This window comes from Notamacropus eugenii, chromosome 4 (assembly GCF_028372415.1).
Source record: "Notamacropus eugenii isolate mMacEug1 chromosome 4, mMacEug1.pri_v2, whole genome shotgun sequence".
NCBI classification, from domain to species: Eukaryota; Metazoa; Chordata; class Mammalia; order Diprotodontia; family Macropodidae; genus Notamacropus; species Notamacropus eugenii.
In genome coordinates, this window is record NC_092875.1 from 27,435,359 (window position 1) to 27,579,537 (window position 144,179).

The window sequence follows — 144,179 nt, forward strand, 5'->3', positions numbered from 1 at the left end:
TGATGGCTGACATTTATTCAGCTTTAAAAGGGCTTTTAAAATATGCATTATTTTATTCCATTCCAACAGCCCAGTGAGGTAAGGTACCATTATCATCCCCATTTTACAAATGAGGAAACGGAGATTCAGAGGTCAAATGACTTACTCTGGGTCACACAGCTAGCTAAGTGTGACCTTAGATTCCTGTAGCTCAGTCAAAAGAGGAAGCTGGATTTCCTATAATCGCTCAGGTCCCTCCTGTGAGTCTATGGAAATCAGCCTACTCCACCCATCAGCTCCAGGGGTTGCTAAAGGGCCCCCTCCCTGCCCCGCTCCCTTTCCAGAAACTTCTGAACTCTAGGTCTGGAATATTTTTCACCCTTGGAATGTTTTTTCACCTCTGTCTTTTATTTTCTCTGGCTTCCTTCAAATTTCACCTGCTGCGGCAGGATTTTCGAGTCACCCCAATGTTCACGCTCTGAAATTGCCTTTCATTTCACACTGTATATATTTTGTTTGTACAGAGTCGTTCGCATGTTTGTCTCCCTCATTAGAATGGGACTTCCCTAAGGACAGAGACCGAGTTTTTTGACTGGCTTGATATACCCAGCCCTTAGCACAATGCTTGGCACTTAGTAGGCACTTTGTAAATTCTTGTTGACACACTAACTGCACTTTGGACTCGGGCTCCCAGGAGAAACAGGAGTTGTCAAGCCAGGGAGTCAGCTCAGAGTGGGCAGGCTGGCAAGCTGGCAGGACCTTTTCACTCTGTCTCCCTGGGGCGGGGTGCGCCCTGGATGCCAGCTTTCCTCTTGGGATCAGAGATCAGCTTGCCTTGGGCGGGGGCGGGGCAGGACTGCCAGCCTGGAGAGAGTGGGGTGGGAGGAGGGAAGGGGGAGCGGAGGCGGGTCCGACGGCTCGGCCCCTCCTCCGCCTGGGCTGACTCCACACCTCACAGGCCCCGGGTGAGGCTAGTCCGGATCGGTGCCCGCCTACCCGGCCGGCCCCCCAGAACTAGAAGAGGAAGTTGGGCTAAGGAAGGCTCCGAGCATCTCTGCGGAGGGAGGCGGGTTAGGCCTGGACTGACCCACAGACAGACAGACTGACCGATGGACACACAGAGCATCCAGCCTGCGGTCCCGCTGCTCTGTGTGTGTGTGAGGGAGTGAGCGGGCCGGTGGGCCGAGAGGGCGAGCGTGCTAGCTTCCCAGGGGCGGGCTGGGGAGAGCTCTGAGCCTCCTGGCCCCTGGGGAGTCCGACAGCTCCTCCCCCAGCCCCAGCATCTTGGCAGAGCCCCCGAGCGCGGGCGAAGCTCTGTGCCAAGAGCGCCCGGAGCGCTGAACTCCCCGGGTCAGCCTGCACTGTGCCCGCTTGCTCCGCCGTGTGCTGCTCTCTGCACCCCTGCAGCCCTAGAGTCACTGAAGCCGAGAACGAGATGCCCCGAGGCAGGGTGCCCGCACCTCTCCTCCTCCTCCTCCTCTTCCTCTGCGAGCAGTCCTCCGCAAACCGCGTTCCTTCAGGTACCTGAGTCTGGGGAAGGGAGGGAGGGAGGGAGGCGAGTCGGTATCTGGACAGGCAGGCACACTTTTCCAGAAGTAGCAGGAAGGGCTGAGCTTTCCAAACCCTGGCCAAGGCAAGGCCAGGAAGGGCTGAGCCAGGCAGGGCAGGGGGGCTGACGCACTGCCTCTGCCCCTGTGCCCAGCTTCCTGTCGCTGCGCTTCCAGTAGTTTCTTTCGAGAGCTGCCAGATCTGGAGCCTCAGCCGTCCCTTGGGGATCTGGGGCTTCGGGGTGGTTGGTCCCCTCCTGGCCAGAGCAGGAATTCCGTCCGTCCCCCCCACCCCCTTCCGGCGGGTGATATTGACAGCCAGGGGTGTGGGCTCTGCGGGACTGGAAACTGGCAGTCCTGGAGCTCTCCAAAGGAACGCTCGCGTGTGTGTTTGTGTGTGCGTGTGTGAGGGTGTGTGTGTGGGGGGGGGGGCGCTTTGAGATCGTCCATCCTGAACTCTGTCTCGGTTTTACAAGCCGCCCTGTCTAGAACTAGGCTGGGAACTAATTCTTTCTTTCCCACTGACTTGTTATGGTTGTCTGTAAATACACAGACTTCCAGACACGCCCCCCTCCTTCCTCACCCCCAGGCTCCTGGCCTGTTTACTCCTCCTCCTCCGCCCCACTCCTACGCTCCTGGTCTGTTTTCCCCCTCCGCCCCGCCCCCACCCCCAGGCTCCGGCCCTTTGTACCCCTCCTGGACCGGACTATTAAGGGAGTTTTATTTAATTCCAAGATTCAGATCAGAGCCAGAAGGGGAACTTTAGAGGTCATTTAGTCCAGTCCCTGGGTTTTACAGATGAGAAAATTGAGACCTGATTGGGAAGGTGACTTGCTCCCTGTCAGGAAGGTAGCCAGTGGCAAAGCCTTACCCCTCTGGATCCAAAATTAGTTTCCTTTCCCTTATTCTGGAAGTTTTCAAATAGAATACTTTTCCTCCTGGAGATGAAAGTTTTACATCCAAGCCAGAAGCCAACTTTTAATAATACATAAAGCACAGAGAGGCAGCTAGGGGATAGGGAGGGGGTCAGAGAGAAAAAAAACCCAGTCTCTTTCCACCACTGCATGCCCTTCCCCTTCTCTTTCCCAGAATTTAGGAGCCAAAAGGACTTTGAAAGACATATGTTTATCCTTTGCTACCCCAGATTCTCTGTCTGTAAAATGGGATGGACATACTCATTCTCTGTAAGCCATATAGTGCGCTAGAGAGGGGATTATTATCATCTGTCACGTTCCCCAAGTACTGTGAGTTTTATAGAACCCTTTCCTAACTAGCCGGACTTCTCGCTGAGCAAATGAGCCCTACCCAATGTCCTCAAAGTTCTCTTGCAGTTCTCAGTCTGTGATCCTGTTTCTCACTTGCTACTTTTCCCATTTAAAGAGAAAAAAATTGACTGAAAAGGGAATTGTTTCTAATACAAAGTCATATGGTTGGCAAGTGTTGGAGCAAAGATTTGAATCCAAACCTCTTCTGACTCTCTAAGATCACCATACCAACTCTCTCTTTCTAAAAAAAAAAAATTATTCTTTATTTTTGTTTAACATTCATTTAAAAAAAATTGAGTTCTGAATTCCCTCTCTCCTGCCTGTCCCTCCTCCAACCCACTGAGGAGGCAAGGGGTGTAACATCACTTATACATGTCCAACCAACTATCTCTTGATGAAAATGGTGATGACCACTCTCGGGGTTTCTAGGGGGATAGAGATGAAAATAGGATCCAGCAAGCCTGCTCTGGTAGGTTGATAGGGATTCAGAATATTCAATTCAGTTCAACAAGCATTTATTAAGTGACTACTTTATACACTGATGGGCAGCTAGGTGGTGAAGTGGATAGAGTGCCAGGCCTGAAATCAGGAAGACTCATCTTCCTGAGTTCAAATCTGACCTCAGAAACTTACTAGCTGTGTGACCCGGGGCAAGTCACTTCACCCTGTTTGCCTCAGTTTCCTCATCTGTAAAATGATCTGAAGAAGGAAATAGCAAACCCCTCCAGTATCTCTGCCAAGAAAACCCAAAATTGGGTCACAGAGTGCTGGAAACAAGCTGTCACGAGCAGACTTATATGTGTGCATGTGTATGTGTGTGTGTATGTGTGTGTATAATATAATATGTAAAACGTAAATAATAAACAAACACGTACTTTTAATCCTTTAAAGATATACACACACACATACACACAAATCCTACCAAATTGAAGAGGCTTTGAGTGAGATTCTCTTTTATCCTGAGGATCATCTTAGCTCTGAGCAAAGAGGTTCATTACTCAGATGACCCTTAGGAAAAAACAAAACAACTGAAAATAATAAATAAACCAAAACCCTCCCCGCCCCCCAATTTTTTTTTCTTTTTTGGCCACAGAAATGCCTCAGGATCCCCTGCTAAAGGGTGGAGGGGGTTTTCCTCTGCATGGAATTTTTCTACACACTTCTGCCAAATTGATGTTCCAAAAACATAGTTCTCTCCATGTCCCTGTCATTCAGTAAACTCCAGTGGTTCCCTATTGCCCCTCTATAGGATAAAATACAAACTCCTCTGATTGGCATTTGAAATCCTTCCCAATCTGGCTCCAATCTCCTTTTCCTGACTGTTTATTATATGTCTCCCCTTCTTGCCAGTATCCAACCCAGTTGACTTGCTTCCTGTTCTGTTCACACCATACTCCATCTCTCCTCTCCATGTCACTGTCCCTCCATACCTGAGATGTGCACCCTCTTCACGTCTGGTTCCACAAAATCCCTCACTCCCTTCAGATCTCAGTTCAAGGTCCACTTTGTACGTGAAGCTTTTCCCAGTGCCCTCCAGCGGCTAATGTATTCCCTCTCCTAAAATCATGTTTATTCATTTTATTGTGTCTCTTGATAGAATTTAAACTCCTTGAGGTCAGGGACTGTTTCATTTTTATCTTTGGGTTCTCAACACCCAGCTCCTAGTGCCTGACACATGGTTGTTTGGTTGTTGTCCTTAAGGGGACCAAAATGACATCACTATGTTGGGGTTAAGGAACAGTGTGTCTGACTGTGGCTGATCAGACCCGTAGGAGCTCAGGAATGCTCTATCACAAATACTCCATGTGAACATTTGGGGTGGATTCTCTAAATTTGTGCATTTCATGTTTCTTTTGAGCTCCTTTAATTCTACTTTGCCTATAGAACACTGCACTTTCTCTGATACTGGGCAGTCCTGTGCCAGTCTCCCATGACACACAATAAATTTCCAAATTCTTCAGAGAGACCTTGAGAATGGCCTTGGGTTGCTTCTTTTGACTGCCATGTGAGTGCTTGCTTTGCATGAGTTCTCTGTAAAACAGTTTTTTAGGCAAGCGTACCTTTGGCATTCAAACATGGCCAGCCCATTGAAACTGTGCTCTCTGCAGTAGGGTTCAAAAGCCTGGCAATTCAGTGTCTGATGCTTACTGAGTGACTGGCAGAGACAGAGCCTACTGTGATGAGACTAGGACTAAACCGTTTTACCTGCTATCCCAAGATGCCAAATCCTGCCCTTTGGTCTGGCGCTAGGGTCTGCTGAGGTGAAGGAGTGGCAAACTTCAAGCACTTCTTCATTCTTCAAACACTTTTTAAGCTCCACCGGTATACAAGGCATGGTGCTGAGTTCTGGGATTACCAAGACCACAATGACACAGTCCTGCCTTCAAGGATTCCATACTGGGTGATTGAGAAGTAGTCTGGTGTAATGGGTAGAGCATAGAACTTGGAGTTGAAAAGACCCGGGTTCTAATCCTACCTTAGTTATATGACTTTGTTTGCACAACCATGATTTCTCCTTCTGTAAAATGAGTGTGGTAAAACTTTCACTTCCCATCCTGTAGGATTGTATCCAGGAAATATTTTGCAAAGTTCAAAGCATTATAGAAATGAGTTCATTTCTGACATATAACCTAATAAATAAATGCAAGGTGATTTGAAAAGGCAGAGAATGGTCACATCTTTAGGCAAGGGGTGGAGTCAGGGAATGCTTCACTTAAGTAATGTCTGAGGTCAGCCTTAAAGGATGATAAAGATTCTGAAGGATGGATTTGAAGAGATAGTACATTCCAAACATGGGGGACAGCTAAAGGCACTGAGGATTCCAAAGCTTTACTGTTGACTTTGGAGGACAGCTAGTTGTGCAGTTATGTTGGAAGGTTGCACGTATGTAAAATAAATTCAGAGAGGTCGGTTAAATCCAGCCCGTGGAGGGCTTTGAGTACTAAACTGGGGAGTTTGTATTTTATCATAGAGAGGATATGATGAGTTAATTAGCAATGTTATTAGCTAAGCTGCTTGTAATCATCGTACTGCCCCCTTGGCCTCTGATCTAAAGTGGTGGCTCTCTGCATTTTCCCCTTTTAAAATTGCTTATTGGATGTGGGGAAAATGTCATAGCCATGAGAATATCTCAGGTGACTGGCCATTTATTTCAGAGTGGTGCTAACCATCTGGCTTCTCTCCTTTGCAGAAACCAAAGCTGTATTTATTGGAGAAGAACAAGAGAACATTACCATACCTTGTAGTAACACCTCCAGCCCTGGGGGCCTGGTGAGCTGGTATAGGAACAAGCCTGAAGCTACCTTTCTCCTTTCTTCCAACACAACCCTCCCACCTGAGTCCCGCTACTCCCTGGTGAATGCCAGTTCCTTACATATCACAGGGCTGGGCCCACAGGATGAGGGGAACTATACCTGTCGGGAAGTCCTGAATGAGACCCTGGGAGACCACCTGGAACACAGGGTCCAACTGCTGGTAGCCAGTAAGTAACAAAAGTCTATTTTTCTGTAAGCCTATGAATGGCCTATGTTTGTTTTATGTTTGGGACAAGAAAAGTAGAAAAAGTAGAGAAAGCTGTGAAGTATCATCCCCACAAGTCATGTTTGCAAGTCTTTGACCCACTGGATATCTCTGTGAACTTGGTGTGGGACACAAAGGGTGGAAGATTTATTTCCATTCAGCCCCTTTGCATTCAGGAAGTAAAGTCTAAGGGAAGAGCTTTGATTAAAGTAACCTGATTGTGTAACTGCTCTGTGTCTCAGTTTGCTCATTTGTAAAATGAGCAGAAGCCTGGCCCTTGTGGGGGGAGGGCATTATGAGACCAAATGGACATTGAAGTGGAAAGAGCCTTGGATTTGGAGCCAGAAGAAGTAGGTTCTAATTCCAGCTCTGCCTCTTACTACCAGTGTGACCTCAGGAAACTCACTTAAATTTCCGGGGCCTTGGCTCCCTCACTGGATGATCCATTGAGTAGGATAGGAAAATCAGATCCCTGAGGACAGAGTCTTTCTCTCATGGACCTCTGAAGCTTAAAAAATTCATCACCTAATGTTGAGAGGATCATTTTTTAGTTCTGGGCTAGACCTAAATAGCTTCTGAGGTCTCTTCTGGTTGATACCCTGGGATTGTTCCGTATCACTCCATTTATATCTGCTGTGGCTAAAATATTCATCACCTAGTGGTCAGCCAAATGACTCATGAACCTCTTTGTGCATAGCTGCACTGATCCTTGGATATCTGGCCATCACTTAGAGGTCTGCTTCTTCCTGCTTGGTAAAATGAAGTCATTGGACCAGATGGTTACAAATGCCTCTCCCAGCTCTTATTCCTATGATAATCACCCCCCTGCCCAACCACCCCTTCTCCTTTTTCAAAAACTCCCATTTTGGATAGAAAAAGTCCACCAGTGTTTGGTAAGGTGGCCAGGTGAGGGCAGAGAAGGAATTTGCCGATTGGATCTGGAGCATATGCGTGTCCACATATACAGGTTGGGACAGGTTTGTGGGTGTGTCTGTGTTGTGTGCAAGGACTGGTATAGCAGGCATGGGGGGCCCCTTGGGGAGCAAAGAGGAAAAGGAAAGAAATATGTTCCAAGTATAAATACGCTCTATGCCTGTATCATCATATAACTGCTTATATGTTCGGAGAGCAAGTTTGAGTCAGACCATCAAGGATTTCACTGAGGTCATAGAATCACAGGTTCTTAGTATCAGAAGCCACAGAGCCCAATAATAAATTATGAATCCTCTTGACAATATGCCCAACAAATGGCTATCCATTTCTTAAAGACCTCCAGTAAAGGAGAACCTGGTTACCTCTCAAGGGAGTCCATTTGGCTTTGGAATAACTCACCATTAGGATGACTTTCTTTGTAACAAACCTAAATGCAATTTTCCCTCATTCTTCCTCCTTCTTTCTCTAAGACCAACAGGAAGAAGTCCAATCCATCTTCCCCAGCGTAGCCCTTTAACTGCTTGAAGACAGCTCTCAGGTCTTTCCTTAGCTTTTCCAGTCTAAGCATCCCTAGTTACTTCAACCAGCACTCTTCATTATCGTAGTCCTTCTTCAACTTCCTTCCTAAGAAGTGGGACCCAGAACTGAACACAGTAACTCCAGGTGTTAGACCTGGGCAGAGTGCATCACCTCCCTCATATCCAATGGTCGCTTTACCTGGATCCTGTGTCTGGGCTGGTTCTTCCTAAGAAGTGGTCCCAGAACTGAACACAGTAATTCTGCGTGTTAGACCTGGGCAGAGTACATTGGGACTATCACCTCCCCTCATATCCAATGGTCGCTTTACCTAGATCCCGTGTCTGGGCTGTTTTTTCCTTAGGAGTCAGCAAGGAAATGTTAGACTTGGAAATCCTAGGCATTGGTCTATGTAGGGAATTTCTGGTCAAGACCATTAGCTATATTGGAGGCAGCAGAAACAGCAGTGGCTTGATGATACAATGATGATAACTCATTTTCATGGCATTTTAAGGATTATAAAGCATTTCACAGCCTCTGTGATGTAGGTAGTGCAGACATCATTGTCATCATCATCATCATCATCATCATCAGTCATCATCCAGATAAGGAAACTGAGGCTTAGAGAGGTGAAATTAATTACTCAGATTCACATAGCTAATATATTTAGTGTCAGGATTTGAATCCAAGGTCTAAATTTAGCAATTTTTCCATAACACTGTCCCCCCAGAAAGCTGTTGGGATAGGGATGGATGACTCTCATTTGGGAATGCCTATGCTAGTTGTTGTCTGGTTGGTGGTTCATTAGATGGAGCACTGAGCCTGGAGTCAGGAAGTTCTGAGTTCATATCCAGCTTCAGACACTTCCCTGGGTAAATCACTTGACCTATCAGCCTCAATTTCCTCAAATGTAAAAGTGGAGATAGTAAAAACACCTACCTCATAGAGTTGTTTTAAGGATCAAATGTGCTTAGCATGGTGCCTAGCACATAGCAGGAGCTTAATAAACACTTGTCCTTTCCTTTCATTCCTTCCTTACCTTTGTTATGAGCCATCTTCCCTGCCTAGGTTGAGGTGACTCTGGAGCATGAGCTCAACAGGGCCGCTGCCTTTTACCTGGGCTGGTACCATTTGGCACAGCCAGGTTCTGCCATTGTGGTTGTCAAGAACTTTCCCCACTGGGGCCATATGAAGCTGAAAAGGAGAATGTTGGATGGGATGAAGAAAGATCTCAGGCTGTGGCCAGGTGAGGGTGTCTTTTATCCAGGGAAGGATTGTTTTGTGCCTTGTTAAATCATCTGAAACTGGAAATGATGATTTAGTTCTGGGTGCCACATTTTAGGGAGAGCATTGATAAGCTGATGTGTGTCCAGAGAAGGGCATCCAGAGTGGGGAAGGGCCCTGTGTCCATTCCACACAAAGATCAGCTTTGCTGTCTCCAGGTGTCTGAGGGGTTGTCGCTTGGGAGAAGGATTAGTCTTGTTCTGCTTGGCTGGAAGGCAGGATGAGGAGTCCCAGGTGGAAATTGTAGAGGCAAATTTATGCTAGATGTCAGGGCGAAAATTCCTAGCTTCGAGAACTGGCCCAGAGTAGAGCTAATGCCTTGGCAGATAGGGCTTCTTTACAGCATGTCTTTAAGCAGAGAATAGGTGACTACTTATTTTGTTATAAGAACTTGTTTTTTTTTTTTTCCAGGTATGGGTTGGACAAAATGGCCTCTAAAGAAGGTCTTTTCTGCTCTGAGATTCTGTGATTGTGTTCATACCAGACTTACTATGAACTTACTGTGTGCCAAGCACTGTACTAGGAGCAGGGGTTACAGGAAGAGAGAGAGAGAGAGAGAGAGAGAGAGAGAGAGAGAGAGAGAGAGAGAGAGGGAGAGAGAGGGAGGGAGGAAAAAGAGTTCCTGCTCTCAGGAAACTTCTGTTCTAGTCTAGTCTCTTCTTTTGTGTGGGTTAAAACCAAGAGGCATGCAGTAGAGACATGGCAGCCTACAGCGGGGAATGAAATGTACACTTTCAGACTTGGACAATGATAATTTATTTTGCTTACCCCACTTTTTTTTTAAATGAAGGAGAGTTCTGTTGTGGGGTTAGTGGGATGGGGTCCATGGGAAACATCAGTGAAATTTAAAAAGAAAGAAAAGGGAAGGGAAGAAAGAATACAGTTATAAAGGGAAAGTCCAGACATCTAAGAGGCAGCGCGTGTCTGTGGATAGAGTATTGGCTTTGGTGGCAGGAAGGTCTGTGTTTGAAGGTGTTGTTATTTCTGCCACTTACTAGTTGTGTGACCCTGGCTGAGTTAGCTTGAGCTCATCTACTGCACTATCTTTTCCTTTTTTGGTATCCCCAGCACATAGTATAGTGCCTGGCACATAACAGGTACTTAATAAATATTTATTGATTGATCAGCTGATTGATGATAGGTTGTAAATCACATTGGGGAAGGGTACTCTCATACCGGGAACTCTCCATCCTGATAAAATGACAGATTCTGATTATCTGAGGAAGAATCGGTCATGCACCAGCAAGCAATCCTTTCCTCCATCTGCTTGTACCTAGAAGGCAGAGAGGTAGGGCAGGTATGGGGCAGGGGGAGGGTGCCTTGGCTATTGCTTGGGCGATCTTTCTAGGAGGACCAAATCAGATTTGAGAGGAAGGATCGTGAGAGCCCAGGAGGAACCTAGGAGCCAGATTCTGAGCCTCACCCTTCCTAAGGGGGTGCTAATAAGAATGTTGACCAGTCAGAATATACTGCATCTCATGATCTGGGCTGAGGGAATAGTATCCTAAGGACAACTCAAAATTTATCACCACACCTTCTACTCTATAGGCCTACCTGAATAGCTAAGGAAGACCAATAGATTTATCCATCACTCCTGCCTTCCTCAAAGTTGTTAAACATTCAATGACCCTGGGGGTTGATGATGCCAGTGATAATAATAGTAAACATTGATAGAGTTTTAAAAGTTCTACTCAGGACCTTCCTCACAATAACCCTGAAAAGTAGATCAGTAATGCAAGTAGCATTGTCTCCATTTTACAGATGAGAACATTGAGGTTTTGAGAAGTTAAGTAATTCCATTAGGGACATACAGTCTTTAAGGCAGAATTAAAACCCAGATATCTTCATGTCCAGCGCTCTGTGCCATTCTGGCATGCCAAACTGTGAATGTGGCACTTAAAAGCTGAGTTGGCCAGGTGGAGAAAATCCAAGTTGTTTTGTCCTGCTGATGTAAATAAATTGAATGTATCTTGCTTGGTGGCTAAGTGGTTGTTGTAAACAAAAAAGAAAGATGGGTATCTTCTTTCTCTTCCATTGCCCCCATGGCTTATACAACATGGGAGGGGATGTACTCAAGGACAGTTGATAAAGAGGGTCAAAGTCATCACTGTTTGGATAGGCATTCATTCATTCATTCATTTAGGAAACATTTCTTCAATTCTGTTCAACAAATGAATGCCTAGCTGTGTGCCAGGCAGAGTGCCAGGCTCTGGAGGTATGAAGACATGAAACAGTTGTTGCCTTCAAGGATTTTACATTTACTGGGTGGGGAGCAACACACACACAGATAAATAAATGGATGGCAATTTGAAGAGGGAGAGAGCATTGGCAATTGGGAGAATCAGGAAAGTCTTCACAGAGGAGGTGATTCTTAAGGTGAGCCTTGAAGGAAGCTAGGGATTCTAAGAGGTGGAGGTGGGAAGGGTGTGCATTCCAAGTGGGAGGGACAGCCTGTGCAAAGGCATGGAGGTGGGAGATGCTATTATAGGGCATGACCTATATGAACTAAATAGATGATTTTTTTTGCCAAAAAGGCAGAATTCAGATATTTGTGTTAAGAACAGCCTGAAAACAGTTCTGAAGGCCTAAGAAAAAACTATGCCATAGATAAATGTGCTGAGAGAATCTATTTTTTAAAATTTTTAAAAAATTAATTTATTTGTTTTCAGTTTTCAACAATCACTTCCATTAGTTTTAAATTTTCTCCCCCTCTCTCCCTCCCCAAGACGGCATGCAATCTTACATGGGTTCTACACATGCATTTTTTTGAACACATTCTCACATAAGTCATGTTGCATAGAAAAATTAAAACAAATGGGAGAAACTATGAGGAAAACCAAACCAAAACAAAACATAGCACAAGAGAAAATAGTCTGCTTCATTCTGCGTTCCAATTCTACAGTTCCTTCTCTGCATGCGGATGGCATTTTCATCGAGTCCTTTGGAAATGTTTTAGGTCAATGTTTTAGGTCCTTGCATTGCTGTGAAGGGCTAACTTTATCAGAAACAGTGAGAGGACCTATTTCAAAGCAGCTTAAAGACAAATGTTGTGGACTGAAGGTGGGGATGTCTGCAAGGCATTGTTGGGACAGTTAGAGGTGGCATAGTGGATAGAGCACTGGACCTGGAGTCAGGAATATCTGAGTTCGAATTCAACCTCAGACATGTGACCCTGGGCAAGTCACTTAACTTCTGTCTGCCTGTTTCTTTTTCTCTTCAAAAAATTTTTTAAAAATTTATTTTAAAATTATTTAATTTAAAACATATTTAAATTTAAATATTTTAAACTTTAAATTTATTTTAAACTATTTAAATGTATTTAAATTTCAATTTATTTTAAATAAAGAAAATTGCCATGTACACAACAGAACGTAAGAGCGGATTCAGATTGTAGCAATGCATTTCCATTTCAAGAAAACCTATTTCATAAATATTACACGTTGTTTTCAAAGCTGTCCAGCTTTTCTGTGCTTCCTTGTAGGTTTTCTTTTGTTCTTTGCCGTTAACTTTTTACTTTTTGCTTTTTTTCCTCCCCCCCCGATGTGTACAATTAAGTGTGGATATATGTGTGTGTGTATACATACACCCGCATACATGTATATACTCACACACACACACATATATATACACATAGATATCTATAAACACACACATATATATACACATAGATATAAACACACACACTATATATATATGTACACTATATATATGTATATACACATATATACTCAGACATATAACACCACACTATGCTTATTTCTGCTTGTTGTCTGTTTCTCTGAAGATGGGTAGCATCTTCCTTCATAAGTCTAAATCTTCCCATGGTTTTCTAAATCAACCAGCTCATCATTTCCTACACCACAACAATATTCCAACCCAATCCCATTCTATTTGAGAGATTGTCTATGGAAGTTTCTCCCCAATTTTCTGCATCCCTTCTATTCTTGGCTCCACAGGTTTTATTGATACAAGGAAATTTTGATTTAAAATAATCAAAATGATTAATTTTACATTTTAACAATGCTCTCACCTTATGAAAAGGTTTAAGGTCTGATACTATTAAATTTGCTTCCTTTACATCTCTTCCCCCCCGTTTCCTTTAAGTTCCTGACCTTTTGTTCTTCTAAATGAACTTTATTATTATTTTTTTCTAACTCATTAAGATAATTTTTGGGTAATTTAATTGGGATGGCATTTCATAAATAGATTATTTAGGTAAAATGTTCATTTTTTAATGATGTTTGCTTTACCTACCCATGAACAATAAATGTAACTTCAGCTATTTAGATCTAACTTTATTTGTATGAAAAGGTTATGTTTTTATTCGTATAGTTGTCTGCCTGTTTCTTTCCCCTTAAAATGTAGGTAGCACCTACATTCTAGGGTTGTTGCAAGGATCAGAAGAGATTTATAAAGTGCTTGTCAGCATGCCTGGCACAGTACATAGCAGGTACTCAATAAATGCTTATTTTCTTCCTTCCTTCCTTCCTTCCTTCCTTCCTTCCTTCCTTCCTTCCTTCCTTCCTTCCTTCCTTCCTTCCTTCCTTCCCATCTGTTGATTTCCATATGACTTTTCAAGGTTTTGAGGAATATAACTGAGACACTGTAAATCAGAATTATTGGGTAACTATGAGGGAAATTATTTATTGTTTTATTTGGTCATATTTAACTGAACTGTGAATCTGAGTTTTTTCTAAACTGAGTTAGGGATGGAGCTTGATTCTGAGGCTTTTGAGGTATAAGAGAAAAGATATATCTTTAAACGATCCCTGCTTCCTGCTGGAGAGCACAGGAGATTCAGCTGCCTTGGGTTGAGTCTGCTGAGAGAATGGATTGAAGCCTTAGTGGATTCTGCAACTGCTTGGACCTCAGTGCAGGTCCGGGACCTCTTCTGGTGCGTGAAGAGTTAGTTGAACTTCTTGCTCTTTAGCACCATCTAGAGGATGAGCGTGACTAAGGATAGAAAAGTCCCGCAAGATGCTTTGGAGTCTGATTGGAGGCTAAGTAAGGGGGTGGCTTCCCTCTAGTGTTAGCCACATCCAAAAAAGGGGGGAAACTCTCATGGTCTTAACTTATGTTGCTTTTTCCTGCCTGGAGAAAGAGAGAAGATCCTCAGTGTCCCCAGAATTGTTCAGTTCTCTGGCTTCAGGCAGCTTTTTATTACTGAGAAAGCCCAGCCAAGAGAGTAGACCTAGAAAGCCGCAGACCCCAGACTCAGGGCTGCTGTTTCACTGAAATGATCTAATGTGACAGTTTTACTAAAAGAGCTTACTGCATCAGTGGCCCAAGAATCATAGAGAAGGAGCTTTGTCTAGAAGGGGAAAGGAAAAGCTCAGGAAGAACAGATTATATGAGATATAGACTGTTCCTAGAGTAGATAGATGATAATGATGATTTAAAAATAGAGATAGTTAGCATTTATGTAGTGTATCAGGCACTGTATGAAGTGCTTTACAAATATCTTGGTTAATCCTCAAAATAACCAGGTGCTATTATTATCCTTATTTTACAGTTGAGGAAACTGAGGCAAACCATAATGCTAGGAAGCATCTGAGACCAGATTTGAACTCCAGGGCTGGTATTCCAGGCATTATACCACCTGGACTTCTGGACCTCCAGGTCTGCAGTCCACATTTGTGAGTTGCCCAGGGCAGTGTGTTTCTCCACTTAGGTACTTCACAAGAGACTTGCCCAGTCTCTACCACATGTGCTGTGTGTATTGGTGGGAGAGTATAACTCACGTTTTAGTCATACTTGGATTATTTCTGCTTTTGATGAATAAATGTTAGGCTAATTTTGATTGATTGCTTTTACCTTTTTAGTAAATGTTTCATGTTCATGAGTACACAGTGTCATAAGTGACTGATTTGTTGAAATGGTAAGCATATGGGTGGGGGCTTTGTAGTGGTGAATGGAGGGAATATATCTCTCCCTACCCCTAGCACCCTGAGATTGTGTGAGTTGTAATAGCAAGGTGCCATGTCCAACTTAATATCCCTGGGAAAACTCCTCAGACCTGCTAGAATGAATGTAGTTTGAGGTGAAAGTTGGGAGATTTTAAGCTGAAGCTAGGGAGGCAGAGAATACTCATTAATAATATAGAGGCTAGCATTTATCTATCACTTTAAGGTTTGCCAGACTCCTTACATTTACCATTTCACTTAATCCTCCCAACAACCCTGGTAGGTAAGTGCTACTACAATCCTCATTTTATAGATGAAGGAATTGAGACTGAGAGAAGTGAAGTTGTTTGTTCGGGTTCACAGAACTGGTAGGTTTCTGAAGGAGGATTCAAACTCAGGTCTTTCTGATTCCCAGGTTCAGTGCTCTCTCCCCTCTGCTAACAGCCTTAGCCTAAAAAGGCCAAGGTCTCCCTTTGCATCCTGGGCTGTCTCCAGTCATCTTGATGAATATCTGGTTGTGTTTCCTTGCACTCAATTTAAGCTGATCTTTTTTAGGTCTCAGTCTTTTTAGTGTGTTCTAGTTAATCAGCCAGTAAGCATTTATTAAGTGCTGAGAGAAAGGATTATTTCTTTCTTGTATTAATAATTATTTCTTAAATCATTGTATCTTTGAATTATTGAAGGTTTTTCTCCTTTTCTCCTTCCTCATCCAGAAATCAACTAGTGTGGAAAATCTCTTGTAAAGATCTTCTCATACCAAAGATCTAATCAAAAACAACAAAAGAAATTCTAAGTTTAGGTTAATGGATGGATTCTTGCTCGTTGTGTTTATGCCAACAGGTCGACAGGTCTGGGAAAACCTGGATTCTCCCTTTTGTCAGAAATTGATAAGTCCCTTTGACCAAGACTTGGATGATCCAAGTCACATCTCCAAGACTCTCATTAGAATGAGACCATCATGATAATATTCATTATCTCATTACTTGTTGGCCAATCAGAGTTGATTGCCACCAGTAGGTATGCCTGTTCTTTCAAAGACATGTAAACTGTGAGCCTACCTATCTTTGGCATTCAAGAGTGTCACTGATCTTTTATTAAAAGGCTAGTATTATTAATAAAATGACTACTCAGAAGTTATTCCTCTAGAACTTTCAAAATATCACAGTGCCTACTATATGCCAGTCACTGTGCTAAGTGCTAGGGATACAAAAAAAGGCAAAAGATAGTCCCTGTCCCCAAGGAGTTTATGGCCTAATGGGCAGTATGGTAGAGTAGGTAGAGAGTCAGCCTCAGAGACAGGAAGACCTGGATTCAAGTCTTGCTTCTTACATTCTGTCTGTGTCACCCTGAATAAGTCTCTGTGCCTTAAGAAACTCTCTAAGACTATAAACTGCAGAAAAGGGGCCAGCCTGAATGGGTGGAGTGCATTTCTTCACTATACAATCTCTTAAACTAAAGAAATCCAAGTTCTATATCTCTCCATAGATTTTAGGACAAGGGAATTTGGGAATTAGGAGGCAACTGTATCACCTTTTTTGGAGGGGAGGGCATATTTGTTAGAGCTATCTAGAAGCCATCTTTTGGACATTTTTTCCTTCCTCCTTGTCACCTTCATTTCAGGTGGTCCCACCCAGATTGACATCAACATCTATCCCACTGGAATCCATCCGAATGGCTCCCTCTTTGTCGCCAGGGGCTCCCGGGTAACCTTCAACTGCAGCAGCAGCTCCTACCCACCACCCATGGTGGAATGGTCCTTCCAGCCACCAGCATCCAGCAGCGAGCCCTTTGGGGTCAACAGTGAGATCTTCAGCTACTTTGTGCTCCAGAACATGTCGCCCGCACTTCAGGGGAATTACACGTGTTTGGCCACAAACATGCTCAGCAAGAGAGTTCAGAAAGTGACCTCTGAGCTCCTGGTGTATTGTACGTAAGAAGTTTGATTCAGGATTTGAACTCATATCTTCTTGACCCTAGGTCCAGTGCTCTGTCCACTCAGCCACCTTGTCATTCATTGCTTTCCCTTAAAAAAAAAATTGCATTGTCTTTTTTTTTTTATACCCATCATTTGCCATTAATCTTCCTCTCAGCCCTTTTTAGCAAAGAATAACATTTAAGCAAGACCAATCAACACAGGCCAAGTCTGATAGGTAATGCCCCATTCCTTATCCAAGGTCCTCCACCTCTCTACTGAGAAGAGAAAGGTGTGGTTCATTGTACCACTTCTCCAGGATGGAGATTCTTTATTACAATTCATTAGAGTTTTATGGACCTTTTATCATTTATATTATTGGCATTGTATATATTGATCCCCTTTTCCTGCTTTCTTTGTTTTGCATCAGTTCATACAAATCTTTTCATGATTTTCCAAATTCTTCCTATTTACTTTGTCTCCTGGTATAACACTATTCCATTATATCTACATCCTTTACACACAGCGTGAGAGGAGGCGTCATGGTGGAGGAATGCAGTGATGTCAAACGCAAATAGAAAGAAACTTAGAAAACCACAAATTCACATTATCTCTGTCAGCCTCTCAGTATCAGACTGTAATTTGCAAAGCAGTCAACATAACTGCATTGGAAGAAGAGTTTTTTCATTATATCAATGAAATTATAGGTTCAACTCAAAAGCAAAAATACAGCATGGTATAGTAGAGTCAGGAAGACCTGGGTCCAAATCCTGCCCCTGACACATACTAGGCTGCGTGACTCTGAAGAATCTACTTAACCTCTCTGTGCCCCAGATAATTCTAACTCTGTAAAGTACAGAAGCTTTGCAATCTTCATTAGTGGATAGAATTTTCATACTAGGAGCCTCACACACCAAATGAAGTCATAGGCCTGGACAAAAAAAGATTAGAGTGCTAAAATCAGTACTAAAATATCCTAGGCATACAACAGTTGTGCGGTGCTAAAACATAGGACTCTAATGAATATCAAGGGAAAATAGACCTTGCATTAAAATTTTATATTTGCAATCTACAGAAGGGAAAATCCTCATATGTAAAGGGAGACATTGTCCATACTTCTTAGGAACTGATACTTGTCCTTTTGCTAAAGGAGAGAATAAAGTTTTGTGATAAATGGAAAAAACACAGCTTGCCAACTTGCAGAGCTAACTGGGGCACGGTAATCTGGGCACTTGCCAGGGTACTGAATTTTGAGAGCGCTGAAAGTATCTCTAGGCCTCCCACAGCATGGGAAGAACAGATGTTAGGACATTACAAGAATGATGGGTTAAAATAGAAAACAGAGGGTGGGCTGGAGTGAGCTCTTCCCTTACCCCACCCTGCTCTATCTGCCCCCAAAACTCAGTATATACTTTGAGTCACTGCCCCAGGCATAAAAATTCACCCTTAGTTTACATTTCTGCCCATTCCCTTTACTTGAGAGGGGAAAAAAAGGAATTTTTATATTTTTGGAGTTGCCAGAGGTTTCAGCTATATGAAGATAACTGACTGGGGCTGAACTTTTTGTTGTCTCAGCCCTGTCATGTTAACAGATGACCTGGTGCCAAAGGGAACCAGCTAGAGTTGTCCTTGTGTTTTACAGATCCTCCTTGGTCAGACCCACAGTGCTGGGCAGAGACGGCTGCCATGGGGTCTATGTTACAGCTCATCTGCCAGTGGTCTGGAGGGTATCCAGATCCTGTCTTCCTGTGGACAGAAGAGCCAGGGAGCTTGGTCTTGGGCAATTCAAGCTTGGGTGTAGAGACACTCAATCGGTCCCAGTTGTCTGATGGCAAGAAGTTCAAGTGTATTGGGAATCATATCGTGGATTCGGGAATGACGGGGACCAGCTGCGTGGTCCAGATAAGTGAGTCTCCTGTGGAAGAGGGGTTGCCATTCCTTCATAGGATACCTAGGAAACAAGGAGTATTTGGGAGCTTCCCCTCTCTACCCGCTTCTTTCCTTCTGTTGAATTTTGTAAACATTTAATCAGGTATGTTGGTTCTACCTGTATGTCTAGTGATCCCTAAAAACTTCCATTTTGACCATTGGTGAGCCTGTTTCCCAAAGGTATAGCCAAGAAAAGGCCCACATGTGGGAAAATGCCAAACACTAAAGAAGGAAGGTCCTTCTTTTTTCCAGGATAGGAGATATGACCTTCTTTCTTTATGTGCCCATAGAATACACAATCTTCATTCCTGACTTTCAGAATCCTTCTCTTTTAAAAAACAAAAGTTTTTTGATGTCTTTTTTTTTTTACATCACTGTCAGTTCCTAAGCCCTCCTTTGTAACAAAGAAAAACAGTTAAGTAAAATTAACAGAAAGTGACTGATTCTGAGAGCAGACAACATTTAAATATTCTGTCTCTATTGCCCCACCTCTTTATTGGAAAAAGGAAATAATCATTCTTATAGTGCCTACTAAGCACCAAGCACTTTATAAAAATTATCTCATTTGATCTTCACAGCAACCCTGTGAGATAGGTACTCTTACTATTCCCATTCTACAGTTGAGGGAACTGAGGTAGACAGAGTAGTTTAGCAGCTTGCCTGAGGTCATGTAGCTAGCAGGTATCTAAGATTGAATTTGAATAGAGGCCTTCCTGATGCCGAGTCCAGCTTCTATCCACTGGGCCACTTAGATACCTCAGAAGTTTGTTTCCCTCTTTGTATTCTGGTACTAAAATTGGTCATTGAAAACAATCCAAGTAATACTAGTGGGTACTCTAGTACTAAGACTGCTAAGTGGTACCATAGTGCATAGAGTGCCAGGCCTGGAGTCAGGAAGACTCATTTTCCTGAGTTCAAATCCAGCCTCAGCCATTTACTAGCTATGTTACCTTGGGCAAGTCATTTAATCCCTATTGCCTCAATTTCCTCATCTGTAAAATGAGCTAGAGAAGGAAATGGCAAATTAATCCAGTATTTTGCCAAGAAAACCCCAAATGGGATCTCAAAGTCAGACACCACTGAGTTGACTAGACACTAGTGCTAAAATTGGTCGTTGCAAACAATGGCTCCCTTATAGTGTTGCTTTATCTGCATTATTATTGTCATTGTATACGTTTGTATACAATGTATACATTGTATAAGTTTCCTTAGTCCACTTTCTTTACCCTGCATCAGTTTATAAGTCTTCTCATGTTTCTCTGAATTCCTCATAGATGTAGTTTGTTACAATGTAAAAACATTCTGTTACATTGATACTCTGTAGTTTGTTCAGCTGCCTTCAACTGATGGGCCCCCACTTTGTTTCCTATTTCATGCTGTCATGTAGTCCTGCTCTGGATATTTTTGTATGTTTCCTTGTCTGTGACCTCCTTGGGGTATATGTCCAGTAGTGAACTTCCTGAGTCCTTCCCTTTTTTTAGGTCTCATTCAGTTGCCATTTATTTCATAAAAGTTTCCCTGATCCTTCCACCCAAAACCTTATCTCCCTTCTCAAATATTCTTAGAGTCAGTATCGTAGATTTTGAGCTGAAAGGGACCTTAGAGGCCATTGAGTCTAGCTATCTCATTTTGCAGATAAGGAAACTGAAGTCCAGAGAGGTTAAATACCCAGGTCACATAGCTGTTAAAGGCTTGAGGTTGTATTTGAACCCAGGAACTCCCAACTCCAAATTTAGTGCCCTTTATCCAGATCTTTCCTTTGTTTCAGTTCATCTTATACTACTCTGTACATGTTGCCTACGTCACCTCCCCTCATGAGGATGGGGGACTCTGCAATTTTGTCTTTGCATCCCCAGTACGTCCTCAGTCATTGACTTTTATTCCAGGAAGAGAGAATGAGGCTGACCTGAGTTCAAGTCCCACCTCTGACATATATTGGTTGTGTGACCTTTGGCAAGTCCCTGAACTTTTTGAGGCTCTAGACCAGAAGTGGCAAACTCAAATAGAAGCATATATCCCTTCTGGTGGCATAGTGATTCAAAAAACTACAAACTAATATTAACTATGTTTTATTGTATTTTTATTGATTTTGTCAAACATTTCCCAGTTATGCTTTAATCTAGTTTGGGTTCAGTGTGATGAAGTTTGTCATTTCTGCTTTAGACAACCCTCTAAGGAGCAGAGAAGGTGCTGACCTGCATTGGTAAAGGGAATTTTCTCATCTGGGAGTTCCCTGTATCAGTACAATCACAGGTCCAGTCCCTTCCTCTAAGATTTATATAGCGAGTTAAGGTTTGCAAAACATCTTAAATAAGTTATCTCATTTGACTCTCACAATCACTCTGTAAAGTAGGGGCTAATATTATTCAAGAGGGAGGAAGCCAATTTTTTTTTTTTTATTTTTCTTAAGGACCTACTATGTACATAATGTGCTTGATACTGAGGAATGTGAAAATAAAAACAGAATGATTCCTGCCCTCAAAAAGCTGGGAGAATACTGGGAGAATACAACATTTATTCATTCAACAAACACTTATTAAGCATGTACCATGTGTTAAGCACTAGTAAAAATGAAACAGCCCCTGCCCTCGAAAAGTTTACATCCTATTGAAGAGAAGCAGCATGTATACAGAAAAGTACATGCAAAATATACAGAACTATCTTCTCAGGGGATAGAAACAAGTAATTGGAGTGGGGATTAGGGTACACTGAGTGACACAGATGTGACAAGAGATGTTTTCTAGCTTTGTCATCTTGGGCAAGATGCTGAAACTCTGCCTCAGTTTTTTCATCTTTAAAATGGGGATAATAATAGACCCTACCTCCTAAGGCTGTTGTGAGGATCAAATGCTATAGTATTTATAAAATGTTTTGCAAATCTTCAAGTGTTATGTAAAGACTAATTGTTGTTATTATTACTCTTACTGGCAGCTAGGTGGCGCCAAAGTGCATAGAGTACCAGAACTCGAGTCAGGAAGACTCATCTCCCTGAGTTCAAATCCAGCCTCAGACTCTTACTAGCTGTGTGACCCTGGGCAAGTGACTTCACCCTGTTTGCTGCAGTTTCCTCATCTGTAAAAGGGGCTAGAAAAGGAAATAGTAAACTTCTCTAGTATCTTTGCCAAGAAAACTCCAACTGGGGTCACAAAGAATTGGATACAACTGAACAACAAATTACTATTGTATTGTATAGGAGGTACATTTTAACCGATTCTTTAATGAAGTAGGGAGTCTGTACTTCGATAAATAAATGTAAATTATTTGAGAGAGATGGAGAGCACTGGAGGAAGGAACAAGGTCAAGGAGGACTTCAAGAAGGAGTAGTGGGACCTGCTCAGTGCTTAGAATAAAGATAGATAATAGGGAAGGTTTTCATTCAAAGCATGGAGAGTAGCCTATGCAAATACATGGAGGTGGGAAATGGGTTGCTGAGTTTGGAGAACAGTGAGTAGGCTAGATGGCTTGAAAGAAGAATATATGAAAGAGAGTTCTATGTACAGCTGGAATGGTTCTGTTGGAGAATCTTAAAAGCCAGGCTTGACAGCTAAATTAATGTGTAGAGTACCTAAGGAGAGGAAAAAGTCAGCCAAGTCTTTGAGGTTATGAACTTGGATGACTGGGAGGATTCTAGTACCCTTAATACAGCTAGGGACAGTTAGAAGATGGGTTGGTTTGGGGGAAAAAGGTGATGACTTCTTGAGTTTGAGATGCTGCTAGGACATTGGGGTGGAAGCATCCACCAGCTGGTAATCCCAGTTTGTATTTCAGGGGAGAGATCAGGTTTGGTTATAACCATATGGGAGTCATCTGCATAAAGGTGACCATTAAACCCATGAGTAGAAATGAGATCACCAAGGAAGAAAGAGTAGAAAGAGGAAAGGGCCTACCCTGAAGGAATACTCATGCTTAAGAAGATCATGGAATCATAGATTTAGGGCTGGAAGGGACTTTTTAGTAATCTTAGTCATGTGAGATGTGAGTCACTTTTTGTGACCCCATTTGGGAATTTCTTGGCAGAGATGCTGGAATGATTTGTCATTTCCTTCTCCAGCTCATTTTACAGATGTGGAAACTGAGGCAAACAGGGGTAAGTGACTTGCTCAGGGTCACACAGCTAGTAAGTGTCTGTGACTGGATTTGAACTCAAGAAGATGAGTCTTCCTGACTCCAAATCGGACATTCTGTGCACTATGGTGCCACCTAGCTGCCTCCAAAGGACTTCAGAGACCATCCAGTTCAACCCCCTCATTTTACAGATGAAGTTGAATGCCTAAGTGACTTGTCTGTAGTTAAACAGCTAGTGTCTGGATCAGGATTTGCACCCAGGTCTGCCTGACTCCAAGTCTAGTGTGCTACCCACAAAATCTTTCTTAGTGGCAGATGATGAGCCAGCAAACAGACTGGAGCTGAAAAGAAGCAGTGATAGAGATGAGAGAATAAAGAAACAGCAGAGTCCCAGAAGCCAAGGGGAGAGAGAACCTCTCAGAGGACAGGGTCATCAACAATATAAGAAGCTGCTATCCCGTTAGGGAAGATGAGAAATCAATAGCCAAAGGAATGAACTTCTAACTTTCAAGTTTTGTGGCACTTGGAAATGGAAAGAGATTAAGGGCAGAGAGGTTCTGAAAGCAGACATAGGGTTGATCAAAGAAGGTTATCTCTGAATGAGATCTTAAAGATCATTAATCCACATGTAAGGAAATTCAGGTTAGGTGACTTTCCCAAATTCAGGGTTGGAACCCAGGTTCTGCCACTGCAAGTCCAATGTTCTTTCTGCATCATTGGTAGAATCAGAGAATTTGAGAATTAAAAGGGTCCTCAGTGCATTCTAAGCCAACTTGTCCTTGATAAGTGGGCATCCAGCTTCTGCTTAATGATGCCTAAGGAGAGGGACCCACCCCCTCCAGAGGCAAGCGCTTCTACCTTGGGACAGCTCTCATTGTTAGAAAAGTCTAAATTGACCTCTTTAAAACTGCCATATTTAGGGGTAGTTAGGTGGCACAGTGAATAGAGCACTGGCCCCCAAGTCAGGAGGACCTAAGTTCAAATCTAGCCTCAGACACTTGCTAGCTGTGTGACCCTGGGCAAATCACTTAACTAACCCCAATTACCTCAAAAACAAACCACGAAGTTTGGTAGATCAAAGACAAATTTTGGAGAGTGTTAGAAGCAAGGCTAAGGAGTGAATTTTCAATCTAGTGGTTTGGTGGTCATCTGCTATTTACTCCCCAAACCCTAGTGAAGTGATTTCTGGAGGCAGTGAAGTACAATGGAAAGTGTGTTAGCTTGGAGTCAGAACCCAGGTTCAAAGCTTTGGCAGTTCCTTTAGGCAGTTTACCTAACCTCTCAGGGCCTCAGTTTCCTTCTCTGTAAAGTGCATGGGGTTGGCCTAGACAGCCTCTCAGGTATCATCCAGCTCTGTGATCCTGTAAGGAAGAAGTCTGGCTGGAATTTACCCTGAATCTCAAGCTAGCTCAAACTTGGCTGTATAAACATCTGTCTTTCTTTCTCTCTCTTTATGACTACCAGGTGGACCCACCCTTCAGTCTGAGCCAATGAAGACCTGCTTCTTGGGAGGCAATGTGACCCTCACCTGCCAAGTGTCTGGAGCCAACCCCTCGGCCAAGATCACCTGGCTGCGGAATCTCACTCAGCCAGAGGAGGAGATCCTGCCCAGCTCACGTTACCTGATAACACACAAGGACTCAGTCTCTACTCTCACCATCCTCAACTGTTCCCAGGGTGTGGATGAAGGCTTTTATGTCTGCAGAGCAGAAAACCCTGTGCGGATGAGGGAGGTGGACATCTGGCTGACTGTGAAAAGTGAGTGTGACACAGCTGGCTCCCAGGAGCTGTATGGTAGGGGAAGGAGATAAGGTTGTCCAATCTTAGAATGGACAAGAGAGTGATGCTTTGGTGATGCTTTCTCCACAGCAGGTAGACCGCAGTCATCATAGGTTTAAAGCTGGAAGGGACCTCAAAGGTCATCTAGACTAATCACCCCCTCAAAAATTTTTTACAGAAAAGCAAACTGAGCCTCAGAAAAGTGATTTCTTTAACCTATAGTTTGTGACAGAGCCCGGATTCAAACCCAGCTCCTCTCACTCCCTAGCCAGTGTTCTTTCCACCACCCTGCCTGCCTCATACATTGCCAAACAGCTGAAACCAGTTGCTTCATTCAGTAAGCCTGGGGAGGCAAGGGCAGATTCTCAAGGATGCCAGGGTTGTTGTTCAAACTAATATGATCTATTCATTTGACAAGAATTCCTTGAGCACTATAGGTGCCAGATAAGTGCTGCAGATAGAAAGATAAGCAATAAACATTTATAAAGTGCCTACTATGTGCCAGGCACAGAGCTAGGTACTAGAGGTACAAAGACAATGAGTAAACATTGACTAATTACCTACTCTGTGCTAGGTGCTAGAGATATGATGACAATCAATGAACAGGTATTTATTAAAGCCATCAGGATGTTGGGCATACAAAGACAATGAACATTTATTAAGCACCTACTGTGTGCTGGGGATATAAAGACAACCAATCAGCAAGCATTTATTAAGGACCTAATTAGTCAGATAGAGTTCTAGACCTGGAGTCTGGAAGACCTGAGTTCAAATCTGACCTCAGACATCTACTAGATGTGTGACCCTGGGCAAGTCACTAAACTTCTATTTGCCCCAGTTGCCTCATCTCTAAAGTGGGGCAACAATAGCACCTATCTCCCTGCATTGTTGTAAGGATTAATGAGTTAATAATTGTAAAGCATTTAGTACGGTGCCTGGTACATTGTAAGTGATATAAATGTTAACTATGATTAGCTAATATTATTCTGTGCTGGAGAGTGTGTGGGGTGCAAAGACAACTAATCAGTAATCATTTATTAAATGCCTACTGTGTGCTGGCAATCAGCGGTCATTTATTAAATGCCTACTGTGTGCGGGGGAGGCAAAGACAACCAATCAATCATCATTTGTTAAATGCTTACTCTGTACCAGGCACTGAGTTAGGTGTTGATGGTACAAACCAAAACCCAATGCCTGCCCTCAGAGAGCTCTTACATACATGTGCATAGTGCTTTCACATTTTTTAATCTTATTTTTATTGATGCCTTTTGATTTATGCCATATTTATTTTAAACCCTATCTTATCTTCCTTCCCTACCCATTGGGCTATCTCTTATAACAAAGATTAAAAAAGCAAAGGGTGGGGATGGGGAAGCAGTTCCATGACCCACCCACTAGCCTGTGGGATATGCGATATACAGTGTCCCACACCCTTACTTTTGTGTTATGGCCGTGAAGTGATGGAGGTGAGCTAGGTCTCCTCAAATGCTAGTGATTTCCCCTCTCAGATTGCCTTCCACTCTTCTCTCTTCAGTATGTGCCTAATTCACATGTCGTCTCCCCTACACAAACTGTTGCTGTTTAGGAACCATATCAATCATATACTTGGTCTTAAAAATTCCAGAATTCTAGAGAATTCAACTGGCATCTTTCACTTCTTAAAAATGACTAGATACACTTAGCACAGTGCCTGGCATATAGTTGGCACTTGAGATATGCTGACTGACCGACATAAGTTCCACAGGTAACTTTGGTGTCCCTTTCTGAAGTTTCAACACTTAGCACAGTGCTTGCCCCCTTCTTCCCATCCCATTCCAATTCTTCCCTGTGAGGTGGGCAGGATGTTAGTGGTCCATTGTCTGAGGACCTGCCTGGACAAGGACCTAGCTCCTCACTGGGCAGGTTCCTGGATGAGGGTGTTCTGCCCAAAGGAAGGAAAATTTTGATGACTGAAAGCTACCTAGTTAACTTGGTGGTTACTGGTTAGATTTCTTCCCAAAAAAGACCAAACCTTAAACCCAGTTTACTCTGGATCTCAAGTATAGGACAACAATAGGTCCCTTCCCAAGCACCACTTAATGGTACTTTATTTTTTGGGTCCTCCTGGCTCAGAGTGAATGTAAATAGTAACTGGTTCTCTTTTGGCCAGCAACCCTGAGGGTCTTCCCCTCCTAGTTTGATTTTTTTTTTTAAAGAGGCCATTCCTTGACTCACTTCTTAAAGGGGCCTATTTACCGAATGGGTGTTACCTCACTCAAAGTGAGAGCCTGAAAAGACCTTATCTTAAAAGGGCCAGGGTGTCCCATTGCATCTGGGCCATCTCCAGTTGTCCTGATGAATATCTGAACACTGGACCCAGATGGCTCTGGAGGAGAAAGTGAGACTGGTGACCTTGCACATCCCTCTTTCACTCAAATCAAAGTCAATTGCAAGTTATGTCATCATCGCCTTGGTGTCATGGTCCTCTTTGAGAACGAAGGACAAACCACGCACAACCCTGAATGATGAATTTTTTGGTCACAGAAACCTTCAAAGACCAGTTATTGCATTCAAGAGAAATCACAGTCTGTTTTGGTAGAAGGAATTTCCTACATCCATTATCCACCAAGGATGACAGATCCTTGAAGCACTGCAGCAAGAGTGAGTTTGAACACATTATCTCCATTTTATGGATGAGGAAACTGAGAAACCTTACCCAAAGAGGACTAGTCAGTGACTCAGTAAGAAATAGAAGCTGGTCAGGCCAAGGGGTGGTGATACGACTTCCATCATGTACCTTGGTACTAGAAATATTAGCCAGCATTTATTTAGACTTTACAAATATTATCTCCTTTGATTATCACAGCAAATGCTTGTCATTATGATTTCCATCGCACAGATGAGCTGTAAAACTACGTCTCACAAAGGTTAAGGCACTTAGCTAGGGTCACAAAGCTAGTAAGTGTTCAAGGGAGGATTTGAACTCATGTCTTTCTGACTCCTTATTCAACACCCGCACCACTTAGCTACCTAAAAACCAAGCTGTGTTTTACGTGTGTCTTTTTTCTGCAGAACCTTTGAACATCGGGGGCATTGTAGGAGCAGTTGTGATTTTGATCCTGTTGGGAGTGGGAACAGTCTCAGGTTTTATATTGTACTACAGTCCAAATATCTGCCTGAAAGGTAAGAGCTACTTGGTAGTGTCCACAAAGGGAGCCCAGAGAAAGAATTCCCTTCCCCCTTTCCAGCCTAAATCCTGCCTTTATAGGCTTCTCCATTGTGACCAAATGCGTGATTTTGCCCAGCCTCCGCATTGGTTTCGTGGCTTCCCATAAGGGCCCTCAAGTCCACTGAGCTTGGTGGGAGCAGTTTTTGCTGTGTTTTTATGAAAATGTCCTATTTATTAAGAACTTGTTGTAACCTCAGTGAATGACTGTAAATACTAATCTCTCTCTCCCTCTCTCTCCCTCTTCTCCCTACCCCTATCTACAGTAGGAAACAGCCTCAGGTAAGTGTTGGCCCAGCTCTGAGGCCTCTCCCTACACCACACCTTCCTCAGTCCCCTCCCCTCTTCCTCAGATAATATTGTTTTCTCCCTCTTAAAATTCAGATCTACTTGGTATTCCCTTGTCTGTGTGTGTGGTGTCCCCCTAGAACAGACGCATCTTGAGGTCCGGGGAATTGCTTCATTTTTTCTCTGTATCTTCAGTATCCAGCACACTGCCTTACCTCTTTTTTTGTGATTAATAGAAGTCTCTTTAATTGAACTGGAACAAACCAGAAGGCCATGCCCATGAACTTGGCCTAATTGTGCTTCCTTCCTTGCCTTTTGTCAGCTTTTACTTTTGAGTGAGTCACAGATCCTGGGGAGACTGGTTTTTCAAATACCTTGCTTTGTAGCCTTGACAAGGTGTGCGAAAACTGAATCATCCCAAACGTACTGGGAGAGCTTGCTGCACAGGGGAATGTATCCCCTTATCGTAAAACAAACATGATGGGCTAGTAGCAATTCAGACTGTTGGAGAAGGATGAGGTAAAAAAGTGGGGTTTTTTTTAACTTTGGATCAGTACCAGTCTTCTTTATCCTGGAGATATACGTACATACATACATACATACATACACAAACATATATACATATACATATATACAATCACATATAACATATATAATATCACACGTTACACATTAATATATTACATATTAATATTACATATTGGTATATTATATGCTGATTACATACATAATCTCTATATATTTAGATAAATTGAATTTTCATATCTTACATTTGCTGAAAGCAAGGCATACCAGTATTTATTTGATGTCAATACCTTTGGAGTGTATACAGTTCACTCCAGAAAATCTCATCAAAACAGGCATCTCTGGTCTTTTTTAAGAAATGAAAGAGGCCAATGGAGTCCTCTAGAATTGTAAAATTTATAAAGACCATGTACAGCATTTGTTAAGTATTTACTGGGTATAACTATGCCAAGTCCAGAGGACACGGCTAGAAAACCAAGCCAGCCCGGCCCTGCTCTCCGGAAGCTGCCATTCTCCTTGGGGCAGACGATATCTGAAGGTGAGTTCACATCTGGGCAGGTGGCTAGGCCCATAAAAGTGAACACAATGAATAAAGGTACTCATCATCAGATGTTGCTGCTTCTAGTAAGAAACCTTATCTACTGTCTGATCCTGGAGAGGACGGTAAGACCCCCCTCTGGGAGCAGGGGCAGCATTTAATATTCTGGTGATACTCTCTTATACTTGCTCAGTTTGGGTTTCTATAAGAGTTATATCTGCTAAAGGGTTGTTCATGTTATGGTGCTTCCCCCCCAACTCCTTTTTTGGGGGATGGTGGGAATCTGGGTCCACTGTGCCCTCCCCTTAGCCTCCCTGCTAACTATTTCCTTGGGAAAGAGCTCTGCACAGCCTTCCCTTCCTTCCTTTCCTCTGTTAGTAATCCTAGGTACTTGAACAGCTTTTGGTCCAAGGTAAACAATACTGGTCCCCTGTCTTCCTCCTCCAACAATCTGGATTGATTTTTAGCCCATCCTTTCTCTTAAATTCTGGTAAATAACCCCTTTGGGTTCTGAACTCTAATGAGCCAGATACATGGGCTTTGGATGACCTAAGGTAAGAATGGCAGTGATAATAGCTGACATTAAGTATTACCTACTATGTGCAGCGGGCACTGTGCTAAGCGCTTTGTAATTATTATCTTGTTTGATGCTTACTTTGACCCTGGGAAAGAGGTACTGTTATTCTCATTTTACAGATGAGGTAACTGAGGGACTTTCCCATAGTCACACAGCTAGCAAGTATCTCAGGATTTGAACTCAGGTCTTCCTGACTGTAGGTCCCGTGCTCTATCCACTGTCATGATAAAAAATAATAACAAAAACTAACTCTTATGTAGTGCTATGCTGAGTCTGTGCTAGGCACTTTACAATTACTATCTCATTTAATCCCTACAACAACCTTAGGAAATAGGTCTTATTATTATTTCCATTTTACAGATGAGGAAACTGAGGCAAACAGGTTAAGTGACTTGCACAGTGTCACACAGCTAGTAAGTGTCTAAGGCTGGATTTGAACTCTGAGATTCCTGACTCTAGGCCTAGCGGTCTCTCCATCTACCTATCCCATAACATAGACCAGTTTGGTGACACAGCACTAGGGCCAGTGTCTATAGGAAACCTGAGAAATGACCTGCTGGGGCCATTTAAACTTTTGTATCCCAGTCTAGGAAACAGACATGGCGCTTGCCTCAGGAAGCTTGTAATCTAGGTAAGTTAAGGCTCTGTGATGTAGGAGGTCCGAGCAGAAGAAGAGGGGACATCTGAGTTGGGCTGGGTGTCGATTTAGGTAAGCAGGGGGAGGAAGGAGGAGCATTTGAGGAGTGAAGGCCTGTACAAACCAAGGCCCAGAGGCAGAAATAAGCATGACACGAATGGGGAGATCCTTGAGGAGACTGGCCTGGCTGAATAAAAAGGTATTTGTGGAGCAAAGAGAAAGAAAAAGCAGACCTATGCCTTAATGCAATTCTCTGGAGCAAATCAGTTGCTGCTTTTCTCTGTGTCACTCCATGACTTCCTCAAAGCTTTACTTAAGAAGAATTTAATTGCCATTTGACCAATTCTTTTACTTTCCTCAAATAAACGCTTTTGGAAATCTAAAAAAAAAAGAAGAATTTAGAACCCTCTGCATTTCCCCAGGTGGTTCTAGGGAGTCCAAGATTGCATATCCCCAGAGTTTGGGCAGGGGACAGCACAGGGCCTGGCACCCGGTAAGCACTCTATAAATGCTCATTTTTCTTGTCATTATAATTATTACAGTGGATAGAGCACTGGGCCTCGAGTCTGGAACACCTGAGTTCAAATCCATCTTCAGGTACTTACTAGCTGTGTGACCATGGGCAGCCTTTTGATTCAGTTTTCCCTTTGGGCTTTAGGGGTCAAGACACCAGTGATGTCATGGTCCTGGTTGATTCACAGGACGAGGAGGAGGAAGAGGCAGAAGAAGAGGAAGAAGAAAGAGAGGAGGAAGACTTGCCGAAGGAGATAACCAGACACGGCCACATACACCGAGTGACTGCCCTAGTGAATGGGGATGTGGAACGCATGGGCAATGGGCTCCAGGTCCTGCAAGGTGAGCCCCTTCTGCCCAGTGATACTACCTAACAGGGGAGATTAGTTTGGACCCTACTTTCCCTTCCCATTAAAGTGACTGAGCTAGAGAGTGACTTTAGATTTCATAGGAGATGAAAGAAAGGCAGGGAATAGAAATTAAAAGTCATAAGAGGTAAAAGTCATGGTCTATAGGGGAAAGGAAACTAGTCTTTGAGAAAGGAAGGAAGGGAGGGAGGGAAGGAGGGAGTAAGGAGGGAGGGAGGGAAGGAAGGAAGGAAGAAAAGAGAGAAACAAAGAAACAAAGAAAGAAGGGAGAGAAAGGGAGAAAGAAGGAAAGGAGAGAGGGAAGGAGGGAGGGAATAAGGAAGGAAGAGATCTAAAGGAAGGAAGTATTCATGAAGCACCAACTCTGTCAGACTCGGTGCTAAGCACTTTACAAATGTGATGTTTGATCCTTACCACAACCCTAGAAAGTAGGTGCTATTATCCCTATTTTAGAGTTGAGGAAACTGAGGCAGGCAGAAGTTAATGTGACCCTGGCAAAAAGGCTGAATTTGAACTCAGGTCTTCCTGACTCCAGACCTGGAGCTCTATCCACCATACCACCCAGCTGCCTCAAAATTCAGAATGACCTGAGTTCAGTTCCTGCCTCAGATCCCAGTTTTGTGACCATGAGCAAGTCACTGAATCTTTCTCAGTTTCAGTTATCTCCTCTGTGAAATGGAGATTAAAATAGCACTTACTTCACAGGCCGTTATGAAGATGAAATGAGATAATGTATAAAGTGATAGGTAAATGTAAAATATTAAAAATATATAAAACATTTTGCAGACTTTCAAGTACGATGGAAATGTTAGTCATCATTGTTATCGTTTTCAGCATCACTCGCATTATTATTTACATATTATTATTATCATTCGGAGGACCTGGGTGCATATTCCACTCTGTTGCTTTAATGTCTGTGTGATCTTGGATGAGTCACTTGATGCTTTGAGGCCTCACTTTCTTCCTTTATTAGTAAAATGAGGGTGTTGGACTAGATCGTCTCCCAGCTACCTTTCAGTTCCAAATCCTACAGTCCTATGAGTTTACAATCCCACTGGTGAATCAGCTCACCAAATGTTTGCTTTTTCAATCAACAAACGTTTATAGAATCCTTGTCAGCATGGCATTGGACACAAAAAAAGATAATACTCCTCTTTTCTCTAGGACATGACAAGAACTGGGGAGAAAAAATAGTGAAAAGTTAAACAAGATTTAAGAAATAGTTTAAAACAACTGTGGAAGGGTCAGAAGGTGATGTAAGGTCAGCTGAATAGTGGAGATGCTAGTTCCTGGAGGAAATCAACTGCTGGAAGATTTCACCATGGACTGTTGTGGTCAGAGAAGGTTTGACTGAAAAGGTAGAATTTGAGCTGGGTCTTAAAGGAGCCTTTGTTCATAGGATCCTAGATCCAGAGCTGGAAAGAACTTTAGAGGTCATCTAGTCTAGCCCCCTCATTTTACAGATGAGGAAACTGAGACCCAGGTACATGAAGTAATCCTAGAATCCAAGATGTAGAGTGGAAATTAGAGGTCAACAGTCCAGCCCCCTCATTTTACAGGCTCATGTAGGTAAAGTAACTTATATATAGTCACATATATAGTAGGTGTGAGAGGTGGAATTAGAACCCAAGTCTTCCTGACTCCAGATTGAATGCATTAACTACTATGCTGAGCTGCTTCTCAATTCTTGTCTCCATAGGAGTTAGGTTTTGAAAACTGATTGTCCATTATTATACAGGCTCACGCTACCCCAGATCACTACCCAGACCCCTGAATCTGAATCTGGCTTTATTTGTTGAAAAGGAGTCCAAAAAAGCATTGTGTCCCTTAAAGCTGGTGTCTGAGTAAGAACACAGTGTATCAAACAAATTGTTAGCTCTTTCTTTTTCTTTTTTGCTGTTCAGATGACAGTAGGGAAACCCAGAGCGACATTTTCCAGGAAGAATGTGACCGACCTGTTTGATGGATAGTTCATCTTTTCCCTTATGTTCCTGGAGCACTCTTGGAGGATGCTTGGTTGGAGTTCAGCTTTCCAGAGGCCCTAAACCAATACCTCAACCTGGGCTCTGAAATCTCTCGCTTTGGCAATGGTTTGGGCCTCTCCACAAAGATCCCAACTCCCCCTCTGTTCTTTTCTCCCTCATTAGCTTGGTTTGTTGTTGGCTTCCTTAAGGATGCTAAAGAGGCATAGGGTCAGGCAAACACTTGGGAGGAAGCCCTAGACGTTTGGTTTCTAAAGTTTTTTTTTTCCCTGGGAGTCTTGGCCCCTCCAGATGTCCCTTCTTCCCTGAGAGCACAAGCGAAACATCTTTCCTTAGCAACATGAAGATGATTGAAGGTTTGTCAGCAGCTCGTGCCAGTGTATCAAGAAGGGTATTCTGGGATCTCAGGGTAAGCATCCAAAACAACCTACGTAATCTCTTTGTCACTATCCAAGGAAGGTTTAGGTGGATCAGATTTCTAAGCAATTGTCCACTGGCTGAAGAAAAGGGCAGGGTTTGCCAGAAACTGTTGTATCTGGAGGGGACCCTTCCCTCGTTGGTGAAAAATTGAGTTCACTAAAAGTTACAGTCTCTCCCTCAGTGAGAGCATTGCTGTCAAGTTTCCTTTGAAGAAATGAATTTGGATTATTAGAATGGAAGAGCAGTGGACCTGGACAATCCTAACCTGTGTATCCTTGGGCAGATCACCTCTCTGGGCCTCACTTTCTTCTGGAAAATGATGGAGTAGATGACTTCTAAGGTCCCTTCTATGGATCTTGTGTTCAGCCATAACTTTTCCAGGATTGTACATTAGCCATAATTCTTTTTGGAGAGGTGGAAGGCTAATGAGATAATCAGGAAATGCTTTTATTTTAACCAGAATGTACAAGTGTAATTGGGTGAACCTCTACTTTTTCTGCTCCTTAGCCATTGATATGAAAGTCATTGACACTAAAGTAGAACTCAGCAGTTTGCCATGGAACGACTAGAAATCCGGACTGATTCTCCAATTTCTCACTCACCTTTGGTGATTGAGTCATGGTCATTCTTGGCCTGGTTTTGCCCATCTTTGAAATGGGGATGAGAAAACATCTTTTCTTCTTGCCCCAAGGGGGTACTAGGATAGTAGTACTCTATTGGTACTCTATTAGTACTCAATAGGTACTCTATTGGATAACTATGAAATAGAAGGAAAATGCTATGTAATAGTGACAAATGGAGAGTCTAGTGAGCTGCCATTTTTTTTTCCAAAAGACCTTCGATGAGTACATCCATCAAGCCTTTCACATGATAGTGACAGAGAATTTAAGGACTTGTGTTAGGCACTATGTTTGTTTTCCATGTGTACAGATCTGCTCAAGATGGGGCCGGGATGCAGTTTGGGACTTGGAACTTGGAAGGCCTGGGCTTCTCATCTTGCCTCAGCTATTCACTTGCTGTGTGAGCATGGGCTTCTCTGACTCAGTTTCCTTATCTGTAAAATGGAGACAGAATACCTGCAGTACCTACCTCAGAGGGCTGTCATGAGGCTCCAACGAGGTCATGTAAGTAACAGAGGTGCTTTGGCAAACTTACTTATCAAACTGCCTTTTTCATCACCATGAACTTACCATTACCCTGGACTTTGCCAAGACAGCTTGAATCCAGCCCCAGACTTTCCCTTTTCTAATACTAAAGTTAACTAGATTAGACAGTTTGGGTTTTTTATCACATTCACTCATTGGTGGTGACTGTGATGACTGAAACTGGTTTCATTACGCGCAGGTCTCTGCATTAGCTGCACATTATTTTGCATGAGAAGCAGTGTAATGGTTAGAGTTGACCTCAGAATCAAGAAAACCTGGATTCAAATTCTGCCTTTGTCATATATTAAGTATGTGACTTGGGTGAATCACTGGGTCTTTTAATACCCTAGGAAATTAACACTAAGGTGCTGAAGAGGCACCAGGTGGAAAAAGTTCCCTGATGAGGATTTCCCTTGAGTGCTGAAATCATAGTTCAGACAAAAAAATTATATAAATAACCTTGTGGGAATTTTTTTGTAAGATGTCAAACTGATGTCAGTTGGCCGAAGTCAACCCATCTACCTAATCATTTTGCTGCCAAGGCACAAGGGGAAATCAAATGTAGTGCCTTTCATCCAAGGGATTATAGTGTTAAATTTTGCCTGGGCAATTTCCATTTTAGTTCATAATACCTCCTCTGTTTGACAACTTGATGTAGTTTCAGAATGGGCCACCATGACAGGTGTATTCTACCACTTCCAGGAGCTGGATCATAGTCTCCCTTGCTTTGAGTCTTTGAAGGTCCATTTGGTGAAATGCCTGCAATCGAGAATACCAAACCTTGGACGACTGGGGCTCGTCTGCCTTGACTTAGCAACTGACATTGTGAACCCTAGGAAACTATGCAATGGGAAATGAAAGTTGTGCAAGGTCATTAAAGATTTCCCTAACTTCCTGTTTCTCCTATAGTTATTTTAGTAATTGAGTCAGAGCAGAGATGGAGAACTATACAAGGCAGGGATTTTTCCACTCACAAATAAAGCTTAGTGCCAACTTGCTATTAACCAAAGCAACCCTTTAAGCAAGCCATGAGCCATGCATGATTGATGTTGCTCTTGGATAAGCACAGAAGACCTTGGGTGAGATTGTAGGTTCTTAGGTGCTTCAAATTTTCAAGGCATTCAAAGAAGTGGGGCTTAAGTATTTTTTTAAACAAAAAACCTCCCTGAAATACCAAAGCCTTTTGACAGGGGGACTCTATTCTGGCCTTGTAGGTTATGTTTTTAGTTTCAACAGGTATTGTGACTTCATGGCAAATTCAGGAATTCTGTTTACTGGAACTTGGGTGGTAAATGTTTAGGGGCTGCCATAGCATATCATTTTTTCCATGAGGGCTGGTGGGGTTTGAGGAGGAAAGTATAGCTTTTTGTAGCTGTTTCCAATTCTCACTGAAGCCCTGCAGTGAAGTTCTGTTATTCAAGCATGACCACAATAGACACTGGAAGGTATTGGCACTTGGATTACTAAGCACTACATACTAGTTGGGAAGACTTCTTAGGTGAAGCTTTCTATGATGATGCATTCAATGCCAACGAGTATAAATCTTCCATCCTGTGACTAGCCATATTCTGCTATTAGGGCTTTTAAAAAACACAGTCAGGTATCTCAGTTCTAAATAATTTGATATTTTATGTAGGGGTGGGGATGAGGAGAAATTAGTTTTGAGAGCTGTGGTTGTTTTTTATGGTTCTGGAATAAAGTTATTTTTCAATAAATAGTTTTTATAATCTTTATTTAGATCTGGTGTCCTTCCTTTAAAAAAAAAAAAAAGTTGGTATTTTTCCACTGGATTTACTTAAGAGTTTAAGATGTTGCGTAATCTACTACCTCTCAGACCTCATTTGATATGTTTTGGTATAACTATGAAGATAAATTTGGAAAATCTCCCTAGTCTGCCAAAATTCATTTTCCTTGCTTTCCTCATATAACCTTATAAGTCTCTGAATATTCCTTGTAGCCCCTGACTCCCTACGTCTCCTGCTTCTTCACCCTTAGAAACAACACTTTTTGACCTGGTCTGTTTTTTCTTCCTCATATCCATAAGCATCCTCATCTCTGTGTTCATTTGTGATCAGACCCCTCCAGTTCTCCAAATTTTCCTGAAGACTTCTATGAACTGATGCAGAGTGAAGTGAGTTGATTTAGGGGGAAATGGATTAGATGATTTGATCGTTGTGAAGATAACACAACTTTGAAAGACTTAAGAATTATGATCAATGCATGACTCCAGAGGACTGAGGATAAATCATGCTGCTATGGTGTTTAAAAGATTTCAAGAGTTAAAGGTTCTGGGTAATTTGATCATTTCGCTGATAAGGCCAGCAAGTTATTCATAAAAGGATGGTCCTTTGACCATCTCTCTTAGACCAAAGACAGTTTATATATCCTTCAGAAGAATAGGTATTCAGTAAAGACCTGAGAGTGACACCATGTCACCCTTGGACAGAGAGATTTTTCTCTATACCCAGACTACCCCCAGCCTTGGGCAATCTACTCAAAGAATGTTTGTGTCATCTAAGCCTGAGTTTGAACACAATGGCTAATCTCCTTATCAGCAAAGTCCTTTAAGAGACTGAACTTTTAAAAATCAGGCCTTTAGAAGAAGGGGAGAACTCTGGATCTCCCCAAATTATTGGTTATTAATAATCTTTTCTCTCATTCCTGATAGGTGATGGACTTGATGCAGATTGGACACAACCAATGTGGGAATTGGTTTTGCTTGACAAGAAATTTTGTTACAAGGGTTTCAGTTTCTTGTTTTCTGTCTGAGAATTAAGGATAGGATTCCTCCCCCCTCTTCCCCCCCCCCAAAAAAATAAAGTGGAGAACAAAAGATCAGGACAAGTCTTTTGAAAGTTACATGCTTTGATTTCACAGGTATAGGTGTTATATCACCTGTCTTCTCGGTGGATAGGGATGGGATTGGAGATAGGGAGTGAATTTGGAACTGAAAATCTGGAGAGAAGAGAATGTTAAAAGTAAATAATAGATGAAAAGAAGAAAGTTACATTCTGAATTTGTTATATGCTTAGAAATGCAAATAGAGATTTAGTCTCATATACGATCTTTTGTTCTATATTGTATGTGGAAATGATAATTTTATTTGGTATTAAAGTTCAAATAAAAAATATTAAATGAAAAAAATTTGGGAGGGAAAGAGTTGTCCTGAGACGATACATCTTCTTACAACTTGAAGGGCTTTTGATGGTGGTGGTTGAGGAGTATGTGGGGTTTTGAAATAGGTAGGTAAAATGTACTAAAAGGGAATCGTGATTGCAGGAAGCCAGAGATGCCTGGCCCATTTATTGATTTGCTAGTTTTTCACTTGCCAAGGCTGGTATCTTGTTGGTCATTGAGAAAGCCTTAATAGGCATTTCTGCTGGGGTGCTTGGGAAAGGGATCTAAATCTCTGGCTGCAACTTCATCATTTTTAAATCTTGGAACAATATAAAATAATTTGGGGATTTGCTTTCAAATTACCTCCAAATTCTTAATTTAAAAATGAGTTAAGCTAATTAAAAGTGATGGTTGTTACCATATAAGACATGGTGCCCTGAACAAGTGTTTTCCTAAGGGCTAAAATTAAAAATTAAAATTAAAATTCCATTTCTGTGTGACTCATGAGAAGATATCACCAGGATATCAACCCAGGTCCCTTCTAAAATCTATGAGAGATGACTCTTGGGAACTTGAATCCCCAAGAATCAGAGGCCATAAGTGTGAGCCTTTCGTTCAGAAGATGAGATTATCACTCTCAGACTGATGTGGTTTGGGGTTCTGGGAACCCTGAAATGCAAGGGTACAGGGCAGGTCTGCCTCAAAAGAATTCAGTGACTCAAGCCTTCTTTCAGTCAGAGTAGTGAGGTTTTATTACAACACTGGTTAGGTGGGCAAGATTTCTAGTAAATCTGTACAATGTTGGATGCCAATAGAAACAGACAAGATTCTAAGAATCTATGCAATTTAATTAGGGGTAAGATTTTATGCAGAAAAAGACTGGGAAAATCTGCATAGGATTAAAGAGTGGTAAGCAGCGTGGAGTGGAGTGGTCTGAAGGTAACTGAGAGGGGATCTTGATGGGATCAAGGGGCAAGTGGCCTAGGGTGGGCCACCTGCAGACAGTGGAAGGAACTCAGTGGTGGGGCCACAAGGAAAGGACAGTTAAAAGGATTATTGAATGATTGGGTAGAAATATGTGGGTAAGTTCGGTTGTCCAGGTCCCATGACCTCATCAGGATGAAAAATGATGCTTAATTTAAAATAGTGGAAAGAAAGCATTTTATGTAAAGTAAGTTTGTTGTACCATTTCCTCAAAGTTTTGGCAGAATGAAATGATTAGAGAGGAAAAAATATGGGGGGCAGTTATCAAAAAGTAATTCTACATAATTGCATATACTAGAGGCTAGAACTGGACTGGAAGCATCAGAAACTGTCTAACTGTGATCTTGGGCAAGTTGCTTAACTTCTGTTTGCCATTGGAGAAGGAAATAGAAAACCATTGTCTTTGCCACGAAAACTACATGGATAGAAGTCCATGGGGTCATGAAGAGTTAGACATGATGAAACTGAGGGACCAGCAGTGCTAGACTTGGGATCAAGAACACCTGAGTCTAAATCTTGTCTCATTCACTAGATGTGTGATCCCTGGGCGAGTCCCTAACCTAGTACTCATTAAATGGGAGAACAGTAAGTAATTTTTCTTTAATTTGGTAAAAGATAGACACATGTTAAATTAATTGGGTCTGTCTTCAATTATTGTATTTTCATAGCTAAGTATTTAAGAACAGACTTCTTTCCTTCTACCCCCTAAAAATGTACTCTTCTGTCATCATACATTGTCCCTTTTAGACCACAGTTTATTCATATTGACAAGTGGATTGCTTATTTAAGATTAGATTACAAAAGTATTTCCTTTTTGATCTTGAAATATTTAGAGTGCCACAGTTGAGATAATTTAATACCTCTGGGAGATCCTGTAGATATTTGTCGTTGTTCAGTCATGTCTGACTCTTCATGACCTCATTTGGGTTTTTCTTGGCAAAGAGATTGGTTTGCCATTTCCTTCTCCAACTCATTTTACAGATGAAACTGATGCAAATAGGGTTAAGTGACCTGCCCAGTGTCATACAACTAGTAAGTATCTAAAGCTGAATTTGAACTCAGGTCTTCCTAACTCCTGGCTTGGGGCTCTATCCACTGCAGCCCTCTCTAAGAGGGATGGAACACTGAGGTGTGTAGACCTGACTAGACACCTGAACTACTTACTGAATTCTGGATTAGTGAATTTTCCACTGTTCTTCCCCAGTAGCACAAATCTCATTCCATTCCAATCCTCTTTTTATCTCCTCAGACCCCACTCCTTTCCCTTATCATTGTGTTTCCTTCCCTTCTGCTTATCAACCTTTATTTCAACCCTCATTTCCTTTTTCTAAAGTGCTGTTCAATCAATCAAAAAAATACTTATTAATAAACCACTATAGGCTGGGCATCAGGCCAGGTGTGCTAGTCATTGGTGATATAATAAAGGAAACACTCCTTACTCATAAGTTTACATTCTCTTTTACGTTGTGGTTCATTACCATGCCTTTCCCCATCCTCCCACCCCAGTTCCTTTCTTCATCACCATTCCTAGGATTACAGGCTTATAGACCTTCTAGGTCTAGTACAACTCCCATTTTGCAGAGGAGAAAACAGACTCAGAACAGTAATCTGACTTGTCTAATGCCACACAGGCACTAAGAGGTAGAGCCAAGCTTTGAAATTAGACCTTCTGACTCCGAATCTTGTGCTTTTAGTACTGTGGTAGGGTTTTTAAATTTTAGCATATTTCCTATTCTGATTTCAACATCAAACAATACAAACATGATAAAATTAACATTTCCCTATGCAAGGTAGAACAGGAGAGGATTATTTATGAAACTCTGGGTTTTAACTGACAACTTACTTTTCCTTTTAAGTATAATTCATTATGCAACTTTCAAAGCTGTCCTGATTGTTTCCTAGCCTGTCTTCTGTTTTGTTCTGTGCACCTTAAAAATGCATCGTTGACCTCTTTTTTCCTCTCTCTCTCTTTCTTAATTCCTGTGGCAGTTCTGTCAAAAATCCTCACACTTCTGTCCTGCCCCTGTCTGAAAAGAGAAAAAAGTGTTGTAACAAAATTGTCTAATCAAGCAAAACACATTCCCACGTTGACTACCTGAATGTCTCAGTCTGTACTTTGAGTCCATCGTCCCTCTGACAGGAGGTGGATGTCTTGTTTCATGTCAATATCTTTTGAAATTTTTTGTCATCGCATTGATCAGCGTATTTAAGTCTGTTAAAGTTGACTTTTCGTGACAATGTTGTTACTATGTAAATTATTTTCCTCTTTCTGCTGACTTCACTCTTTATCGATTCACATATCTTCTCAGATTTCTGAATATATATTCCTTTCATCATTACTTTATGGTACTATGGTATTTTATTATTTTTTTATATTTATTTATATTCTATTATATTTGTCATTCAGTCATTTCAGTCATGTCTGACTCTTGGTGACTCCATCTGAGATTTTCTTGGTCAAGATCCTGGAGTAGTTTTACCTTTTCCTTCTTCAGTACATTTTACAGATGAGGAACTGAGGGAAACAGGGTTAAGTGACTTGCCCAGGGTCACACAGCTAGGAAATATCTGAATTCTATATTATAATTTATTCAGTCCTGCTCCCAAGTGATGGGCATCCTCTTAGTTTCCAGTTCTTTGCTATAAAATATGGGTCATCTTTCTCTTTCTTTGATCTCTTTGGGCTATAGTTCTAGTAGTAGCATCACTGGGTCAAAGGGTACGAATAGTTTAATAGCTTCTTGGGCATATTTCCAAATTGCTTTCCAGAACGGCTGGACCACTTCACAGCTTCACCAATAGTGCATTAGCACTTAGGGTATCAGGACAGGCTTCATGTAGAGGGGAGGTTTCCAAACTTATTTGGCTTACTGCCCCCTTTTAAAAAAAAAAAATTACTCTGTTCAGCCCTCCCCTCCCCCCTTCCCAATCTATTTCTTTTAGCCTTTTAATGTTTTTTTTTTTGAAATTTGCATCATTTAAAAAATACATAAAATACTTTTTAAATGATGCATCTTAAATCTAAAAATTTATTATAAATTTGTGGGGGTTTTTCCTGCATTGAGATTCTGATGATGCAATATTGTGTCATATAACCATTTATTATCATACTGTAAACAAGTCATTACATGCACAAATTCCTGCCTATGCATGCTGGACTTCCCGACAATGTGCAACAAGCCTATTGCCAATACTTGCTTGTTAAAACCTGTTGGGGGACTTGAACACTGATCAGTTATAAGTTGCATTTTGTGTGTTTGTTTGGAAAATAAGGTAACCACTATGACTTTAACTCTGTTACACAACAGATGAAACCCTCTGTTACACAACAGTTGAAACATGTACGAACAGTTTTTCAAAATTTTCTTTTCTTCTCTTCTTTTCCTATGCTTCTGCTGCACTGTGGAAGCTTTCACTTCCACTGAATATTATTATTCAACACCCTCCATTGTTTCAGCACCCCCCAGGAGGCAGTATCACCCACTTTGGGAGCCTATGAATTGTAGAGGCTTATTTGACTTTTGTCTTAAAGGAAGAAAAAGGGGCATGCGCGTTCAAGGCATGTGTCTATAGCTCCTTCTTTCCATGCCCCCTATTTCTCTCAGCATTCCCCCTAAAGGCAAAGTGGAACAATGGATAGACTATTAGACCTGGAGTCAGAAGACCTGAGTTCAAATTTGCGCTTTGCTATTTATTACCTGGGTAGAGAGTGATTTAACCTCTCTGAACCTCAGTTTCCTCAACTATAAAATGAGGGCAATGGACTAGGTGGCCTCTGAGGACCCTCCCAATTAGGTCTAAGGATATTATTGCTGCCACTTCCTCTGTGACCTTTTGTGATTCATTGAAACGCTCTGGGCCTGTTTTCTCATTTGCAAAATGAATATGTTCCACTAGATCCTCTTTAAAGTCTTTTCCAGTTCTTAGACTTTTTTCCTTATTCCCAGCCCCTATTTGTTTTACCCCAATATCTCTCTGACTTATTTTATTCCCAGCAGCAGCTGTTTCTCCTGTTTTTAACCTTAGCTCACTTAACCTCTACCTTCATGCATTATTAAGCACTTACTATGTGCTAAGCACTGGGGATACAAAAATGGGAAAAACAAGATATCTTCTGTTCTTAAGGGGCTGACCTTTCAATTGGAGGAGACAATACATAAAAGAAAGCTTAGGTGAAGGTGAGATGGAGAAAGACTTGGACATCCTAAAGATGCAGAATAGGGCAAATGACAAACACCAGGAGTTCTTAGGTAAAGTCAACAGGTGAGATACATGTGTTCGTCCTTCGTTGAAGACCATGCCATCAGAGAAATGATGACATGACTTGCACTTGACTTAGTTTTGAGTGAGGGAGGGCTGTGCAGGTCACGAGCCTCACTTCTCCTCCAGGGCCATCTGAATCTAGTGACCAGATATTCATCAGGATGACTGGAGATGACCCAGGATGAGGCAATTGGGGTTAAGTGACTTGCCCAAGGTCACACAGTTAGAGAGTGTTGTCAAGTGTCTGAGGTGAGATTTGAACTCAGGTCCTCCTGACTCCTGCACTGGTGCTCTATCCATTGCACCACCTAGCTGCCCCAGGTGAGATGATAGTGCTGGTGGATGGAAGGAAACAGAGACAAGGTAGATGACAAGGTCTGCTAGTCCACCATCTTACTAAATGGAGACTTCCATCTATTTTTCATCAAAGTTGTATGTGTGTGAGTGATGCAACAGCTCAGATGGGGTCAAGGTGACCCCTTTTGGGAGAGGAAGGAAGGGAACGATGCTCTTGCCTTCCCTCTCTCTTTGATTTCGGTCTATATATTTGTGATCTTCCATCCCTCAGTCCCTATCTCCCCTCTCAATTTCCTCATACCAGTCTGCACATTTCTCCATAGCAATTCCTCTTCTCATTCCTTATATTTATTTTCTCCCCCTACTTTAACTCTGTCCCCATATCTGTGCCATGATAGTACTTCAATCTCTGTTGCTCTTTTTCCTTTATCTAAGCTCATTACTTTGGTCCCCACATACCCCATTTCTCTTGTCCTAGATCCCATCCTCTATTTTTCTACTTAAATCCCATTATTTGTGTTTCCCCCCTCATCAACCATCCAGTCTCCCCATAATAAAGGGGATCCCTTAACCTCCTACATTTCCTTTTCAGCCCATTCTCTCCCTGTCTTTTATCTTAGCTCCCATCTTCCTCAGTTCAGACTCTCCCTATAAATCTCATAATTCTCATTTGTTTCCTCTGCTTGGGTTCTTTTCCCTCACCCCTCCCCTCTTTCTTGTTTCCCTCAATCTGTTTCCTTCCTCATTCCTCTTGACCTCTCTGCAGACTCTGACAGTGTAGATAATCTTCTTTAATATTTTCTCTTCTCTGTAGATTTTCATGACACTGCTCTTTCCTGGTTCTCCTACCTGTCTGGCCCCTCCTCAGAGTCATTTGCTGGTTTTTCCTTAAGCCTGTTAATCACTGGGGTCTCTCTCTGGCTCTGGGGCCCTCCTCTCTTTTCCTTCTATACTATCTCACTTTGATCTCATGGGCTCCCATTAGATTAAATATTGGATGATTCGCAGATCTATATATCCAGCCCTAGTCTTTCTCCTGAGCTGCAGTCCCATATTACCAACTGCCTTTTGAACATTTCAGACTGCATATCTCATAGGCATCTTAAACTCAACGTGTATAAAATAGAACTCATTATCTGTACTCTCAAACCTTCCCCTCTTCCAAGCATTCTTATTACTGAATACATTATATCCTTCCAGTTACCCAGGCTCTCAACCTTCACTTGCATTTACTCCAAATATCCATTCTGTTGCCAAATCTTGTGGTTTCTACCTAGCTTACATTCTAAATATGGGGAAAATGATAATAACTCATTGCAACAAGATATATACATGGTAGAAGGGGAGTAATCTCAGAAGGCAAGATTCTAGAAGTGATCCTGAGCAAGTCATTTGACCCTGGTCTGCCTCAGTTTCCTTATCTGTAAAATGAGAATAACCTACCTCCCAACGTTGTGAGCATCAAATGAGATATTTACAGAGAGTTTTGCAAACCTTAAAGAGCTGTAGATTCTAGCTATTACCATTAATAAAAGTAATGTCCCTGTCTCTCGGCTCCCCTTAGTTCAGACCCTCATTACTTTTCTTCTCTATTATTAGTGACCTCTGTGACAATGAATGGTCTCCCTGTCACAAAAAACCTAGCTGCCCAAATGATTTTCCTAAAGTGCGTGTCTGATGTGGTCACCCTCTATCTCAAGAAACCCCACTGCTCACTATTCCCTGGAGGATCAAGTATAGCATCTGTATCTATCTATCTATCTATCTATCTATCTATCTATCTATCTGTCTGTCTATCTCTATCTCTATCTATCTATCATCTATCTATGTATCTATCTATCTATCATCTATCTATCTATCTAGATATCAGATTGACTTCTTTCCACGCCCTCCAGGATGCAGAGACACTAGTCCAGGGGCAGTTCTACACCTCCCCTGGCTCCATGTCTCCCAGGTCTAGAATGCCTCTTGATTCCCTGACTTCCATCAGTACTCAGCTCAAGTATGACCTTCTTCGGATTTTCCCAGTACCCTCCCATCCCTTTCACCCTTAGCTGCTAATGATGAGGACAGGTAGAATCTGTAAGACTTCAAGGTTTGCAAAGCCCTTTGCAAATATCCCATTTGATCCTCACGGCCACCTTGGGAGGTTATTCTCATTTTACAGACTGGGAAACTGAGGCAGACAGAGGTTAAATGACTTGTTCAGGGTCCCTCCTAATGCCTCCCTTTCTGAAATCACCTCCATCCACTGCGTAAATACAGTTTTTACTCCCAGTTACTATTTTTCTCCCCAGCAAAAATGGAAGCTCTTTGAGGGCAGGGACCGTTCTTGCCTTTCTTTGTACCCTTATGCCCTTTAAACAGTAGGTGCTTGGCAGGTGCTGCCTGGTTGGTGAGTGAACTGCTGAGCCCAGGGCACGGAGTAGGTGCATTATCAGCTCCCTCCCGCAATCTCTTCTTTCTGGCTCTATCCCTCGCCCCGCCCCTTCCAGCCCCACCCCTTTGCTGTGGTCCTCCCCTGGCTCCGCCCCCGTCTCGTGCCTCAACCCTCGCCCCGCCCCTTCTGCTTCCGATCCTGCTGGCCGCGCCCCGTCTCCCGCAGCTTGACTCCAACCCTCACCCCCACTCTTTCTCGTGCGCCACTCCCTTTCCCCGCCCACTCCCTCTCTGGCCCCGCCCCCGGCCTCGCTCCTTCGCTAACTCCGCCCCTGCCCCCTCCAGGAGGCGGTGCCGGAAGGAGGCGTTCTCCTCGCGCCCGCCGCGCGCCACGTGACGGGAAGCAGCTGATGGCCGCTCCCGCGGAGGCGGGAGGGGCGGCGGGCCCGGAGGGAGCGGAGCCGGTGGGCGCGGAGGGCCCTGCCGGGGACGCCGAGCCATGAGGGGCCGCCCGCGCTGAGAGGGACCCAGAGGAGGAGCAGCGCCGGCGGCCCGGGCCCAGCGCCAGCCCCGCGGCCTCATGGAGGCCAGGCCCGGCGCGGGCGGCGCCGAGGCCGGAGGTGAGGGGCGGGGGGCCGGGGGCGGGGCGGGGGCGCCGGCCTTCCCCTGGGTCCTCCCCTCCCCCCTACGGCGGGCCCACCCTCCCCCGTACCGTGTGCACCCCAGTGTCCTTCCCAGTAACCTCCAGTATCTTCCCTTCCCGGTTGTGTGCGCCCCAATAACCTCCAGTATCCCCCCTGCCCTGCTGTGTGCACCCCGATAATCTCCAGTATCCCCCCTGCCCTGCTGTGTGCACCCCAATAACCTCCAGTATCTTCCCTTCCCGGTTGTGTGCGCCCCAATAACCTCCAGTATCTTCCCTTCCCGGTTGTGTGCGCCCCAATAACCTCCAGTATCTTCCCTTCCCGGTTGTGTGCGCCCCAATAACCTCCAGTATCTTCCCTTCCCGGTTGTGTGCACCCCAATAACCACCAATGACCCCAGTATTCTGCCTGTCCAGGTGTGCACCCCAGCAACCTCTCCTCGTGGGTCAAACCTCACTTTTTTCTCCCGTCTCATGGTGACCCGGATTCCCTCCTTGAATGCTCCGCCTTCTCCCACGGTCTTTCCTTGTTCCCCTTGGGTTAGTCTTCCCCAGTGTCCTCCGATCTTCCCAATTTCTCTCCTTTCATGGTGGCCCAAATCACCTCCTTGAATTCTCCCTTCCTCCCTTCCTCCCCTACAAGCTTTTCCCCCAGGGTCAGGGTTTTTTCTTTTACTTCAGTTATCCTAATTCACCCAGTAACCCCTGCTTCAGTGGCCTTAGCCCCACGTAGATTTTCTGCCTCAATATCTTCCTTTCTTTTAGACCTATTGTATGTACTCTGTGGGATCCATCCATATATCATGTTTCCTCCAAATAGCCTCCGTAAGTATTGTGTTCAGCCTAGATATCCTCTAAGGCCCTTTTGCCTTTCCCAGTAGTCTGATGGGATAGGGAGTGGTATAGGGTGAGAAAATTATCAGTCCTGGCCTTTCTGCCATATGCAAATTCTAGGGAGTTCCCTGATGCCCTGAGAAGTTTAGTTACTTGTCCAGAGGCATTCAGCATCCCTTTACAGCATGAGAACTTGATTCTGAGTCTCCCCTCTCTGTGTTACACCTTCCTGCCTCTTCATCACCATCATCTGTGTCTCCCCCAGATTATTGTTTTAGTTTTCCTTCTAGCCAGTTAACCCTTCCTCTCTTCCCCCCAATGTTGGTATAAGGAAAAACTTCCTCTCAGTGAAAACTCTCCAGAAGTGGGTTAGGCTGCCTGGGAAGGTGGTAAGTTTCCCCTCATTGGGTGTTCAGTCAGAGGCGGATGTCCAGACCACTTGATGGGAATGGTGGAGAGGGGCTTCTTGTTCTGATGTGGATTGATGAGATAGTCTTCAAAGGTCCTGGAAACTCTGTAATGACTTCCTTCTAATATCCACAGGGTCCTAGGTCTAGAGCTGGACAGGTCCTCAAAGGCCCTCTAGTCCTACCCCCTCATTTCACAGATGAGGAAACTGAGGCCCAGAGGGGAGAAGTGACCTGCCCCAGGTCACATGGGTGGGTTTCTAACCAGACTCAACTGTACCTTGCTATTTCAATTCACCCTTTAATATCTTTCCCAGAATATTCTGCTTCCCTCATTGGCTAATTCACTTTCACTATCCATCCTTCTAATAAGTTCCTTCTCTAGGGTGCTGTGTATTCTCAATGGTTGTCCTTCCTTGCCTCTCAGATGAGAGGTTGGACCACATGATCTCCAAAGGTCCCTTCCAGCCCCAAATCTGTGATCCTCAATTCATTCTGAAACTTTGCCCTGGGGAAATAAATCACTAAGAGCTGACCTTTCTAGAGCCCATATCATTTGTGGTCAGTTCTCCTGTGAGGTGGGCGCCTCTGGTGACCGTACTCCTTATTGATGTATGCGCTACTGATATTTTTATCTTTATTTTACCAGTGGGGAAACTGAGGTCCAGAGATGAAGTTAGAGAGGTAGGATTCAGACCAAGTGCAGGGCTATTTCCACCAAACCACACTGAATTCTAACATCCTTTCAAGGTCCTGTTCACCTACAATAGCTGTTCACCCCAACTCCCCATATCCTGTCCACTCCCAGTGTTTGCCCCCACAGTTAGCTTTGGTTGGGTTGAGGTGCAACTCTGTTAATGTTAACTACTCCCTTCCCTTCCCCCAACCCAAAGCCTAAAACCAAACCAAACAATCTGGCTTCTTGTTTCTCACATCTGTTGATCAGATTTCCTCCAGAGGTTTGGTGAAAGCCAGAATAACCCTACCACCTGCATTCTCTCCCCCAGTTTTTCCATTGGCTTCCCCCAGGGAAATCCTTGAGACTTACTAAGAAAAGGTGATGGTGGGAGGTGGTTTTGGGAATGAATTTTCTAGCTCCTTCAAAACCAAATGAGGAACATAGGGTGTGTTCCTCATTTGATCTCTGTCTTAGTGTCATTGACTGGTCTCTTCACACTGCTGGAACTTGTTCAAAGTAGAAAGTTAACTGCTTATTTGAATTACTCTCAGAAACTAGAAAATGTAAGACCTCAGTCACTCCCTCTTTTTGCCTTCTGCATGACCTAGGGTATATTTTAAGAGATTTGGTTACTTGCTGATCAGATGAGATAAAGTTATGTACAGTGCCATATAAATGTGTTTTTATGATTTTTGGTTTCCCCATGTAAGTGGTCTACTTGGTAGTGAGTTCTTGTGTTGTTTCCTAAAGTCTTTTAGTTCTTGAACCTGAAGGGAATTTTTATATCATGTAGTACAGTGCCCTCATTGTTTAACAGATGAATTAAAAAGCATATTATTAGGTGCTTACTGTGTTTGATGAGTTTTGCTCAAAGGGTCTTGGCCAAAGTCTCCAATACAAAGTTAGTTGAACATCTCAGATTCAAACCTAGATCTTTTTGATGATAAATGCCCCCATGCTTTTTCTGTTGCTCTAGGATCCCTCTAGAGAAGTCTAGATTTTCTACATACAAAGGATAATCCAGGTACTTGCCTGTCACAATACCTTCTGCAGTTAGGATAAATTGACATCACTTTTGATTGGTCTGAGAGCTGAGAAAGCTGAGAGCTCGCCAGTAGATAATCTTATTTGGGGGAAGGGAAGTACAGATGAATTCTTTTACGGCCATAAACCCTGAGCATACATTGAAACATGTTAAAAGATTGGTTTAGATGAGAGATACAGAAGAAAAGACATTTAAATTGGTTCTTGGGTCCCTTTTCACTTAAAAATGATCGAAGATCCCCCCCAGAGAACTTTTGTTTCTGTGAGTTATTTACCCCATTAGAAATGTAAAAGTTTTAGTGTTATTATGAAAATATATTTGGCTTTACAGATCCTCTGAAAGTGTCTTGGGGACTCCTAGCGGTTCTTGGATCATACTTTGAGAACAGTTAAATTATAATGTTTAGTCATCTAGGCTGGAATTCTAGGTCTCATCCTGGACTCCTTACTCTTTCCACCTCCCCCGCGAAAGTATCCAATCTGTTGCCTTTAAGTTCCAGCTAAAATTTCATCTTCTAGAGGAAGCCTTCCCTAGGCCCCTCTTAATTTCAGTGTTTTCTTTCTATTAATTATTTCCTATTTATCCTGTCTCTAGCTTGAGAGATATATATGTATATATATATATATATATATGTATATATATATTTGCATCTCCCATATTATGTCATAAGCTTTGTGAGGACAGGAAGAGCCTTTTGTCTTTTTAGTGCTTATCACTGTACCTGGCACTGTAATAGGCACTTAATAAATGTTTATTGAGTGAATGAAAATTGGTAGTGAATATGTTACTCCAGAATACTTTGTTATTCTAATGAAAATAAGGATTGAACTGAATAAAGTTCAGGTTTTTAGGGGGAGGAAGATGGAGAATTCTGACCTTGTGTGCTTCTGGGTGGTTTGATTAAAAATAGGAATTACAGGTAGATTTGTTGGTTTTCAATCAGGTCATTTTCCCTGGGGTGTTGGTGCTTTTTTAATTTGGGAGATGACATTTTCTTTGTTTGCAAAATGAGGTAGCTATTCAGGGAAATTTGTGGTAGCAGTTTTGCCAACCTTCCTGTCTGGGATATCTGATGGTTTTATTTAGTGCTTAACTGATGAAGCTTTAAAAAATTTTTGTCCTGGCTTTTAGTGTTAGATGTAACCAGGTAGGATGTTGCACTTGACAGCTTCTCCTTGAATTTCTCTTTTTTTAAAATACATTTTTATTGAAGTCACTTTTTAAAAATCCATAATCAGTATAGTTTTCTCCAAATTCCTTCCCCCTCACAGAGAACCATTCATATAAGAAATTTTATTTTTAAAGACAATAAAGGGGGAGAAGAGCATATCTGATCAGTACATCAGAAGGTTCTGAAAATATGTGCAATTTGCCATCCTCATAGAACTCCGCGAGGGTTGGGGTTGAGGGTGTTTTATTTTTTTAATATCTTTCAAGCTATGCTTGTTCTTTTGTAATTTTGCAACATTCGCATTTGATTGTTTTGCATGGTACTTTCCATTTACATTGTTATCATTGTGGGTATTGTTTTCTTGTCTTTTTACTCTGCTGACTTCACTGTGTCAGTTCATGTACATATTTCCCTGCTTCTTTGTATTCATCATACACATCATTTCTTGTAGCACAGTCGTATTCCATTACGTTCATGTGCTGTTACCGAAAGTGCTGCTACGGATACTTTGGTGTCTGTAGGGACATCTTTTCAATGACATTGTTGATGCACAAGCCTTGTGGAATCTGGGGTCAAAGTGATCCAGAGGCATGGATGTTTTCGTCTGTTTTTTGCATAATTCCAAATCACTGATTCACAACTGCCATTGATTTTCAAAGAAAGTGACTAACTTTTTTTAAGAACTTGTTTCTTTTACATCTGGGCAGAGATTTTGGGAGGTTGTGAAGATAACATAAGAGACTTGAGTTCATTTTTCTTTTTAATCAAAACAGGTACAGCAAGAGATCTTAATACTGTTGACAACATTAAGTGAGTCTTCTTAAGGTCCTACAGTTGAGTAGACTGTTACTTTGTGTCTAACTCAGTGCCTTGAATCCTTACATTTGTTCATTAGACCTGATTGTCCAAACAGATTCCAGTACTTCTATTCAACACTGATGCTGACTCAGTCTTTCCAAGGAAATGAATTTTTCCAGAATAGTTTCATCAAATCCAGGGTCTCTTGTTATGCTTATTGTATTTTTAGGTTCTATGATATGACAGTTTTCTTCCTCAGTAACTAGGGTTATTGGATCATGGAGCTGGAAGGGTAGTAGCTCTGTGAGTTGAGAGAAGGGTTGGATGGGAGAGATACTGTGGAAATAGAAATGCCAGGCTTTGGCAACTGGTTGCCAGTATGGGGTAATGGAGAGGAAACGAAGAGTCCATGGTAACCTTGAGGTTATGAACCTGGGATGCTGGAAGAGTGGTGGTGCTTTGGACAGAAATACAGAATTTTGGAAGATGCATAGGTTAGTGGGGAAAGATTGGTTCTCTTTTGGACATGTTGTATTTTAGATGTCTCTGGGACATCTAGTTGGAAATTTCTAATAGAGAATTGGGTTTTTCTAGTCTGAAGCTGGAGGAGGAACTGGAACTGGCTATTTAGATCTGGAAGTCATTGACATTGAGATCATAATTAAACCTCATTCCATGGAGGCTGACCATGGCACAGAGAACTAGTGTAAAGAGTAGGGAAGAGCCCTGGGGAACACCCCCAGTTAAGAGACTTGATTTGGGTGAAGATTCTGCCTAGGAGACTGGGAAGGGCTTGTTAGATGGGTAGGGAGAGCACCTGGAGAGAGGATTATCGTGAAAGATCAGAAAGGAGAGAGTCTAGGAGGAGAGAGCTTGGTCAGTGGTGTCAAATGCAGCAGAGAGGTAAAAGTCAAGAAAGATTAGGACTGAAAAAAGACAGCCACGTTTTGCTATGAAGAGATCACTGTTAACTCTAGAGAATTAACTGTGGAGTTGAATGATGAGGTTGGAAGCCAGTTTAAAAAGAGTTAAGGGAGGAGGACTGAGAAAGCATAGACAGTGAGTGTAGATAGCTTTTTCTAGGAAGGTGACTAAGAACAGGATAGGCCAGTATTGAATAGAGATCCTCCCCGGGATTGGTTGATGTTTGCTACACCACTGTTATTGAGCATGTAATAAGGCATCATGCAAAGGGTGGATTTAATATCATTTAGAGAAAGAAATGTTTTTAAATTATCAGACTGAAGAAAACATAATGAATTGTTCCAAAAAACATTAAACAAAATATGCATGTTTGAGGTATATGTTGTCCAGTGAATTACTCATTTTATTCTCCTTTCATTTGTTTCTTTGAGTGTATTTTGCACATAAAGATGTACAAATGAAAATATAAGTTCAGATGTGACACATACTTAAATATGTCTATATACACAATGCACAAAACACAGTATATTTTAAATGAATCAGTATTAAAACCTGGATTTGTTTTTTAGAAAAAGATTCTCTTTGCAAAAGAATTCACAGGCTACTTGTAAATTGTGATCTCCTTTAGTACCTATGAAATTCAGTTTATCCTTTCAATATAATTCTACAGATAAATACCTCTTATATTGAGAGATAACCTCTATTATATACATATTTTAATATTATAAGTAAGTAGCCAGATAGGTCAAAATTGTGAATTTACTTAATTATATATATATGTGATATACACACATATACATACACATGTGTGGGTTTTTTTTTAATAGTGTATCTCTCCACTCAAGTTGTGCTCTGATGCCTTATTGTAGTGTAGAGATACGATCCATAGTTTAGTGAATCTTAGGATTTAGAGCTTCCCTCCCCCATTTTGTGATGAGGTGGAGTTACTTGGGCAAGGTCATGTAGGGCAGGCATTCAGTGGGAGGAGAGCTGTGACTCAGACTGAGGCCTTCAGACCTACCTCTTTTCCTTTTTCTCCTACATCTGGCCAGTTCCCTTCTGAAAGTCTCTGTCAGTGGACTCTGGGAGACTCTTCCAAACTTTGAGAGGCTTCAAGTTTTGGCTTGTGACAGATTTTGTCACATGTGTCAGCCTTGTTCAGTTCCATCATGAGAATGTTAGCTTCTGTGTGATGAATATTTTTGGCTGTGGCCATTTATTAAAATCATCTTTGAGGAGATCTACATACTTGGAGGAACCTAAGTTCAGAGCTGAAAGGGCCCTTGATTTACAGGTGAAGAAACCAAGACCCACACAAAATGGACTTTCCCAGGGTGGTACAGGTCTTAGGTAGCATAACTGGGTTTTGAACCCATGTCTTACTACTCTAAGTCCAGTGCTGTTTCTACCAAATCACTTAGCTGTACAGGGAATGCCTGTGCCAGTTGAATCACAGGTCTTTGGAATCACTGAAGTGATCCTTTATCAGCTAAATTAAATCAGCATCTGGTAACGTTGAACCATTAACCGTATGAACAAGACACAGGCTAAATTTTAAATCTGAGAGCCTGTGTTTCCAGATCAGACTCTGAGCTAAAGGAAGCATGGAGGCCCTTTAGTCCAGGCCAGACATGACCGAGAAGCCCTTCTCTGACATCCCCAGTGAACAGTCATCCACATTCTGCTTGAAGTGGAAGCATGGTAGTAAGCATCTGGACTCTGGAAGACCTGAGTTCAAATCCTGTCCCAGATGCTTACTAACTCTGTGACCCTGGGCAAAGGCCCTCTCTCAGCCTCAGTTTCCTTATCTGTAAATTGGAAGTAGTAGTGGCCTTACAGGTTTGTTGTGAGGATCACATGAAATGCCATGTAAATCTTGGTTCTCTATGATTGCTAGCTATTATAAAACCTCCAATGAAAGCAAACTCAGCTTCCAAAAAGACAGCCAGTTCCACTTGACAGAGTTAAGAAATGCTTCCTAATCATCCTAAAGCTATATCTTGGCAGCTTTCCCTTTGATCATGGTTCTGCCCTTGAGGCCAAGCAGAATAAGGTTACTTCCTTTTCTGACATACTAATCCTTCAGACCCATGATAATTGTTAGGTTCCTTCCTAGTCTTCTCCAGGTGAGAACTACCACGTATCACATAGTTCTCATTTGGTATGTCCTTAAGTCCTCTAACCATCCTAGTTGTCAGCTCCAACTTGTCTACGTGTTTCCTAAAATATGGTGTCCAGAATTGCGCTGGACACATTGCAGAAGTGGCCTCAACAGGGCCAGAAATATTCTGGAACTCTTCCTTCTCTCATTCTGGATGCTTTGCCTTCGATTGTAGCCACCTAGGACAGCGCTAGTATCGTGGACCTCCGTGGTGTATGGCCAGCTTATATTCTACCTAGGAGTAGCTGCTGCCCTGCTGGCATTCAGGTCTGTGGGGTTCATCTGCCAAATGAGTTTGTTTGACTTTCACTTCTGTATCCTGTGGTCACTTCGCAGTGATTTAGAGTGTACAGTAGAAGTGGATGTTCTCATGGGTATTGCTTGCCTTTAACCTGCTATAAACTCCATGGGTGCTGAAGAAGCATAGGCACTATGGGAACTTGTGGTTCACTTATTTCTTTTCTCTACATCTTTGTGCTTTTTTATTGACTAGAAAAGTCACAGGTCTTTGGTTCTCTTCAGGCCTGTGATTGGAATAATGGTATGAGAAGGCCTTTCTGCTTGTTTCCCTAAGGTCTTGAAATCTGTAACATGTTACCATTCTAATGCTTCATGTTTTGCCCTTGCTGTTTTCCTCTTTTTGACATTCTTAGGAAAAGGAATCATTTGGCATTCATTTGTTATTGTCACATATACAAAGGTGTCATGTACAAAGGTTAAGTCATTGCTAACTGGTAGTCTGCACTGCCCAGTGTTTGAGTAATTGGGATGGAATGTGACCTGTGGCTTCTGTTTATTGCTCTGGGATATTGAAATAGAAGAGCCTATGAAGGAAGCAGGATATTTATAGAATTTCTGAGCTAGTTAGGTAGTGAGAATGTCTTCTTTTGGACTCTCGGTTCAAATACAGCTTTGGTTAGAAGTGAGAGTGTTTAAGTCATGATGCCATTTTCTTCCCCAGAGGTTCCTCTGCTGCTGGCTGAGCTGAAGCCTGGGCGACCGCACCAGTTTGATTGGAAATCCAGTTGTGAGACCTGGAGTGTTGCCTTTTCCCCTGATGGTTCCTGGTTTGCCTGGTCTCAAGGACACTGTATTGTCAAGCTGATTCCATGGCCCCTTGAGGAACAGTTGTAAGTAGTATCCCATCCTCTCCTAAAAGGGAAGAGCTTCTCAGAATACTTGAGTGGTTGGTTTTGATGATTTGTGAATGAATATACATCCTCTGTAAAGCTTTAAAAATGAATCCTTTCATTTGTATTCCTTGTGGATGAGTGGGGAAGCTAAAAAATGGTCCAAAATTGGGAAAAGTGATGAGGAAGGAGATTAATAGCCCACATCAGCATTTGCACAAATATTCATTACTTGCCTATTGTTTGCATGGCATCCTTAGGTATAATTAATCAGCTTTTGATGATAATTACATAAGATGATTCTTGTAGGTCCTGGATTTAGAGTTGGGTGGGACCTCAGAAGTCTTCCTGATCAACTTTCTCATCTAATTATAGGTGAGGAAACTGAGTCCCAGGGAGGTAAGCCTAGACACCTAGGAAGTCAGAGGGATGGTATTTGAGCCCAGGTGTTCAGGCTTCAGATTGAGCATTTTTCAGCGTATTGTTGTACCATGTTAAGGGACTAACATTTTTAATGTTGGCCAGATTCAGAAAGTAGGAAGTCAGAAGTTTGCTAATAACCTGTTATAGAATAAGTAGGTTCTGTAGTTGAATTCCATGAACTCCTCCTAGGCCAGATGTCCCTCTTTCTGGGTCACTGAATTTGCCCTGGGTGGCTCTCTAGAACAGTCATGGTCCTGAGAGCCAGCCATTTGTGTGGTTTTTATATATGGAACTTTAGAAGCTTTTGTTTCCATAAAACTTATTTTCAGAGTAAGTCTCTTGTTTCTGTTTCTTTCCCTCTCAAAACTAGCTACTTACTGCTAGGTCTAGATTAGAGGGAAAAATATCAAATTATGATTTGGGAGAATTGGGCTCTTTTCATTTCTTAGTTATATATCAGTGGGCAAGCCAGCTAAATTCTGCAAATAGAGATTTTGGTCTCTTCCTGTAAGGAAGGCTTGAAGTTAAATGAGGGCAAATGGGAGAGGGCTGTGATTTACTTAGAAGAACATAGCCACAGGTATACCCTCTTTGAACAAAAAGTTACTTCAGCAAATTGGGGCAGCTAGGTGGTGCAGTAGATAGAGCAGGAGTCAGGAGGACCTGAGTTCAAATCTCACCTCAGACACTTGGCACTCACTAGCTGTGTGACCCTGGGCAAGCCACTTAACCCCAATTGCCTCATCCGGGGTCATCTCCAGTCATCCTGATGAATATCTGGTCACTGGATTCAGATGGCTCTGGAGGAGAAGTGAGGCTGGTGACCTGCACAACCCTCCCTCACTCAAAACAAAGTCAAGTACAAGTCATGTCATTATTTCTCTGATGGCATGGTCTCCTTTGGCAACGAAGGATGAACACACACACTTCAGCAAATTAGTATTTGCTTTATAAAAGTACTTTGTAAATCATAAATCATATTATATAAATCATACTTTACAAAAGTGTGATTCTTTAAATAGCACAATCACAGAATTTTGGGGCTGGAAGGTATATTAAAGATCATATAATCTAACTTGCTTGTTTTACAGATGAGGAAAATGAGGTCCAGAGAAATATTTCAGAGAAATATTTCTAAATATTTATAAGGTTTATAAAGTTTGATTTATGTGAGGATTTTCAGGAACATGACTTTTTCCTGGAGAGGAATATCCACATAGAAATAGGAGACATGCTTTAAAATAAATAAACCTGAAACTCTTAGGAGGTGCTGAGCCTCATTGTAGTAGAATGAATGAACAATAGAAAAGATGGCTTCAAATCAGTTTGGCCATCGGTGTGTCCTTATGATCATCTGAAATGTTTGCATTTTAAGGATCACGGTATTTACAGAGATTACTCTAAACTCTCAACTTCTTGATATTTTTCAGTGTTGATTCTATCCATAAATATAAAATTATTATTTAGTTTGACAGACATTTATTATCTTTGTCACTATTTGATAGGTGCTGGGGATATAAAAACTAGAACCAAAGAAACATTCCCAACCCTCAAGGAACTTCCATTTTATTGGCAGAAACAGTGTGCACGTAGAAAATAAAATACAAACTTACATAAAGTAGTTTCTGGGTGTAGGGCACAGTCTAGTAAGGGTCCAGGGAGCGCAGTGGGAGGGTAGGGGGAGAATAGGATAGGGACACAGGGAGAATGGGCTTGGCATTGATGGGTATGAAAGAACATGGTGTAGTGGCCAAGGAAGGGAATGTCTACCTTGATAGTCTATAACTAAGCTGAGCCTTACCGACAGTGGATTGTTAGTCCCTTTACAGTAACAGTCAGTATGCGGATGGAATTCTCAGTCCTTAAGTAAGAGATGGAAGGATGGGGGGTGGAGACCATGAAAGGAGGACAGATGATGGAATTCTGTTTCTAAGCCTAATTATTCATGGACTTGCTTGATGGTCAGTTCAGTGCTCTGTGGAATCCTGGGCTTGACCTTCATGCCTGAGCCTGGTCTGCTTTGCCACAGAGTCCACTCCTCAATAGATTATCTTCTCCTGGTTGGGGAAAGTTCAAAGGATCTTTGATTGGAGGGAAAAAGATGTCTAGGCAAGTGACAAGTCTTGGCTTGTGCCTGATGGTCAGGGTTGTAGCTGTGGGGTGAGAGTGTTTGAAGTACTGCGGCTTCAGTCCTCAGGCCAGCCCAGCTTTGCCCTGGGGCTCATTTCAGTGGGGTGTGGATTCTCTCCCCCTGGTTGGGGGAAGCTTTGGAAGTTCTCTGGTCTTGGACTTGGGGAAGGAAGGGCAGCGAATATCAACTTCAACAGGTTTCGATTAAAACCCTGGAGAAATCAGTTTTACATAGCTTGTGTTTTCGCTTGGTCACAGTCTTTTATATGAGAGGATGTGCTGACAGAACACTGGATTGGAAAACAGAAGGCCTGAGTTGTAGTTCTGGCTCTGTCACTAACTAGCTTTGTGACCCTGGGCAAGTCATTTGACCTCTGAAGTCCCTTTTCTCTCTGGAATATTCTGTGATCTCTGTGACTCTAGGGTGAGTCTTTATTGGCCAGCTCCTGGTTAGACTTTATTGGCACTGTGGAGAAGAAACGGGAAATTAACATTCGCCATATCAGCTGCATTAGCAAGGACAGAATTTTGTTTTCTTGGGTCTTTCTAAGCCACATTAGAAACTGATACTTAATTTTTATTTTTTGTTATGATTTGTCTAACAACAAAATAAACACTTTCATATGTAAAGAATGAGTCAAGAGTTTTGCCTCTGCAAATTCCGCTGTGTCTAGCTTTTTCCCTGTAGAGTAGCTTCATGTGCAGGCCCAGAGTCTTTTTCAACCAGCTTTTCCTTGGGAAAAGATAACTGCATTTTTCCTTTCCGCCCTCCCAGCTCCAGAGAGCTGCCTGGACAGATATTTACTTAGTAATATAACTAGACTTAGCCAGGTCATAGGGGTGGGGAACCTGCAGCCTTGAGGCCACATTTGGCCCTGTAGGTCCTCAGGTGCAGCCCTTTGACTGAATCCAAACTTCACAGAACAAATCCCCTTAACAGAAGGCTTTGTTCTGTAAAACGTGGTCTCAGTCAAAAGGCCGCACCTAAGGACCTAGAAAGCTACATGTGGTGTCAAGGCCACAAGTTCCCCACTTCTGACCCAGGCCTTTGTGCAGACCTGTGGTAAATAAAGATGAGCAGAGGTCAGTGAGATTCTCTGAAGGAGTGAAAAGGAAGGGTCATCTAGCTCACTTGTTCCCTTGTAACTTTAAAGATTTAGAAATTCTAATGTCAAAAGTAAGGAATCATTAAGATATTCCTTCTTCCTACAGCATCCCCAGAGGGTTTGAGCCTAAAAGCCGAAGCAGCAAAACAGATCTGAAGGGGCGAGGCAGCCCAAAGGAAAAGACGCTGGACTGTGGTCAGATTGTCTGGGGTTTGGCCTTCAGCCCGTGGCCGTCACCACCCAGTAGAAAGCTCTGGGCACGCGTCTGCCCCCCAGCACTGGATTTCTCTTGCCTTATTCTTGCAACAGGACTCAATGATGGGCAGATCAAAATTTGGGAGGTGCAGACAGGTAGGTAGGAAGCCCATGAGGGAGACTGAGGACACATGGCAGGTGGCTTATCATTTGTAGTGGGGATCTGGCTGCTGGTTTGTGGTTGTAGCTATGACCTTCTTAATCTGCCTCTATAGTAAAAAGCTTCTAGTCACACCAGCAGCACAATTGACTGAATGCACATGTTTCTGTCCTTAGGGCGACTGCTTTTGAATCTGTCTGGCCACCAGGATGTGGTAAGAGATCTGAGCTTCACACCCAGTGGAAACTTGATTTTGGTTTCTGCATCAAGGGATAAAACACTTCGGATCTGGGACCTAAATAAAGATGGTATGAATGTGATGAAACTGCCTGAATTCGTAAGAATGTTTCCCATTTTCCCATCTGCAAAATGGAAAAATATACTATCTGGATCTAAGTCTGTTTTAAATCCTTGATAATAATGGCTGTGCTGGACCCAAGGCTTAATGTTTTTTATTAGAAATAAGAAAAAACTCAGTAAACTCCTTGAAGTGCATTCTAAGCTTGCTGTAATTTTCCTTGGAAAAAAGGTTTCATCTTTTTAGGGAATTATACCTAGAACAAAGTTCCGTAGAGGGAGCTACTAGTGTTGTTCCTTAGTTGGAAGGAGGACATTATAAAAACGACTATTTGCTTGTCCTTTCTTTGAAATAATAGTGGCAAGGGAAGGAAAAAGTGGCACTGTAAGGAGCAGAGAACTGAGTGGAGGCCTCCCCCCTCACTCCCCAGGTATTTTTGGCAGAGCGCATTTAGGTTCTGGCTTCCCACCCATGGCCAGGTGACCTCTCTTCACTGCACCATTGAAAGGGTCCTGCTCCTCTATTACAAAACCAGGGAAGGTCAGGGGCTTCCATGAAAAACCACTTGATGCAGAGTTGTTCTGAGTTTTCAGTACATTTTCATTTAAATGCTATTTACATGTATTCCTATCATATAATTTTAGTCATTTAAGTTTAAAAGTGTCCCAGGGCATTATGAAGATCCTGTATGAGGCCTCCAGATAGAATGAAAACTCAAAATGTCAGCATGGATGGTAAGATTGGCATTCTGTACAAGTCAAGAATAAATTTAGTTTTCTGAGGGGGTGCAGAAGGGTAAGTACATAAATAAAATGTCATTCTGGGAGAGTAATCCTGGATATTGAGGACTAGTTTGGGAGCTTAGAAATCACTGGGTTTTACCTTTTTTTTTTTTTAAATGAGGAAACTGAGACCCAGAGGAGGTCAGTGACTTGCTAGCGGTCAGGCACATAGGCAGTGTGAACAGAGATGTGTGAGCCTCAACCCCAAACTCCAGATGGATTAGGGTGGGGGGGAACAGTGACTTTTATCTGAGCAGGATGGGAAAGCTTTCCAAACTTTGGAACAAATGGTAGGTGGCAGGGCAGGGTGAAGAAGGGACATCTTTGGGGAATTCGTGGTGGCCCAAGGGTGATGTGCTGCCTTGGGTGGAGCAGGGCTTACAGGGGGAAGGGGGAAGGGAAATGAGGGAAGAAGTGTCTTGAATTGATTTTTTTCCCTTTGAAAAACTGCAGTGAGGTCAGTGATTCTTCCACAATTATGCAGCCTCCTAGATCACTCTTCTGAGAGAAGTTGCATAAGCATATTCATCTAAGTCATCTTTCTGAGGAGTTGATAACTTGATGGTTAAATTGTGTTATGGTCAGACATAATTTGTAACAAATTTTTCATAATTCAGTTAAAAGCAGTTTTATTTATCAGTAAAAAGAGAGTTTAAAAGTGAAACATTAGAGTTTTTGGGATTTGAACTTGATTCTTAGAGCACTGAGAAACCACTGCTTTAAGGGCGTTGTGAAATGAGGAGTGAAGAAAGTGTTGTACGCAGGGCAGCCATCGGAGGCAGCCATGTGGAGGAGAGGCTGGGCATCATGAGAAGTGTGTTCTGCTCTACAGCTCTTTGTGATGTGTTTCTGTGGTTTCCCTCGGGGAGAATTTGGCCTACTTGTCATGTTTTCTGGTGACTTCATTAACCGTGTGACTAGATTTAACAGCATTAAGAGTTTCCCACTTGGTCAGTGGAGATGGGTTGGCTGTGATGAGGGCACAGGGCCCTGGATGCCCCTGTCATCACTTCCACAGTCTCCCCGACAACAGAGTCACTGTTTGCTTCTCTTTCTCTGACAGGCAAACAGATCCAAGTGCTGTCTGGCCATCTGCAGTGGGTTTATTGCTGTTCCATCTCCCCAGACTGCAGCATGCTGTGTTCTGCAGCAGGAGAGAAGTCTGTAAGTCACCAGTGTTAGGAGTTGTTCCTCCACTGCCCGAGGTCATTTAGAAGAGGGGTCTGCAGCTGCCCTTTTGTGGGCTGGTCAGTAGACAAACAAGGGTCATGAAAGACACAGGGCTGCAGCTTGCTGACCTCTGTGCCTGGACGACTTCCCTGGGCCTCCTGGCCAGGGTCTGTCAGTTCTCACCCATCCTCCTCAGGGGCTGAAGGGGGTGTCCCTGTGTGGAGGAGGCACCTGGTGTTAGCTGAAGGGACTAAAGCTGAGCCTATCCCCAAAAGGGAGAGATCTTTATTTGGCATTTTAAAAGAAGCGAGCTCTCTGAAATGTTTGCTTAGGGCCCAAAGTTTAAAGAGAAAATATGGATGTGAGCCCATCTTTTCCATTTCACTTGATGTGGTTACAGTCCACTAATAGGATCCAGGTCCAGAAACACTCTTTAATGGATGTTTTATGTGATAAAGTAATGAAGTGCTCTTTTAGCTTGGCTCTGAAATTTCACGTAGGTAAGTCAGTGATGGGACACCCATCAGAAAGAAAATCAGATTTGGATTAGGGAGTAGTTTGTTTCTGTTTTGATGCGACATGAAGTCTTGTGGCCTACACACATAGGTAGCTTGGAGAAGGCCAGAGCCGTGTTGGCTGATCACTCAGCTTTTCTGGAGGGGGAGACTCCCCACCCCGACTTTGGTTCAGTGGCTGCTGTTTAGGTTTAGTTCAGCACACTGATCCCAGAAACATCCCTCATGGGCTGTGAATGGCTGGAATCAGATTTGGTTTTGCAGGGTGCCAGGGCCACCAGAGGGCCTCAGGACCACTCAGGAGAAAGGTGCTTCTTTTTAGGAGATAAAGTCCTATGGCTTTGACTCAGTGAGAACATAATGTTCCACTTCTGCCATCAGAATCAGTAGGACTTTGGTAGGACTTAATTAACTCTTAGCAAGGTTTGCTGAGGCCAGCCCTGCCTGACCCTTCCACTTGGAGGACATAAACTGGATAGATGGTGGATGTCAGGGATTCAAAGCTATTACCTTGATTAATCTGTCCTTCTGAGGCTCCAGATGCCAAGGGGAAGGCGATGGGGAGCCTTTGTCTTTTCTGTGAAAGCCCTGCCCCATTCTTGTTGCCAGCTGAATACCATTCTTTTTCTCAGGTTCTTCTCTGGAGCATGCGGTCCTACACATTAATTAGGAAGCTAGAGGGGCATCAGAGCAGTGTGGTTTCCTGTGACTTCTCTCCTGACTCTGCACTCCTTGTCACAGCTTCCTATGACACCAGTGTCATCATGTGGGATCCCTACACTGGAGAGAAACTGAGGACCCTTCAGTAAGGACCACATCCTTGCTCAAAACTTCCCAGTGGGGTAGATGGTGTGAGACCCACTTTGGAGCCTGCATGTGAACCTTGTGGTCTGAGGCAAGGGATGGGACAACCAGAGGAACCCTCGGGGAAAAAGATGGTTTCATGTTTCACGAATGCTTCTCTGCAGCCCGGGTGTGTGTACAACTGGGACATCGCTTGTGAGCTGTCTGGCCATCTCTGTGTTCAGATGCCTGACTTTAGAGTTGTCAGTGGGGAATGGCAGAGTTTTAAGATGTTCACTAACGAAGTCAGGTTTTCTGATCTAAAACCATGGTTTCCAAAATGAATTGTGGTGTTCCTAAAAACTTAGAATTGACTTTTTTTTTCTATTTTACATAACAAAATATGATTTACGATGTAATTGTTATCATCATAATTGGGGTAAAAGATAGTTGTGTAGAGTTACTCAGTGAAATGTGATCTTTGACACTTTACATAAGGAAATGTGTCCTTTAGCAAAATATTAATGTCCAGGTGGTTTGTTAGGGTTGGTCTGTGCCTTTTCTATTAGGACAGACAGCAGGTGTGTCTATCCTTTTTCTGACCACAGCTCTGGATTTTCACTTGGGTTTGCCTCTTTGATGGGAGGAAGTGAAGAGGACGGTCAGTCACAACTACAGCAAATCCTCCTGGTTCTTTCCGTCCCTGTAGGCACGTGTTAGACTCTCAGTTGGATTATACCCGTGATGTCCATGCCAGCTCGCTGAGATCAGTGCGCTTCTCTCCAGAAGGCTTATACCTTGCTACAGTGGCAGATGACAGGTAAATGGATGGATTGTGTCATTGAGAACCCCTGAGGGAGTCTGCACAAATGTCTTCAGTTCTATATCTACTTAATCTCACTTAGTCATTAAGTAATAACCTTATATTTCTCTTTCATTTAGACTGCTCAGGATCTGGGCTTTGGAACTGAGAACTCCAGTTGCATTTGCTCCTATGACCAATGGTCTTTGCTGCACGTTTTTTCCACATGGTGGAATTATTGCCACAGGGTGTGTATATCTCTGTCTTGAACAGATGAGATAGCTGTTTCTCCAGAGTACAGTATGGAGCTCTGTGCCTTAAGAAAGGAAGGAGGGGACTCCTTGTTCACTTGGGGGGGTCCATAGCAGAATGTCAGTTACAGTAACTCAAGGATCATCTTTGAATGCACCAGAGAGGTTGTGAGCTGCCTCATTAGTAGGTATTACCTATGTGAGCTCTTGATGAATTAATTTTAGATTAATGTAGTTAGATGTCAGCGTATAAGATTGTATTTGTTTTTCTGCCACACTACCTAATTAATTTATTTTCTACGTAGAAGACTTAATAGTGGTATTGGTGATAGTAGTGGTAGACAGTTGTATGTTCTTATACTGAAAGGCTAAAATGACATAGTGGTTACATGGAAATTCCTTAGGATTAAGAGCAGGGCAGGGGTGGGGAACCTGTGGCCTTCAGGCCACATGTGGCCTTTTGATTGAATCCAGATTTTACAGAACTGGCAAATTTGGATTCAGTCAAAAGGCTGCACTTAAAGACCTAGAAGGCCACCTGAAGGCAGATACATTGCTGAGGATCACTTATCCTGTAGATTCCAGCGCAGCCTTCTTACGTTTGGACATTGGCTTGTTTTCTCAGCATAAGAATTTGAGTCTGCCTTTTTCACATGCAATCAATGTTATTCATGCTTAGAAGCTTGAATATCTCTTAGTGCCTCGGTTTCTGTTTCTCTTTAGGACAAGAGATGGCCATGTCCAGTTCTGGACAGCACCCAGGGTCCTGTCATCACTGAAGCACTTATGTCGGAAAGCCCTTCGGAGTTTCCTTACAACTTATCAAGTCTTAGCACTGCCAATACCCAAGAAAATGAAAGAGTTTCTTACATACAGGACCTTCTGAGCCATGCCCCGAGCTTCTGCCCAAAAGACAAAAAGAGATCATGAGTCCTCTTCTCTCCTAATGACAGGATTAACCTTTCTGGCAAAGGTGGAGCTGAATCATCTAATGAAAACAAGATGGGCTCATAAGCTATGATTCCTCTTTGAAGCAGGATTGTTTTGGATTGTAAACATGGAGTTAATAGACTGTAGCAGGGGAAAAAATCCTGGTGAACTGGTCATTGACCTTTTTATCTTTAATATTCAAAATTCAGTAATAGAGGAGGTGGTTCCATTGCTGTGGCTACAGAGCCTTAGTTTAAATTGTCTACTTATTAACAGCACAGTTTAATTCTCTTGGCGTCTTGTCTCAAAGTGCAGTTAATAATGTTTTGCTTATAAAAGTAAGTGGGTCTTGAGCTCTCTTTAGTGATAAAGGAAAGAAGCATAATTTTCGTCACAGGGAAATCCAACTTCTGCCCAACACTTCTCTCAGTTTAGTCTTTAAAAGCAGTGGTAGCTAAACATTACATTGTTCTCTTGCTCTTGGTTCAGAGTGTCAGGGACCATGCCTTTGTTTAGCCAAGTGCAAATACTTTTAATTTATGAAGTCAAGTTTGTCTTTGTTTTTCCTCTGCTTTTGACTTTGACAAACAAGACAGAGCTTTAATGGGGGGTGGGGGGGGTGATCCTTGGATGTGAATGATCATCAGTTTAGTTGAATGAACAGGCTATTTAAATCAAAGGGTGTGGTGTGGACTGATGAAGACATTATAACTGGCTTTTAAAATAATGGTGTGCATGTAAAGGAGGAAGCAGTGTAAGATTACAGTAAGGGTGCATTTCTAACTGCATGACTCTTGTCTTTGCTACTGATTTTTCAGTGGTTTACCATTAACAGCATATTTATTTGTGCTTTCTGAGCATAAGTTGTTTAAGGTACAATTTTGTTTTGAGAATCTCAATGGTAGATGAAAACCACAGCATAATCAGAACAGTTGTACATGGAACTTCATAGCTGTATGGAGGTATCTGGGTTTTCATTGTTTCAACTGGTATTTTTATATATATGTATGAGATTGATCTTTGCTGCTTAACTCCATTTCCAGTCCTGCCTCCCAAATGAAAATAATTCTTTAAGATTCAGGTTTTTCCTTCAATCAATAAGTCAATCAATCAGTAAACATTTGTAAAGGGCCTGCTACGTCTTAGGCACTCTTAAGTACTGTGGGTACAAAAAGGAAAAAGAAGCCTTGGCCCTCAAGTTTACAATCCAATCTAAACCTTGGTTCAGAATTCTTTAAGACCTTTTAAAATGCATTATTTGCAATTTTTTTTTAAGAAAATGAAACATTCTTTTCCTTAGACCCACCATTTTACCCATACTCATTATTTTGGTAGAATGCTGTTGTACTACTACATTAGACTCTTTAGAGCCCTTTTATCTGAGGGATGGACCATTAATGCCTGGTTTGGAGGAAAGAGCCACAGACTCAAGAGACCTGGGATCAAATTCTGCCTCTGACACTGTGTGGTTCATGTGACCTTGGGCTTACTTCACCTCCTGAGGTCTTGGTTTCCTCTTCTACCAAAGGAAAAGGCCTTTGAGAGCCTTTTTGCTCCACATTTGTGATGTGGAAAATGTGACTGCTGAGAGAGGGAAGTGCAGCCGCAGCTATATTGTGTGGGGGATTATGGGAAAAAAAAGTTCATCTTAAACAAGGGGGATGTTGATATCCTGACATCCAGGGACCCAAGTATAGCCATCACCTCCTAAGAGGCTTCATTGAGTATTTTGGGAAGCTACATTGAGCCTTTTGCAGCATCACGGAGGGGCTGAGAGAGATCTCCATCCTTAACGCTTTCTGGCTTAGAAGCGGCTGGCCTGCTGCACAGTCACCTTCATACTGTGACGAGGCACAAGAACTTAGTGGGGGCTACTTCCTAAGTAGTCTTAGTAAAATGGGGAGCCCTCATTTCAAAGAATGTATCCTAAAAGGCTTTCCAGTCTGTACTAGGGAGTACAAAGTGGAATTGATATTTCCCTTCCCCTGTGGCTTCTGATGAAGAATCACAGAATTTCTTTTGGATGACAAGAAATTGATTCCATCTTCTATCTATTGAAACAGTTTATGCTACCAAAGTTTACCAAGTTCTAAGACCCTTATATTAAGGAACCAAATCAACATCTACTTAAGGACTTAGGACTTATGGAGAGCAGGAAAATGCATAGGAGAACTTCTTTCAGTGAGTGAGCCATCTAATTTACTAATATTGAGATAATATGAAATGCAGCAAAATTGTCATTGAAGCACCAGTTTGAGCATGTAAAACTAAAATTTAAATGACTAATATTTCAAGTGTTCTGTGTTCACAAGTGATCTTCATACAGCCACTGGTACCATGGGGGATAATTTAAAGACCAGTTGTCTTTTAAATTCTTTTCGTTCCTTTCTACACTACAATTAGGAAGCTGCTTGTGACTTTTACAATTCAAGGATGAAAAATAAAAGTCAAATTTTTTAAAGTCAAAAGATGATGTCGCCTTTCCTTTGTTGGTCGTACATTAAAGGTCAGTCTTAGAAAAGCACAAAATTTATTTCCAACCATAAACCCAACAACAATAAGTAAAGAGAGTATCACAGATTACACTTGAGATACAAACATCGTTCTCTGGGACAGCTCCAGATGGGGGCACACTTGGGAACTCTTCTTCTTTGATCAGAGCCCCAAGACATCAAAGAGGCCTTCACTAAGCTGGGCATGGGAACACCAAATGTCCTGTAAGTTCCTTATTGCCCACATGGGGAAAGTCAACACTGCCAGGACTTCTTGTCCATTTCTAGCTCTCTGCTACAATTAAGTCTCTGGTGACTTGAAAGGCAGCTATGAGGGAACTTAACTGAATCTTCTCACTTGTGCCAGCAGCGAGTCTGTGTCTACAACAAACCAAACATCAACAAGCCCATTAGAGATCTGACAGTCTGAGGCAAAGGATGCAAGGAAACATTCTTTGGTTAAAAACTCTACCTTGTGGCTGGGAAGCTTTACCCCTCCCCCTCAAGACAATGCAATGAAATGTCTGCCTTGTGAACCACTGAGCAGGACAAAACTTCGAGCCAATTCAATGGTTCTAAGGAACCATCTGAATGCAACTTGTTAGCTGCTCTTACTAAACTGGAAAGAGACAGGCGACAAAAGCATTCTGGTTATCTTATGTATTCAGTATGGAACCAGGAATTTCAAATGGGAACACTGGTCAGGGAGATGGTGATGGTGTATTTTAGTGATGCTGAATGTTGGTACATCATGGCCCCTTGTGAATGCTTTGCTATTACAGGAATCCAGCCAGAAACCTAAGTAAAAACTAATACCCACACTACAGTATAGGTAAAGTGACCCATCAACCCCCAGTAAATTAGATGAACTGTCCCTCCCCTATAGATGGATACAACTTGTTTATGTTTTACCACTACTTGCCTTCCTTGAAAGGAAGGACCTGAGGCTTCTGTTTATTTTGTCTCCCTAAGGAACACAGCTGGGTGGGCAGTTGCTAAGCCTTTGAATCCAAATCCCTTGAAATAGTTTGCCCACTTCTGAGGCCCATCACCAATTGTCCTCTGAAGTAGTTGTCTAAATCATCAAACGTGTTTGGAAAAAATGTGAGCCAGCCCCTTGAAGCCTTGGAGGCTACCACTGCCTAACATTTCCACTTGTCACTCATACAATTCACGTGATCTTTAAATGGGCCACTCATACCCTTAAATCTATTTCTCACTCAACCACACATAGAATACCTGAAGAAAGGTTAAGATAATCAAAAGCAGGTATATTGAAGTCTGGACTGTCAAGTTCAGAGAAAAAGATAAATCCAAAACGATACAAACGAATTAATTAAAAAAGGCTGAAGCAATGCAAAGAAGTAAAAGAATATAAAATTTAGTCAGACTTTGTGGATACTTACTCAATGTCTGCCATTCTGATCAGCAAATGTATTCGAACTGGAGGTGGAAAGTCAACTGAATGGAGAAAGAAACAATGAAGCAAATGCTTTACAGAGGATATATGAAGCGATATTTATTTGTGATTCTATGTGGATGGTTTTAAAACAAACATGTGCCACCTTACACTCAATTTATCTAAATGAAATTGGAATCACAATATGGGTATTCCGAATGGATAGTCAAAACAGACATCATTTCACCTCTGAATCCTCAGAGTGAGCCAACAGGATCTCCAGTGCACAAACAACTGCCCAGGCCTCTGTGGTGAAACTACTCTTCTAGACAGAGACTTTTATTCTCATTTTAGAAAGCTGGTTTGATCTTCATCAGAAGTGTCAAACTGATACTTCTAATAATCAGGTTAAAATGTAATTGGAAAATATTGCACCAAATAAAATACAATAGAACAAAGATAATGTTAACATGGTTTTCTAAGTCACTGTGCTTCCCTGGGGATCCTTCTGTATGCTTTACTGGCCCCATTTCTAATCGAGTTTGATACTACTGGTCTACTTGACTGCTAAAGTCCATTTCCAGCTCTCAAATTCTGTGCTTCTGTGACCATCAATGGTGGCAGACCAAAAAAGATCCATCCAGCAATACCACGAACTTGGTAGAGGTTAAATACAAGCTCAGAGAAATTTCATAACGTTAACACTGTCTTTTACATTAGGTTCTCCTGTCTACATTAGAATTTATTGGTTTTAAATACAAGAAACCCAATACCAGATGGGAAAAAGGTTGAGGCTTAGAAAGTACAGTCTGTGCATGTTGATAGCTGCTGAAATTGAATAAAGGACGCATTGCACCAAAAGACATTACCAGAGTCTCCTGATAAAAGATGAGAATTAAAACAGTTGTAGGTCAGCATCTTTGGTGAATCCTTGTGGCCATCCCACAAACAAGAGGAATGTGAGTTAGCCACTAGACAGCCAACCAAGTTCTTTTTCACTGTTCTAGATGTTTTTTCAAGTTAGCACCAAAAAAACCCCCAAAACAAAACCCTTAAAAAAACTCTTGGCTTGACCAAGAATTTTTCTTTTCTTAGCTTAGTGTGACACAAGGGCTTACAAAGAAAATGACTGTGATCACATCTTCAGAACTTCTACAATCAAATGAATGGGTGATTCCTGGGATGGGGATGGAAGCAGAAGGCAACGTTGGAAATGCCATTCAAAGGGGAGATCTGTTCTTCTGAAAACCATTCTCAGCAGTGAAGAGGCCTCGAAAAGGACCTGTCAATCAAGAGCTGACTGGCTTAGCCTGTTACATTAGGCTGCTGATGGTTACTTCCCAGTAAGGGATAAGGGAACAGTATCTGGTAATGAATTTCTTGGTGCTTAGTCCAAATTCCAGAAATCCTCATCTAAAGGGAAAATAATAAATCACTGTGGAATTTCCATTAAAATGTTTTTACTTAAAGAGAGTTTCTGTTTAGATGAGGATGCTATAGTAGTATCTTCTTCCCTTCTGTGAAGAAAGTATTTTTAGAAAGATTTTGGCATTGTGACACACCCCTGTAGGACAAACAAACCCTGCTGCTCTCCTTCCCCAAACTGTTCTGGACAAAGGGTTTCCTTGGATGAACTCTATTCTCAAGACTGCATTCCCAGCTGTGGTATCAGAGTAATGCTTCTGACATTTGCCTCTATGTCTCGATAAAGAACCATGTTCCCCTTCCTGCTTTTTCTACAATGTTTCCAAAGAAAGCAAGGAGAACACCCAAGTTACCTCGATGTACAAATAGGTGTATCTCTGTCAGAATGTCATGCAGTGCCAAACCCTTCAGGGTCTTCAGTTCCATGATATCTGGAAAGGAGACTCGGTCAAGGGAAACAGAATCAGATCTATGGCAAATCCAAGCAAGTAATTTTGAGCACACTGATTATGGAAACAAGACTGCACACCCTGAGCTTTATGGTGAGCTTTTAATCCTTTGGCCTGCATACATTTCAAGATAGGCAGCTAGGCCCCTGTTATTATTTATTTTAAAAAATTATCTTTTTTTGTATCACCTGCATTTAGGAATGTATCTCTCCCCTGCTCCCAGAAAGCAATCCTTTATAACAAATAAAAAGAATGTTCAGCAAAGCTAGGCATATGGAACAAGTCTGATGTGACATACAGTGTTCCCCACCCCTAGTTGTGTCTCCCTTTCCCCATCTTTTTTTTTTTGGTGAGGCAATCAGGGTTGAACGGTGACTTGCCAGAGGCACACAGCTAAGAGGTGTCATATGTCTGAAGGTGGATTTGCATTTGGGTCCTCTTGACTCCAGAACAAGTGCTCTAACCACTGTGCAACTTAGCTGCCCCCCCCCCCCCCCCCCCCCCGTCTCCCCCTTTTTGAAGAAGCAGAGAGAGGTGCCTTCTCTGATTTGTTCTTTGGGAGCCCCTACTATATTGAAAACATCTTTATTTCATTTAATTAGCTTCCCAAAAAGAACAGTTCCCTTGTCACTCTGCTGGACAGAACAAAACTATCTAAGAGGTTTCAGAATATATCTGCCTACTCTTTAATGATGCTAGAGTAATACTGTGTCTGCTCCAATTGTGCCCTTGGGACATCAATGCCTCCCTGTACAGCCAAAGTACTTCCAATATAAACTACTACCCCTTAGTCCCTATCACAGCAGCGACTCCATCTCAGCTGGGAAGAGCTACAGCCTGGAACCTATAAGGCTGTCACTTGGTGTCAAATTCTAAAGAGGATAAACCTGCAGTGGTCTCTCCTGAGGCTCCCAGGTGAGCTCAGCAAAGGATACTCCTGTATGCAGTGGTAAAGTCCTGGTTCAGCATCCAGTCAAGAATGTTGGCGATGTCAGACTTGAGTGGGTGTCCTGTACAGGTGTACACTGTCTCCTCGGTCACCTTCCCAAAGGCCATATTGGTGCTCTGCACAGGAGAAAGAGAACTGATCACAACAGGCATCACACTGCAGACAAGTCAAGAGGAAGCCTGCTGGGGTCACTAAGATGCTACTTGGGATCCAAGCCAAACTCTACTCTCCCAAAACCTGACACCATGAGAGTTCCCTACTACGAATGGGACTCTTACGTCCCCTCTAATCAGAGAGCACACTTGGCTCCTCATGGTTTTGGCAGCATATTTGAAAAAAAATTGTAATTGAAGGAAATGCTAAATTTTCTGCTAGAGATTAGAGAAAATAATTTTTTTTTCCATCTGGGTTCACAGACTATCCACACCTAAACCCCTTCCCTGCCCCCTGGAGTCTATGTCCTGGGGTTGTGTGGATCCCACATTAAGAAGCCCTCCTATGGACAATATGGAATATAGAGGCAGAAAGACCCAGGTTCAAATCCTGCCTCAGATGCTGTGTGATTGGACAAGGCTCATAACCTCCCCGGGTCTTAGACTCTTCATCTACAAAATGAGGGATTTGGAATCAACAGCCTCTAAGATCCTTTCCAGTTTGAAATCTGTGAGCCTCTGAATGGTTTAGCCAGATCCATATCTGAAGAGCATTTTGGCAACTGTGTGATGGGTGATTTGGGGAAGATTAAAGACAGAGATTAGCTAGGAAGCTGTGAAAACAATGCAGACTCAAGGCCATGTGGGCCGGTGTAGGGTAAATGGTGGGGTTAGGGTAAATGGTGGGTCGAGGAAGAGTTAAATATCTTCCCTGCCCATTAATAGGCCTCAGACACCTTTTGTTAATTTCTAATGAGGTACAAGGTCAGGAGGGTGTGCCCTCCAGCCCTGAAAAGTGTATATATACTCCCAGGGAGGTTTTGCTTTGGGGCTTATTTTCTGGAAGGTTCATGTGCCAGAGGAGACTCCGGGCAGCCGTTTTAAGGACCCCCCTGACTTTGAAAACCCAGATGTTGGTGCTTCTCTCTGGTCATGATGCATGTATTGTCTATGGTCAGACAGCTGGAAGCCCTGTCTGCTGCTCTTTCTGTTTGTATTTTCTCTCAAGTTCAGGGTGCTGACTTTTACCCCTGAATTAAGTGAATGATTTATGTGCTTGATTAAAATAGATTGTTGACCCCTCAAAAGTTGCTTTCCTTTTAGAAAAGCAGATCTAAGAACCTGTACACTAGGCCCTCCTGTGTATGCCAGGGCCCTTGCTGTTAACAGCCTGAACCAGGGGGTGGCTTTGAGCATAAAGAAGGGGATTGTTCACATAGAATGGACAGGATTTTCTAACCAAATGCACAAGGAAGGAGGAGATAAGGTGTTACCAAGGCTTTAGACCTGAGGGACTTAGCTGATCCTGATCTAATCAAGCTGGGAGAATGAGTGGGTCTTGGGGAAAAGAGGCTGAGTGTGAGATTTCTGCCTGTGGGACACTGAATGGAAAACCTTCATCAGGCTGGTAGAGTCATAAGACTCTTAAAGGACACAGAGAAGTCGAGTGGGTGATGCTGGGCCATCTGGCTGCAGAGCTGGCTTCCCAGAGGCCATGACTGGAGCAACAGGCCCAGGGCAGCCCTCTGGGGGCCTGACTTCCAAGCAGCTTCTCCCTCACACTTCATGGGGAGTCTCGACCATCATTTCATTTTGGGGGTTCCTGATCTCACGGACAAGCTGTGCTGCTGCCTCTTCCCTCCCTGGGGAACTCATTGCAAGGCAATGTTTAGAACGTAGCTCGAAGTCCAACCATACCTGCAAAATGTTCAGGGCCCTTCGCATATCACCACTGGAAAGGGTGACCAGCGATTTCATTCCATCTTCACTTATATCAACACTAAAAGAAAGAAGCAACAGAGATTTAAAGTTCCCACAATAGAGCAAAAGTTTCCCAAGGGAGAAAGGTTGATTTTAGGATCCCCAAATGCAGTCTCCAGGCCTGACTGAGAAACACTGCTGACTTTTCTAGTCTCAGGCTTGCTTAAGTACTAACAACCCACTCGGTCAACAAAGATCATCTGAATGCTCAGAACCAGGCACTGGCTACCTCTGTTGGACAAGACCAGTCAGCTGACGGTCTCCAGACGTCATAACATCACACATCTCAAGCTAAAAGAGTATGAGAACTTTTCCAATCCAAGTCCCTCATTCAGGAAGAGGAATCTGAGGCCCAGAGAGGTTGAATCACTGGCCCGAGGTGGCAGAGCTGAGATGAACATGCTTCCTCAGCATGTGATTCCAGAGGATACTGCATCTCAGAAACTTCCCTTCTAGTCATGAAGATCTAGAGAAATCTCCAGCGGAAAGGATAGAACTAGCCACATGTATCCTCTAATGACAAAAGGAGAATACCAGGAAGTCAGAAGGGTATCCAAGGAAGAGGAAGGTAGCCAATGGCTGTGCCAAGCGCACTCCATCTACTTCCTTCCAAGCCTCCTTTGTACTCACTTCTCTTCTTCTATGACGTGCTCCAGGCGGGGAATCATCAGCTCAGGAGTCAAGGGGCCAAATCGGAACCTTGTACATCGAGACTGCAAAGCAGGGATGATCTTTGACAGATAATTACAGATGAGGCAAAACCTGGTGTTCTCTGTGAACTTCTCAATCACTGGAAAGAGAGGTTAAAAACACACAAAATTCCTATCCAATCTCCTCAGGATGAAATGAGTTAAGGACGGACAGAGACCTCAGGATTCATGTTCTAAGGGCTACAGGGTTCTGGACTTCCATGTCATGGGAAGGATCCAAAGAAGGAAAAAGAACAGGGATCACGCCACTGCACTGTAAGGCTGAATGCAAGATGGCAAAAGTGCAGGAGGGAACGCAGGCTCAGAGCTGATGGGCCTTGTGGGTGCCACCTTCCCAGGACAAGGCCAGCCATAACCGGCTTTCATTTGGTCACTCCTCTAGAAGTAGACAAAGAGCTCCTTGAAAACAGAGATCATTCCCCACCACTCTTTGGATTCCCAGAGTCCAGTCCTATGCCCATCCCTTAATGAACAGTTGTTGACTGACTCTACCATGGCTTCCCAAACATGAAGTCTGATGAACTCAGCCTACATGAAAGTTATCCCCACTGCCACTTCTGCAGTTGTGATAATGTAGCCCCCTCTGTCCCATGCCTCCCAACTAAAACTCCAAGTCAGAGCAGAGAGAAGGTGTCACAGCAAGACTTCACAGCGGGGGGCTTTCAACCTGGTCTAGAAAACCCTAAAAGGTTCTCAGAGGAGATGACTCAGATTGTAGGACCTGCAAGCCTAAGCTCATGCGCTTGATGTTCTGGCATTGGTGTCTGCCCAGGCTGGAAGTTACTCCACAGCCAGATGCCAAGGAAAAGCTGCCAAAAACTTCTCAGGCTGGAGGAGATTCCAGGACCAGGAGGAATTAGCCTCTTCATAAGCCTGTACTGTAATTCACACACTCCCACTGAAACTTCTGAAAAGACCAGATCTCTCACAGGACAACAGTTCAGAATCTTAAAAGAAGACAGATTGCTAATAAATACTCTTCTAGAGGAAATCAGCCAATTAGTTTTGTGAAGAGGGAGAAGAGGTCACCTCATGCAAAGCATGTATCTGTCAGACAGTGAAGAAGAAAACTGTTTTCTAAGAGTTCCTACGTACAACTTGTGAATTACTCCCTGTCAATATTTTGTACCTCAGAAACCCAGGAGTAGAAAGATCACTCTAATAGCTCAGGAATGAAGGATTACCCCTTACCCCCAACAAAAAGCCTTCTTGGAATTTGTATAAACTCATAGCACCACAATCAAACCTGGCTCAAGAGGCTGAAGGAGACAGTGCCTGGTCAAGCATGAATCCCCAATACCATCAGCACTACCAATCTTAGCCACTGGTAGGACTCCTTTCAAACTTCACTATCACCTTGCTATTGAAAATGAACAGAAAAATCTGGATTTCACAATGATCCCAGGTACCTTGCTGTGGCCAACCATGACAGAACTTCCATTCCATTAATGAAGAACACGTAAGAAATAGGGAATTTAGTTAATGGGAAACAATCAATAGCTCCTCTCACCTCTTCTCAAGGCATTCTGAGCATCCTGGGTCATGGCATCTGCCTCATCCAATATCACAAGTTTAAAACCTTTCCTAGTTATAAAAAAAATCATAAAGCTTTTAAGAATTTCATCAATATTCTTTCATGTCTTGGCCACGCAGGGAACCCCACCTCTAAGGAATGGCGGGAAAACAATAAGCTGAAGCCTGCTCCAGGAAAGTGGCCCAACTTCAGTTAAACAAAGGCAGCCTGCCACCAGAGAGGAGACTGGGTGAAGACATGTGGAGGCCGTTCACAGAATCTTCAGCCCTTTAGCAGCAAGGAACCAACTACTTCCTTAGCAGCTGCAGGAGCTCCACAACCCTTCTGTCCAGGAGCTCTTGCTTCTCAGTGCCCAGCCTCCCAGAATGGGTTTCCTCCCTTGGCCATGCACTAGGACAAGGGTGGGGAACCTGCGGCCTTAAGGTCCCAACCCTGAGCTGGGACCTCCCACCTTCCCCAACTCTTTTATGTTCTACATTTGTCCCACTACTTGTCCTAAGGGGGTGGCCTCTTTTTTTCAAGCTGTACATACATAGGTCTTTTATTCTTTTTTCTTTGCCTTTCTAAATGTCATGCTAAGCTAATTTTTCCCAGCCTTCAGCCATATGATAAATCTCAGTACAGATGCAACCTTCCCTAGCTCAACAATAAAAACAGGTGATTATCTCTTCAAGAATTTGTTAATACAGGCCTTGACTGAATTGTATTTTTAAATGTTATGCAAAATTTTCCTTGGAAAATGTTTTTGGAATGCCACATCTACTATCTACCATCCAGTCTCCTTGACATCATGTTTCTTTTATGTGGCTAAATTTTACTAAGTTATTTGATGTTTATAAAATGGTAAAAGAAGTGGTAATAAACTGGACTTTCTCTTCATTGTTAAAAATCCTCAGGGAGAAAATGTACCCAAGAGTTCTTACTTAAATATTGTCCTTGTGCTGGCAAAGCTCAGGATTGGTCCACGTACAATATCTATTCCTCGATCATCAGAAGCATTGAGCTAAAGGAGAAAATTTTCATCAGAATCACACGGTGGACAGAGGACTGCACCTATTGCATGCAAACATTTGGTTTTAAGAAAGCCTTCCTTAATTCCTTCCAATAGGATCGAACTCTCCAGGTCTAGAATACTGAGAAAAAAAAGCACTATAAATTACAAAGCACCCTTGCCAATGACTGGGCAGTATTCTCTGACAATTATATCTCTTTCTTCTCATTCTCACTGAGAGGATAAGCATATTCATCTAAGTTAAAGGAACAATTAGTCGCCTGGTCATCCTGGATAGCAAAGCAGGAACAATGATGCTACAGAGAATATTTTCATAAGTTGAAGAATTTTTACAAGATTAAAATGCAAAGAATGGTAACATTGGCATGACCATAACATCAACACTGTTTCTGAATGGCCAAACAAAGAATGAAATGTAACCTCGTAGAATATAACTATATATAAAGCCCAAAGTCTTGAGAGATTTGTAACTGGCTCCAGGGAGAAGTTGACAAACAATGTGGCCAAGTCCAGTCAGAAGGGTGTTCTATTAACTAGGACTAACTTACACGCATATGATACCACTGTCAGAAGTAAACCTGGAAATGCCTCATAACAAATTTGATCTCAGGCTATTAATTGGGCCCAGGTGGATTACTTATCTTTCTTTTTTTTGGAGGCATTAAGTGACTTGCCCAGGGTCACCCCACTATTAAGTATCTGAGGCTGGATTTGAACTTGGAGTCCTCCTGACTCCAAGGCCAGTGCTCTATCCACTGCACCACCTAGCTGCCCCTTTATGTGGCTTACTTTTCAAAGAAAAATAAAACAAGCTATTGTGTTACTGAAGACCTGAAGATAAATTGAATATCTTGGTTAATTCCATAGCCATACCAAGAGCCACATAGAAGATAGTGTCCGAAGTCTTACTGTACTTAAGAGTCAAAAAGACCTGGGTTCAAATACTAACTTAGACCCTTTCTAGGTTTTGTAACCAAGCCTTTTAAACTCTGAGCCCCCACTGCTTCTTCTATAAAATAGGATTAATGACAGTCGGAGACCCACTTCACGGAGTTACAGACTCAAATGTAAATGTGGAACTCTACAGTAAGGGAGAACTCACCTCCAAGACCATAGAGTTGAACTCTTTGTTTTTGTAGAGTTGTTTGGCACAGGCCAAGATGGTGGATGTCTTTCCTGTCCCAGGGGGGCCATAGAGAAGCAGATGTGGCAGTCGATCTTCACTGATAAATTTTTGGACTGAAGATGGAGAAGAGAGGGAACATCAAATTTGGCACATCTACCTCCTGATGTAGGGAGCTTCTCTAGCCCATTCCCAGGATATGGAAATCTTAGGGCATATTCTAAGATGACAAATTAAATTACATTAAAAATACTGTTATGCCACCATTGGAAAGACAACAGTAGGACATTCAGGTCCTTCAAATGGGAGGACAAGGGTTATTAATTACCTCTAAATCTATGATTCTGAAACACATGACACTTACTGGTGCTCAGGATATCCTGATGAGAGATTAGGTCATTCAGTGTCTGTGGTCGATACTTTTCAACCCTGAAATAAGAATTTCCATACATATTACAATATAAAATATTGACAAAAAGACTTTAGTATAAGCAAGAGTTTAAAATCTACTGTGTTCCCACTAAGAATCCTCATGCATTCTAAATTATTTGTAGAACATGTACTACTACCTGTGAGGCTCTGGCTGTGCATGCAGAGGATTTTACCCATATCTGTTTGTTCCCAAAGATGAGACAGGCCAGGGCCAATGTGGTTCAATAAGTACTAACAATGGATTCCAAACCCCACCTGTGGCACAACTACCCTTGTGACTTTGGGCTTATCCTCTCTAGGTCCATTTTCTCATGTGTACAATAAGGAGTTTAGACTAGATGGTTTCTGAGGTCCCTTCTGGCTCTAGGTACACAGATCTTTCTTGATGAAGCACAATGACTAATTCCCTCAAACTGAATTCAATATAACAAATATTCATTAAGTTCCTATGTGCAATGCACTGTGCTGGGGCTACCAAGAAAAGAACTCCTCCTCGTCCATATGGAGCTCACAGCTGATGGGCAAGATCACTGTGCTGAAGCATCTGGACTATCACATGGGAGGGAAAAGGTCATGCAGAGTTACGGACATGCCCATAGGAAAAATAAAGTCATGAAAGGCTTCCTGAGAGGTGGTTGGGGGGTGGATGAGCACCTGAGCTGGGCCTCGCAGTAAGCTAAGAACACAGAGGGGAGGAGGGACTGAAGTCTACAAATAGTACTTGGAGAGCCATGTCTGGCAAACTACAAATACGTCAAGTTGGCTGGAATTTTGTGAAGGCAGGCTGGAGCAGACTATGGAGGGCAGGGGTGGGGAACCCTAGGTCCTGAGGACACATGTGGCCCTCTAGGTGCTCAAGTGCGGCCGTTTGGCTGAATCCAAACTTCACAGAACATATCCCTTGATGTAGGAACTTGAATTCCAAGTCAAGTGTTATTACTTTACCCTATAGGCAAGAGCAAGAGAAGACAACAGCCAGATGCATTCTTCAGGAAGATTGTTTTGTCAGCTGTGTGAGGAATGGATCAGAGAAAGGAGACTGAAAACAGAGGCTACAGCCACAGCCCAAGTGGCCATGTGACCCACAGTCTTACTATCACTGACAGATAGGAGATAAATTACTGAAAGGAGGTCACAAGTTGGGATAAAGTATTTGGTGTTAAAGAACTGTATTCTCCTCTCCTCAACTTTTCTCTTGAGCCTAGGATTCCTTTTGAGCCTTTAGTTACAGGGTTATTCCTTCTCTGTGTGGACTGTGAACTCCTGCTTTGGGTCTGGTTTGTTGTTGGAGGAATCAGGATATTTAGCTCAGAGAAGATGGAGTGGGGACACAGCAGCCTGTGTCTAAGTATCTCAAGGACCCTCCTGGGGAAAAGGATCTTTGTGCCCAGCCCCACAGGGCAGAACTGGCAGCAGAGGGGAAAACTGCAAAAAAGGCAGATTGAGGTTTGATTCAAAGACTTTGAAGAATCAGAGCTATCCCAAAGGAGAACGGGTCACCTAAGGAGGAAGCAGATTCTCTTTTATGTTGTTATTTTCCAAGAGCACCAGTGACGTGACAGGTGATGTCTTGGCTCATGGGCAAACTGGATTTCAGTGAGGCAGAGCTGCACAAAGTCCTCACCCTCGCTCTCTTCCAGAGTCATTGAAGTCCAGTGGCAGGCAATTACCCATCCTGCTGGGGAAAGTCTTCACCTGCTTGAGGTAGACACCCCCCTAACTCACCGATGGGTTTGAGGCCTATCAGTTATCCTCAACCTGATGCAGCCCACCTGCTTAGACAGTTTTACCAGGGTGTGGCTCTGTGTATGCTACAGCATCTTGGAGTCACAGGTGAGAGTTGAGATGGATGGACACTCAGAGGGCTAGTCTTCCCTGAATACCCCCATACACCCCATTCCCCTTTTATAGAGGGGAGGGGAAGGAAAGGAGGAATTAAAGAAGAGAATGAGGGAGGATATTAAAGGATTCTGAGATGGAGAGAAGAGGGAGCTCCTTCTTCTAGGGAGTAAATGGCTTCTTTCAGTAAAGTAGGAGGTGTGAGGGTTGAGGGAGGAGGCAATATTAGAGTTCTGAGGACAGAAAAGCTTTGTAAAACCCACTCTGAAGAGTGAGAGAGAGAACTGACTGTGGACTGGGAGTAAAATGATAGTCTAGTTGCAGGAGGGAGGATACCATTGGGATTAGATAACATACATTTACCCAACATGGCTGGATGTGACTCTGTCCTGGTTTGTTCAGCAGGATGCCAGTGGGAAGTCAGGAGGCAGAGAACAGGAAAGATCCAGGGTTACTGTTTGGCAAGATAGGGGCAGCAACAGAGGCAGCTAGGGCTCAGTGGACAGAGTGGTGAGACTGGGGTCAGGAAGACCTACCTGAATTCAAACCTTACCTCAGACACTAGTGGTCTGATCCTGGACAAGTTTTATTGTAAAACGGAGATTACAACAATACCTACTGATCCAGGGTTGTTGTAAGGATTGAATGAGATAATATTTGTAATATACCTGACACACAGCCAAGTGCTTAATAAATCCTCCTTTTCTTCTAACAGGACAAAAGTGCAAGAGATTCAAGAGCAGAGGAAGGCTTGTAACTGAACTGACTAACTAAAGATCAAAATTGGGAAGGGAAGTGGAGCTGGAATGGGGTGACGGCCTGGGAAAGTGCACTGTGGGGGTCATGGGAAATATGAAGAAGAGGCTTAGGGAGATAAGTTATGATTAGAGAATGGAATTTTACAATTTTTATCGTGCATATGCAGCCTTGTATATGTACCATTCCATACCACTCTTCCACCTCTGCAAAGAAGGGAGGGAGAAATATTTTCTCAACTCTTCTCCAAGGTAACACTTAATCATTATAAACTAAAAAGTATTCAGCTTTTTTGGGGGCGGGAGAAGTTCTGTTTATTTTGTGCATTCATTAAGAGCTTGTTAAATGCCAGGAACTAAATCTAGCAGAAGAGACAAAAATGGCAAAGACAGAAGCAGTTCATGCCCCCAAAGAGCTTACCTCAGGGCACAGGAGACAATGTGTACACATAAACTGATACAAAATTACATAAAATAAACACAAGGTAATTTTGGGGATGAAAGGGGGAAGCACTAGAAGTTGTGGGGGATCAAGAAAGACCCTGTCTGTAGCAGGAGAGCCCACCTGGCTGAGTTATGGAGGAGGCTGGGGATTCTGAGGGATGGAGGTGAAGGAATGCACTGTAGGCTTGGGTACAACTAGTTCAAAGGTTGGGGGATGGAAAATCATGTGTGAAGGACATTAATTAGGTCAGTATGACTGGATTGCATAAAGGGGAAAAGCAGTATACCAAGTCTGAAAAGAGAGGCTGTGAAGAGCTTTAAGTGCTAATCTAAGAAGTTGGCATTGGATTTTGGAGGCAAAAGGGCCCCCCTGGAGCCCTACGAGCAAAAGCATGACACTGTGAGATAGAGGCTTTGGGAAGATCACATTGGCATCTGGGGGCAATGTGGGCTGACTGTGAGGAATCTGAAATGGGGTTGAGGGTAGGGAATGAGGAAGCTTCAGCACATGTCTAGGTGAGAGTTGTTGGGGGTGGAAGCAGAGACAGGACATGCAGTGGAGGTAAGGCTGACTAGACTCGGGAGTAGGTGGGACATGCAGTCATTGAACTTTCTTGATTCTGCTTACTTTACTCACAAGAACACCTACATCTTTCCAACCTCCTCTAAATTCTTCCTATTGTTTCTTATTAGTGCCTCTGTCTTTCAGCAGACCCTCCAACACTGACGATGCTATCATCTTGGCCAATCTCTGGGTGTGAGATAGAACCACAACATCTTGATTTACAATTTTACTTTTAGTGGATTTGGAATAACCTAACTCCTTCATTTTATGGAAAAGGAAAATACCCAGTCAGGAGATGGTAGTATCTTTCTATGATGGGTGAGTGCCACTGGATCTGAGTATGTAGGTAAAGGGCAGTAAGGTGAAAGGAGACTAGAAAGGCAGGAAGAGTCTAGGACTGGAGACAGGTAGATCCACTAGCAGGCTATTACAACAGTCCAGATATGAGCTGATGAGGGTCGCCACCAGAGTGACAGCAGGAGATAGAGTGATACAGAAGAGGGCATATTTGAAAGATGCTGGAGGTGAAAATGACCAGAGATGTTACAAAGGTGAAATGGACAGATGCTGCAGTGGTGAAACTACCAGAGATGTTGCAAAAGTGAAATGGACAAGAGATGCTGCAGAGGTGAAACTGACAGGCCATGGTACCAAACTGGATCCGGGGGGTGATAGTGAGGAGACCAGGATGACTCCTAGGTTGTGGGTCTGCAGGACTGGGAGAATGGTAGCACCCTTGAAGGTCACAGGGAAGGTAGCAGGTAATGAGGAGAAAATAAGGAGTTCTGTTTTGGACATACTGAGTTTAAGATATCTGCCAGACAACCAGTTCCAGATGCTTGAGAAGCAGTTGGATATATGAGACTGGAGGTCAGTAGAGCGTTTGGGGCAGGAAAAGCAGATTTGAGAATCATCAGCATAGAAATGATAATTAAATCCAGGGGAGCTGATGAGGTCACCAAGTGAAGTGGTGCGGAAGGAGAACATAAAGAGGGTCCTGGACAGAGGGTGTGATCTGAAGGAAGATCCAGCCAAGTCCGAGGCTGAGAAGGACCAGTCAGATAAGGAGGAGGCCCAGAGAGGGGGGTTCCCTGAAAACCTACAGTGGAGACTGTCAAGGAGGGGGAGGGGCCAAGAGCGTCGAGCCCTAAACCGATGACCCTCCGTCACTTTCACTGTTCTCGGCCCTGACCTCACTCGGTGCTCTCTGGGATCGCCCCCACCTCTAACTCTAAGCCCCTACGTGTCCCTTCCCGGGCCTCGGTTTCCTCAACCGTCCTCTGGAATCGCCCTGGGTTCTGAACCCAGCCCCTTGCCCACCTAGGCGCAGTCCCACGCCCGGGTCTGTCTCCAGGCTGCGGGATCCCTGCCCCGCCCCGCCCCGGACGCGGCCCCCTACCAGGGCAGGTTCCTGCTTTTGGCCGCAGGCTGCTGCTGTGGCTGCTGCCGGACGGCCGGGGCCTCCATGGCGGCGCTGACCCTGAGCGGACCCACAGACCTAAGCGCAGCGGGAAATCGGCTAAAGCGCGGCCTGCATCTCCTTTCCCGCCACAGCTCGCGCGCGCGCGCATGCGCCGCCTCTGCTCTCGCGAGACTTGACCAGGCCACCGAGCCCGCCCGGCCCCTGCTATTTTTCTTCCCAGACACCCCTTCGGGAAGTTCGCCCCGCCCATTTCGGTTGCTAAGGCTGGGAGTGGGTTGCTAGGTAACCGCGAGGCTCGCGTCGTGCGCAGGCGCAGTCAGGCCGGGCCTGTCAGAGGCAGGGGCTGGGGACAGAGCATCTGGTCCTGCTGCGTGGCCAGGTCCGGAGAGGCTCGGGCGGAGAGTCTGTGGTAGGAAGGGAGAGCGAGGTCCGGCAAAGAGGGTGAGGGTGCAGGAAAAGCAGGGAGCAGCAGGGATGCATCAGGGGGACGCCGCATGAAAGGAGTCCACGTGTCTGCCTTCCTTCCTCCCTTCCTCCTTCCCTCCTCCCTTCCTCCTTCCCTCCTCCCTTCCTCCTTCCCTCCTCCCTCCCTCTCTTCCTCCTTCCCTCCTCCCTTCCTCCCTTCCCTCCTCCCTTCCTCCTTCCCTCCTCCCTTCCTCCTTCCCTCCTCCCTCCCTCTCTTCCTCCTTCCCTCCTCCCTTCCTTCCTTCTCTCTCTCTCTCTCTCTCTCTCTCTCTCTCTCTCTCTCTCTCTTTCTCTCCCTCTCTCTCTCTCTCCTCCTCTCTCCCTCCCTCCCTTCCCTCCTCCCTCCCTCCCTTCCCTCCTCCCTCCCTCTCTTCCTCCTTCCCTCCTCCCTCCCTCCCTTCCCTCCTCCCTTCCTTCCTTCCTTCTCTCTCTCTCTCTCTCTCTCTCTCTCTCCCCCTCCCTCCCTTTCTCCCTTCCCTTTTCCCTCTCTCCCTCCCTCCCTTCCCTCCTCCTTCCCTTCCTGAGGATATGGGGATATATGGGGATAATGACAGCACCCACCTCATAGAGTTGTGAGGATCAGAGGAAGTCATATTTACAAATGTACCTAGCACATAGTGGGTGCTTTAAAAATCTTTATTCTTTCATTTATTCATTCCCTCCTTCCATTATTAGTGCTTTTATTCATTAATCATTCACTCATTCATTTATTCCTTCCTTCACTCTTTCATTCATTTATTCATCCAACAAGTCGTAACTGCTCTGTGCCAGGCACTGTGCTAAGTCTTGGAGATATCAAGACAAGAAAGGAAAGAGTTTTGCTTTCAAAGAGCTAGCATTCTATTTTTTTTTTTGAGAGAGGATGCTTGGTTGTTCTATGTTTGCTTCCCCTATATCTAGTAATTAAGTCTTCTTGATTTTTACCTCCCCAATACCTCTTGCATTGTCTCCTTTTTTACTATTTTTATAGCCACCAGTAAGTCAGTCCAATACACAAGCATTTATCAGAGTCTTATAAGAGCCAGGCTCTGTGTTAAGCATTGGAGGTACAAAGAAAGGCAAAAACAGGAACACAGGGCCTTGCCCTCAAGGACCTCACCTTCTAAAGGGAGAGACAATGTACAAAAAATTGCACATACCATATATTTATTAATAACAATTAGTATTTCTATACCACTTTATACACGTTTCATTTTATCCTCAGTAGGTGCTATTATCATCTTCATTTTACAGATGAAGAAACTGAGGCAGACAGAGGTTAAATGACTTGCCCAGGGCCACACGGTTTGTAAATTTCTGAGGAAAGATAGGAACTCAGATCTTCCTGACTCCTCATCCAAGGTTCTATCCACTGTACCACCTAGCTGCCTCATATGTATTATAATTTGGAAGGATTCTATCTGGGGTGGAATCTGGTATTTCTGAGATTCCATCCCAGATGGAAGACTCTAGAAATGAATAGTTTAAGAAAGGTTTCCTGCAGAAAGCAGGATTTAAATTGAGCCTTAAAGGAAACCAGAAGGTGACCTAGGAGGAGGTCACCTCTTGCTTGAACTTTTTCAATGACTACTGTCTCCCTGCTCTACCTTTCCCCCAACTTTGGTCTCCTTGATGGAGTGGAATAATTGCTGGATTTGAAGTCTAAGGACCTGCTTTCTAACTGAAGCTTCTGCTACTTGATATGTGTGTGACCTCTGGTAAGTCACAACTTTCTGGTCCTCAGTTTCCTTATCTGTGTTATAATGCAGTTAGACTAGAGGATGACTAGATAAAGGTCTTTCCAGCTTTAGATTTATGATGTTATAATCAACTTCAATACATCATCCACACAGTTCTCAAATGAATATTCCTGTATCATCAATAAGACCATGTCACCACTATGCCCGAGAGATTCCAATGAATCCTATTCCCTGTAGGTTAGAACTCAAACTCCTTAGCTGCTGCTCATTTTTCCTGGCTGATTTTATATTACCCTTGTTCACATGAGCTTAATTCAGGTCAAGTCAGCTAGCATTTTTTAAAGTCCTACTATGTGTCAGATGCTATGCTAAGTGCTGAGGATATAAAGACAGAGAAACAAATGGATGAATGATTGGATAGATGTTTAGTTAAATAAATAGATAAGTGAATGAACAAACAAATGAGTGGATAGATAAATAAAACCAGTCCCTTCTTTCAAACAGTTCACAGTCTTAATGGGAAGAGCCAATCTGGACATCTTGCTGTTTCCTAAACTTGACTCTCCAGCTCCCATCTCCACAATTTTGCACAACCCATTCCCCATCTTTCAAATGCATGCCCTCCTCACTTCTGCCTCTTAGAATTTTTTACTTTCCTTTGAAGTTCCGCTTAGGTGCCATCTCCTCTATTAAACTTTTTCTGATTACCTTAGTGGTTAAAGTTCTTTTCTCCCTCAAATTATCTTGTATTTTAAAATGATGAGTATTGCATTCTCTAGCAGAATGTAAACTGTTGGAGGGTAGGGGGGTGTTTTGTGGCTTTTCATCCCTAGTGCTTAACACAATGTCTTATGTATAGTAGATACTTAATAAGTGCTTGTTGAGTTTCCTTTCCTGGCAGAGTTACAAGGATGATAACCATCTTTCCATCTACCCTCTACTTGCTATTGCTCTGACTAGAGACCGTGCCTTAAAGGATCTGGGTCATTCTACTCTGAATCTCTTGCTCTGAAGCCTCTGTGAACCAGACTGGTGAGAGTCCACTCTGGCCGGTTCTAGATCTGGCCATTCTTCATTCTGGTCATCTTGCCATTTGACTCACCATAAAACCCATTCCCAGCTGTTGATCTGGGGTCAACATTGCCATTACTTTGAAAAAGGTGCATCAAACATGTCAACCAACTGTCCTATTGTCCAACATACCCATCATGTCTGTGTTTTCCCAAGCCAAAACATCCTTCCTTGGCTACCACTCCCCTATACGTGTTGCCTCCCACTCATAGAATATAAACTCCATGGATAAGAACTCCTTCAATTTTGTATTTGTATTTCCAATCAGTTGATCAGTCAACATTCATTTATTAAATGCTGTAAGAGCAGGCATTCTGTTAGGTTTCAGGGATGTAGCTACAGCACAGTGCCTGGAACGTAGTGAGGGCTAATAAATGTTTCATTTCACTCATTCATACCTCAGTTTCAGCAAAGCACTTGACAAAAATCTTTCACACTATTCATGTGGAAAAGATGTAGCCCAGACAATAGCAAAATAGTATGATTTCAGAACTCATTGAATGTTCAGAATCAGAGTAATCATTTATAATTTGATGTCCTATATGTTCTAAAATATTTGTAACAGCTCTCTTTGTTTTGGTAAAGAACTGGAAACTGAGGGGATGTCCATCAATTGGGGAATGACTAAACAAGCTGTGGCGTATGATTTGATGAAATACTATTATGCCATAAGAAATGATAAACTGATTGATTTTTAGAAAAACATGGAAAGACTTGCATGAAATAATAAAAAGTGAAATGAGAAGAACCATAAGAATATTGTATATATAACTGCAATATTGTTTGAAGAATAATTGTGAACAACCAGATTAGTCTGAGCATTATAAATACTCAAATCAGCTAAAAAGGGCCCATGAAGGAAGATACTATCTACTTCCAGAGAAAGAACTGATAAACAGAAGTATGCATAGTATAATTTTAGATATATTTATAAATCTGTGTTAAATAGTGGCTTTCTCTAGTGTGGGATGGGGAGGGAGGGAGGAAGACAGTTTGGAACTGAAAATGTAACAAATAAATAAAATTTAAAAAATATCTTGGTGTCACCTTGAAGGGAGGTTTCTAATGCAGAGATATCTGCTTAGCTTTGTAGCCTTGTACTAATGTTTGAAATCAAACACTTGAATGAAGGCATCATTTAACAATTTAATGCAGCCCTACTGTGTGTAACACATTGTCCTAGCTTCTGGGAATATAAAGATGAAAACAAAAACATTTGAGACCTCAAGAAGCTGACATTTTTCATCGAAAACCTGCTTATCAAAAGTGCAGATAGATGACATGAAACTGGGGAGGGGCAGAGACACTATATTGAACAATAATATGGAGAATTACAAATTTTGCAAAGTGCTTCCTATATACTATTTAAACCTCACATAACCTTGTTAGGTGTTATTATCTGCAGTTCACAGATGATGGCAAATGAGTCTCAGAGAAGTCAAGAGATTTGCCCAGGGTTACAGAGCTAGTGAATGTTAAGGACAGAATTGGAACCAGAGTCAGGGGCCTGAAATCTCCTGACAGCCTAGAATAGTTGTGTTACGTGGCTCCTTCTATACTCTTCTCTACCTATTTTTAAATGTTTCACAGCTGCCCTTTCTTATCTTTTCTTTTTATTTGCATCATCATCACTGTTGTCCCTCCTCCAAATAAAAACCTTTCCTTGTAACAAATAAATATAATCAAGCAAAGTAAATCCACACATTGGTCCTGGGTGAAAGTGCATGTCTTTCTGTACCTCTAGTCCAGGGGTGGGGAACCTGTGGCTTCAAGACCACATGTGGTCACACTTTGGTTTGGATTTAGTCAAAGGGCCACACTTGAGGACATAGGCCACATGTGGTTTCCAGGCCTTGGGTTCCTCACTCCTGCTCTAGTCTTTCAGCTCTGCCAAAAGTTTCAGGAAGGATGCTTTATCATCACTCTTATGGTATTGTGATTGGTCACTGCATTAACTAGGATTCTTAAGTCTTTCAAAGTTTTCTTTTATAGAAATGTGGTCATTGTATAAATTATTTTCCCCTCAGTTCTGTTCATTTCACTCGGCATTAGCTTACACAAGTCTTCCTTTCATTCTTATCATCATTTCTTACAGTGCAATAATATTCCATTACATTAACAGATCATAACTTATTCATCCATTCCTCAACTGATGGACATGTATTTTATTTCCAGTTCATTGCTATCATAAAAAATATGGGTATAAATATTCTTGTCCATATGGATCTTGTCCCTCTTTCTTTGATCTCTTTGGAGTATATTTCAGGAAGTGGTACTGCTGGGTTAATGGGAATACATAATATAGTGACTTTTTGAGCATAATTCCAAACTGCTTTCCAGAGTGGTTGGACTAATTCACAGCTCCAACAGCAAGCATCAGCTTACCTCTCCCCTCGTAGCCCCTCCAACTGGTCATTTTTCTTTTTCATCCTCTTTGCCAATCTGATGGGTATGCCATAAGACCTCAGAGTTGTTTTAATTTGTATTTTTCTTATTTATAATCTGGAGTATTTTTCCTTATGATAATTTCCAGATACATAGAGAACTGACAGAAATATATAAGACCTGGAAGCTCTGAGCTCTTTTGATAATATTAATGCCTTTCTCCCCTATCCATCCAATACAATATGTAAATTTGATAGCTTGTACTTCTTTTAAAAACTATCTATATCATTTGACCATTTATTTATTGAGGAACAGGTCATTCTTATATAGGATAAGAATAAGTACTAGACTTGTGATATCATTAATCAGTCAGTCAACAAGCATTTGTTAAGTGCTTACTATGTTCCAGGAGGCTATTGGTGGATAGACTTAGAGTTAGGAAGATCTGAGTTCAGATCTGGCCTCAAAAACTCTGTGTGATCCTGGGCAAGTCACTTAACCTCTGTTTGCCCTAATCCACTAGAGAAGGAAATGGTAAACCACTCCAGTATCTGCTAAGAAAACCCTATGCACAGTATGGTTGGACATGATTGAATAGCAACAGTGTTCTAAGTCAGTGTACTAAGTACTGGGGATAAAAAAGAAGGAGAAAAACAGTCTCTGTTCTTAAAGAGCTCACCTTCTAAAGGAAGAGGCAATATGTCAGAGATTGTACTTACAAGATAAATACAGTAATGTAGTAAGGAATTTTCTTGTGAAAAAACTCCCTCTCTCAAGGCAAACTTGATAAACTTAGAGTCTTAGAGCACTGAGAGGTAAGTGACTTACCCAGGGTCACACGTATCCGAGGTAGGATTTGAACTCATGTCTTATTTGAAGACCAGTACTTGATTCCTTTTGAAATGCTTCCACTTTTAATATCAATGGATGGGGTTGCTGGAGGTGCTGAGTACTTCCTGCTCCCATCTCCATTTGGGAGGGGGCAAAGCAGATTCTCACTCAGGCTTATGATGCAGAAATTTTGAATGCTATGGAGAAATTCACTTATTTTGCCAATATATTTTCCAGGGCTGTCCACATAGATAATGAGGTTGAAACACACACATTGCCAGTGCTAGCTCAGTGTTTGGGAGGCTCTGAAGGAAAGTGTGGGAGAGAAGAGGTATTAGGCTGCCTACCAAACTGAAGTTCTACAGAGCCATTGTGCTGACCTCATTGTTGTATGCCTGTGAAATATGAACAGTCTACCAGCTCCCTGCCAGGAAGCTGAATCATTTCCATTTGAATTGTCTTAAGAAGATTCTGAAGATCACCTGGCAAGACAAAATACCAGACAGTGAAGTCCTTTCTCAAGCTAAACTGCCAAGCGTTCAAACTCTGCTGCAGAGGGCATATGCTGATGGGCTGGTGATGCTGCTCAAATACCAGACGTAAGTTAGCCAAAAAGATTATTTTATGGAGAACTCACACAAGATGAGTGCTCACATAGAGATCAGAAGAAGTGATACAAGGACACTCTCAAGGTCTCTCTGAAGAACTTTGGAATTGATTGTGAGACATGGAAGACACTGGCACAGGACTGTTCAGTATGGTGTGCCTGCATTAGAGAAGGTGCTGTGCTCTATGAGAAAAGCAGAATTGTAGTAGCTCAAAAGAAATGTGAGATGTACACATTGAGATATCTGCACTCCAAATGTTCATATGGACTGTTTGTGCCCAACCTGTTGTAGAGCCTTCCAAGCTTATATTGGTCTGGTCAAGCACAGTTGGATACAGTGTACCTTGACCCCCAACATAGTGATGTCATTTTGGTCCTCCTAAGCAAAAAGGACAGTAACCACCCAACCAATGGGAGGACACAATCAAGAATTTCATGGGATGATAAGACTTGAATAAATCTCTTTTTGGGAGATGTTTAATAAGAAATCCAGGGTAATATAAGTAAGATGGCACAACTGCTACTGAAGATAATGGAGATGGAAAAACAAATTAAAAGAAGATGGGATTCTGTGAAATTCCAAAGCCTCTGTATGAAATGCTGATGTGAATGAGATCCATACTGCCTCAACTCTGGGGAAAGGAAGAGATAAAAGGTATGGATCACCATTGACATACCTGGTATAAAAAAACATCTATTTAAATGATCCAAGAAAGACATGAAAAGATTCTTTTTTTTTCTTTTGTAGAGGAGTGTGGGGTGTTCCTATGTAGCCTGGTTATAAAATAGATCAAATAGGTCACAGGCACTCTAGTTTGGGGACATGTGAATTGTAACATTGTCAATGGAAGTTCCAGTATAATTGTTCCACTAGCCAACTATTAGAGAACTGGTGTCTGGAGAGAAGATAACTAGCACCATCTGCTGGAAAAGAACTAAAAGAAGAAACTGCTGAACTGAAGGGACCAGAGGTGAGCTGTGAAAAGCAAAAGTGAGAACCCAGGATATCTGTCTTCCAGGATCACAGGGGAAAATAAGTGCCAAGAATGACCTATGATATCTGCTAGTTATAGAGGTCCATGCAGGCAACTGTGACCAAAGTGGGGTTGCTGACATTGGAGAGCACTTGATATGGAAGAGTGAAACTTTCTTCTTCCCTCCTAGGTTGCATCCTGCTCAGAGTAGTTCTGTAACTCATTGGGATTGTACAAGTTAATTGAGAGGGAAGAGGCTGCCCTTCTGGGAAAGAGAAGTTTTTGACTCTCTGAGCTCAAATATAATTCTTTTGTATTTAATTTACAATATAAACAAAACGATTCCCAATTTTGAAGCCTTGTGAACTTAGGGGCTTGTAAGGGGTTAGGTTGAGGTTAATACTGGGGGAGAGTGAAATACTGAAATTCCTAGTTTCCATCGTAATAGGAATAATGAGTCAGCAAATTCAGAAGTCCTCAAAGTATGTTTGTACCCTGTGTATCCAAATAGGTTTCCATATATAAGAGAAAGCTGATCATGTGGTGGCTTATATTTTTAAAATAATGGCAACATATGAAATCACCTAGTAGTCTTAGAGAGGTTGTGATCTGATCTTTAGTTCCTCTGTTCAAATATCTTCAGTGGCTTCATACTCTTCAGTAAATTTCAAACTCCTTTGTCTGGCATTGAAATCCTTTCACAGTCTGGTACTACCTGATCTTTCCTGTTTTATTACATGTTACTTTTCTCCATGTGCTTCACATTTCAGCAGAAGTGGGCTATTTTCTGTCCCCATTGGCCATTCAAATGTATTAATGCCATAAATTTTTACATTTCCTTCATTTCCCAATAAATGTATCCCCTCTCCCCACCCGGAGAACATTCCCTTATAACAAAGAATACAAAGAGATAATTTAAAAAATTCCAGAAAACATCAACCAAGTCCTAAATCCTATGTATTACCTCCCATTTCTTCTTTGAGACCAAGCTTGGTCATCATAATTTCAGAGAATTCAGTTTTGATTTTTTGTTTTTTTCTGTTTACCTCGATATAGCCATTGTTTGTATTGTTTTTTTGGTTTGGCTCACTTCACAGTGAGTAGATACACATAAACCACTTCACATTTCGCTGGACTCATCATATTCACCATTTTCAATAGGGCAGTAATACTCTATTATGTTTGTGTACCCCTACCAGTACACCATGTTTTGTTATATTCACCAATTTTCTGGGTGAAGTGAAACCTCAGAGTTTTTTTCATTTTTCTTATTAATAATTTGTAGCATTCTTTTGGATAATTATTAATAGTTATAATTCCTTTGAAAACCATTTATTCATACCCTTTGACCGTTTCCTGTACAATGGGTGCCTCCACTTCTTTTCTTCTTTTTTCCTAATTTTTGGCTTGCAGCCTCATCCTTCAGTTGCTCTTTCCAAAACGACTAGCAATCTCTTAACTAATAAATCTAATGTCCTTTTCTTAGTTTTCATCCTTCATCCTTCTGGACCTCTCTGTACCTTCTGATCCTATCAATAACCCTTTTATTCTCAATATTCTTATCTCTCTAGGTTTTAGAGATACTACTCTCTCTTAGTTCCCTTTGTTGGATCTTTATCCAGGTCATATCTGGCATTCGTCCTGGGCCCATTTTTCTTCTCCCACTACACTATTTCAATTGGTGATCTCATCAGCTTCCATGGATTTAATTATAATTTCTTTCCTGTTAATTCTCAAATTTATCAACTGGGCATTTCAAATTGGATGTCCTGTAGTTATCTTAACCTCAATTTGTCCAAAATGTCCCTAAATTCCCCCCCTTTCTAAACTTTACCTTTACCGTTGAGAGTATTACCATCCTCTCAGTTATCTAGGCTCCCAATGTGGGTGCCATCTTTGATTTCTTAACTCTCATTTACTCCTCATATCCACTCTGTGTTACCAGAGCCTATCTATTTTACGAGTGTAACATCTCTCAGACATGCCTCCTTCTCTCTTCTGATACTGCCTTCACCCTGGTTCAGGGCTTCATTGCCTTATAGCTGGACTATTGCAATAGACCACTGGTTGGTCTCCCTATCACAAGTTTTCCCTCACTCCAATTCATCCTCTACTCAGCTGTCAAAAGGAATCTTTCCACAATGAAAGTCTGATCATGTCACCTAAACTCCAATGGCTCTCTATCACCTGCAGGATTAAATATGAAAATTTCATTTTGGCATTCAAAGCTCTTCATAACCTGCTCCTCCCTCCCTTCCAGTGGTCTTACACTTTACCTCTCTACACCCCCCTATCCCCGCAACTGTGCCACATACACCATGTACTCTTTGACCCAGTGACACTGCCATCCTGGCTATTTCTCAAACACAACCCTCCTCCAGACTTTGAGCATTTTCACTGGTCTTCTCCCATGCCTGGGATGCTGTCCTTCCTCATCTCTGTTCTGTGTTTTCCTTAACTTGCTTCAAGTCCTATCAAAAATCCCACCTTCCATAGGAAGCCTTTCCTGACCCTCTTATTTTGAGTGCCTTCCCTCTTGATTTTCTTTCCAGTTTATCCTAAATATAGCTTGTTTGTACATAGTTATTTGCATGTCATCTCCCCTAGTAGATTGTAATTTCTTTTAGAGTAGGGACTGTCTTTTCCCTTTCTTTGTATCCCCAGAACTCAGTACAGTGCCTGATGTAGAGTGCTTAATAAATGTTTGTCCTTCATTCTCAAAGAGAATAACTTCAGGAGGGTGATATTGTGACTTGCAAGTGAACTGGATTTAAGTGAGTTAGGGCTGTGTAAAGTCACCAACCTCACTCTCTCCTCCAGAACCATCTGCATCTAGTGGCAAGATATAGATCAGGATGACTGGAGATGGCCCCCAAATGCAGTAGGAGACCTTGGCCTTTTTAAGCTAAGGTCTTTTCCAGGTCTTTATTGCCTGACTGACTATAGGGGAAATGACTTTTGATCTCATATTCTGTGTCAGTTTTCTTTACATCTTGGATATCAGACTCTGACAAGAGACTGCTAAAAAAAATTTTCCCCAGTTGACTGCTTCCCTTCTTATCCTAACTGAGTAAATTTTGTTCATGTGAAAACTTTTCAAGTTTTATGTAATTGAAATGACCTATTTTATATTTTGTGATTACTTCTATCCCTTATTTGGTTAAGAATTCTTTTCTTGCTCCACCCTCTAGCTAGCCAAGAAAGATACCGGCTCTCATCTCTTTGATTTTTCAATAGTATAATATTTAATACATTCAGGTCATACATATATTTTGTCATTTTATAGGGTACATATAATTGATCCAAACTCAATTCCTGTGAAACTGCTTTCCAGTTTTCTCATTTTTTGTACAGAGGGAAATTCTTCCCCAAGTAATATCTGTTCTTAGGTTTATCAAATAATGTGTTATTGTGTTCAGTTGTTTCTGATTCTTCCTTATTTGGCTTGTTCCACTGATAGACATTTCTTCCTTTCTTTTAATCCTATCAAGTAGTCTTGATGATTACTGATGTTTGCTAGTTAATAAAACAAACAGGAAAATGAAAGGAGAGCAGAAGGAAGGTCAGAAGGAACTAAGATGAGCAGGAAAGCTTTGAAAGTTAGATGTTCAATTTATTGAGTACTTAAAAAGAAAAGCTAGTTACACATTATAGAGATTAAAGTTTCATGTACAATCTTCTCCTCCTGTTCAACTATATATGATCTATGTTATAAATATGCGTGCATTTTACTTGATATTTAAGTTTAAATAAGAAAAAGCATTATGTAAATGCTAAGCCAGAACTAGGTCCAAGGTATAAAGCCTAGATCAGATCAAAACCTGACCAAGCCTTTCCATCCTTATTTTCTGCCCTCCTAAGTTCTACAGTGTCTTCTGTCATTACCTTGTCCATTCAAATCCATTCACTCCATGTGTGAGAGTGACTGGTAATGTAAAGATTGTAAGAACCCATGTTTATTTACCATGTCAAAATCTCGTAACTCTGTGTGCTAGGTAGCACAGAGCTTTTAGCCAGGCAAGACACACGCACACGTTCATATATACATGTATGTATATACACACACATATACGTATGTATGTCCATTTATAGTTCTATATAAATCATTATTAGATATACGAGGTTTCCTTTGTGAGTAGTTCATGAAAAGAGAAAGATAACAAAAAAACATAACTGAAGAGAAATATATTCTTTTTTATTCCTACTTTTTTTCATTATTTCACCTGGAATTTCAGCTTTTTTGTTCCTCCAAATCAATTTTGTTGAAATTTTGTCTTGTTTTATTATAGTATGCCTTTGGTAGTTTGCTAGAATACTAAATCTGTAAATTAATTTAAGCAATATTGTTATTATTATTATATTTAAGCTGATATGACTCTGCCCTGAACAATAAATATCCCTTCATTTGTTTAAGTCATCCTTTATTTAAGGATCATTTTGTAATTACAGCTATGGAGGGTTTGAATATTCTCTGACAGCTTATCTTACAGGTATTGTGTGCATTTTTAGTTAATTGGAATGGGACTTGCATTTCTATTATTTCCTCTTAGATTTCGTTGTTGCTCACAAAGAAATGCTCTTGATTTTTTGGATTTATTTTGCATCCTGCTACTTTTCTGAAATTATTAATTATCTCAACTAGTTTCTTTGCTGATTCTTTAAGATGGCTGAAGAAAACCACATTTTTTTGTCTTCAGTAAATAGGAATAATTTTATCTTCCTTTTGCCTTAATTTGTTTTCTTAATTGCTTAATTTCTTTTATTTCCTTAATTGTTTTCTCTTATTGCTAGTACAAATAAAAACTGAGAAAATGGGATATCCTAGCTTTATTCTAGCACATATTGGGGAAGCTTCTATTGGGAAAGTTTCTCTGTTGGGTAGGGTCCTGGTTTTTGGTTTTAGATTTTATATACTGTTTATTATGTTAAAAAATCATTCCATCTCTATGCTTTGTAGGGTTTTTATTATAAATGCAAGTTGTACTTTGTCAGAACCTTTTTCTCCATTTATTAATATAATCATTTGGTTTTGAATGTCTTTTAAAATATCATTTATTACAATAATTGTGTTTTTCCTAGTGCTGAGTCATACTTGCATGTACTGTAAATCTAACTTGATCATAGTGAATAATTTTTTGGTTATATTCTTTTAGGATTTTTTTTAAAGCTGGGGTTTTATTTAAAATTTTTGAATATCTATTAATGATCTTGTTCTATAGTTCTCTTTATTTTGCTTTATCTTGCCCTGGTTTCAGTGATAAGACTGTATTCATTTCATAAAAGCAGTTTGATAGCATATTTTCTTCCTAAATTTTTTTGATTAAGTGTAGCATTGGCATCAATTATTCTTTAATAGTTCGATAGAATTTTTCTATAATTCCTTTTTGATCAAGTTTTCTTTCCTATATTAAAAAATATAGTTATAGTGATCAGAGTGATTAGGCTTACTCCAAATCTCCTGAGTATAAGTTTTAGATGGACTGTTCTTGGGAGAGGCTAATAATAAATCCATGAGAGGTAGTCTTCCTCTATAAGATAGAAATACACCTATAAGGAGATGCCAGCATAGGGATAAAGGTAGCGCAGTGATGAGTGAGTTGAGGGAAGTCTTTCACTTCTCCATTGGTAAAATTCTGGAAAAAGGAAGTAAGAGGAGTCTAGGTAAGTATTGGCAAAGAATCCGAAAAGCACCAACACATGGCTCATGGAAGATGCCTCCTTTTCCTTCCTTCATTCCAGAAAGACACATCCATCCCAATGATCTCATTTCCCTGTAGATTTAGGGAATTTTTGATTCATTTCATTTTATTAATCTCTTTTTGATTAAAGTTTTTCCCGTAAATGAATTTCAAGCTGGCTCATGGATGTAGAGTGATAGAAAGGTTTGGAATCTTTCAGGAAGCAATCCTTATTCTACTCTCTCCATTCATAGCTCTAGTTAGAGGCTGGATCAGACTGCCTAATTTCTTCGACCTCTAACATTGATGCCAGAACTGATTTATAATTTAGTTAATTAAAAAAATTTATGGATTTTAATAGCCTGTTTCAAAGAACCAGATTTTTAGTTTTTTCAGTTCTACAGTTCTTTTTGATTCCCAGTTATTTAATTTTCAAGATTTCTTCTTTTTGATATATTTTGCATCTATTTGTTGATTTTCTGATTCTTTCCCTCATCCCCACTTCATAGTATTTTATTATTTGCAATTATATGTAAAGATAGTTTTCAACATTCACTTTTATAAGATTTCAATTTCCAAATTTTTCTCCCTCCCTCCCCAAGACAGTAAGCAATCTGATATAGGTTATATATGTACAATCACATTAATCATATTTCCACAGTAGTCATGTTGTGAAAGAAGAATCAGAACAAAGGGGCAAAAACATGAGAAAGAAAAAACACACACACAAAAAAAGAGAAGTGAAAATAGTATGCTATGATCTGCATTCATGCTCCATAGTTCTTTCTCTGAATGTGGATAACATTTTCCATCATGAGTCTTTTGAAATTGTCTTGAATCATTGGATTTCTGAGAAGAGCTAAGTCTGTCATAATTGATCACACAATGTTGCTGTTACTGTGTACAACGTTCTCCTCATTCTGCTCACTTCACTTAGCATCAGTTCATGTGTCTTTCCAGGTTTTCCTGGTGATTTTCTAATTCTTTAAAAATGTATATTTAATTCATCAATCCTCTCCTTTTAAATTTTGTTAATGCATGTTCTCAAGGATAGGATTTTTTTTCTTTAAGGACTGCTTTAGTTGTGTCCAGAAATTTTGATTTATCATGATTTTCTTTCACATAGTTTTTGTCTCTATAATCTGTTCTTTGACCCACTTATCATATAGGGTTTCATCATTAACTATACCTTTAGATCTGTGTCTTTAGGTGGTACTTCTTTTATTAATTCCTTTTTTTTTACTGAGTTTTGACCTATGAAAAATGTGCTTGGTATTTCTGCTTTTTAAAATTTGTTTATAATTTCTCAGTGCCCTATCATATGGTATCTTTTTTGTGGCATTATATCATGATGGATATATACATATATATATAATGTTCTTTAATGTTCTATACATATACATATATATGAAATGTTCTTTAATACTCCTGTTTAGGAGTCTTGTGGATGAACTGCTGGCAACCATCTTAACAGCAGGTGTTGAGATGGCATTAACGACTGATCCAGCGGAAGCAATGGGGTTATAAAAGAATAGGTTTATTTAGCTTATAAGAATCCAGTTGACAAACACAAGGCAAAAATAATTGTTGATAATTCTGGTTATTGTTCAGTTTTGGTTCAATTAAGTTCATTTGAGTTGAATGCCAAGACTTCTCTTGTCTCACTTTTTCTCCATAGCAACATTTCTGGGATATCCCATTTCTGGGATATTTGACAAGATCTTTATCATGGCATTGTTTCCTTGCTGGGTTCCTTATGGAGCCATGAGTCCAGGACCAGTCAGTCCTTGGCTCCTAATTTAAACATTACTGTCAGCTGGATATACCAATGTGATAGATTGTGCAGCAGAGAGAGTGCTCAGCCTGATATCCAGAAGACTCCAGTTCACATGTAGCCTCAGATACTAACTTGCTCTATGATCTTGGGCAAGACACATAACCTTTCTCTCTGCCTCAGTTCCCTCATCTCTCATATGGGGATAATAATGGCCTCTACTTCCCAGGGTTGTCATGAGAATAAAAATGAGATATTTGTAAACTTTGTTTTGCAAACTTTACGGCACCACATAAATGCTAGTTTTCATCATCATCATTGCCATCATTACTAATTTTGTTATCAGAATCAAATCCTCCAGATGCTTCAAAACTCAGAACGTTTTCCTCTGGCCCAAGACCTGACCAGGTCTGAAACCATGTCCTCTCCTTCCTTCCCAAGTGCTTCTTTCTTGGGAGTGTACTGGAAAGCTACATTTGCTCCAGCCTTTCAGATGAATCTCTTTTCCAGCAGGATTGCTAATTTATAGATAATCCCTAGAGCATGGCCAAATTTCCTGACCAACACTGAAAAGAATTCTTATGCAAGTTATTTAAGTTCAAAGGCCTTTTTGCATTTAGTCTTAAGTCTGTAATTGAATTGATTGGGCATCCATCTTACTTTAAGGGGAGTGAGGTTCAGTCACCTCACCCTTACCTCTCTCTGTTGTTCTGGGCATTTGTAAATTGAATATTCTGGTCATGTCTGGTTTTTCTTTTTTTCCCTCAGGAATGCCTTGAATGACTCTTTTTTGTTGATTGTCCTTTCTTCATTGGTAATTAAGCTGAGGTTTACAGGATATTATTTTGGGGTTGCAGCTTGAGTTTGTCTGTTTTTTCAACTGTACTATTTCATTTCATTCTGTTTTTTTTTTATGACTATGAAATAATCCTGATTTATTCAAATTTATTCTCATTCACATATGAAGGTCTTTCTCCTGGCCATTGGCAAAGCTTGTTCGTTACCAAAATTTTAAATTTAACTACTACGTATCTTGGAATTTGAAAATGTGGGATTTTTTTTCTGGTGGCGATTTTTTCTCTTGACCTATGCTTTTTTCTTTGTATTCTGAAGTTCTAAACAATTTCCTTCACTGAAGTTTTTTGATTAGTCATATTCTTCTAGAAGACTGGTGTTCTTTTAAGTTATCTCTATACAGCTTTTCTTAAAAGTGATTCACTTTGATCTGTATAGTACTCTTATGTTTTTTATAGCAAATATTTATTTTTAAAATTGTATTTATATATTATATATATTTTAAATTATATTTTATTTAAAAAAAATAAAAATATGCCATTTCTCCATCCTACTCTTCCTCCAATTGAGAATGAAAGAAAAACAAAACTTCTGTTACAAATATGTATTGTCAAGCAAAACAAATTTCTGTGTTGTCCATATTAAACAAAAAACTATCATTCTGCACTCTGAGTCTTTCATTACCCTATCAGGATATAAGAAGTATATTTCATTATTAGTACTTTGAAATTGTGGTTAGTCATTATGATAGTAAGTGTCCCTAATACTTTCAGAGTTATTTGTCTTCACCCCAACTTTGAGATTGTATAAATTGTTCTGTTCTCTCTGCATCAGTTCATATGTCTTCCCAAATTTTTCTGAAAGCATCCCCTTCATAATTTCTTACATTGCAATAGAATTCTATCATATTTATATACCATAACTTGTTCAGCCACTCCTCAATTTATAGGCACCCCTCAAATTCTCATTCTTTGCTACCTCAAAGAGCTATAAATGTTTTTGTACATCTTTAGAGTTATTTTGCTTAGTGCTAATTGTTCCCTTAATTAATTCCCAAATTGTAACCTCTTCTTCTGATTCTCTGTTCTCCTCTTTCCCTGTCAAGTGAAATATATTTCTTTATACTGAGTGTGTGTGTGTATGCACACATATATATGTACATACACATGTGTATTCTTCTCTCCTCTGAGCAGTTCATCAAGAGTTAATCAAACCTCTCCCAAACTTTGTCTAGTTAAGATTCCCTCTATGACCTCTGATGATAATTGGATTCAGAGGGGATACTTGCATCATCCCTCCATACTAGAATGTAAGTAGTTTATCCTTATCATTGTTCATTTGGGTTTGCCCTTTTATGTTTTTCTTCAGTCCTGTGTTTGTGTTTTAAATACAGTTCTAGTCTTTTCTAATCTTTTCATCAGAAATGCTTGAAAGTTTTCTTTTTCATTAAAGATTACCTACCCGTCCCCGCTTCCCCCTGGTAGGATCATCCTCAGTTTTAGTGGTTAAGTATTCTTACTTATAAGCCTATATCCTTTGTTTCTGGAATATAATATTCTAAGCTCTCCATTCCTTTATAGAAGTGGCTGCTAAATCATGTGTGATTCTGACTGTGATTCCTCAGTACTTGAGTTCTTTCTTTCTGACTACTTGCACCTTTTTTTCTTTGACCCTAAGCTCTATATTTCAACTATAATCTCTATTTGGAGGATGGAGAGAAGGCAGACTATATTTGAAAACTCCTGAGAGTCCTGATTTTGGGTTTCTGTCAGGAGATGACCAGTGAACTATTTCTATTTCCACTTTGTTCTCTGCTTCTAAGAAACCTGGGAAGTTTCTTTAATGATTTTTATGAAATTATGTCTAGGTCTTTTTTTGGTCATGGCTTTCAATTAGTCTAATGATTCTTAGATTTTTTTCACTCCTCAATATGTTTCCTAGGTAAGTGATTTTTTTTACTATGAGATGTGCTACATTTTTTTTTCTATTTTTTCAGTCTTTTTGAGTTCTAATAGTCCTTGTTGCATGGAGCCATTGGTTTCTATTTGGGCTACTCTAATTTTCAGGGCAGCTGAAATGGATAGAACATCATGCCAGGAGTCAAGAAGACTCATCTTCCTGAGTTCAAATCCAGCATCAGACACTTACTAACTGTGTGACCCTGGGCAAATCACTTCAGCCTGTTTACCTCGGTTTCCTGATCTATTAAATGAGCTGGAGAAGAAAATGGCAAACATTCCAGTATCACTGCCAAGAAAAATCCAAATGGGGTCACAAAAATTTGGGTGGATACAACTGAACAACAACAAAATTTTCATGAAGTTTGTTGCTTGGGCAAGGTTTTGTACTTCTTGTGTCAAGCTGTTAATTCTCTTTCCTATTCTTTCTCCCACAGGTTTAATTTTTTCCCAATTTTCCTCTGGTACTCTCATTTTATTTATAAAAACAAGTTTAATTCTTTAAAAAAAATCTCTTGTTTCAACTCTTTCAGAAATTCTAGTTCTAACTTGTGCCCAAGCTATGTCATTCACTGAGAGTTTGCTTATAGATGTTTTGTAGCCATTTTCTTCTTTTTGGGTTCATGTGTTGGACATTACTCTCTCCATGATAGTTTTTTATAGTGAGATTATGTTTCTTTTGTTTGCTCATTCTTCCAGCTTCCCCACCCCCCCACCTTTGTATACTTCTGGAAGAAAACTCTAGACTGTTTCCGTTGCTGCTTTCTTGGTGTATTGAATGTTATGTTATTCCAGGAACACTCTCAGGATCAGCTCAGACTGGGTACTAGCAATCTTTCAGTGTTTCCAAGGTTGTCTTATCAGTGGCAAAGACAGATTGTTTAAACCCCTGGTCTGAGCTCTGTAACCTCCTGAACTGTTTTTGGGTGTGTGCAATGGTAGATACCTGGGGTCACTACTAACTACATATTCCCCATCAGTAATCTAGCCTGATTCTTCCCCTTTCCCAACAATGTTGAGAAATTAAACATCCCGTTCTCTTCTCAATAGAGCAGGGGAGCTTAAATTTTTTCTCCCCTTAAATAACTAAAGAATCGATGACTTCCTCAGTGTGGATATGCTCTCCACTGATACAGACATTGGGTAGTCTACATCAACCATTCTTCACTTTTTGTATGGTCTTTGTAAGTTGTTGTGGGAAAAAAAATTATTGGTGGCCAACTTGCTGATGATCTTCATCAAATTCAAGGAGGATGTTCTTAGATTGCATCTATCTATCTATCCATTTATCTGTCTATCTATCTGTCTTAAGTGTTCTCAACAGACCATCATCAATCAATTCTGAGGCCATTACTGTTTACCTCAGGTTGAAGTCAATCCCTCCTGAGCTGAACTTCCAGCTGAAGAAGAGGTTTTGAGGGCCATTAGACTCCTTTCATGTGGCAAAGCACCTGGTGCTGATTCTATTCCAGCTGAGATTTACGAAGTAGGGGGATCATTGCTCACATAGAAGTTGACTGAAAATTTTCAGGTTATATGGCAAGAGGAGGTTTTCCCCAGGAGTTCAAGGATACCTCCATTGTCCATCTCTATAAAGGTAAATGGAATAGATTGTCCTGCAACAATCACAGGGGGATCTCTCTCTTAGTCACTGCTGGCAAAATTCTTGCTAGAGTCCTACTTAATAAGCTGATCCTTCACCTGGAAGACTGTCATATACTTGAGAGCCAGTGTGGCTTCAGAAAGGGCCAAGGAACAGTCGATATGGTGTTTGCTGCATGACAACTCCAGGGGAAATGCCAGGAGCAGAACAGAGGTCTGTACACAATGTTTGCAGATCTGACCAAGGCCTTTGAGACTGTTAGTCATGAGGGCTTATGAAAAATTATGTCAAAATTTGGCTGCCTGGGGAAGTTCATCAGTATTGTACATCAATTTCATGATGGCATGTTTGCCCGGGTTTTGGATAGCGGACAATGCTCTCGTGCCTTTCTAGTCACTAATGGAGTGAAACAGGGCTGTGTGTTTGCTCCCATGCTTTTTAGCATGATGTTTTCAGTCATGTTGTCAAATGCTTTCAATGAGAATGAATATGGCATGAAGGTCAACTACCATACTGATGGTAAGTTCTTCAATTTGAAAAGGCTTTAAGCCAAGACCAAAGTGGAGGGAGTATTGGTGCATGATTTTCTGTTTGCAGATGATTGTGCACACAATGCAGACTCTGAAGCTGAGATGCAACAAAGTATGGATCACTTCCCTGCTGCCTGTGCTAATTTTGACCTAATAATTTACACCAAGAAAACACAGGTGCTCCATCAGCCACCACCACACCATCCATACATGGAACCATCGATTACAACAAATGGAGAAGTTTTGAATGCTGTGGATAAGTTCACTTGCGTTGGTAGTGTACTTTCCAGGGATGTACACATTGAGAATGAGGTTGATGCACGCATTGCCAGAGCTAGCTCAGTGTTTGGGAGGCTCCAAAGAAAAGTTTGGGAGAGAAGAGGTATTAGACTAACTACCAAACTGAAGATCTACAGAGCCATTGTGCTGACCTCGTTGTATGCCTGTGAAACATGGACAGTCTACCAGTGCCATGCCAGGAAACTGAATTGCTTCCATTTGAACTGTTAGGAAGATTCCGAGGATCACCTTTCAGAACTGAAGTCGTTGCTCGAACTGAACTGCCATGCATTGAAACTGTGCTTTAAAGAGCACAACTCCTATGGGCTGGTCACGTTGTTCGAATGCAAAATGTGTGCTTGTCAAAAAGTCTATTTTATGGAGAACTCTCATGGAGCAGGCAATCACACGGTAGTCAGAAGTGATACAAGGACGCTCTCAAGGTCTCTCTCAAGAACTTTGAATTTGACTGTGCAACATGGGAGATACTGGCACAGGACTGCTCAGCATGGTGTGCCCACATCAGAAAGGGTGATGTGCTCTATGAGCAAAGCAGAATTGAGATGGCACAAAGTAAATGTAGGATGTGCAAATTTGGAGTACCCACCCTAAAAATTCATAAGGACTGCCTGTGTCCAACCTGTGGTAGAGCATTCTGAGCTCATATTGGTCTGATCAGCCACAGTCAGAAACTTCACTTTATCATAGTGATGTCATTTTGGTCCTCCTCTTCAAAAAAGGACAACAACCAACCAACCATCTACCTATCCATCTGTCTATCCATCTGTCTTCTATCTAATCTATCTACCTACCTACCTACATACCTATGTACCTATGTACCTATGTACGTACCTATCTATCTATCTATCTATCTATCTATCTATCTATCTATCTATCTATCTATCTATCCATCTATCTTTGTCTGTCTCTCTCTCCTCCACCTCCCCCGCCCCCCACTTAAAATCTTCCCATCTTATCTGGACATGCTAGCACCTACTCTTTGGAACAATGTTTTAGCGTTCACATAAGACTTTAAGGTTTGTAAAGCAAACATATGCTACTCATTTGATCCTCGCAATCACCTTGGGAGGTAGGTGCCATTATAATCCCTTTTTTACAGTTGAAGAAACTGAGCCTGAGAAAAGTTAAATGATTTACCCAGAGTCACACAGCTAGTAAGTGTCTGAGGTGGGATTCAAACTGAGGTCTTCCCGACTCCAATCTTAACTTTGTATCTACTTAACCACTTATTTTTTCCAAAATGCTTTACAATTGTTATGTTGTTTGATCCTTACAACAACTCCTTGAGATAGGGACTATTTTTTCCCCATTTAACAGGAGTAATCTTTGAGATGTCAGACAGTTCCCAGGCTATAACTTTAGTTCTCTCCTCAGTTTCAGTTAAGTGCATCTTTAGGGGAGGGGAGTCCCTATAGCAACCAATGACAGAAAAGAGGTAGCCCAGTTGTAAGATGCCATTTATCCCTGAATAATACCCAGATATTGATTGTCATCAGCTGAACTCTCTTCTGCATTCTGCAGGTACCTCTAAGCCCCATTGCAAAGAGGTTGTACTAAATCCTCCCACCCTGAGCTATGTACAGTGTAAGGGAAACAGTTCTTTCTCTTTATATGCTATGAAGGGTGAGGGATGGCAAAGAAGAGAGTGAGTAATGGATTGCAAAATTCACCAAAACTTAGAGATTTTGCATGAGTGTTAATAAGAAAATGCAAATGACTGTCATTCTTTAGCTTGACAGAATTACCCAACACTTCAACATTTTTAAAGTAACATTTTAAAGCAATATAATGTTGAAAAGCAAAGTAACGACTAAAAATTGAAGCTAGGTTACCCTGAGTCAGAGTATGAAGGAGGATTTTAAGAAAGAGAGGATATTTTAAATGTTTTAAAGTAATATATAATAAGGGGGAAAAAAGCCTTCACCATCAGAGTGATTTTTTAAAAAAGATTGCCTCAAAATTAAATCTGGTTCCAAATTAATAAGACCTAGCATGTCTTCAGGAAATTAAAATATCTGATATGTTCATTAACATGAAGATTGCATAAACAATAATTTTCTTTAAAAATTTTGAAATTCTATAGGTCATCTCAGCTTGGGTTGAAGCAAAGTCAGAGAATTATTTCTATAACAGATTGCTTTCCTAAATGACCACTGTACACAACCATCATGTTTCAGGCAAACAGTTTCATAGGATCTTGGATCTAGAGCTAGAAAGGGTCTTAGAAATCATTGATTCTAACCCCAGCATTTAACAGATGAGGAAACTGAGGCCCAGGCAGGTTATGTGACTTGTCTAAAGTTATACATAGAATCATAGATTTAGAACTGGAAGGGACCTCAGAATCATTTACTTTAACTGCCCCTCCCTACCTCCTGCCTCCATTTTACGGATGAGGAGACTGAGTGACTTGTCCAAGGTCACACAAGTAGTAAGAGTCAAAGTTGGGGTTTGAACCCATGTTCTCTGACACTAGAACCGGGGAGCTTTCCAGACTACCACACATTGGCTTTTTAATTTTATTTTTAAAAATTCCCTGGGCAGTGGAAGGAAGTAGCATTTTTGGAGTAACAGAAGTTATCAAATATCAACAAGAATCGGTTAGCTAAATATCTGTTGTCTTCAGTCTGTGTGAATTAAATCTTTCATTAAAAAGTGACACTGTTTACCTCATTGCCAAATTTGAGTAAATTCTTTAACACACCTCCAAGGTTTTTTTCTGCCTCTCAGGTGATCTGAAATTCTAATTGGGATTCTATTTTGCTAATTTAACACATCAAAGGGCATCCCTGAAAACATTCCTGATTACATAATTCCAAATGCCATTGAACTGGTTGGCATATTTTGATAGTCACGAAACAGAATTCCATACATACATATTTCAGAATTTTCCATCTGTTTTAACACCAGGAAGAGTTTCAGTGGTAAGATCTTGATGTGCCAGAATAAGAGAACTTGGTGTAATCAAATTTTGCAAAATCAAAATCGTGTTATAGCTTTAAAAACAAAGATTGGGGCGGAAAGTTACTCTAAGTTTACAATAGTCTGTAAAAAAATAACTCATGACTTTATTTATTCAGTTCCTTCCCTGTTGTAATCAAAGGACAAAGCAATTTATAAGACCATAGATTTAGACCTAATAGGAACCTCAGAACCCATCTAATCTAACCCCTTCATTTTACAGAGGAGGAAACTGAGGCCCAGAGCGATATCCAGTGAGAGTTCTACCAGTAGTTAATAACAGAAATGAGATCTGTTGATTTAGAGCTATAAGAGTCATTTAATCTAGCATCTTTGTTTTACTTCTGAGGGAACTGAGACCCAGACAGGCTGACTTGCCCAAAGTCACATGGGTATTAAGTGTTAGAGTCAGGATTTGAATCCAGTCCCTCAGATTCTAAATCCAGTACTCTTTGTACTTTATCATACTGCCTCTCACAGTGAAAGGATCACATCAGCAATTATAGGAGAGCTTGGTTTTTGTCTCTAGACTCTTCTATGTCTAGACAAAGGTGAGGAACCTATGGCCCTGAGGGCACATGTGGCCCTCTAGATCCTAAAGTGCAGCTCCATGGATTCAGCCACCCCTGGTTTAAAACAGCAGGTTTAGAGTTACAAAGGACTTTAAATGTCATCTAATCCGACCCACTCGTTATGTTGTTCTTGTTGAGTTGTTTCAGTCTTGTTCTCTGTGACCCCATTTTTGGGGAGTTTTTCTGGCAAAGATACTGGTTTGCCATCTCCTTCTCCAGCTGATTTTACAGGAGAAAAAATGTTTAAAAATATTTTTTAAAAGTTTTAAAAATTTTTTACAGAGGAAACTGAGGGGTCATGTTGTGGAAAAAACTCATGGTTTTTCATAACTTAGCTCAAAATCTGGCACATAATAGATGATTAATAAATGTTTATTGATTGATTTCAACCTTGTGACTGTGGGCAAGTCACTGATCCTTTCTAAGCCTCAGTTTCCTTGTCTGTTCAAAGAAAGCAATAATATTTTTATTTCCTGTTTTCTAGAGTGAGTTGGGAGAGAAAGTTCTGAAAAGGGACGCTGCTATTTATTATTCCAGGACAGATATTTTACCAAAGCAGTAAGTGAACCTTTGTGACCCAGAACTAGTTAATACATTCATGAAGGGTTAATTCACTGATGAAGGGTTTCCTCACTAGGTCACCCTGCCCTCTACACAGAGCCAGACTCCAAAGGATTCTAGAATCTGAGCTAGAAGCTTCCTTAGCAGCCCAACCCCCTTATTTTATCAGTGATGGGGCTGAATCCCCAAGGGTCATATCTGGGCCTGGAACTCAGGTCCTCGTACTCCAAATAATGTTCTGTGTCTCAGAAATGGCCACCAGAACTTGGGTAACCAAAGCATAGAATTCAAAAATGGTAGACGTCAGAGGAACTTTATAGATGATCAGATTCAATGTCAGAAGACAGAGGCCTGATGTGACGTAATGCTGCCATTTCCACGGCTCTTAATTCACTGTGGGTGGGTGAACAGCTTCTCAGCTGTTTACCCATAAGATTGGACCTCATCAAAATGTAAGTGATATTTACTCATGACCTGACCTTAGGAACTGCCACTCTTGCGATCAATTTGTGCTTTGGGTAAAGATTATTAGTAGGATAGAAAATTACTCTAAGCCTTCAACATGAGGTAAGCAAGATGGGAAAACAATCCAACACAAAATCAGACCAGTTTATTGCTTTTGTATCCTTTGCATTTTCCTTCTTCTTCTTCTTCTTCTTTTTTTTTTTTAAAAAGGCCCCATGTAGGGTACACAGAAGAAATCACAGCTGGAGGCAAGGGATTTTTGAGAGCTTTGAGACATTGATTCTCAAGATGATTGGAAATCAGAGCGTGTTGCTGCCAATAACAGCTGACATTTAGAAAATGTTTATTTTCTGCAAACAACATGCATTTTCTCATTTGAATTTTACCAGAACTCTGTAGAGGAGGTGCTATTATTTCTACCTTATAGATGAGGTACCTGAGGCCAAGAAACGTCAAGTGATTTGTTCATGAGTTTTTTGAGGGGAAGATAATGAGTTTTGATCTGGACATGTTGAGTTTGAGATGCCTTTGGGACATCCAGTTCATTGGCGATGTGAGGCTAACTGGGGCTCAGGAGAAAGATCAGGTCTGGATAGATAGATTTGGGGAGCTGATGAGATGACCAAGTGAGAGAACAGAGAGGGAAAGGAGCCTCAGGATTGAGCCTTGGGTAACACTCATAGTTTCTTGTTGTGACCTGGCTAAAGATCAGCAAAGGAGACTGGGGAATGGTCACATAGGTAGAAGGAGAAGCATGAGAGAACAGTGTCCTTAATTTTTTTCAGTGAATAATGAAGCAAAGTCCTCATGTAAGAGGGGTAGTTGAGGAGGTGTCAAAGGAGACTTGAAAAGAAATAGAAAGGTTTGAAATAGCTCGTGCACTGAGTGAGATAGTGAATCAATCAAAGAAACATAAAAGGATTGCTCTTCTATAGTCAGGGCCCAGGTGAGGATACTGTAACATAAATTTTTAGGGAACTCATGCTGGAGAGTCATGAGGTTGGTGAGATATTCCAAAGGGCCAGCTGATTGGCACCCACTTTTCAGAAGTATTGATTATGTGTGTCCAGAGCAGGAGGTAAAAAATGTTTGTGGGAGGATAGAGAAGTTCATCAGAAGAGATGATGGCAACATGGGGTGCGAATATAGGTAAAAGGAATGTGAAATGTAGTCCGGGCTGGACCTAGCTAGATATAGTAAGCTAAGTGCATTTGTACTCATCAATCAAGCTCAGTCCCAGGAACTTATAGGTGTCTGAAACAAGATTTCAACCAAGATCTTTCTGATTGCAAGTCCATCTAGTATAAGGAGGTAGCAGGTCTTTGGCTAAATGATTTACAAATCCCATTCTCCCCCTATCCCTTGGGCTCATGGAGAGCAAGGGACATATAATAGAAGTAATGAGGTATTGTGTTACATGTTAATATTAATATCTTATTAACCTTTAAGGATGCATGATTACCTTTCTCTGATTGAATTTGAAGGGACCAGCTGAAAATTGGCCAAGTCCTTGGAAGTCTTTAAATAGCTAAATGTGGGTACAGTTAGAGAGTTTGGGTGACACATGGAGGAAACATCCAAATAGCTTTGAGGAAGGGGTCTTCTGGCAGCAAAGAAGAGAGCTGAATCGAGGAGAGGGAGAAATTTTCTCTCCTGCTCCCCCATTAGCAGTTCCTTATTATGGGCTGGACTAGATTGCCTGACTTCAGGCTTTTCTGGTTCAGGAGTATGCCAATTTCAACCTGGGTAATGGGTTAACTCTTTTTGATTTGATAAGATGAAAGTATTAGGGATAACAAGGTTTTGACAAATTGCTAACATATCAATATCTTATCATCTGTGTTTCTATCAACTGAGGAAGGAGAAGTGGAAGACACAAAAGTCCTTCCTTTCTTATACCGGTGGATACCTCTAGCATATCTGGTGAAGAATACCAACCAGAGTTACACAGAAAGAGAAGACATGGATGGATGTGGCACCCAAACCAACAAGATCATGGATTCATTGACACATTGGAGGTGTGTGACAATAGGAAGAAGTATATTTAGGATGACCAAAGCCAAAAGCCACTTCCACCAAAGATATCTAGGAGGTTGGAAGGTAAGGGCATGGATAGCTAGAACATAGATTACAGAGGCTTCTGCAATGAACAAGGGGACATTGCAATAACTTCTTCAATGTAGAGATTTCCTATTTGAAACTCCTCTGTGGTGTTGTGGACTTCCCAAAAGATGACAAGAAAAATGGATCGTTAACTTGTTGTTGTCATCGTTCAGTCATTCAGTCATGTCCAACTCTTTGTGACCTCATGGACCATAGCACACCAGGCCCTTCTATCCCCTACTATCTCTTGAGGTCTGTCCAAGTTCATGTTTGTTGTTTCCATGACACTATCCATCTCATCCTCTGCCATCCCCTTTTCCTTTTGCCTTCAATCTTTCCCAACATTGGAGGCTTTTCCATTGAGTCTTGTCATCTCATTATGTAGCCAAAGTGTTTAAGCTTCAGCTTCAGTATTTACCTTCCAGTGAATAGTCTGTTAATTTCTTTAAGTATTAACTGATCTGATCTCCTTGTTGTCCAGAAGACTCTCAAAAGTCTTCCAGCACCGCAATTCAAAAATGTTGATTCCACAGCACTTGGCTTTCCTTATAGTCCGATTCTCACAGCTGCCCATTGCTACTGGGAAACCCTTAGCCTTGACTGTATGGGCCTTTGTCAGCAAGGTGATGTCTCTGCTTCTTAGTCTGCTGTCCAAATTTGCCATAGCTTTCTTTCCAAGGAGCAGGCGTCTTTTAATGTCATGGCTGCAGTTGCTATCTGCAGTGACCTTTGAACCCATTAACTAAGATGATAATAATAATAACTAACCTTTAGACAGCAGTTTAAGGTTTGCAAAGTGCTTTACGTATGCTGTCTTATTTGACTTGATCTTCATAGCAATCCTACGAGGTAGGTACTATTGTTATCTGCAGTTTCAGATGAGGAAATTGAGGTTGAGAGAGACCAAGTGACTTGACCAGAGACACACAGTGCCTCAGCATCTGAGGCAGGATTAGAACCCAGGACTTCCTGACTCTGAGTCTAGTACACTATCCACTGCATCACTTAAATGCTAATCTATCCAGAGTAATACAGATTCAAGGGTATTTGGGGCTAAGATTTCATGTGGATGCTCAGAAACAGTGTGTCAGTTGCATGCTTTTCTATCATTTTGAGTAATTTGATTATAATTTCCTTAGTGTTAACCTTTAAGGACAGCTCTTACTAATACAACCACTCTAATACCCATCTATCTTGCAGTTGCTATTATGCAAATGAGGAATTCCAGAGCAGCTCTGAGTCAGGATGAGTAATATTAATGATGACGCCCCTCTGCCATTAGCACGCGGATTTCTGCATTCCTAGACTACAAATATCAATCTTCGCATGCTACACTTAATGGGCTTGTGTTCTTCATGCAGCAGAACAGATGTGTGCAAATGGGTATGTGTTCCTTGGACCATGAAACAGAAAGACAATATAATCAGGCTCTATATTGAAAAAAAAGTTAATAAAAGGGGACTGCCAGGCCTACAGGACTAGGGTTGGATTTCTTAAATATGATTGACATTTATTAAGTATCTGTTATGCGCAAAGCATTGTGCTAGGCACTGGTAATACCCAAATGAAAAGGACCTACTCCATGCCTTCAGAGAATTGACGGTTTACCCAGGAGTGATATGGCAAGTGTGGTTGAGGGTGAAATGAGGTAGACAAACCAAGTGCTCTAACAATATTTCAGAAGAGAGAGAGAGATAGAGATAGAGATAGAGATAGAGAGAGAGAGAGAGAGAGAGAGACAGAGACAGAGACAGAGACAGAGACAGAGAGACAGAGAGAGAGACAGAGAGAGAGACAGAGTCAGAGACATGCACACAGGGAGAAATGGAGGGAGAGATAGAGATAGAGAGGCCGAGACAAAGGCAGACAGAGACAGAGACAGTCAGAGAGAGAGACAAAAAGACAGAGAACAGGAGTGAGAGAGATAGGAGGGAGAGAGAGACTGGATAAAGTGGCTGAGACAGAGAGAATGCTATTAGCTGGACAGGTCAGAGGAAACGACTGAGGTGGTGAAGGAGGAGGTGGTAGCCAAGCTGAGTCTTGAAAGCTGATTCTGAAAAGCTGAGAGGAGCAAGGACGGCATTCTAGGCATGAGGGACTGCCTGTGCAAATTCGTGGAAAGGAAGAGCCAGCAAGACTTGTCAGGTGATAACCAGTACTTTGTCAGTACTGTTCAGTGTGTTAAGGTGGAAGAGGAGAAATATGTTGGCCAGGTAATAAACAGGTGCCAGAGAATTGGGAACCTTAAATACCATGCTACTTCTTAAGGATACTGTTTCCTTCAAAACTGCTAAAACACCTGCACAGAGCCATTCTTGCCTCCTCCCCACCAACATCTGCCTTGCATTTATTTTATACTTTGTACTGAGAAAGACTTTGTGGCCTGGTGGCTGGTGCATCAGCTTTGAAGCTACAAAGATCTGGGTTCACTTTCTGTTTCTCACATATACCCTGACGTGTGACCCTGAGCAAGGAACTTTCTGGGCAGCTTGGATTGCCCAGCTGTAGAGAAGGTGATGAATGGCACCGATAGACTGTTTCCTCACCTAGGAAGTTTCTTATCCTAAGGAAATTCCAGGCCTGATCACTTTCCCGATTTCGTTTTGTGTGTAGTGATTTACATTGTCTCCCTTCAGATAACATGCACTCCTTTAGGACAGGGATTGTTGCCTTATTTGTGTCTTTGTTCCCCTAGCTCCTGTCATAGCACATGGAAGTAGCAGGTTCTTGACACTTGTTTGGGTCAGCTAGGTGTTGCGGTGTTTAGAGCTTGTGCTTAGAGTCCGGAAGACTCAAGTTCAAATATGGCCTCAGACACTTGCTAACTGTGTAACTTTGAGCAAGTCACTTTACCCTGTTTGCCTCAGTTTCCTCATCTGTTAAATGAACCAAGGAAAGAAATGACAAACCACTCCACTGTCTTTGCCAAGAAAATCCCAAAGGGGATTACAATGAGTTTCAGTCACAGCAACAAATGTTTATTCATTGACTGAATGACAGTCAGATCCTTGAGAACAGGGAAGGTACTTATGTAGAGAACTGAACCAGGAAATTGCCCAGTCAACCTAATGTATTCACAGGGAATTGAAGCTTTGTTCAAGACTTTGTATCTTTCTTTGGAGGTATGGATAGGCCTCTTGGTATCTCTTGGAGAATAGACTTTGCTGATGGGAGATGAATTGGTTGGTTCTTCCCACTGTAGAACAGTTAACTGTCAAAGTGGATAGAATATTGGACATCAGGAGGACCTGAGTTCAAATCCTCCCTGGCACAGTACATCTTGTGTAGCTAAAAGTTAGTTACTCTGGGCTTCAGAGAGTGGTTGTGTCTTAGAGGGGTCATGTTGGGTACATGGGTCTGGTCTTCAGCTTTGCAACCTCAGGAACTACATTTAATCTTTTCAATTTAGTAGACATTTTATTAAGTTACTTCTGTGCTAAGTTAAATACGACCTAGTCTCTGTCCTTATAAAGAACGGTGAGTGGGAATGGATAAGGAGCTGGACTTGGAAAAAGACTTGGTTTCAAGTCTTACCTGTGACATAGAGTGACTGTGTGATCTTGGACAAGGCACTTAAGCCATCATCCTGGCTCAAACCCTCATCATCTCATGCTGGGGTTATTGCAAAAGCCTTCTGGCTGGTCTCCCTGCCTCAAGTCTCTCCTCGGTCCAGTCTACCTGTTCAAGTGATCTTCCTCAAGTAAAAATCACTCCCAGACTCACTGAACTCCAGGGGCCTCCAGATTCAAATAGAAAATTCTCTTTTTTGACTTCTAAAGCTCTTTGTAACCTAGCTTCTTTCAACCTTCCCAGTCTTTATGTACCTTGCTCCAATTTGTATACTTTATGATCCAGTGACTGTTTCTTGCACAAGAATGCTAGACATTTCACTGTCCTTCATGGCTCCTTATCTCCCCGCTGGCTTCCTTATCTTCCTTCAGCTGCCAGGTAAAACCCCATCTTCTGCAAGGACTGTTTACCAGGCTCCTTAATGTTAGTACCTCCCTCTGTTGAGTCTTTCCAACTTAGCCTGTCAGTAGCTTGTTTATCCATAGAGGTTGGCATCTTGTGTCTCCCATTAGACTGGGGGCAATTTGAGGGTAGGGACTATTTTTGTCTCCTTTTTGTATCCCAGGAGCTTCACTCTTAATAAAGACTTGTTGGCTTGACTTGATTTCACTCTCAGTGCTAGGTAACCCTCTAAAATGAAAAATGACTAAGAAGGTACCACTTTGCAATGGTAGGGGGGAATCTTCTCATCAGAGAGTTTCTTCTATGAGTGATATCACAAATAGTGTCCCTTTCCCCATTCTTATCTCTGCCCTTAGGGGATGGACAGTCATGGACAGTAGAAAATGACCCTTGCCTAGATAACTACAACACATATCATGTACTAAGTCCTTAAAAGAGGTATAAACAGGTTACTGGGCAAAGTCTTTGGCCTAAGGTATCAAGATCTAGGGAACTGATTTTTTGCTTCCCAGCCATACAAGAATTCTTGATAAATCACAAATGGCAGCTTATTAATCTGAAGTAGGAAATATAGCTGCCAAGTTTATTGAATATGCATGTCAGCTGGCCAGAACAACTCTCTTCCCAGTAGGAAAGTCTATTTAAGATGTTGAAAATTTGTTTTAAATAAAAGGTTGTTTTGTAAGCATAGGACTAGGAAGAGGGAAAAATAGGGGGAGGGTGATTGTGTACTACAACTAAGTGAAACTTTTAATGTTGTTTTTCATAAATGTACCTGTTGTAATGCCAGGAAAACTTGCTCATTATGGCTTATAGATATTTTCTTTATGATAGATCATATGTAAGGCTTATATCTTCCAGTGGACAGCGATAGGGATGCAATTTTCAAACCGTGCCTAGGGCAAACTGATACCTTGCCCCAGCTCTGGCAGAGTGAAGGGGCTGAGTTAGAATAATGAATATTACCATCAAACCATCATGGTCTGATGAACCTGTTTTCATTTTGTGATGGCTCCCCACTGGAAAGTCATCAGGGTAATCACTCTATCTACTTCATCACCTTGCTACCCCAGACATACACTACGTGTTTTCATATAGTTATATCCTTGGTCATTATCCATGAGTGTTCCACTTTCGTGTTCACAAACTCCAAAATTCCTTTATCTGGTCATCATATTTTATCATTCCTTGGTCATTGCTATTCCCTCTGCCTAATGATCTTCATTATGACCCCCATTCGCTCTACTCCTCTCTCCTTTTCTAGGTCACTACCCCTGTTCTGACTCTACTTTCCTTCCTCCCCATCTCTATCCCTTAATGAACCAGCTCAGTTCCACACAGTCATCTTCTCTCAAATTCTTTGCTCCCTTGATCTATCACCAGTTATATCTTGCAAACTCCCAGCCATAGATTCCACTCACCATCCATGTCATTCCCTGCTCAAGGGAGCTAGAGGAAATCATGAAAGTGTTGATTAAATTCACCACCTATTTATGCTGTCTAATCTCAAATGGGCCCTCACTGTAGCTAAACAAATATTCTCTTCCTCCCTAAACATTATCTTGCTATCCACAATGGCTTTTCAAAATGTTTGTTTCTCTTAATTTAATACCCATTCCTCGCCATCCTTTCAGCTGAGGACCTTGCTTATACTTCACCACAAAATGAGGCCATTCTCACATCATTCAGAGATCTTCCCTCACTATCTCTTCCTTTCCTTTGGTCTCAGATGAAGAGATGTTCCTTCTATTGGCCAAATCCAGCCCCTCTCAGCACCCTTGATCCTGTCCTGTCTAGTCTTGTGCAATAGATTTCTCCATTCTATAATCTTCAATCCCTATCTACTACCTCTTTGTATGCTGTCTTCAAACTGCCACCTGGCTCCCCCTTCTTAAAAAACCCTCACTTGATCCAATTGTCTCCAGTAGCTTTCACCTGAACTCCTTCTCCCCCTTTGTGGCTAAACTCCTTGAGAAAGCTATCTACATTTCTTCCATTTCCTCTCTTCTCACTCACTTTTAAGTCTTCTACAGTCTGGCTTCTGACTTTATCATTCACATGAAACTCTTTCTTCAAAGTTACCAATAATATTTTAACAATGGCCTCTTTGAATTTTCATCCTTTTGGACCTCTCTTCAGTCTTTGACTTTGTCGATCACCCTTTATATGCTCACCTCATATCACCCTGTATATGATCTCCTCTCTAGGTTTTATGACATTACTTCATCCTATTTCTCCTCCTACCTATCTGACCTCTCCACAGTATCCTTTGCTGGATCTTCATCCAAGCCCACTAAGTGTGGGTATCCCCCAAGGCTCTGTCATGGTCCTCCTTTCGTTTTACCCTATACAGTCTTACTTGGTGATCTCATGAACCTCCATGAGTTCTACTATCATCTCCAAGGAGATGATTCTCAGCCCTAATCTTGTCTGTGCTAAAATCACACTGGATTTGGTTATCTTGAACTGGATGTCCTGTAGGTATCTCTAACTGAACATGTTCAAATGGACTTCATTATCTCTTCTCCAAAACTCTCCCTTCTCCCAAATTTACCTTTCACTATTGAAAGAACCATTTTCCTTACAGTCACACAGGTCCATAGCCTGGTGGTCATCCTCAACTCCTCATTCACTCTCATATTACATATCCGATTCTTTCCCAAATCTTTTCATTTCTACCTCCATATCATTCTACTATATGTTCACTTCTCTCTACTCACTCTAGTTCAGGCCCTGAGTCTCTCCAACATGGTCTATAGTCGTTTGTCTTGTATCTTTGCCTCAAACCTCTTTCAGTTCTAATCCATCCCCTACTTTAGAAAAATCACAAGGTGATTTTTCTAAAGCAGTAGTCTGACCATGTCACTCCCCCCAACTCACTGAATTCCCCGTCACTTCCAGAGAAAAATAAAAAATCCTCTTTGGGCATTTACCGCTTTTCATAGCCTGACTTCTTCCTACCTTTTCAATATTCCTACACTTTACTGTTCTCAGTGAACTCTCCTATTTAGTAACTCTGGCTTTCTTGTTGGTTCTGGAGCCTAACGCTCTATATCCCATCTCTGTGTACTTTGCCCCTTATCTGGAATGCTCTGACTCCTTATTTCCATCTTTTTGTTTTCTTCAAGACTTAACTCAAATGCCACCTTCTTCAGGAGGTCATTCTGGGACCCCTTATTAGGATCCTTTCCTTCTGACTCTACCTTTTAACTGCTTTTTATATCTCTAGTAAATACCTGGTTATTGATATGTTGTCTCCCCCTTTAGAATATAGGATCCTTCAGGGCAAAGGTTGTTTTTGCCTTGATTTCTATCCCACAGAGCCCAGTATATAGTAGATGCTTAATAAATGCTCGTTGATTGACTATTTGACTCCAATTCAGTGTTCTATGCACTACACCATTCTGCCTCTTGAACTATTTAGTTGGAGAGGTTGCACTGGGAACAGATGGAACATGTGCCTATTCCAATGAAATCACTGATCCTTGAGCTATAAGCATCTTTTCAATGTCATCTCTTACAGCTAAAATGTGCTTCTGCCAAATCACAGAACAGTTCATACTCTCTGCCCACTTCAAGGCCCAAGGTAAAATTTATCATTTCCGGTAGGACCTCCTTGATAAACAAACAGATTTCAAACTCTCTTCTGTTTTGTCTCCTTAGCACTTATGGACCGCATGAATTTGTATTTATTCAATTAAATTCAATTACCATGTATTGATAAGCACCTGCTATGTGCTCAGCACCAAGTTGTGAAGGCAAGAATAAGATGATTCCTGACCTAGATGACAGATTTTAGAGCTAGAAGGGACCTTAGAGGCCACTGGGTACAGCTCCATCATTTTGTCAATAAGGAAATTGAGACAGGATCGTTAAGTAACTTGTCCTGTACCACACAACTAGTAACATGTGAGGCAGGGATAGGACCCAGGTCTTCTTGATTCTGAGTCTGGTTCCCTATCCAATCTGCCTGTGGAGAGGTATGTTGGTGGATTACACTGGATGTAGAGTCAGGAAAATGAAATTCAAATCCTACCTCAGATGTTTACCAGCTCTGTGACCCTAAATAATCAGCCTCTCTATGCCTCAGTTTCCTCAACTGAAAAAATGAGGTCATTAAGTGATCCATTCAATCCAGCTCTAAAGTATATGATTCTATGATCATACTATCTTTCTGGACCTTAAGGAGCTTACTTATTGGGGAAGCAACATATATGCGAGCAAGTCAGTCCAAATTATAAATCAAATTGGCACTTGCTCACACAGAGGATACAGCCTATGATTTGGAGTCCTAAATAGGAATAATAAATAATAGCACCTACCTCATAGAGTTGTTATGAAGATCAAGTTAATTTACAGATGTAAAGTGTTTTGCAGTCCTCAAAGTACTGTATAAATGCTAATCTTATTATTATTATATTTTATTTTTTTCATAGACTTCTATTTCCAAAAAACTCAATGCTAAGCCATCAGCCTATGAGTGATGAGCCTCATCTTACTTACTGAGTCTGTTTCTCAAAATAAAGAATTTCCAGCACCATTTTCAATGCTTCTCGACATGGGAGAAATTGATGGATATTGTAGACCACTGGAATAACCTTCAAGAAACTAGGTCACCCCTACTTGTGCAAAAATACTTATAGCAGCTCTTTTTGTGGTGGCGAAGAATTGGAAATCAAGGAAATGTCCATCAATTAGGGATTGGTGATATAGGATTGTGATGGAATACTCTTGTACTATAAGAAACGATGAACAGAGGGATTTCAGAAAAACCTGGCAAGACCTATATGAACTGATGCAGAGTGAGGTGAGCAGAACCAGGAGATCATTGTACACAGTAACAACAATATTGTTGAGGATGATCAAATGTGAAAGACTAAGCTACTTTGATCAAGACAATGATTCAAGACATTTCTGAAGGACCCATGATGAAAAATGCTGTTCACCTTTAGAGAGAGAACTTATGAACTCTGAATGCAGATCAAATCATATTTCTAAAAAACCTTTATTTTTTTTGTCCGTTTTCTTTTGAAATATGGAGAATATGGAAATATGTTTTGTATGACTTCACATGTACAATTGGCATAAAATTGCTTGTCTTCTTAAGGAGGGGAGAGGAGAAGGAGGGAGAGAAATTAAAACTCAAAATTTTGAAAACTGTCAAATTTTTTTACATGTAATTGATAAATATTAAATGAAATAAATAAAAATATATCAAAAAAGAAACCAGTTCACATCCACACCATGGAAGAACTTGATGTAGATTGGAGACCATTGGAATAACCTCCAAGAAACCAGGTCACCTCCATACCATGAAGAGTTATCAGAGGAAGGCCTGTGAATCATGAAGACACAGAATTGCCAAAGAATCTAAATTGTGGCTCACTGATGAGGCAGTGGAGAGATGGATAATAGGCTATGATGTATTGCTAACAATAACTGGAAAGAGGATAGCATTCAAAAGATGTAGAACCAGATGGTGGTTGGTCCTGTAGTAAGAGTGAGGGGAGACAGATAACTTATGTGTTACACTGGGTAATGTAAAGACCCAGGAAGCCCCTCCCCTACTTCATGGGGTAGACTCTACCGTGTAAATTTTGTCAGAGCATGTGAAGTCAACCAGAATGAGAGAACATGGCATAGGTTTCAATCTGTACCATTTGAGGAAGTACCCACATTGATAAAGTATCCAATCCATTCAAATACTGAAGTTGACATGAATGAATGATAGTCATTTATTATGTGTGAAGCACTATTCTTATACCTGGGGATACAAATGGAAAAATTAAGACTGACAAGGAACCCACACTTAATTAGGAGGATATAAGACACATAGCTAAGATAATTGATCAATCAAGCATTTATTAAGCACCTACTATGTACTAGGCACTAGAAATATAAAAACAAAATGAAACACTTCCTGCCCTAAAAGAATTTGTGTTCTATTGAGAACACAATATGTGTGCATGAGAAAATATACCCAATATATGCAACATAAGGAGAGGGTAATTTTGGCCGGAGAGGTAGTAGCAGCTGGGAGTAGGGGCATCAGTACAATCATTTAATGTAGATGATACTTGAACTGAACCTTAAAGGAAACTAGAGGGAAAAACGATGTGACTTTCAAAAAGTTGCTAAGTACTCCCCCCTCCCTATGAAGGCCAATGAGCTCCGTTCAAATGCGATGACCAACGATGATTTAAAAGAACAAATGATGAAGCACACCTCTCTTCTGTGAGAGGAGGGTGAGGTTGAGGAGGGGACAAGGTAACCGAATGTTGTTTATGATTACAGACAGGGTGACTGTGTTGGGTTGGTTTTGCTTAACTAAAATTTTTAATTGGTTAGGGGTGTTAATTGAGTAACACAAAAACATAAATAAAACTTTAAAAATATCAGTAAAATGGGATTGGTAAGGCTTTTTCATTCATATATAGCTCCTCAATTAGATTTTAAGCTCCTCAAAGGCAGAGACCATGTCTCCTATTTCTTTTGTATCTCCCAACAGGACCTAGGACAGAGGTCTATGTGTGGTAAGCTTTTCATTAATGTTATTGATTGACTAACAGACTAGCAGACTGACAGATCTGTAGCATGCAGAGAAGAGATAATTAAAAGTAAAGTTCTCAGCAGTTATTTCTCAAACTAGGATCGTAAAGCCGGTAGCGACTTGGCTGTGGTTGCTGTTCTTTCAAGTGTTCTAATGGCCCTAGTATGTGGTTATATAAAAGATGATGCATGAATCCCAATAGCTTATTAAGAAAATGAATAATGTTTGCAGAGTTCCAATTGGAAATCATTATTTTTCTCACTCAGAAACTACAGCCTGCGTTTATTGAAAAATAACCACTGTAACATATATTGGGTTTTTCTACTCCTGTCTCCAAGATATTGTGATATGAGCATTGAACAGGATGTATAATAGCTAATAACGATAGCCAACATTTACATAGCACTTCAAAGATTTACATATATCATTTTATTTTATTCTCATAATCCTATCAGGTAGGTGTTCTTATAATTCTCATTTTAAAGATGAGAAATCTTGGACTAAAAGAAGTTAAGTGACTTGCCAAGAGTCGTACAACCAGCACCTGAGATAGGATTCAAACTCAGATCTAGTTGGGAATGTGACAAGGGAGCAGTTTGACTGGGAACCCAAATAAATGTCTTGGCAGCAGATGAAAGTTTTCATTTTTCATCCAGGTATTTCAGCACTGTGTAGACCCATGATGCTTTATCTTGAAGTTGAAGGTCCTTTTCAACTCTGATCATTTGTCATTGTGGGACTATTTAATGGCTACCACAATGGCAGTGGATGGTCAATGCAATTCAGTGGTTGAGGGTCCACTCTCTACTAAACTTCATTAATGCAGGAACTTTCTAGTCTCTGTATCTATCCCTCACCCAGGTAAAGCCATATAGGGAAATGTAATGTAGGATTGTCTACTTTGTCTTCATTCATCTTATGTATCGCTATCATTTGGCCTCCCATTATTGTACCTTAACTAAACACCTTATCCTGTATACTCTCCTATATAAATTCTTTCTCCCCTTTTATTCTAGCATAGTTAGAGATTAGAACGATACCATTATAAGAGCTGTTCTACAAAGAGATTAAAGAAAGAGGGAAAAAAAATTATACATATTTAGAGCAGATTTTTTTTTTGGGTTGGCAAGGCACTGAAAATGAAGGGGATGCCCATCAACTGGTTAATGACTGAACCAATTATGATATACATGTGTAACAAAATTATTGTTCATTCTTCATTTTCAAAGAGGATCATTGATGTCTTAACTTGAGAGTGAATCGGATTTAAGTGAGTTGCACAAAGTTGCCAGCCTCACTCTGTCTTCCAGAGTCATCAAAGTCCTGTGGCAAGACAAAAGCCAAAACGATGAGCTATGGTATGAGATGCAATGCATGACCTTCGTGTCTCTGCTGTCTGACCAAGCTCTAAGTGCTCCAAACTGCCTACTTCAGCCACCTTCAAGGCTGTTCTCATACACCCATTCTTCTGGGGGAAAGTAACGAAATATAATTGTGCTGTAAGAAATGATGTTTCAGAGAAACCTGGGAAGATTTGCATGAACTGATGCAGTGAAGAAAGCCACCATGAACAACTTATATTATAACCAAACATTGTGAAAACAAACATCTTTAAAACCCTCAAATTCTCTAAGCAATGCAATAAGCAGTCATAATTTCAGAGGACCCATGATAAAACATGCTATCCATTTCTTGATAGAGAGGCAATGGACTAAAGGTAAAGAATGAGAATATGCTTTCAGACATAGACAATATGGGGACTTGTTTTGCTTGACTAGGCGTATTTGTTAAAGGGTTGTTTATTTTTCCTAGTAGGTGGGCAGAGCATGAGAAAATAAATGCTTGTTAATTGAAGAAATAAAATTTAGTTTAAAGAAAGAAAAAAAGAAGGAAAGAAAAAAGGGGAAGAAAGCAAGCTGGTGATTATGCAGCTGGTGACATTTGAAGAGAAGAGACAAATATAGTAAGAGAAAAAAAGAAAGAAGGAAAGAAAGATACCTTGTTCCTGCTGAGAGCATTAACTACAATTTGCTGACATTAGAAAAAAGACAAGGCTGAGAATACGTATGACTATAACATAGCCACATCAGGTTCCAGCCTTTTGTCCTGGGATATATTGTACACATCATATCTAGGAGCTGTTCTATCCTAATGGACCACTTTGAGTGTCTTAAGTGGACCACCATTGCCCATTCCGAAGGTCATGTATACATTTTATATCAATATATCAAAGACCTGTGATTTCATTGTCTCTACTGAGGCAGAATATATACCTCAAAGTTTTATAAACCTTAAAGTTTTAGAGAATTGCCACATAGCAAATTTCAGAGGTGAGATTTGAATCCAGGTCTCAGAGAATCCAAGTCTAACCCTCTATCCATTATGTACTTTGTTTATACTTAGAAGTAAATAAGCTGCTCAGAGATTGGGGATGACATTGAAATAATTTTGTTAGTATAGGAAATTCCTGAATGAGGAAACTCCCTCTACCAACACACATTGGCTACTTCTCAGAAACTAAAGGGTTGCTTTGAGCATTGAGCGTTTCAGTAACTCAGCTCAGGTCACACAGTCAGTATGTGTCAACATGGAACAAAGATTGGCTGTCTATTCACTACACCAAAACTGCTTATAAATTGACCAGTCAAGGATGAAAAAATACTGTACACCTATGGCCACAAGCTAGCCATGTAAGTATACATATCCAGTATTGGCACAATTTTTTTGGCACCTAGAGCTTGTACTCTACAGATTCACCAGTCATTAAAGGTATTTTTGTTGATTTGTTAGGCAGCTAGGGGGTGCAGTGGATAGAGTGCAGAAGCTGAAGTCAGAAGACTCTACTTCATGAGGTCATATCTGACCTCAGACACTGTGTGACCCTGGGTAAGTCACTTAACTCTGTTTGCCTTGGTTTCTTTATCTATAAAATGAACTCTTCTCCAGCTTACAGATGAGGAAACTGAGACAAACAAGGTTAAGTGACTTACTCAGGGTCACACAGTAAGTGTCTGAGGCCAGATTTGAATTTAAGTCTTCCTGAATTCCCATGTTATTAGTGTTCAAAAAATGTATGCCTTTTTCTGCACTTTAAGTTCATCACTTTTATGTCAGGAAGTGAGTGATGAGTTTCATCTTCTTTTTTTCAGACTTATGTCTTATTGTATTAATCCAAGTTTTAAAGTTTTTCAGACTTGTTTTTCTCTATAATGTTATGACTACATAAATTAGTCTCCTATTTCTACTCACTTTAATTATTATGTAATAATAATTACATAAATGTTTTCCCAGTTCTTGTGAAATTATCTATTTTGTAATTTCTTATGGTGCAATGATATTCTGTTATATGCATGTGCCCTGATTTGTTTAGCTGTTCCCTAGAAGGAGGACAGCCCCCTAGATGCAAGTTCCGGCTACCATCAAAAAAGCTGTTACAAATATTTTTGTCCATATAGATAATTTTCTTCTTCTTTTGATTGCTTTGGGAGTAAAGAACTAGGAATAGTATAGCTGGGCCAAAGAGTATGCAAAGTTTTGTAATTTTGGGGGGCATAGTTCGAAATTGTTTTCCAGATTGACTAGACTAATTTACAGGTCCACCAACAGTGTACTGGTGCACCTGTTTTCCCATAGCCCCTCCAACATTTGTCACTTTCCTCTGGTTGCCTTTGACAGTCTGATAGGTGTAAGGTAGAACCTCAAATTTGCTTTAATTTGCATTTCTCTAATTTTTAGTGATTTAGAACATTTTTTTCCGTATGATTGTTGATAGTTTGGATTTTTTCTTTGAAAAAACTGCCTGTTTATTTACTTTGATCATTTTTCTATTGGGGAATGACTCTTTTTTATAAATTTGAATTTATTCCTAATATATATTGGATAATAAGACCTCTATCAGAAAAACTTGTTGGGAAATTTCTCCTCTTTTCCCCCCAGTTAACCATTTCCCTTCTAATTTTTACCGCATTAGTTTTATTTGTGCAAAAAGCTTTATAAATTAGTAGAATCAAAATTGTCCATTTTATTTAGTATGATCCTTTCTATCACTTGTTTAGCCATAAGCTTTTCCTCTGTCCTCATATCCAAAAAATAATTTCTTCCTCACTCCTGTGATTTGTTTAGGATATGACTCTATCAAGGTCATGTTTGCCTTTGCGGCTTATCTTGATGTATGTTGTAAGATATTGGGCTAAACTTAGTTTCTGCCAATCTGCTGTGCAGTTTTTTTTAAAGAAGTTTTTTTGTGAAGGAGTAAGTCATCCTCAGAAACGAAGATCTTTGAGCATATAGAACACTTGCTTCTCTATGTTATACGTCTAATTTGTTCCATCTATTGACTTCTGTTTTTGATAAATGCCAAATCTTTTAAATGAATGCTTTGTAGTACAGTTTAAGATCTGTCTCACTTCCTTCTCACCATTTTCATCATTATCCTTGAGATTTTTGACCTTTCATTTTCTTATATAGATTTCATCATTATTTTTTCTGGGTATAGAAAATATTCTTCTAGTAGTTTGATATAACACTGAATAAGTTAATTAATTTAGATAGTATTGTCATTTTTATTACATTGGCTCAACATACTTATGAGTAATTAATGTTTCTTCAAATATTTAGTTCTGTCTTTATTTCTGCAAAAAGTGTTTAGATTAGATTAATATTTAATTAAATTCATATAGTCCTTGAGGGGCAGTTAGGTGGTGCAGTGAATAGAGCACCAGTGCAGGAGTCAGGAGGACTTGAGTTCAAATCTCACCTCTGACACTTGACACTCACTAGCTCTGTGACCTTGGGCAAGTCACTTAACCCCAATTGCCTCATCCTGGGTCATCTCCAGTCATCCTGACAAAGTCAAGTGCAAGTCATGTCATTATTTCTCTGATGGCATGGTCTTCTTTGGCAATGAGGGACGAACACACACACACACACGCACACACACACACACACACGCACAGAGTCCTTGAGAAAATCTTGGTAGATACACTCCAAAATATTTGAGAGCTTCTTTGGTTCTTTTAAATGAAATTTTTCTCTCTAATTCTTCTTGCTGGAATGTTGCTGGTTACTCATACACTATCAAACTCAAATACTCACTAAACTCTGGGGCAAAGATCCATTCCCCAATAGTTAAATTGTCAAAGGATATGAACAGGTAGTTTTCAAAAGAAAGAATACAAACTGTCCACAACTATTTGGAAAAGTCTCCAAATGATTACTGATAAGAAAAATGCAAAATAAAATAATTTTCAGTTTTCAATTCATGTTCATCAGATTGGCAAAGATAAAAATGGTAAATTTGGATGATCTATGGAGACACAGGAGCAATAAGGCATCACTAGTGGATCTAAAAGACAAAAAGGAAGTATATGAAAAAAGTTACCAAATTGTGCCTATCCTTTGACCTAGGAATGCCATCACTGGATATGTAAGCCAAGGATGTCAAATAAATTTCCCAAATAAACAAAAATATTTGTATTAGCACTTATGGGGTAGGGTGGCCACCCTTGCCCCCTGAACTAGAAGTAAAGTGGGTGCCCATCAATTGGGGAAAGGCTGAACACATGGTAAATTTTGAGTATGATGAATTGTTATCATGTGATGAGTATGATGAATTCAGAGCAACTTGGGAAGACTTGAACTCAAAAAGAGTGACATAGGAAGACTCAATAGGATGATTTACATGATGACCACAATAATATAAAGAGAAACAGAATGAAATGATATTGGCACCCTGCTCAGTGCAATGACTAGTGTTGTTTAATACATAGTTCTTCACCAACTTGACTTTCTGGTTTTTCATCCTCCAGCGGATTAAAAAATATCAAATTAGTTGTTGAGGGAGGGCAGGCACAGATTTTGTAAATGAAAATGTGAACTTTAAAGCTGTAAACAGATCAGTTATTATTATTAATGATAACAGAAGTGGTTGATGAACTATATACAGCCTGTCATGAAGAAAAGAGAAAAGGAGAGTCATTGCACACTTAACCTAGAAGGTGTGAGCCCAATGTACTGCTGCCATTAAAGAGGGAAATAATGACATCATAGAAAGTAATATTGGGCAGCTAGGCAGTGCAGTAGATAGAGCACTGGATTTAGAATCAGGAAGACTCACCTTCCTGAGTTCAAATCTGTCCTCAGACACTTACTAGCTGCATGACCCTGGGTAAATCATTTCACCCTTTTTGTCTCAGTTTCTTCATCTGTAAAATGTGCTGAGGAAGGAAATGGCAAACCACTCCAATATCTCTGCTTAGAAAACTACAAATGGGGCCATGAAGTCACAACCGAGACACATGAACAGCAACCACAAAAGAAATAATGCTAGATTTAGAGCCGGAGATCTTGGCTTTGTGTGACCTTGAGCAAGTCATTTCCAAATTAATCTGAAACAGGGGGTTAGATCCAATGATGTCTAAGGGTCCTTTCCACCTTTAAACTTAGTGCTGGGGAAGTAGATGGAGCACTGGACTTGGCGTCAGAAAGCCTTGGCTTCTAATTCTGCCTCAGTTGCTTACCAACTATGTGATCTTAAGCAAGTCATTTTCTAAGCCTTAGTTTCTTCCTCTATAAAATGGGGGTAATATTGGCGCCCATCTCATAGTACTGTGGGGAGAAGCAAAGGATTGATTGTACATAAAGTACGTTGCAAACTTTAAACCTCTTATGTAATATTTGAAAGCCCATGTAAATGAATTTGTGTCCTATTGGAGACAAAGTTTTTAAAGTGCTGCTTTTTTGTCCAGGTAGGAGGCTCATTATCGTACTTCTATTTTTTTCTCCTTTCACTTTTCTTCGTTGTTCTTTCTCTTTATTCAGTTGTGTCCAACTCTTCGTGATTCCATTTGGGGTTTTCTTGGCAAAGATGTGGAGTGGTCTGCCATTTCCTTCTCCAGTTTACTTTATAGTTGAGGAAACTGAGGCAAACAGAGGTTAAGTGCCTTGTCCAGGGTCACCCAATCTGAGGCTGAATTTGAATCTAGAAAGATGAATCTTCCTGACTTCAGGCCTGAGACCCTATCCCCTAGCTTCCCATTCTTTCTCTATCTCCCCTAAATCTTCACTATAATTTCTATATCACTTCATAATAGTGAAAAAAACCCTGTTTATCATTCTTGGTGGTCATAAGAGCTATCATCTACGTATATGTTTAAAGATCACCAAGTATGTTAGCTCATTGGGTAAGTGGGACATTGGCACAAAGAGTACTAGAATTAACACTATGAATATTTGTCTCCTGTGATACAAAGCCAACCACCCAATAATCACTCAGACAATAAACATGTATTAAGCTCTGTTGCTGGCACTGTCTTAAATGCCAGGGATATAAAGACAGGTAAAAGACAGTCCTTGCTCAGGGAGCTCACAGTCCAAAAGTGGAGACATATGAGAACAACTATATACAAACCAACTCTATACAGGATGAATTAGAAATAATCAACAGAGGGTAGGTCCTAGAACTAAGAAGAGTTGGGAAAGGTTTCTTGTAGAAAGTCTCTGCATACAGTAGGTGCTTAATAAGTGCTGGCTGAATGAATGGATGGATGAAGTGCAGATTTTCTTGTTATTCCTCAAAAAAAACTTGACAATTGGAGAAGGTCCAGAAAAGACAAATCAGAAGAATAAAGCATCAGGAATGAAGGGGCAGGAGAGTGGGCTATTTGGAGGAATTGTTGCATGAGGAGTTTCTATTGATGTTTCTCAGCAACATCAGACACAAGCTAATGTGAAATCTCTACGATCATCAAGGGGTTTAAAGAATGAATCGAGAGTTGCTTACCAAATGCTAGAATACGAAGACAAAGGACCACCTCATGGTGTACATTTAGAACTATGTACCATTTTACACAGAGGGGAGGAAACATATGGAACTCATTATCCCCCAAGGTGGTACAGTCTAAAAATAAAAATAATCTCCCCAAAAAAGATTAGATCAAGTCGTAGATGAAGAAAAACTCATGCTTGTTTGTCGCTAAGATTTACAAAACACTTTACTTACTGCAACCCTGTGGGGTGAATAATTATCCCCATTTTACCTATGAGTATATTGAGGCTTGACCTTCCTTGCTCTCTCTTGATATCCAAGAGCATACCAGCAAGGCTCTTGACCTGTCTACCTGTTACATCTTGCCCTTGTCATGTAATTAAATGATCTTTCTATCATATCTCTACCACTATCTCTTTTTCTATTTTTTCCGATTTCTTTCTCTATCTCTATCTATTCCTTTAAATATATTTGTGTCATCTATTTCTAAATTTGATGACACCCTTACTCCTCTTCTAATTCACAATTCTTCATTGGCTCTATGTTGTAGCCCACTCACAACGACCTTATACCTTTTCAATTCCCTCTGTGTGATATTCATTTTCGGTTCTTCCAACATTGTTGTGTTCCATGTCTTGAAGCCATACCATATCAGCAGAATATTGGAGGAGTTGTTTTGAGGGAAGTATTTGAGGTCACTAAAGGAGCTTCATAGTTCTCTGAAGGCAATGCACCCGCTCCCTCTCTTCCTAATTCTGGGTCCAACTTTTGCACATTTGTACTGGTAGTCCAAGACACATAGATTGATGCAAAAGCACTATATGTGGTCTGTCCAACTGCATGTCAGAATCTCGGCCACAGAAATTCTTCATCCACTTAGTTTTTTCCTCTGTGAATGGTCAGGTCACTTTTTTATATGGTTTCAGTTCTCTTTGGGAGACACAGCAATTTTCTGGGGATGTGTGGCAACAAGCATGATGTCATCCACAACTTAGTGAGTCTTCTTAAACTATGGGTTGCACACTCAAATTTGGCAACAGTAAAAGAGTTTTGAACATGCAATGACCAAAAATTAATTAAAAACCAAATGTGTGATGAATCTGAGGTGTTTCTGGCACTGCCTACCTGTGTTGCATCATGCAACTTAATTGCAGTCTTGATTTGGAACACAAAACATGCACACTTTGCACTGTGCATGTAGTCAGGTCATGCAACGCCAGCAAATGTTATCCCAACACAAAAGGGTTGGGAGTGGAAAAAGTTTAAGAAGCCTTGATCTATAGGACTCCATCACCCACAGGTTGAACTCCCTGTTCAACCTGGACACCATTCTGGATCTCCTCCAGCACAGTGGTGACCAGCTTTGGCCATCACACATCTCTCCCTGCTTTTTTCATCACCTAATATTTAGGATCAGAGGACTGACAAAGAAGATTACTTCTGATTCAAGGAATCTTGAAGGATTTTGGTGTGTGGATAGGAGATAACTTGTAGGAAGAAAGTCTTTAAAGTGACACTTTGTTCTACAAATCAAATGCTTTTTACTACGGTCAACAAACAATAAGCACTGTATCATCTTTTCATCAGTTGGGAGATGATAAAAATGTCGTCCATTGTGGAATAATACTTGTGAATGCCTGCTTATCCCCTACTACCACCCTTATTGAGGATGCTTTCAACAAGCATGTAGATGATTCTCCTCACATTTTATATAGAAGGGAAATTTCATATGGGTTTGTAGCTGTTGATGTTTTATTTAATTGGCTTTGTGATTTCATCTGTGTAGGAATTCCTGCTAAAACTTCCTTCATTGATGCTCTAGTCTTAGTGAATTGCTTGGGAGCATGAAAAAGTTAAATGGCTTCTCCAGGTACACACAAGCACACACACACACACACACACACACACAGCCACCATGGGTCAGAGGAAGCCACTGAATCTAAGTCTTCTTGACTCTGAGCCCAACTCTCTATCCACTATTCCCTCTCAACGTTGTCTTGATTGTCTTATTTTAGTATAAGAAAGGTTGGAGATAATTTTCTATACCTTTGTTTGTAGAGGAGGACTTTGTAGAATCATTGTCCTAGGAACAAGAGTGAGAAGACTTGACCCAGATGGCGGTGGAGGAGAAAGTGGGACTGGTGACTTTAAACAAGCCTCCTTCATTTAAATTCAATCCACTTGCATATCATGGCATCACCTCCCTGATATCATGTTCCTCTTTGAGAAAGAAGGACAAAGAGCAGCCCAGGGTCAAAGACACAAGTGAAATAATTCCTACCTTCAAGGGATTCGTTATACTGTCTAGGGGTGTATGTGAAATTAAACATGTTAGCAGATCATTAAACCTAAGTCTTGCGTTAACTATTCCTGGGCCCATCAGGGGTTGGGATACTATAGCATTCTCTTTTTGTTTTGTACATAAGCATGTTGTTTAGGCTCAGTCCTTGGAGGGGAGGGAGGGCTTGTCTCTAATTAGAGAGTTTAGACTACCTGTTCTCATGCTCATTGACTCATGAAGCCCAGCACCATTGGAGATAATTTTACTTATTGACTTATATGTCTTCCTCAGAAAGATGGAGTAGAAAAAGTTACTCCATGTACAACAGGAATAAGGTATGGAACAGGTAATTTATTCCTACACACAAAAGAATTGCTGAACATAGCCGCACAGTATTCAGTAACAACTTATAATTATTGTTACAGTCTCCTGGGAGGCTGATATTTAACCTCATTAGAACATAAAGCATTTGCAGGATTGCTGATTAGTCACTTTACATTTCATATTATTTCTGCATTTTCACCCACTCCAAACCCAAACCTCCTCTGAACCATATCCTCAGCTGGAGTCAATTACTCCTGCCTCTGCTACAACCCAGTGTTTTCCTGCATCAGCATGCAGTATCACCTTCTTCTCCCACTGCTACCAGGACTTTCAGATCTTTTGAAATCAGAAAGCCATCTCTACATTTGGACAATCTACTCTGAAAACTGTATTTACTTAGTCAACTTCTCTGGAAAGGAAATATAAAATGGAAAACTGCAGACACAAAGTGCTTAAGATATGCTTGTTGACTTGGGAAAAAAAGAAGACAGCCAGGGGTCCAGGTTGTGTAGTTGAGTCCAGGTCCACATTGGATTTGGCAGTGGAAAGGAGGGAAAAACCATTGGACACCCCTCTAACCCCTTCACTGGAGTCTACTTACCACACAGAAAAATCAAAACAGAGGGACCTAGCTGAAACCTGTCTCTTCTTTTACCTTATATAGTATTCTGTGCTCCTGGCTCAGCCAGGGGAGGACCAATACAGGATTTGTTACAACCCATGAAAATATGAGGTTCCTTCAGCACTGGATCAGCCCATCTGGCCAAAAGCAGGTTCTAAAAAAGTCCCCATGTGGTACATCGGAACCAGGAAGGGCAAATCAGAGCATAGACCTGATTATATAAGGGAGATAGCCTAATGTGGTAGAAAGAGGACTGGGTTTGGAATCCAAAGAGTTGAGTTCAAATCCTGGTTCTGTCACAATGCTTACATGACTCTAACCAAGTCACTTCTTGTTTCTAGGCCTGAATTTCCCTATCTATAAAATGACTGAATAAGATGACCTTCCTCAGGTCCTTTCCAACTCTAAATCTATGACCCTGAGGTGATTTGGGGAGGGACAGAGCACTAATAATTGGGGTGATCTGGATTGTGGATAGGTACTGGCTGCAAAGTTAGCATTCATTGCTCTAAAACTGGGCAAGGGATGCTCCAGACTCTCTTGGTCAGAGGATCAAAGGGTGAACAGCAGGCCAGTGTGGGAGGAAATAACTGTTTGTCCATGGCCAAAGGGCACAGGGTCCTCAAGATGTCTCATACAGCCACACCAGCCAGTCCTCTTTTAAACATATACTTCTGTACACTGTTGGACAGTTCCCATTGAAGAAATCTCAAGGGCATTGTTAAGGATCACAGTGTAGATGTGTATTCTAAGTGTCATACGCTGTGTTACACTGGCTTTTTGGAGAGCAGTAATCATGAAGGGAAGGGTGGAGAGGAGTGAAGGGAGCCTTTCACCATTAACATCTTCTATATGCCAGACGCCACGTTAAACACTTCACAATTATCATCTCATTTGATCCTCACAATAACCCTGAGAATAGATACTATTATGACCCTCATTTTACATATGAGGAAACTAAGAGAAACAGGTGAAATGATCTGCCCAAGGTCACATAGCTAGGAAGTATCTGAGGATGGATTTGAACTGTTGTCCACATGCCTGTATGTTTACATGGCAGACGATTAAGTCTTCTCCATAGGTTAGTGATGGTCCTTACATCCCTCAGCAGGGTAGCTGATCAGATTTTTTTTTGTTAGGCTCTATGGAATGAGTCCTTCTGTTCCATTCAAACCAATTAAATAAATGTGTATTTTGGCAGTTTTTAGAAGGGCAGATTACAGCTAGGATGCAAGAAGGAAGACTTGTTAGATAACAAAGCAACTGACTCCCCCACCAAATGTGATCTGAGAATCCCATGTTCACTCACGAGGCTGGGTGGGTGTTAGGACAGGAGAACAGCCCTGGCATCTCTGGAGACGCTGACGTTTTTATAGTGTTTCAAGGCTTACAAAGTGCTTTACATATGTCATCTGTTTGAATCTTGCAGCAATTCTGTGAGGTCAGAAATATTGTGAGACCAGTTATTCACATCTGACAGAGGAAGGAACTGAGGCTAAGAGGTGAAGTGATTTGCACATGGTGTTATGATCGGTCAGAGTCAGAGGGAACTGCTGCATGTAGAGGTCTTCTGACTCCAAGTCCAGAGTGCTTTCCACTGCAATTCAGTTCCATTCAAAAGGTATTCATGAAGCACCTACTATATACCTAGTATTAGACTATATGCCAGGGACGCAAAGACAAAAGTGAAAGTGATTTCTTCCCTCAAAGGAGAAACTAGCAAGGAGAACAGAGGACTTAGTCCCGGGCTGCTGGCATTGGTGGTGGGCTGTAGCCTTCCCTGAGGAGGTCTTTACTCCAGGGGGAATGTTTCCTTTTCCTGTCCAACCTGAACCATCCTCATATACCTTGCTGCTTTCCTTTTTCTGGTACTCATTGGTACCCTTCTGGTACATGCTTCACATCTATCATCCCCAGCCTCCCCTTACAGGACACCTAACCTAGAGGCAGTTAGGTGGCAAAGAGGCTGGAGCACCAGTCTGAGTTCAAATGTGGCTTCAGACACTTACTAGCTGTGTGAGTTTGGGCAAGTCACTTAACTGCTTCCTGCCTCAGTTTCCTCACCTGTAAAATGGGAATTAATAACACCTATTGCCCAGGTTTGTTATGAATATAAAATGAGATAATATTTGTCAAGTGCTCAGCACAATACCATTATTATTAACGACCCCATCCCCACCCCCCATATACACAAAGTACCTATGATAGTCATTCCCCAGTGGCCCCAATGAGTCTTTGAGAGGCCCATTTTTCTTGCCACATTCCTCCTGCTGGGAGGAAGTGCAGGATGACTCTTCTCTTATATCCCTGTTCTCCCATTTCTCTCCCATCTTCTTGCTGCCGTGAACTTGTGTCCCAGCCTTCACCTCCAGGCTAGGATTCCAAGTTCTCATCTTGGGTCTCTGGACTGGTCAGCATTGTAGTCCACACCTTACATAGCCTAAACCCAGACCTACCATTCTCCTCCTTGGCCATCTGTATACCATTGCACCACACGTATACACCCTCCCCCATGTCCCTTTAGCTATCCCTTTCTAGTTCTTAGAACAGTAACCAACGCAACACCACCAAAACACAAGCTTCCTTGTCCATCACTCCCATGAGCCATCTTCCCTTTGAGAATGTAAGCTCCTGGAGGGCAGAGCCTTGTGTGCTTGCTTGTATTTTGGTCCTTGAAATTTCACGGTGTGTTTGACATGTAGTGAATTGCTTCATAAATTCTGCCTTCCTTGTTAGCATGCAATCTCCTTTCAGGAAGGGGCTGTCTTGCTTGTATTTGTATCTATGTAATGTTAAGGGAATTTGAAGATCTTTCCTACCCCTAAATAGGCCAGTGTGACCTGCTTTGAGCTTTGGCCCAGCCCACAGCTTGAGTTACATGGAGCCCCAGGCACATGTTGTTTTATTTCTTTTTTTTTTTCTTTTTTTTTTTTTCCAATATTTTTTTTTTTTATTTAGCTTTTAACATTCATTTTCACAAAATTTTGGGTTTCAAATTTTTTCCCCTTTTCTCCCCTCCCCCCCCAAACGCCAAGCATTCTAATTGCCCCTATGACCAATCTGCTCTCTCTTCTATCATCCCTCTCTGCCCTTGTCTCTGTCTTCTCTTTTGTCCTGTAGGGCCAGATAGCTTTCTATACCCCTTTACCTGTATTTCTTATTTCCTAGTGGTAAGAACATTACAGCTGATCCTAACACTTTGAGTTCCAACTTCTTTAGCTCCCTCCCTCTCCACCCCTTCCCTTTGGAAGGCAAGCAATTCAATATAGGCCAAATCTGTGTAGTTTTGCAAATGACTTCCATAATAGTTGTGTTGTATAGGACTAACTATATTTCCCTCCATCCTATCCTGTCCCCCATTACTTCTATTCTCTTTTGATCCTATCCCTCCCCATGAGTGTTGACCTCAAATTGCACTCTCCTCCCCATGCCCTCCCTTCTATCATCCCCCCCCACTCTGCTTATCCCCTTATCCTCCACTTTCCTGTATTGTAAGATAGGTTTTCATACCAAAATGAGTAGGCATTTTATTCTTTCCTTTAGTGGAATGTGATGAGAGTAGACTTCATGTTTTTCTCTCACCTCCCCTCTTTATCCCTCCACTAATGAGTCTTTTGCTTGCCTCTTTTATGAGAGATAATTTGCCCCATTCAATTCTCCCTTTCTCCTCCCAATATCTTTCTCTCTCACTGCTTGATTTCATTTTTTTTTAAGATATGATCCCATCCTCTTCAATTCACTCTGTGCACTCTGTCTCTATGTGTGTGTGCGTGTGTGCATGTGTGTGTGTGTAATCCCACCCAGTACCCAGATACTGAAATGTTTCAAGAGTTACAAATATTGTCTTTCCATGTAGGAATGTAAACAGTTCAACTTTAGTAAGTCCCTTATGACTTCTCTTTGCTGTTCACCTTTTCATGGTTCTCTTCATTCTTGTGTTTGGAAGTCAAATTTTCTTTTCAGCTCTGGTCTTTTCATCAAGAATGCTTGAAAATCCTCTATTTCATTGAAAGACCAATTTTTCCCCTGAAGTATTATACTCAGTTTTGCTGGGTAGGTGATTCTTGGTTTTAGTCCTAGTTCCTTTGACTTCTGGAATATCCTATTCCATGCCCTTCGATCCCTTAATGTAGAAGCTGCTAGATCTTGTGTTATCCTGATTGTATTTCCACAATACTTGAATTGTTTCTTTCTAGCTGCTTGCAATATTTTCTCTTTCACCTGGGAGTTCTGGAATTTGGCCACAATGTTCCTAGGAGTTTCTCTTTTTGGATCTCTTTCAGGCGGTGTTCTGTGGATTCCTTGAATATTTATTTTGCCCTCTGGTTCTAGAATCTCAGGGCAGTTTTCATTGATAATTTCATGAAAGATGACGTCTAGGCTCTTTTTCTGATCATGGCCTTCAGGTAGGCCCATAATTTTTAAATTGTCTCTCCTGGCTCTATTTTCCAGGTCAGTTGTTTTTCCAATGAGATATTTCACATTATCTTCCATTTTTTCATTCTTTTGGTTTTGTTTTGTGATTTCTTGGTTTCTCATAAAGTCATTAGCCTCCATCTGTTCCATTCTAATTTTGAAAGAACTATTTTCTTCAGTGAGCTTTTGAATCTCCTTTTCCATTTGGCTAATTCTGCTTTTGAAAGCATTCTTCTCCTCATTGGCTTTTTGAACCTCTTTTGCCAATTGAGTTAGGCTAGTTTTCAAGGTGTTATTTTCTTCAACATTTTTTTGGGTCTCCTTTAGCAGGGAGCTGATTTGCTGTTCATGCTTTGACTTCATGTCTCTCATTTCTCTTCCCAGCTTTTCCTCCACCTCTCTAACTTGATTTTCAAAATTCTTTTTGAGCTCTTCCATGGCCTGTGCCCATTGAGTGGGCTGGGACACAGAAGCCTTGATTTCTGTGTCTTTGCCTGATGGTAAGCATTGCTCTTCCTCATCAGAAAGGAAGGGAGGAAATGCCTGTTCACCAAGAAAGTAACCTTCTATAGTCTTATTTCTTTTCCCTTTTCTGGGCATTTTCCCAGCCAGTGACTTGACCTCTGAATATTTTCCTCACACCCACCTCACCTCCTGATCCTCCCAGCCAGTGTTTGGGGTCTGAGATTTAAATGCTGCTTCCAGCCTCAGGGCTTTGGGCGGGGGCAGGGCTGCTATTCAGTGTGAGATTAAATTCAGATGCTCAGGTGAGGGCAGGGCTGCCTCTCAGGCTCAGTTCCCTCAGGGAGTTTATGCACAGACCTTCAACAATGGATCCAGGCTCCTGCCTGCTTGGAGAGCCCTGGTTTGCCGCTGCCCCTCAGCTTCTGTCTCCCGAGGGGGCCCGAGCCATGGGGGCACCCCACTCCCCCCTCGACTCACCAAAGGGACTCTCTCACAGACCCCCGTCACCTGTGGGTGGAGGTACTTGTGCGGCCGCTGGAGATCCCGTCCCTGAAGCCCGCTCGGATCTGTTCCTCTCGGTGCCGCGGCCACGGCAGGGCTGTACTCAGCTCCCAGTCCCGGCGCCCAGTCCGCAGCACGAAGGACCTTTTACGAGAGGTTTGCAGGTCTCTCCGGAACAGAAATCTCCCTCGCTCCAATGTTCTGTGGCCTCTGGGTGCAGAATTCGCCGTGAGTTACTTCTTTGTAGTTGTTCTATGGGTTGTGGGTTCGGAGCTATGTGTATGTGCGTCTTTCTACTACGCCATCTTGGCTCCGCCCCCTCCAGGCACATGTTGTGGTGTGCCAAATGGGTGGAACAGAAAGTGTGGAGCGTGAGGCAGAGCAGCTAGTGTGAGTGAAAGACGGAGGCATTTTGCTTAGGGGACCTTGTTTGCGGGGAGGTTTCATGAAGGGAAGGCTTGGGGATGTTGGGAAGTCTTGGGGATGGTGGCACTTTCTAGATTGGTGATGTGTACAAACTTTTTTGTTACCATGGTGGATTTGGCTTTCTGGTATCTGAATAAATATCTTGGTTTCATTTTTGGGAAAGAGAGTTATTTATATTTTGCAAATTTATCCTGGAAATACACATGCATATTCATAGCAGCTGCTATGGGTATCACATTGGCATTACAATCTACTGTGCTTATTACGATGCCTGGCACAACAAGGGCTTAAAAATGTAGTTTTTTTGGGGGAAGGAAGCAAGCATTTATACGGCACTTACCATGTACCAGGCATTGTATTTACAAATATCTCATCTGATTCTCACAACAACCCTGAGAGATAGGTGCAGTCATTATACCCATTTTGCAGTTGAGGAAAATGAGAAGCAGAGGTTAAGTGACTTGCCTAGGGTCACCCACTAGGAAGTATTTGGGCCAACCTTCAAGCTGTGGTCTTCCTGACTTCAGGTCCATCCATTACACCACCTACCTGCTCCATTCCTGGGACATTTTTCCATTCCATTCCTGGTAGATCTTATACTTTTGACCCACTCTCCATTTTCAAACTGTTTGTCATCAAATGGAAACAATGGCCAGTTATGATTCTCCTGGTTTTAAGGTTCTAAAATGAACTTAGAAGAGAGGAAGAATCCTGAATTTGGCCGAAAGTGATCCTTAACTATTTTAGATGTCTGAGACTAAGTAGCAGGCATTGAAGTACTTGAACTTGAGGCCAGGTAGTAAGAAGTGAGTTGGGGCAGAGGATAAAATGATGGAAGAGTTAAGATGGATGTAAGACTTACTTTCCTAACAGAGCTATCTAAAGAGAAGAGAGTAGTCTTCCCCTTGCTGGAAGTCCTCAAGCAGAAGTTAGGTGACCTCTTGTCCAGGAACTTAGAGAGGCATTATAGGAAAGGTCAAGACACCTGAGTTCTATTCCTACCTCTGTTTAATAGTGAGTCACAACTTTTCTACATTCTTCTGTAAAATGAGGTGAACACAACCTGCCCTATAGATTTATCATCAGGAGAGCACTTTAGAGAACTTGAAACTCATTGGGAATGTTAGCTAGAAGGAATTCTTGCTCATGTCTAGGTTGGATTTGATGACCTTTGAGGCTCCTTCAAGTCCTTGGATTTTGAGATTCTTTAAAGAACATCTTCCTTTAAGTAATAATGGAGCCACAACACCAACGTCCTCCTCATGGCCTGAATTTCTGAAGGGATCTCAAGCTCTGCCTCACCCAACCAAACTGAAGAGGCTTTAAGTAGGGCTATGCCTGTGATCACAGGACCAGGAAAAGGAAGAGGAGAAGGAAAAGAAAGAAGAGGAAGAGGAAATCTTCCAGTAATAGCAGCTTCTCCAAATGTCACAAAATAGGAAGGTTGCAATCTGCATCAGCTGAGAGAGTCCTCATACTGAGAAAACAACAGAACTTTTATTATAATGAATTAAAAACATCATTATATAATGATCTTATATAACAATATTAAATTATAATTACATAAAACATGATGATAGAGGAAACACTAACTTTTCTAATATAGACACATTAATTATAAAAATATTGTTTACATAAAATATGATTATATTCCACATATGTAAACTATTATATAAAATATGTTCTTTATGTAAACTGTAAATTTGAATTATTTAGATCAGATTATTATTTGTATTTATAGTTAACATATTTAGAGGAGGATGGGGATAAAAATAACAATAGGAAGAAGGAGGAGAAGAGACAAGGCTTAGTGGACAAAGGACTGAGCCTCAAAGTCAGGATGCTTGGATTCCAGCTTCTGACCTATGCTGGCTTGTTTGGCTGTAGCCCATTCACTTAACCTTTCTTAACCAGGCTAAACACACTTGAGTAGTCTCTCTAAGGTTATAAATTGCAGAGAAGCTGCTAATCTGCCCTTGCAGAGAGAGTTTCACCATATACAAGTTCTATATACCAGTGAGGTCACAGGTTGACTCCCAATTCACCGAAATGATGATGATGATGATCATGAAAATTCTATGGAATCTTGGGGTTTTCAAAGTACTTTACTTACATTGTCTCATCTGATAGCAACCGGAACTTGGGAAGGTAAGGGATAGTAGAGTCCTTTGCACTTAGTCTTTTTTTTTTTAAAACATGGAGTCAGTTAAAACATCATTTATGTGACCTTTGGTAAGTCCATCAATCAATTTATAAACATTTATTATGCTCCTACTATGTGTCAGGCACTGTGGCAAGTGCTGGGGATACGAAAAGAGGCAAAAGATAGTCCCTGCCCTCAAGGAGCTAATAATCCAATGCAGGAGGCGACATCCACACACACACATATACAGTGCAAGCTATATATGATAAATAGGAAATAACTAACAGGGAAAACACTGGCATTGAGACAGGTTAGAGCAGGCTCCCTTGCAAAGGTGGAATTTTAGATGGGACTTTATGGAAATCAGGGACGTCAGTAGTTAGTACAGAGGAGGGAGAGTGTTCCAGGCATGGGGGACAGCCAGAGAGAATTCCAGGAACTGAGAGATGGAATTGTTCCTGGAACAGCCAGGAGACCAGTGTCACTGAATGGAAGGGTACCTGTCCAGGAGAAAGGTATAAGAAGTCTGGAAAGGCAGCATGGGGCTAGGTTATAAAGGACTTTGAACACCAAGCAGCAGTTGTATTTGCTTCTGGAGGCAATAGAAAGCCATTGGAGTTTATTGAGGGAGGGTGATGTGACCTGATAGGACCAACATTTTAGGAACATCACTTTAGTAGCTGAATGGAGGATGGATTGGAGTGGAGAGAGATTTGAAGTGGACAGATCCATTAGCAGTTATTGCTGTGGTGGAGGTGTGAGGTGATAAGGACTTGTACCAGGGGAGTGACAGTATCAGAAGCGGGGGTGTATTTGAGAGATCAAGGGGCCTTTACAACAGCTTCGATATGGAGGGAAGAGATAATGAGGAATCCAGGATGACTCCTAGATTGTGCACCTGAGGGACTGGGAGGATGGTGTCGCCCTTTACAATCCTAGGACAGGTAAAAGGTGGGGAAGGAAGAAAATGAGTTCTGTTTTGGACACAGTGAGTTTAAGATGTCTACTGGACATCCAGTTGGAGATATCTGGAAGAGAGTCGGAGATGCAAGATTGGAGGTCAGTAGAGAAATTGAAATAGGAAAGGTGGATTTGAGAATCATCAGCATAGAAATGATCATTGAATCCATGGGAGCTGATGAGATCACCAAGTGAAATGGTCTAGAGGGAGAAGAGAAGAGGGCCCTGGACAGAGCCCTGAAGGACATTTATGGTTAGAAGATGTGATCTGGTGTCCCAAAATTCTAGAGAGAAGAGAGTATCAAGGGGGAGAGTGTTGAACAGTGTCAAAGGCTGCAGAGAGGAGCATGAGGACTGAGAAAAGGCCTTTGGATTTGACAACTATGAGATCACTAGTTACTTTAGAGAGAGGAGTTTCAGTGGAAGGATAAGACTGGAAGCTGGAATGTAAGAGGCTTGGCACAAAGTGAGATGAGAGAAAGTAGAGGCGTCTCTCATGGATGACCTTTTTGAGAAAGTTTAACTGCAAAGGGCAGAAGAAATGTGGTATGATAGTTATTGGGGATGGAAGGATCAAGTGAGGGTTTTTTCAGGATAGAGAAGATGTTGGCATATTTGTAGGCAGTAGAAAATAAGCTAGTAAACAGGGAGGGATAGGAAATAAGTAAAAGAGTGGGAATGACAGAGGGATCAATCAGTTGGAGGAGATGGGATGGAACTGAGGTTGCTTGAACAGGTACAAGGGTCAACCTTGGTAAGGAGTCAGGCCACTTCATCATGTGAGACAAGAGTGAAGGGGGAGAGAATGGCAGAAGACACCTAAGTGATAGGAGATGAGGAAGATGGGAGAACAGGAAGCTCACAGAATATGGCCTCAATTATGAGACAATTTTCTCAACTGAGAAAGTTAAGGGAGGGAAGACCATAGGAGTTTTGAGGAAGGATGAAAAGTTTTGGAAGAGCTGCTGTGGAGAATGGGATAGTGAGTTGATAAGGTAGTTGTAAAATATAAATTTGTAGGTAACATGTTCAGAATGATCGTGCGATGTGCAACATTTCTGTTCAGCAGCTTGTGTTTAGCAGCAAAAGTGATGAATAGTAGAAGTGATTCCAGGCTGACACTTGGCCAGTGTAATCAATGATATGAGAAGGGGTAGAGGATTCAAGAGGGTAGAACAGTGTAGAGTTGAATTGGTTCACCAAGGAGTCAAGATGAGGAAAAGAGGAGAAAGGGGCTAGGGCAGGGGAGGTGGCCTGGGAGAGGATTGGGGCAGGGGAGCAAGGGATTCAGGATCTCTTTACTTCTTACACCTCTAGTCAACTTACTATAAATTGCAGAGAAGGTGCTGACCTGCATTGGTAGAGGAAGGTTCCTCACACTGAAATCATAACCCTGTTCCTATCCATTATAGTACTTGAAACAAAGATACTTACATTTCTTTAGGGTAAGGTGGGGCAAAAGGGGTAAAGGGTAATTCTGTTTTACATTGTTTACACAGAAGCATGGCAGAGGAAAGTCTTCTACAAGGATGACTTTATTATACAGGATGTCTCCAAAATCTTTAAGAGATTACAACAGCACTAAGATTTTTGGGACTTTAATGTGGGACATGGGATGGAAGAGTACCTGTCCAGGAGAAAGACATAAGAAGCCTGGAAAGGTTTTTGGTGTTTGGCTAATCATAATGTCATAGATTCATAGGTTTAGAGTTAAAAAGAACCTCAGAGGCCACACAGTTCAATCACTTCCTTTTACAGATGAAGAAACTGGAGCCCTAAGAGATGAGGGGACTTGGAAAACCCCCAGATCTTTTTCAGTGGATAACAGATGGAAATCCTTAGTCTGGCTCAGTCCAGAATGTTAGAAGACCTGTTAAAGACCATATTACTGTTATCCCCGGCTTCTTTGAAAACACAGCTCGGGTGCCATGTTCTGCATCAAGCCTTTCCTAAACCCTCCAGTTGTTTGTATTCATAGCCTATTAAACCTGTTTTGTATATACTTTGCATTTACTTGTCTATGCACATTCTATACTGCCCCTGAAAGTCAGTCAGGCAATAAGCATTTATTAAGTGACTACTGTGTGCCAGGCTCTATGTTAAGTGCTGAGGATGCAAAAAAAAAAAAAAAAAAAAAAAAAGGCAAAAGACAGTACCTGTCCTCCCAAACCTCACTCTAATGTAAGTTTCTTGAGAGAAGTGACTGTTAACTTTTGTTATATACTCAGTCTTAGCACTGGACTTTGGCCACAGTAGGTGCTTACTAAATGTTCATTGAGTTGAATAAATATCATCACTTAGTTTTGTACCTTTAAATTCTTAAATGACACATCAGAGCCTAGGCACCCTGGACTTCAGACTCCCATGTACAAAACCAGGATTTTTAAGGTGTTTAATTTTTCAAAACTAGAACAAATTGCTGGGCCAAATTGTCCATTGGCATAAGGCTTCAGTAATGCATAACACCAGAAACTCAGGTGCTAGTGCCCAAGGACATTTGTGTACCTAGAGAACTGGCAGAGGTTAGTTGACAGGCTTGGAATTTTGGGAAGCAACAGGCTGGTGGCTTTGTTTATGTGCCTGTAGGAGCAAGGAGCCTAAAGGAGAACTCGTGAGGACAGCATGATGGATTTCCAAGGTTTGTTTTATGTGTTGACTTAAGAAAAAAAGCTGAAAGGCAGAAATAATGGCGGGCACATGATCTTGCTCTTATCTATGTTACTACTTTAAAGGGGCCCCCTCTATGCAGTGCAGCGGAAAGAATTCAGGATC

At 41.4% G+C, this 144,179-nt stretch overlaps 3 protein-coding genes and 1 long non-coding RNA gene across 9 annotated transcripts; 3 read left to right on the plus strand and 1 right to left on the minus strand.

Annotated features, from left to right (window-relative positions):
• Positions 1-918: 918 nt before the first annotated feature.
• Positions 919-36,562, plus strand: VSIG10 (V-set and immunoglobulin domain containing 10). 6 transcript variants are annotated; one of them, XR_011965306.1, is made up of 10 exons: positions 919-1,499; positions 5,982-6,272; positions 16,567-16,872; positions 18,501-18,764; positions 24,317-24,610; positions 27,683-27,793; positions 28,103-28,118; positions 31,060-31,256; positions 33,187-34,808; positions 35,532-36,562. XR_011965306.1 is itself a non-coding variant. In XM_072600310.1 (9 exons), the coding sequence occupies exons 1-9, from the start codon at positions 1,415-1,417 to the stop codon at positions 33,243-33,245; spliced, it is 1,623 nt and encodes a 540-aa protein (XP_072456411.1). In that variant the 5' UTR covers positions 919-1,414; the 3' UTR covers positions 33,246-36,562. The 6 variants fall into 6 exon arrangements, 2 of the variants coding, with proteins under 2 accessions (XP_072456411.1, XP_072456410.1); XR_011965304.1 differs by having other exon boundaries at positions 34,615-34,808; positions 35,488-36,562; XR_011965305.1 differs by having other exon boundaries at positions 34,615-34,808.
• Positions 36,563-46,239: 9,677 nt separating this feature from the next.
• On the plus strand, positions 46,240-67,674 carry WSB2 (WD repeat and SOCS box containing 2). Its single transcript, XM_072600311.1, has 9 exons — positions 46,240-46,489; positions 55,493-55,661; positions 59,427-59,671; positions 59,852-59,983; positions 61,819-61,919; positions 63,073-63,245; positions 63,933-64,043; positions 64,166-64,273; positions 65,000-67,674. The coding sequence occupies exons 1-9, from the start codon at positions 46,450-46,452 to the stop codon at positions 65,160-65,162; spliced, it is 1,242 nt and encodes a 413-aa protein (XP_072456412.1). The 5' UTR covers positions 46,240-46,449; the 3' UTR covers positions 65,163-67,674.
• Positions 67,675-67,719: 45 nt separating this feature from the next.
• On the minus strand, positions 67,720-83,872 carry RFC5 (replication factor C subunit 5). Its single transcript, XM_072600312.1, has 11 exons — positions 83,647-83,872; positions 78,577-78,641; positions 78,192-78,328; positions 77,001-77,080; positions 76,054-76,127; positions 74,464-74,623; positions 73,771-73,852; positions 71,907-72,036; positions 70,876-70,953; positions 69,105-69,159; positions 67,720-68,079 (listed from the first exon to the last, which is right to left on the minus strand). The coding sequence occupies exons 1-11, from the start codon at positions 83,712-83,714 to the stop codon at positions 67,983-67,985; spliced, it is 1,026 nt and encodes a 341-aa protein (XP_072456413.1). The 5' UTR covers positions 83,715-83,872; the 3' UTR covers positions 67,720-67,982.
• An 18,870-nt stretch (positions 83,873-102,742) lies between these two features.
• Positions 102,743-121,319, plus strand: LOC140499212 (uncharacterized). The gene is made up of 3 exons (XR_011965308.1): positions 102,743-110,897; positions 112,183-112,365; positions 119,391-121,319. It is a non-coding gene; the product is annotated as an uncharacterized lncRNA (long non-coding RNA).
• The last annotated feature ends 22,860 nt before the right edge of the window (positions 121,320-144,179 follow it).

Coding starts and splice junctions, on each gene's coding strand:
- VSIG10 (XM_072600309.1), top strand. CDS start 1,415: ATGCCCCGAGGCAGGGTGCCCGCACCTCTCCTCCTCCTCCTCCTCTTC. Junction 6,273..16,566: donor GGTCCAACTGCTGGTAGCCA/GTAAGTAACAAA, acceptor CCTTCATTTCAG/GTGGTCCCACCCAGATTGAC. Junction 16,873..18,500: donor CTCTGAGCTCCTGGTGTATT/GTACGTAAGAAG, acceptor TGTGTTTTACAG/ATCCTCCTTGGTCAGACCCA.
- WSB2 (XM_072600311.1), top strand. CDS start 46,450: ATGGAGGCCAGGCCCGGCGCGGGCGGCGCCGAGGCCGGAG. Junction 59,984..61,818: donor CTGGGACCTAAATAAAGATG/GTATGAATGTGA, acceptor TTTCTCTGACAG/GCAAACAGATCCAAGTGCTG. Junction 63,246..63,932: donor GAGAAACTGAGGACCCTTCA/GTAAGGACCACA, acceptor CCGTCCCTGTAG/GCACGTGTTAGACTCTCAGT.
- RFC5 (XM_072600312.1), bottom strand. CDS start 83,714: ATGGAGGCCCCGGCCGTCCGGCAGCAGCCACAGCAGCAGCCTGCGGCC. Junction 78,642..83,646: donor AAAAGCAGGAACCTGCCCTG/GTAGGGGGCCGC, acceptor TTCTTATTTCAG/GGTTGAAAAGTATCGACCAC. Junction 77,081..78,191: donor TCAACTCTATGGTCTTGGAG/GTGAGTTCTCCC, acceptor TTTCTCCTTTAG/CTCAATGCTTCTGATGATCG.